Source organism: Schistocerca serialis, chromosome 4, assembly GCF_023864345.2.
Source record: "Schistocerca serialis cubense isolate TAMUIC-IGC-003099 chromosome 4, iqSchSeri2.2, whole genome shotgun sequence".
Classification (NCBI taxonomy): domain Eukaryota; kingdom Metazoa; phylum Arthropoda; class Insecta; order Orthoptera; family Acrididae; genus Schistocerca; species Schistocerca serialis.
The window spans coordinates 108,152,209-108,296,387 of NC_064641.1; the positions used below are offsets into that span (position 1 = coordinate 108,152,209).

General features: G+C 40.0%; 2 protein-coding genes across 2 annotated transcripts; one reads left to right on the top strand and one right to left on the bottom strand.

The window, feature by feature from the left end:
- Positions 1 to 295: 295 nt before the first annotated feature.
- Positions 296 to 65,557, bottom strand: LOC126474023 (parafibromin). The gene is made up of 10 exons (XM_050101428.1): positions 65,411 to 65,557; positions 64,565 to 64,670; positions 55,659 to 55,921; positions 49,431 to 49,644; positions 42,747 to 42,924; positions 39,855 to 39,988; positions 30,630 to 30,748; positions 12,976 to 13,205; positions 4,890 to 5,031; positions 296 to 527 (listed from the first exon to the last, which is right to left on the bottom strand). Exons 1-10 carry the CDS (start codon positions 65,539 to 65,541, stop codon positions 491 to 493), a joined length of 1,554 nt encoding a protein of 517 aa, XP_049957385.1. The 5' UTR covers positions 65,542 to 65,557; the 3' UTR covers positions 296 to 490.
- Positions 65,558 to 137,022: 71,465 nt separating this feature from the next.
- LOC126473798 (mRNA-decapping enzyme 1A) lies at positions 137,023 to 142,686 on the top strand. Its single transcript, XM_050101076.1, has one exon. The coding sequence runs from the start codon at positions 137,130 to 137,132 to the stop codon at positions 138,567 to 138,569; it is 1,440 nt and encodes a 479-aa protein (XP_049957033.1). The 5' UTR covers positions 137,023 to 137,129; the 3' UTR covers positions 138,570 to 142,686.
- Positions 142,687 to 144,179: the final 1,493 nt, after the last annotated feature.

Below are 144,179 nucleotides of genomic sequence, written 5' to 3' on the forward strand. Positions count from 1 at the left end.
TGCAAACAGGTTCAGATAAGAAGGTGCTGTGTGGGTGCCCATGGCTGTGCCACAGATTTATTTGTATGCCTTCCCTTCAAAAGAGTAATAATTGTGGGTTAGGACAAAATTAGTAAAACTTGGTATGATGTGCCAACATTCAAGGTATGTGATGAATAGTAAGAACATGCTGCAACACAGACAACAACTCTGAATATAACAAGGAATTGGTAATTATCAATAATATAATTTATTGTGTATAAATATATTCTGATGTAACAAACATTAAAACTGAAATTTAAATAAAAATAGGACATAATGGGAAAATATCAGTTTAATATTTCGGCTAAAACGTTTTACATTTATTACCGTAACTATAGATACATTCATTACAGCTACACATGATGTGTAATTCTTCGCTCCCAGCTCATCCTATATTACAGTCTATTGGCTATGAATGGCATCAGTCACCAACATATGAAGAAATCAAGGTGTGTCTCACTGTAGTCCATTAGAATCTTAAATGTGGTTTGTACTTGATCATGTACCTGCAATATATAATAAGGACATTAGAGATTCAGATAACTGCAACAAGATATAAACATTTTGCATACTTACAAACTAAACAGAATACATGTACAAGGTCTATTTGGAAACTAAACTCTGTTAGGCTATAAGTAAATACTGGAGTAGTTAAGAATCTACACCATTCATATAAAGGGATTAACCATTATGTTTTTACAAGCTGACAAATTACTTATGCATACAATTCTGTTGCCCCAGTGTTTTGGAACACAATGAGGACAAAACCTGTCAATTTCAAACAATTGGTAACAATCTGCAGAATGTTGTCAGAGAGTTGACATGCCATGAAATGCTAGTTCTCACAAATTTTTTCATCAATTTTCTGCAGCAGTTTGTGCTGACTACTGAGAGACGGGCGAGTCTGTCATAATCATGAACATTTGTCCTTCTGCTCTTAAACAAATGATGTCATTGATACACAACACTCATTTATTACATTAACTCCACTTGCAGCACAAAACAGTTTTTAAGATTTTTGCACCCAAAAACCATTATTTCAGAACCAATTTCACATTTATGGTGTTTTTAAATTCCAACACTCATACTGAATAGACTAAAGCCAGTGCATGAGAAGCAAAGTGGCTTTCTTGCTATTGCAGCTCTAAACACACTGACTTATCCCATGAGTAAATGTGGCTCCTGTCCCCCCTGTCCCCCTCACACGCTACACAAAAATGGCATTCTTTCCAGACCATCCTTGAACTGCCTACTTAAAAAAAAAAGAGAAGAAGAAGAAATAACTAAAATAAATGGAAACAAATGGAAATGTGGCACAAGGCATAGACAAGAATGATGACAAGACAGGAAGGCACAATTTTAAAATCTTAAGTAATTTACACAAGTAGGTAAGATTTGTTACAGTTATTTGTTACAGCAATTGTTGATGTCTGTTTATGATGGTTTAACACAGGTAATGCTCTAATTTTTCTCATTGGGCTCTCCTTTAAAACTTTCATTTCTCCTCCCTGAATTTAAATTTCTCTTTGGTTTCCTTTACCTGTTGTTCAGTATACAGACTGAGTTACAATCCTGTCTCAAATCTCTTCTCAAATAATGCCTCCCTCTCATGTCATTAAACTCTTAAAACTTCTATCTGCTTTCTGTATATGTTGTAGATAATCCATTTGCTCCCTGTATTTTATCCCTCATGCAAATATCAAGCCCTTCAATCTCTGAAAGTGGTCACTGCATCTTGGCCTAATCTGCATGGCAGTCAGGTCAGGGCAAATGCCCACTGCTGCACGTCTAGGTGCAGTGTAATTTCACTCTTGACTAGTGACTTCCAGTGTTGGCAGCGGAACTGCTCTTTGGGCACAAATGTGTTAGCAAAACCACAGAAAACTAACCATGATTGCTGAAAGGGTATCTGAACACAAGCCAAGTGCCTTGAGCAGTTCCCCATCTTGCTTGGCTCACTCTGCAAAAGATACATTGCTGTTCTCTAACAAGGATCCCAAACCACTGACAACTGTTTGCCACCACTATATAGCATGAGCCCATCAAAGAACACATGAAATCTCAGAAGAGGCCTGTGATCAGTCTGTTTCAGCAGTTGGGGTTGGGAGTTTCACAGGGTACAACAGGCAGATGTTAGGCCTTCCTTCTAGGTCTTGTACTCACTAAACCAGTCAGTCAGTGCTTGAGTTACAAAGATACTAGACTTTCAACTACATGTATTCTTTATGGGATTGTCTCATGCAAGCTGGAATTATCAAAGTCTTTCTTCCATCAAATCAATTTAAGTTTCTGTATATATTTACATTAATTTTCTTATATGATTTTCTATTCTAATTTAAACTACCATATACTGATTTTTTGTTACATGAATGCACCTAATGATGATGATAGAAAGATTGTCCAATCTGGGCTTTACATGCACATAAAAGTGCTAATATGGGCACGAGAGACTTGATTAGAAACGGCATATATTTACACACATATGAACTGGGCTTCCAACTGAAAGCCAATATGGTGTCTTGTGCCTGTACTTAAGAGAGGGGGTCATGTGAAGTCGGTTGCGTTCTTCCATCTCGCTAGCCTCTGTTCAAACACAAGTTCAGAATGTCAGACCTGCTCTATATTGCTCTGAACGTTTAGAAAGACTCATGAACATACTTTGTCCATGCTATCATGTCAGAAAGTTGGCACACTCCACATTTGAATGCACGGCTGTGTGTTCATAGCTTTAGTGACATCAGGCAGAAATCTGATCAAATTGTGAAGTAGAAGAGGTAAAGAGAAATCTCTAACTGACACAAAGGGGAAGCTAGTTGTTATACCTACAACTAGTGTGTATAGTGCTTATTAGTCAATTTTAATGAATGAACTACGTGCAAACCTTTGAATTCATAGAATTATGAAATACGGGCAGAGCATTGGAAAAGTGGATAAGATATAAGGTAATCTACATTAGTTTTATATACAAAATAGCACACAAAGCTATAAATCTTTAAAAAGTCAAAACAACACTAAAACATAAAATGCAAAAAGTCTGTGGATGTCGCAGTATATGCCAACGGGTTTATTGGAGAGACTTCTAGTCACTTAGCTCAGGTGTGATCTAACTCCTTGTTATCACCTTCAGTTGCTGCTGCCTCAAGATTGCAGCGCAGATGGGTCACTAGTTCTGAAACTCTTCTCGTACCTAGTAATTCTACAGATGGCGATTCATTTCATTAACTTTAGTTAGCTTTTTACCGTCTAGTCTTCTGTCACTATACATAACTTTTTAATCTGATAAATTCCATCATGTAACTGTGCTGGCTCTTTGCCCTCTAATGGATTGACGGCTGCCTCTCTTCGAGGTTGCACTGACATAGCATGTACATACAAGGCTTGGGATGTGTTACCTGGTGTAACAGTCTTTATTCTACATCAACTCTTAGTTATCTATATTCTGTGCATTGCGTACATTTATGACAGTTTTCTTTTCTGTCTTTTTTCGATCTTTAGATAACTGTTTAGCAGTCAAAATTGGACATCAGAATGGTATCTTACGATTGAGATAAACAAAATGTATACTGAATATTTAGACTGTGTGCTTGATTACCTGACAAAAATATGCTTTATAAATGTTTAAATTGAAACAAGGCATCCAACACAATTAAATGACCAATATATCTGCACAATAGACTACTCATTCACAAATTTTATGAAAACTTATGACTCACATTCAACAGTCCTTGTCTCTAAATGAATGATGGACCTGTAATTTCCAATTAAACTTAGAAATTTTGGTAAAATTTGTGTGGATGATAACATCAGCAGTTTTTGTTTTTTTAATGGAATAAAAGCTCACTCTTTCAAAAATAAAACTAGACTAAGACAGGAAGAGGCTCTGTCCCCTCTTGTCTTTAATATCACCTTGGAGTTATGAGGAAACTCAAAACTAGCACCTGGTGGGACCTTCAAAAGAAAATTAAGATTTCATCATAAGCTGATGATACAGTGCCAATTGGAAAAAAAGTGAAAGAGAGATTAGACAGTTATTTGTGGAGCTCACAGAAGCAACATCCAAACTTGTCCTAAAAGTAAATGGCTCTGAGCACTATGGGACTTAATGGTCATCAGTCCCCTAGAACTTAGAACTACTTAAACCTAACTAACCTAAGGACATCACACAACACCCAGCCATCACGAGGCAGAGAAAATCCCTGACCCCGCCAGGAATCGAACCCGGGAACCCGGGCGTGGGAAGCGAGAACGCTACCGCACGACCACGAGATGCGGGCTAAAAGTAAATGATCAGAAAATTAAATACATGACAGTTCAGAGACAAAGAGATGAACAAGACAGTCAGTCACATCTAATAATTACCAAACATCAATTTGAAGGCCCTGAACAGTTCAAATTTCTGGTGTTAGGTCTAATGCAACAGGATGGGCATAAACATCTGGCAGGAAGCAGTACGATGTAGAAGTATTTGTAGGCAACATGTGAGACTGGCTCATGAGCTTCGAGTCGCTTAGAAGCCAAGAACAAAGGGGTCGGGGCAAGAGGGGGGGGGGGGGGGGGGGGGGAGAAGGGGGGGAGGGGGAGGGGGAGGAGGAGGAGGAGGAGGGCCATATATTAGCACACTGTAATAAGACTTTTCTGACACCTTCTTTCTTAAGACTAGTTTATGCCTTTTGCATAAATTACCACTTACTACTGCTTCGATACATGTCATTACAAATGTGGTTCTCAAATGCTTATAGCTAATATTACACATAGGTTTTACAACTACAGATACTTTCAGTTCTTTTGCACATGAAACACTCATGTAGCAATTATTATTAAGCTATGCACTTTACAGACACTTCAGCACGCTGGATGGACAAACTTACTTATCGAGCTTCTCCCAGAAGACCATCAGTGCTGCTCGGTCCAGATGCCTCTTCGTACGTGACAGCTCTATCACATGCACCGCCCACTTGCCGACATTTGTATCCAGCTTCATTTCATCATACTTGATGTGGAAAGCACAGACTGGGGATAAAAAGCATGTGTTAAAATCACTGAAGCTATTTTAAGTGCCCAGTGTCAGGCATCTATACCATCCCACAAACCATTTCTGCTTTGTCCATAGTACATAGCATAATATTAACTGTACACCCATTAATAACAGAAATGCTGGTGGAGTTTAGTTGTATACATGTTCGATGGATCATAGCTGTGATCTTACACTGCAATGTGAAATGAGTTGGTTACTTTACGGTTACAACACATTATCCCAGGAAAAAAAATACCATTCACATGAATGTGTTTTCCATTACCCTTTAAGTTATCTCCAGTTTATTTACATATGATGAAACAATGGAACCTCCAGCTTGGAATATCAATATCATTATGAAAAGGGTAGATTGCTACTCATTGTCAAGATGACTCCATTGAGTTCCAGACAGGCACAATGAAAGGACTGTTACACAGTATAGCTTTCATCCAAAGCTTTCTGCAGCAAAGACAGCACACATTCACACAATCTAGCACACCTCAAGCACACAACTGCTACCACCAGTAGCAAGGACAATGTTTAATCCCCCGCACACAAACAAAATATTATTGCAGCACATTAAGATATTCTCTGCAGTACAAGGAGGTGTGAGTTTAGTTTGTGTTCAAAGTTAATTTTATTATTACTTGCGAATAAGACCATTTGGACTACACAACGTACTTAAGAGGTGGGCACCTGCCTTCCTTTGTTTCCCTATTTCTTTCATTCTCTTCCTGTGGCCTTTCTTCCTCTCATCAAAGTACATTGCTTCAGTCTTTTTTAGTTTTCCCCTTTGTTGACCTTCCGTTTGTGAATTTTTGACTGGAAGATTTCATGGTTTTTGACAACTTCTGTTGTAATTCCTAGCAATTTCAGATAAGTTCTGATCTTGTCAATCCATTTCATCATATACATTTCAACTTTAGGCCTGTTGTCAATGAATTTGACTACTACTTCTGTAAGTCTGTCTGGGTTCAATCTTTTCATTGTCTTTAGAATATCAATCAGAATTTTCTAATGTCACTGTGACTATTTGTGTATTAATGTAGAAGCAAAGTTCTGGCATAATTTAAAAAATTAAGGAGTAATGGAGACTAAGCTAAGCAATGGACAGTGTAAGTCGTTTCTCTGCCTAGTATTATACTAACAAATGTATGTTTATTTTTTAAATTATGCAGCTGACTTGACAACAACAAACTTACAAGGGAATACATGTACTGTGAGGCTGTGTCACCATCACCATGGCAAAATGTTTGTAAGGTGATGTCAACAAGAGATTCTAGAATGGGTAGCATGACATTCTTCCATTCGCAAACTATCTTCTTCCTAAATGAAATTTCGTTCCAGAAAATCACACCATGAGATCGTAGCAAATTGAAACAGGAAACATAGCTCAACTTCCTTACATTTTCATCCTCAAAATCTGCTATTACACACAATGCAAAAGTTGCAAAGCTTACACACATTTAAGAATAGCTATAATTTATGACTTTTGAGCTAAAAAATTTTGAATGTTCCATTTCATTTATTGATTCCCCCCTCAAGCATCACTTCTAACAGTATGGTCAGACCCTGAGCAGAACAAAAGCGCACACACTGTGTTAATATTTATATTCAGTGACAATGTCCATTGTCAGCAAAGAGAGCTGTTTCAGTTTAATGGTTCTATGATGGCAGGTCATTTACAAACGACAAGAAAAAGTGCACTCAATACAGATACATGTGTTATGCATGTAGTGATTATTTCTCACTATTGAAGAAGGTGTTTCACTGTGTAGCCTCCTGGGTTTCTTAATGTGACACTGTACACTCTTTTCGTTGGATAGAATGAAAACCAATTCCCAGTAAAATGTCTGATACCACAATAATTGAGCTTCTCTAGTAGAATGCTATAACCTGCACAATCAAATGATTTTGACAAGCAAAGGAAACTACCAATTAACAAGCATTTGAAAAAGTTAAGAAATTTCTGCCTGTTAAATGTCAGGTTAGCTTTGTAACAGACATGGAGAAGCTGAATTTAGTCTTCAGATTTGAGAAAGCAAGTCCACTAGATGACACTGCTAAAACATTTTCAATACCAAAAAGGCTAAGACTTATTTAAGCTAGGTGTGAAATGAAAAGATGTTTTGTTGCTGAAACAGTGCCCCTCATAATATGGAGAAAACGGAATTCAAACACCTCTTTTGGACCATCCATAATGACTGTGTACAGAAGACGCTGAATACATTTCAATAATCAACTTCTGTTTATTATTTAACTTTCCTCACAGCCATGCGACTGGATATTAATAAGAAGCAGTCCCATTAGCTTATATACTGCACCATTAGAGTGAAAATAGACACTGTGAACAATTACTTGCTTATGAACTGAAAGTGTTGTTAACATATGTGGACGTGCTCAATGACAGAAATGAGTAATTCTGTAATGAAGACCAATACCAAAACCTGAATGGTTGTTGGGTTACACTGACAGCAGATCATACCACTGTCTTTTAGCTTCTCAACTTCGCCCATGTTGTTGAACACACACTCCTGTTCAAATTTTTGCACCACAGGACTATTAACCTCAGGGACATATACAGGTCTGTGCCAAAACCAAAATTATAAATGGAATTTCAGTACAGAACTGTTATGAAATAAATTCAATCCAATAACATGTACCCTGCATAGAAACTCAGCCACATCAATCTACTATGACAAAACTTCCAAGTTTTTTTTTTCTCCTCCATGTAGGACAACTACTTTCTATAATGAAAAATGACCACTTTATAATCCTTACTGAAAATTTACTAAAGATTGGGAATGGAAACCATATTTTCTATTTTTCACTATAGGCTACTTGAGCACGCCTACATGTATGACTCAACTACTTCTCCTTAAGCATTAGTTACTTCTGATTAGTCAATCAAAGTTTGAGCCAGGTTTGGAGGCATGCTCCTATAGTCCAATAGTTAAGGCTACTGCTGGCAAAAAAGTACAAAATCTGATTCCTCCGGTTCCCGATAACTAAATTTTCATTGTTGTCAATTAGATCTTTCTAGGTATGTAATTGCGATGTCGTGTTGTTTTATAGACTGATGTTTGAGACACTGCTGTAAGTGGCTTTCACCAGGATGGTGTATTGAACACTGGACCAGTGATGCACTGAGATCTTTACATACTGTGTTCCCATCCTGCTCCTAGAGTCAGTTTGTCAAGAATTTCATTGAACTCTATTTTGATTTGATGGCAGGAGTGATGGAGTGGGGACTGTCACCCTTTACTGACAGTTTTTATTTTACCAGGTGGTTATAATTAAACTTTCCATATTTAACATGTTATAACATGAAAACTAATTACTGTATGAGTACCAAACTTGGTAGCATTAATGTCCAAAGTATATGGTGCATGATTTCTATGCGTCACAGTGCCACTGTCCAATTGCTACTGTGGCCACCATATGCCATGATCAGTCATGTGATTCATAGTCTCACACGTATGGCCAGTCACATGTACGCTTGCTGACGTGTCAACATGAGCTTGGACAAAAGGAGCGGTGCATTACTGGTGAAGCGCTGTTATCAAAACAACTGTAATGCTGCATCTGCAATTCAAAAATATCACCGGCTGAAAGGATTACAGAAGTGTCCTCTTTCTACACCTGCTGTGGCATGGCTACATCATCATTGGCCCATTCTGTTTTGAACAGGTTGGCACTCAAGGACCAAAAACGTGCAGGGAGACTGGCCAGCGTTACTGTGATATGCTTCGCAAGCATGTCATACCCGCTCTATAGGAGGGAGACACGTTGAACTCAACAGATTTCATGCTAAATGGGGTCCCAATGCACACCGTTCATTAAGTTCACCTGCTTCTCCAAAACACATTTGGAAAAAAACGAATTATCAGCTGAACGTTTCCAAATGCTTGGCTGGTATGATCACCTGATCTTACTCCCTGTAATTTCTGGCTGTGGTGCTAGCTGAAGGACAGGGTTTACCAGGGGAACATTCACACATACTGATCTGAAGCGTAGCATATCGAGATGTAGCCAGCATACCTACAGACATGCTTTGTTCTGGTGTGCAGAACGCAATCCTGTCCTTTCAGACTCTTCCGGACACTGATGGGCACCATATTAAGGCCCTTTTGTAGCAGTAATGGTACCGGTATGTAATGGTATGATGTACCATAGCAGCAAATTAAAAGTGTTTCAGTAGAATTGATTCTGCATTATTTCTCTTCCCCCATGTCCTTGACATTAATGCTACCGAGTTTGGTACTCATATGGTAATTAGTTTCCATGAAACTTCCTGGCAGATTAAAACTGTATCAGGACCAAGAATTGAACTCGGGACCTTTGCCTTCTGCGGGCAAGTGCTCTATCGCTGAGCTACCCCAAGCACGACTTGCGACCCCTCCTCACATATTAAATTCTGCCAGTACCTTGTCTCCTACCTTCCAAACTTCACAGAAGCTCTTCTGCAAACCTTGCAGAACTAGCACTCCTGGAAGAAGGGATATTGCGGAGACATGGCTTAGACACAGCCTGGTGAATGTTTCCAGAATGAGTTTTTCACTGTGCAGCGGTGTGTGTGCTGAAATGAGTCTTCCTGGCAGATTAAAACTGTGTGCCGGACAGAGACTCGAACTTGGGACCTTTCATATCAGTGCACACTCCGCTGCAGTGCGAAAATCTCATTCTGAATTAGTTTCTATGTTATAATATGTTAAATAGGGAAGTTTAATTATAACCACCCGTTACATATTGCCAATGGCTGTAAAATGGAACAGTGACATAGAATTTTGCTGTTGCAGTTCCCGGTGACAGCCTCAAATTCAATTAAGCTATGCTGTAACCGCTCTATACATTGTGCTGACTGGTGGCAATTTGTGGCATTGTAAGGTTTTGGTTACAATGGTGGTGTCACCTGTAGGCAGCATTGGGGAGATGTGAACCCAGTGGTGAGCCGAGAACGAGATAGTCTGGCAAGCACTTCTAATCTGGGCTGTAAGTTGTCGAGCTGGTAACCGGAAAGGTATGTTGCACTCGGCCTGTAAAAAGGTCTGGTCACTCGTTCATTGGACTAAGCTGAATTGCAGTTGGCATTTCCAGGTACTATTGACAGGTGTTGAAATGAGAAACCAAAAGCAGTGGATTCAATGGCAGCTAAACATCCTGGTGGGGAGTTATATTTGTATGTAGCCTACAGCAGTACCAGGAACTGTGAAATTGATGGTATTGTCTTCTAAATTTAAAGTGTTGGCCAGCCTAAGCTATACTTCAGTGCTGTTCGCTTGCTTAGTAACTGCAGTAATGGTGTTCGAGATGTATGACTAATCCGATCATTATTTTAAATGATTCCGATACTGTGCCCACAGGTGACACCATTGTTTAATCCTCGTGCAGTTTGTGTAATTAGTATCCAGTGGCAGTTGTATCTTGCATACGTTGTTATAAGGATAAGTGAAATTAATTGCAATTATCCAAGACTAGTCTATCATTTATTTATGTAAGTGAGCTAAGGCTCAGTGAGTTTATGGCCAATTACTATTGAAGTGCTTGCATAATACAGTTGGCTGGTGAGCACTAACACAGATTTCTTTTCAGATTACTTGAGCTCTGGTATAGTGTACACTGTTGTGTAGCTGTGCCAGTTGTAAAGTGAACCTTGTGGCCTACGATGAGTTCCAGTCAGTAATATCACATGGCGCTTTAACAGTTGGCCAGATGTATGCTATGTTGGCGGAATAAACAATCTGGTTGCTGGAATTTATTTCTAAATCAACTACATATTGTAACTGTCAAATTTAACTGGTGAATCTTGGTATTCTAGCATCGTCAATTCAGCTAGTAGTTGAAGTTAAGAGTCATTTACTAGATAGTGGTGCACTGTGTTTGCTTTAACTGTAAATCATTGGACTGTAATTTCTTTTAATTTAAATTCAAGCTACTATTTCATATTGCAGTTCATTCTTAATCACTCGTGTATTTGGATTGCAGTAAAGCATTTAGCTGATATGTAGCCACATTTAAATTCCATATAAACTATTGGCTGTTGAAGTAAATCTTTTATAATGTTTCTGTTTTCATAACACAGAAAAACTTTATCTTGGTTTTAGTTCTTTTTTAAAACCATATCTTAATGAGTTTTACAATTGGTAGATCAAGCTTGACTTGGAATGTGAGCAAAAGAATTTTCCTTATTTTAGTTTATTTGTTGTTACTAACACAGGTATCAAATTGTCCTTCTGCACATTATTCACCCAGGCCTCACTCCACAGTCCCATGTGGTACAACATACCACAAAGTACTTAACAGCAAAGACTAGATACATAAGTGGTTAAAAATGATAATCTAACTATATATAAAAAAACAACATGCAAGTTTCACTAGGCAAACAAAACTACATCAAAAATAGTAAAAATTTAAATGTCTCTGTAAACCTTTGACAGGAATTTAAAAAAAGAACAACCTTATCTAACTAATTAAAATTTGGCCCCAGCAGTGACATGATTATGTAAGTTATTTGTTGAAATGTTTACTGTAAGCACAAATCAAATATGACAGAATTTATATTTCTCTTCTATTTTTCCCATAAATACAAAATGAAACGGTAAATGTGCAATGTGCAAGCTGCACTGGACATTAAAGAACGTGCCTGCATTGAAATATTCCTGACAAAACTGATAAAACACAAATACAAATGTATTTTACAAGTACAAAAATACAGTTTCTTCACCACAACCACCTTTCCAATCACTATATCCATACATAGAGGCTAGTTGAATCTGGGTGAGGATGCAGCTTTGTGCAAGTCAACTGCACAAAATACTTTGTTATATCTGTTGAGATCAAAATTTTTTAATATCACCACTAGCCCAAAAAATTTATATCCAAATATAAATGGGACAATCAAATATTATGAAGAGGGTAGACTGCTACTCACCATATAGTGGATTGTTGAGTCGCAGACATGCACAACAAAAAGACTGCTAAACAAGTAAGCTTTTGGCTCAAAGGCCTTCCTCTGAATTATACCGCTGGCTGGATGGCTGGCTGGGTGTGGTGTCTAATTCAGAAGGCCTTAGGGCTGAAAGCTTACTTGTTTAGCAGTCTTTTTGTAGTGCTTATCTGCAACTCAACATCTCCACTATATGGCGAGTAGCAGTCTACCCTTTTCATAGTATTATCATTATTCCATCCAGGATTTTCCACTGTTCAAGTATAGGAAAACTGTGACAATCAGTTACTTGCAGCTGGATGTGGCGACACTGATTCTTTGCGAGTATTTACTTGCTTATTGAAATTGGCGTGTACACCGTATGAGACAGGAGACATGCCACAGACATTCACAAGAACTACCAGTCAGCTTCACACTTCATGCATCCAAAATACTGGTCATAATAATGTACAGAAGGTTAGAAGTGAAAATTGTGGAACTAATAGTTGAGAGTCAATTTGGTCTTAGTACATGTAAAGGATGCTCTGATACTACACTTACTAATGGAAGCAAGGCTTGGAGAAAAAAAACTGACACGCTTTAATTGGATTTGTCAATGTAGGAAGAGGTAAGGAGGGGAAGGGAAGTACATGTCAAAACAGGATATAAATGGGAAATGAAAGAAGAGAAGAAAGCCGAAGGAAACTGAGTGTGAAGGAGACAACAGATGAAGATAGGAGGGAACAGAATAGAAACTATGAAATAAAAGTGCTGCTCGAAGTGATTTCATTTAAGTAATGCAAGGAGTGAAGGGGATCACCCACTGTATAATTGAGGCACTCAGTGACGCGCGCGCACGCACACGCACGAGCGCGCGCACACACACACACACACACACACACACACACACACACACCTAAGCAACTACACCCTCCAAGTGCTGCAGACTATATACTATTTTATTTTGCTGTACTTGCAATCTTGTAAATGGAAAAGCAAAAATACACTGGTTCACCTTTTGAAAAAATTTCAACGGGGTTACCACCCCAGGGCCAGCCCTTGAACTGCCACGAAGGCCCCATAACGAAAACTGCCACTACGCGATCCCAGTCAGCATTGGTGAGCTTTTGCGGGTTGTCGATGACACGGTATGGTACAGTTGTAGCACCTTCCTTGCGACGCTGGAGGAGGACTTCGTTGTCACGTTTGGCACCCTGAAGTTTCTTCTCCTCTGTGCTCAAGTACCTGTAGCAATAACAATGAGAAATGTGTATAGATACTAACATTTCCATACTTCACATCCAACAGGCAATAGGCATAATGACATGCATGTATTGTATAACACGACATACTGTATTTACCCAAGTATACGACTCCCCCCCCCCCCCCCCCCCTTTTTAAGAGACTCCTTGAGAAAAAAAATTATTTTTTTAACATATTCTTACCAATCAAAATTATAAACTTTTAGTGATGTGTAAGGTGTCTGCCTAAAAAGTTACCATTACTCCTAAACATAACCCATCTCAATTCAAAAATAATAGCAAAGTGCATAGCTACGACACTATTCTAAGTTAATTCTGAGTCTGGCACAGGAATGTAGTACTAAAAACACTAGTACACAGGGCGCGCAGCATCTCAGATGCAGAGAACCTGCCCCAGGAATTGGAACACCTCAAAACCGTGTTCCCAGAAAACGGGTACTGGAAATGGCAGATTAGACGCGCTCTCCATCCCACCATCGCAGCACAACTTGTGGAGACAGATGAAGTCATGGAAGAAGAGGTGGCCACTGCCTTTATTACGTACAATGGAGCACTATCAGGGAAAATTGTCTGTATATTAGAGAAACACCGTTTAAAACCCTCTTTTGCCTGCCCAATAAAACACGGGCATTACTGGTAAGTGTGAAAGATGACCTCGGTTTGGGGAAGGCTGGCATATACCAAATTCCCCGTGAGTGTGGGAAGACTTATATCGCACAAACAGTACACACCATCGAAGATCGTTGCCGAGAACATCAAAGGCACACTCAACTGATATACCCAAATAAGTCGGCAGTAGCAGGGCACTGTTTGTCCTAGAAACATGAGATGGATTATGAGCGTACCAAGATCCTGGCTCAGACCTCTAAATATTGGGACAGCGTTATAAGGGAGGCTATCAAAATTCGCACCAGGGAAGATCTTGTCAACCGAGATTGCGGCTACAATCTCAGCAAGGCTTGGGACCGGGCATTGAACGTAATTAAGAAGACTCTCAGCAAGAAGTACGAACTGGCGACCAGGGCGGACGTAGCAAGCACATCGACGCTACGACAGATTCCGACGCCCACGTCTTCGTGACTGCCGGCGCACAGGCGCGGACGGCGAAGAGAGCGGCGCGCAGGGGGAGGGGATTTAAATTGGCCGTGCGCCCTCAGGAGCTCAGTTCGTCAGCGTACCTGATGACGGCGACATGTCTGATCACTGAAATATTGTGCCCGTTGGCCACTATGAACCGGCAGTATACCCGTGGACTGTTCGAGCATTAGAAAGGCCTCTTTTCTTTTGTCCAGCAGGCAGTTACAAAATAGACATTATCAGATCGAGAAACCACACCAGCCTTGGGTACTATTTGTATTAACAGCTTTTTCAGCATTAGACGACATTTAGATTTTTCATGTAGCAAAACGCTTGACGAACTTTGATGAGGTAATAGATTCTTTTGCAGAAAGGAAAGCACACCATGTAAAGCTGCAGCAAGATTATATATAAAGATGATGTGACTTACCAAATGAAAGCGCTGGCAGGTTGATAGACACACAAACATACACACAAAATTCAAGCTTTCGCAACCAACGGTTGCTTCATCAGGAAAGAGGGAAGAAGAGGGAAAGACGAAAGGATGTGGGTTTTAAAGGAGAGGGTAAGGAGTCATTCCAATCCCGGGAGCGGAAAGACTTACCTTAGGGGGAAAAAAAGACAGGTATAATTCCCACACACGCACATATATCCATCTGCACATACACTGACACAGGCAGACATTTGTAAAGGCAAAGAGTTTGGGCAGAGATGTCAGTCGACGCGGTAGTACAGAGGCAAAGATGTTGTTGAATGACAGGTGAGGTATGAGCGTCAGCAACTTGAAATTAGCGGAGGTTGAGGCCTGGTGGGTAATGAGAAGAGAGGATATACTGAAGGGCAAGTTCCCATCTCCGGAGTTCTGACAGGTTGGTGTTAGTGGGAAGTATCCAGATAACCCAGACGGTGTAACACTGTGCCAAGATGTGCTGGCCGTGCACCAAGGCATGTTTAGCCACAGGGTGATCCTCATTACCAACAAACACTGTCTGCCTGTGTCCATTCATGCGAATGGACAGTTTGTTGCTGGTCATTCCCACACAGAAAGCTTCACAGTGTAGGCAGGTCAGTTGGTAAATCACGTGGGTGCTTTCACACATGGCTCTGCCTTTGATCGTGTACACCTTCCGGGTTACAGGATTGGAGTAGGTGGTGGTGGGAGGGTGCATGGGACAGGTTTTACACCGGGGCAGTTACAAGGTTAGGAGCCAGAGGGTAGGGAAGGTGGTTTGCGGATTTCGTAGGGATTAACTAAGAGGTTACGAAGGTTAGGTGGACGGCGGAAAGACACTCTTGGTGGAGTGGGGAGGATTTCATGAAGGATGGATCTCATTTCAGGGCAGGATTTGAGGAAGTCATATCCCTGCTGGAGAGCCACATTCAGAGTCTGATCCAGTCCCGGAAAGTATCCTGTCACAAGTGGGGCGCTTTTGGGGTTCTTCTGTGGGAGGTTCTGGGTTTGAGGGGATGAGGAAGTGGCTCTGGTTATTTGCTTCTGTACCAGGTCGGGAGGGTAGTTGCGGGATGCGACATCTGTTTTCAGGTTGTTGGTGTAATGGTTAAGGGCTTCCGGACTGGAGCAGATTTGTTTGCCATGAAGACCCAGGCTGTAGGGAAGGGACTGTTTGATGTGGAATGGGTGGCATGTGTCATAATGGAGGTACTGTTGTTTGTTGGTGGGTTTGATGTGGACGGACGTGTGAAGCTGGCCATTGGATAGGTGGAGGTCAACGTCAAGGAAAGTGGCATGGGATTTGGAGTAGGACCAGGTGAATCTGATGGAACCAAAGGAGTTGAGGTTGGAAAGGAAATTCTGGAGTTCTTCTTCACTGTGGGTCCCGATCATGAAGATGTCATCAATAAATCTGTACCAAACTTTGGGTTGGCAGGCTTGGGTAACAAAGAAGGCTTCCTCTAAGCGACCCATAAATAGGTTGGCGTACGAGGGGACCATCCTGGTACCCATGGCTGTTCCCTTTAGTTGTTGGTATGTCTGGCCTTCGAAAGTGAAGAAGTTGTGGGTCAGGATGAAGCTGGCTAAGGTAATGAGGAAAGAGGTTTTAGGTAGGGTGGCAGGTGATCAGCGTGAAAGGAAGTGCTCCATCGCAGCGAGGCCCTGGACGTGCGGAATATTTGTGTATAGGGAAGTGGCATCAATGGTTACAAGGATGGCTTCTGGGGGTAACAGATTGGGTAAGGATTCCAGGCATTCGAGAAAGTTGTTGGTGTCTTTGATGAAGGATGGGAGAAGGTGTAATGGGTTGAAGGTGTTGATCTATGTAGGCAGAGATACGTCCTGTGGGGGCTTGGTAACCAGCTACAACGGGGTGGCTGGATGATTGGGTTTGTGAATTTTAGGAAGAAGGTAGGGGAGCGGGGTGTTGGTGGGGTCAGGAGGTTGATGGAGTCAGGTGAAAGGTTTTGTAGGGGGCCTATGGTTCTGAGGATTCCTTGAAGCTCCGCCTGGACATCAGGAATGGGATTACCTTGGCAAACTTTGTAAGTAGTGTTGTCTGAAAGCTGATGCAGTCACTCAGCCACATACTCCCGACGATAAAGTACCACGGTCGTGGAACCCTTTGTCTTTAAATATGTCTGCTTGTGAGATGTCTGCTTGTGTCTGTATATGTGTGGATGGATATGTGTGCATGTGTGCGCGAGTGTATACCCGTCCTTTTTTCCCCCTAAGGTAAGTCTTTCCGCTCCCGAGATTGGAATGACTCCTTACCCTCTCCCTTAAAACCCACATCCTTTCGTCTTTCCCTCTCCTTCCCTCTTTCCTGATGAGGCAACAGTTTGTTGCGAAAGCTTGAATTTTGTGTGTGTGTTTGTGTTTGTTTGTGTGTCTATCGACCTGCCAGCGCTTTCGTTCGGTAAGTCACATCATCTTTGTTTTTAGATATATTTTTCCCACGTGGAATGTTTCCCTCTAATATATATATATATATATATATATAATTTCCTAAGGAAATGCAATCCGAAAACAAAGGAAGTAGGTTACAGTATGCTTGTTCGCCCACTGGTTGAATACTGCTCAGCAGTGTGGGATCCGTAACAGACAGGGTTGATAGAAGAGATAGAGAAGATCCAACGGAGAGCAGCGCGCTTCGTTACAGGATCATTTAGTTATCGCGAAAGCGTTACGGAGATGATAGATAAACTCCAGTGGAAGACTCTGCAGGAGAGACGCTCAGTAGCTCGGTACGGGCTTTTGTTGAAGTTTTGAGAACATACCTTCACTGAGGAGTCAATCCGAAAACAAAGGAAGTAGGTTACAGTATGCTTGTTCGCCCACTGGTTGAATACTGCTCAGCAGTGTGGGATCCGTAACAGACAGTGTTGATAGAAGAGATAGAGAAGATCCAACGGAGAGCAGCGCGCTTCGTTACAGGATCATTTAGTAATCGCGAAAGCGTTACGGAGATGATAGATAAACTCCAGTGGAAGACTCTGCAGGAGAGACGCTCAGTAGCTCGGTACGGGCTTTTGTTGAAGTTTTGAGAACATACCTTCACTGAGGAGTCAAGCAGTATATTTCTCCCTCCTACGTATATCTCGCGAAGAGACCATGAGGATAAAATCAGAGAGATTAGAGGCCACACAGAGGCATACCGACAATCCTCCTTTCCACGAACAATACGAGACTGGAATAGAAGAGAGAACCGATAAGAGGTACTCACGGTACCCTCCACCACTCACCGTCAGGTGGCTTGCGGAATATGGATGTAGATGTAGATCCCTTGTCTTACCTGGTTTTATGTATCCTGTATTTCATTTTATGCCACACAGAACAGAAAGTTATTAGCTAAGAGGCAATAAAGAGTCCAAATTTTCTGAAGAGTTCTTGTTCTTCCAGTTACAAATAATCCCATCCAGTATTAATTGCGAGGTTTTTTTTTTAAGAGGGGCTTGATAAATCAGCTGACAGGTTGCAGGAGAGGCACCAGAGGACATTTTTAATTTCTGCTGTCCTGAATATAGTTTGATTGCATCCATTACAAAATATACACATTTGAATTCAACAGTGCAAAGTACAGTGACGTGCGGTAGAAGAATGCTGTGTGAAGAGGTGTGGCACTGCACTTTGGCACACTTGAGACCAAATAACACTCCTTATGTTTCCTCAGACTCTTCAGAAAGATGTGTGCTTATTTTTGAAAAGTCTTTTTTTTTTGTTTAGTTTTTTACGCCCTATCTCAAATACTGGAGGGGGGGGGGGGGGGGGGGGCCTACCACCATCTAGTATTGGCCCGATTCAAAATATCGTAGATCTGGGGGTTATGCCCAGAGCAGTCTGAGTTATGGGGGGCGGCAGCACTCCATGTGATCTGTGTTTACATTTAGTATTTTGGTGTTTCCTCTTTGTTTACTGCTTTCACGTCAAATGAAAAAAAAAAAAAATAAAAAAATAAAAAAAAATAATAATAATAATAAAAAAGTGATATCTGTGGCTGGGAGCTATCAAGTGAATTAAAATACATTCACATAATTATGGAAGGCTACAATATGTTGTTAGTTCCAGATTTTATTTTATTTCCACCTTTCTGACAGTCAAGCATTAATCGCCTTGCAGAACAATGAAGTTATATTTGTTACTATTCTACAGAAATTCGCCTTTTATTTATATTTTCTGCTGAGGCAGCCAGTTTGTTCCAAACGAAGTGTTTAATTCCACACTATTGGCTAGTTTCAATTGTTCACTGCATTTCAAATGCACGTTTTCATCTACTAGCATGTATGGCATTATGCCATAATAAAGAACCAAACATGAGACAATACAGTATTGGTACTCCACGAAAATTTACATCCCGAAAACCACACTGAAAAGCCTAATATTAGATTGAGGCCTACTTCGTTGGGAATCTGGACATACGGATGTGTACTTTAATGCGAATTATTCATTTTAGTATGGTTCAAGAAATTCCGAGTCTCTTGGAGTATCCGCTGATGTCTTGTTTCTTTTATGACATAATGTAAGATCTTTTAATATTTTACACATACAAACATATGTGCTTCCTACGTCTTCATAGCTGCACAAGCGCAGGGATGCCTCTTATGTGGCACTCTCTGGCAACTGCTGGAACAAATCTATTTGTAACAGATCTCGGGAAAATATTGCGAATTGCGGTGTGGAAAGCGTTATTTTTCAAAGTATATTTCCTTTTGCGCAAGATGAACTATGTGCGAGAATATACGATGAATTTCTTAAATCACAGAGCGTTTGACTCTCATTTCAAAATCAACTCTTTGATGACAAGCCATTTAGAAGAATTTCGAGCCCAGAAGATCAGAGATTTATATTGCTATTAAACATTTTACTGGCACATTTGTGTGATGTGTCTTAAAGTGTAAAACGTGCAAAAAAGCTTAGTTTCTATTGTAGCTTATTAATTTTTGCGACAAATATTATATGTGAAAAGTTTGCTTTTTCTGTAGCAACACTATGTATATTAATTTAAACCATTAACTTTTCCTGTTTGTCTGTTTGCGCTACTTAACAGTGATGTTCCTATTGGCTGACTACATCGCGTGTCCTATGCTATGAATATCCGCTGTCATCAGCTGGCAAGATCACATGACATGAGCTATGACTGGCTTACAAAAGCACATCGCAATCTCGATTTCAATGCTTCGGAAAGTAACATGCAGTTTTTAGTGCAATTTGAATTTATACTTTCGTAATACAAAAATATGCAGTGTATGTTGCTGCACATCAAAGAACTTTCCAAAACGTGGTTTCCTCCCTTGAGTTTCGTTTTCTAAAGTGCTGGGAAATTCTAAGCCACTGTATAAAACCATAACCACTCAAATGATTGATAATTTTTACAGTTTCGAGGGAATGTATACAGTCACTTAACACAGAAAAAGTGTATTTTCACCCGGGAGAATCACCCGGGAGAAAGTGTTCCAGGGTGTATATGACCTGGGTCTACCGGGAAATCCGGGAAAAACCCGGGAATTCTTTCATCCGGGAGAAAACCGGGAAAAACCCGGAAATTTTTCGGAATTCTGGGAATTTTTCATTGTTTTAGCTTTCAGTTAAATTTTTGTAATTTTGACTGCAGAATTGATTCTCTAGCAAAGAATGTTATTGTATCCTGCTACTGGAGAATGATACTGCAGCAATAAAATATAAAAGAGAGGGAAAAAAATAAAACTTTAGTGGCAAAGGAAATGTGCAATTTACAACAACAAACAACTGTGCACGCACAAGCATCTGCAAATAGCAAAAATATGTCAAAGGACGTAGGGCGAAGACTGTAATTCTTCTTAACAATAAACTGCTTGCTATGAGCATGACGTCACAACTGTTCACATTAGGTTCGTTTGACCAATTTCCAGCGGTCTGTTGCGCATTTGAGGTGTGTGTGTGTGTGTGTGTGTGTGTGTGTGTGTGTGTGTGTGTGTTTGAGGTTTACGGGCGCTAAACAGCGTGGTCATCAGCGCCCAAACAGGAACACATGCAGTGAAGGGACTAAGACGGACAGCGAACAAGGAGAACGACTAAAAGACACAGACCTGACGCAGTTCCAAATCCTCACATACAGAGGCAAAACAAGAGGAGAAGAAACGCACTAAAAAAGGAAAGGAAACACAAGGAAAGGAGGACAGAGACCAAAGGGAAACAAGGAGGTATTCGTGACTGGCGAACCTCTTACCTAAAACCTGGGTGAGCCAGTCACCCAGCAGCACATTAAAACCCTCTCCCTAAAATCCGAGGCAATAAATTGGACAGGATACAAAACCGTAAGACCTTAACCACAGTCGTTGCGTCGTCTTGCAAAATAGAGGGCAAATCCGGTGGCAAAGAAACCACCGCCCTCTGGTCAGAGAATAAAAGACAGTCAAGTAAAATGTGGCGGACAGTAATATGGACGCCAGAAGCACTGCAGATTGGGGGGTCCTCCCGCCGGAGTAAAAAACCATGTGTTAAGGGACTGTGACCGATGCAGAGGCGAGTGAGGAGAACCTCATCCCACCTGCATGACTGGTAGGACGTACGCCATGGCCGTGTGGTGGCCTTGACCAGACGCAGCTTATTGTCACCGACTGCCAGTCACTCCTCTTCCCATTGACGCATAACACGAAAATGCAGGAGGGAGGTGACAGCATGGAGGGGGACGGCACATTCAACAACGTGAGGGAGGGAACATGCATCTTTGGCAGCCACATCCGCCAGTTCGTTCCCCCTAATACCCACGTGCCCCGGCACCCAGCAGAAAAAAACCTCCTTCCCCTGCCGTTGCAGGTGGAGTAGGGCATCATGGATGTTCTGGACGACCGTATCCGCTGGGTACAAGTGTTGCATGGTCTGAAGGGCACTCAGGGAGTCAGAACAGATGAGGAACTTAAGACTGGGAACACATCTCATCTGCTCCAATGCCCGCAAGATCGCAAACAATTCGGCATCAAAGATGCTAAACACCGCAGGAAGCCGTAACTTGACGACGCGATCAGGGAAAACAACAGCACAACCAACAGAGTCCCCCTGTTTAGAGCCATCTGTAAATACTGGTACATGGTCGGGATGCTGGTGTAAAATATCGGAAAATAAGGAGGTAAAAACAAACGCAGGAGTGCAGCTCCTCCGGTACTCTGACAAGTCTAAAAGGACGCTGGGCCTCTGGAGCAACCAGGGAGGCAGGCGGGTAAAACCTTGTCGTTGAGGGGCCACACGCTCCACACAAAGGGACTCAAGCAAATGCTTGGCACAAATCCCAAATGGTCTCGTTGCCCTGGGACGACTGGAAAAAGAGACGTTCCATAGGCGGTCGGGCAACGGTAGGGTATGCAGGGGAGGTAGGACAGGCAAGGAATTGACACACCCGTCGCACCATGAGGAGTTTCCGCCGGATGGCGAGCGGCGGTCCTCCTGCCTCAGCACACAGGCTGGGTATGGGACTGGTACGGAAGGCACCAGTGGCCAGCCTGATACCCTCATGGTGTACTGCGTCAAGAATCTTCAGATACGAAGGCCTCGCTGACCCATACACGGTGCAACCATAGTCAAGACACGATCGGACGAAAGCCCTATAAAACTGCAGCAAACGCGCCCGATCTGCTCCCCAGGACCAATGGCTCAGACACTTCAAAATATTCAGTGCCTTCAGGGCCCACACCTTTAGGTCTTTAAGGTGAGGCAACCACGACAACTTGGAATCAAAAGTGAGGCCCAGGAACCTCACAGTGTCTCTAAAAGGAAGAATGGTGTCCCTCAGACGCAATTCAGGGGAGGTAAAAAGACGTCGAGAACGATTAAAATGAACACACACACACACATTTGTCTGCAGAACAGGTAAAGCCCGTCTTCGCAGTCCATCCCGCTAAGCGCTTTATCGTAAGCTGCAACTGCCGACTAGCAGTGACAAGACTGGAGGAAGAACAGAAAACAGCAAAATCGTCCACAAACAAGGAGCACTGGGCAGGACTCCGGATAGTGGACGTGATACTGTTGGCGATGGCAAAGAGGGTGACACTTAAAACGCTTCCCTGAGGAACACCATTCTCCTGCACGTACAAATCAGATAGCACATTACCAACCTGATATCGAAAGAGGCGGTGGGAAAGAAAGGACCGAATGAAGATGGGGAGACAGCCACGAAAGCCCCATTCATGGAGTTGATTGAGGATAAGGCGGCGCCAAGTAGTGTCATACGCCTTATTAATGTCAAAGAATACACCTAGACAATGCTGGGTACGTAGGAAGGCCTGCTGGATGGCCGCCTCAAGCAGGGTCAAGTTGTCTATAGTGGAACGACATCTCCGAAAGCCGCACTGAGAGGGGCTAAGGAGCTGCCTGGTCTCGAGCAGCCAAACCAGGTGACGGTTGACCATGCGTTCCAACGTCTTCCCGACACAGCTCGTCAAAGCAATACTTCGATAACTACTGGGATGCGTTCGGTCCTTCCCCGGTTTGAGGAGGGGAATCAAAATCGCCTCCCTCCACGAGTCAGGGTACGTGCCGGATAACCATATCATATTAAAACAATTCAGGAGAACTTCCTTGGATGGCAGCAACAAGTGCTGCAGCATGCTGAACCGAATTTGATCATGACCAGGCGCAGTATCATGAGCCACAGACAGCGTCGAATCCAGTTCCCACATTGTGAAGGGGCAGTTGTAGGGTTCAGAATTTGGAGACCGGAAGTCCAAGTGACCCCTCTCGATGGCAGTGCGGTAGCGGCAGAAATCTGGATCACAGTTAATAGTGGCGGTAGATTCCGCAAAATGCATGGCCAGTGTCTGGGCGATGTCTCTCGGCGCCATGAGGAGACATCCTTGATGCAGCAATGCCGTGACAGGTAGTTGGCTGAGTTTCCCGGAAATCCTCCTGATGGCTTCCCATACTTTCGTAGAACTAGTGGAGCGGGAGATGGAGTTCAAGAACGATTGCCATGACCGTCGTTTGCTCTCTTTAATCACTCGCCGCGCTTTGGCCCTCGCCACCCGAAAGGCCGCAAGATTGTCAGCTGATGGACAGCACTTGAAGCGGTGCAGAGCAGCACGGCAGGCTCGGATGGCTGAGCGGCACTCAGTGGTCCACCAAGGGACAGGATGCCTCTTGGGATGACCGGATGACTGTGGGATTGACAATTCAGCAGCATGGGAGATCACGGCTGTAACATGGTCTACCCATTCGTGGACACTGGCACGGTGTTCCAAAACAGCCAGTTGGCTGAAAAGTGTCCAGTCAGATCTGCAGAGGTGCCACTGGGACGGCACTGGGAATGCCACAGCCTCATCCAGGGGGCGAATCCAAAGGGGGAAGTGGTCACTAGAATGGAGGTCAGCAGCAACCTCCCACAGAGCAGAATCCGCGAGTGCCGGAGAGCAAAAGGAAAGGTCAATAGCTGATGACGACCCAGAAGTAGTACAGAAATGAGTGGGAGCACCAGAGTCGAGGATGCACAGTTCTTCAGACATCATGAGGCTTTCCAGAATGCGACCCCTGGGGCAAGTAGTCGGAGAGCCCCATAAGACATTATGAACATTGAAGTCCCCCAGAAGAAGAAATGGGCGGGCGAGTTGGGTAATAAGGTCTGAGAGAGCCGCAGAGTCTATCGCATCCTGAGGTGGTAAGTAAATCGAACAGACTGTGTCCCTCCGACCCACAAGAAGGTCAACTGCAACTGCTTGCAAGTCTGTAACGAGAGGGAGCTCGGATGAGGGGCGCACGTCACGGACAAAAACCGCAACACCCCCTTTGCCCTTTCCCCCGTCAGAGCATCTTTTCGATATACGGTATAGCCCCGTAAAGAAGGAGCATCAATGTATCTCTTGGAGACATAAGCACAAAGGGCACTCTCGTACAAGGAGTTGTAATTCGGCCACATGCATCCTGAACCCATTCAGGTTCCACTGTAATATGGGAGCCAGTGATCAGGGTGGCTGAACTTTCACCCTGCCTCTGTGCTTTGGAGGAGAGCCTGTACTGGCCGGAGATTTATTCCTGGGGCGAGAAGATCGCCCCCGGTTGACATCAACGTCCATCAGCTCCGATGACGACCCACGGGATATGTCAGACAGTACGATGGCCTCGTCATCGGACCGACCCTGACTAGTCTCCTGAGGTGGCAAAACCTTCACCTTCAGGGTCTTTGTCTTGGGGGGCTTTGAATGCAGAGCCTTGTCAACAGCTGGAGCTGTACTCGCCTGGGCAGAAGGCGCCATATGGGGAGAGGCAGGAAGTACCCCAATGTCAGCAACCACAGCCTTGTCCGATATTGCGGCGAGAGCTGCAGGTTGCAAAACAACCGCAGCAGCACAAGTGCACTGGCAAACGCAGGTATTAGTGTTAACACTAGCAACCTCCGTTTGCGTAGCAACAGTGGCCATTTTTACCGGTTTTTTCAGAGCAGAAGCGAAAGATGTTGAAAACACAGGAGGTTGCATGGCCTTAAAGAGCTTCTTGGCCTCACCATAGGGGATGAGCTTAGATGTTTTAATCTCCTGTATCTTCCGTTCTTCAAGATAGATGGGGCAGACCCAGCTCCAGATAGGCTGACTCCCAGAGCAATTTACGCACTTCACAGGCGATGAACAATCGGCTCCTTCATGGGCAGGCTGACCACATTTACCACAAGTGGCTATCCCATTGCACCCCAACGTAGTATGCCCAAAGTGCTGACATTTAAAACAGCGCATTGCGTTAGGGAAATATGGCGGTACTGGCAAACGTAAGAACCCCGCTTTAACATGCTCTGGGAGTCTCGGGTAACTGAACGTGAGAATAAACGAGTCGGATTTGACGAGGTCCCCATCGACTCGTTTCATAATATGCTGCATGTCAACAATACCTTCGTCAGCCCACTCAGATTTTAACTTGTCTGTGGGGATATCCACCAAGTCCCTACATGTCACAACACCCTTACTATAATTCAAAGTGGAGTGGAGCTCGGTCTCGATAGCGTACTCTCCGAGACAAGTTGCTTTCTGAAGAGAAGCGACTTGACGGGAACTAGAAGTCTCAACTAACAGAGTCCCATTGTGCAGTCACTTCACAGATTTCAGTGTGCCTGCAATTCCCTCAAGACCCTTGTGGATGTAAAAGGGAGAAACCCTCTCAAAGCTACCCTCCTTCCATTTAATAATCAAAAACACATTCTGATTATCAGCATGTGCTCTGTTACGACAGTCTGATAAATCTCTAGCAACACCAGGCGCTGGAGGACTCGTAGCACGAAGTCGCTTTTTCAATGGGGTGTGTTTTCCTACCAGTGGCCCACCCAATCCACTGGTAGGGGGAAATGTAGAGGTCGAAGGGTCCATTACGGTCCCACGAGCAGCTAGAGAACTAAAGGTCCGCTCAGACAGAGCCCCACGTGCCTGAGTTGCCTTATACATCTGGGGTGCGGCAGGTGCCCCAGAGGTTGCCCGCTTGCGACTGTTCCACCCCAACAGCCATGCATCTTATAGGTGCGGAGCACACCGTAAGATTGAGGGTTTTTTATAGAGGTTGGCCTTCCTCGCAATCCAGGCGATCAAGTCAAGATTACCATTCCCCACAGCACACAACATTCCACCGCCGCGCCATATGGTGGTCGCTGAAGCATGTCCGGGGGTTACGGTGACAGGAGACTGGCGGCGCTGACCAGTCCCCAGCTCAGGACCCCGGGGTCGCCAAGCCCGTACTCAGCAAATGAAAGCTAAGCCCCTGGGGGCTGCGCATTTGACTCGCGTATAAGCAGTACCTTCTCCCATTACTTGAAGTTTGGCTGTTAGCTGTATCGGTAGTAGCAGCAAGCACCCAGATGCAAACGAGAAATTTTTTTCTCATGCGCACTAGCTGCCAGATTCACGCTTGCACAGAGTCGTCTGAGTTGTAGTGGGGAGGGGGTTAACCTCCACATGACCCGTGTTTACGTAAAGTGAATTCGCTGCTTCTCTTCGTGTACTGCTCCCATGTCAAATGAAAACAAAACGGATTTCTGTGGCTGGGAGCTATCAAGTGAATTAAAATACATTCACATAATTACGGAGCACAAAAATATATTATTAATTTCAGTTTTCTGATTTTATTTTATTTCCAAGTTAGTAGCAGTCAAGCATTAATCGCCTTGCAGAACAGTGAAGTTATTTTTGCAAGTTTGCTAAAGAAATTTGGCTTTATTAATCTTTCCGCCGAGGCGATCATTTTACAGTATTGGCTACTTCCAACTGTTTGCTGAATTTCAAGTGCAATTTCAAGCGCACGTTATCATCTTCTGCCATATATGGCATTATGCCATAATAAAGAACCAAAAATGAGATCGTAGAGTACTGGTACTCCAGATTTTAGTATGGTTTACGAAATTCCGATGCTCTTGGAGTATCCTCTGATGCACTGTTTCTTTTATGGTGTAATGTAAGCTCTCTTAGTGCTTTATACACACGAACATACGGGCTTCCTACACCACTGCAGTTGCACACGCACAATTATGCCTGTTTTCTGGTGCTCTCTGGCAACTGTTAAATCGGACCTATTTCTAACAGTCTCCGAATAGTATTGCGAACGGTGGTTAGAAAAGCATTACTTTCAAAGTAAATTTCTTTTTATGCAACATGAATTATGTTACGTGTGAGAAAGTGGGATGGATATCTGAATCACAGAGCGTTCGAAACTGAACAGTTTGAGGACCAGCCACTTACAAGAATTTCGAGCCGAGACATTTATGTCATTATTTTAAATTTACTGGCACATTTGTGTGATGTGTCTTAAAGTATAACACACGCAAAAAAATATCAACTTTACACGTGAAAGCTTAGCTTCTGTTGTAGCGTGTTAATCTTAGAGACTAACATTATATGTGAAAGCTTAGCTTTTCTAGTAGATATACGGTACGGCATACATTAATGTAAACCGTTAACTTTTCCTCTTGCGTGTTCGCGCTATGTGACCAGTGATCTTGCTATTGGCTGACTAAAACACGTGTCCTATGCTCTGAATAGCCGCTGTCATCGGCTGACGAGATCTCGTGGCTTGAGATATGACTCGCTTACAAAAGGACATCGCAACCTCGGTTTCAACGCTTCGGAAACTAACGCGCTGTGTTTGGTGCAATTCGAATTTATACTTTTGTAATACGAAAATATGCAGCGTATATGTTGCTGCAAATCAAAGGTCTTTCCAAAATTTCTCTCCCTTTTTTTTTTTTAAATTAAAGGTCTCTCCAAAACCTTCTTTGCCCCGTCTTTTCTTTTTTTTCCGGGAAGTTCCATGCGATTGTATACAACGTTAACCATTCAAAGGATTCATAAGTTTTACAGTTCCGAGAGAAAATCTACGGAAAACCTACTGTCACTTAGCACATAAAAAGTGTATTTTCACCCGGGAAAAATCATTTTTTAAACGGGGTATCCGGGAGAAATCCGGGAATAATCCGGGAATTTTTTTTCCTTGTCCCCGTATACACCCTGGTTTCCCACCCGGGAGAAAGTTTATTTTTAACCGGGAGATCACCCCCATAGCTCCACTGACTATCTACAAATGACAAAATGACAATATGTAAACTCAAATAGTAACAGTGAACTACAAAAAACAAAAACACTATGAACTTAAGCTTCTCTGCCACAGAGAAACAACGGAAAGAGTTGATAGCAAATATGACACGAGGTCTGGATGGAATCCCAATTTTATGAAGTCTACGCTATGGCATTGGCCCCCTTTACTCAGCTTGAACTTATTGCGAATCTCTTGCCCAGTACAAAGTCCCAAGAAACTGGAAAAAAGAACAGGTGGCTCCTCTATATAAGAAGGGTAAAAGAACACTCACCAAATTACAAACCAATATCCTTAACATTGATCTGCTGCAAAATTCTTAAATGTATTCTCGGCTTGAATATCAAAGATTTCCTACAGACCGAAAAGTTTGTGTCCACGAATCAGCACAGTGTTAGAAAGCACCGCATCTGTTAAACTCAGCTTGCTCTTTCCTCATGTGATCTCCTGCAAATCATGTATGAAAGGCAACATCTATATTCCATATCTGTAGATTTGTGAAAAGCATTTGACACAGTGCCCCACTGCAAACCGTTCACAAAGGTACGAGCATATGAAATAGAGTCCCAGATGTGTGAGTGGCTCAAAGACATCTTAAGTGATAGAGCCTAGAATGCTGTTCTCAGTGGCGACTGTTCATCAGAGATAAGGGTATCATTAGGAGTGGCCCAGGGGAGTGTGATATGACAGTTATTATTTTCCGTATACAAAAATGGTTTGGCGGACAGTGTGGGCAGCAATGTGCAGTTGTTTGCTGATGATGCTGTGGTTTATAGTGAGGTGTCAAGTTGAATGACTGCAGGAGGATACAAAATGAATTAGACAATATTTCTAGTTGGAACATAACAATTTCTAGTTGGTGTGATGAATGGCATCCAGCTCAAAATGTAGAAAACTTAAGTTAATGCAGATTAGCAGGAAAAACAAATCTGTAATGTTCAGATACAGCATTAGCAGTGCCCTGTTTGACACAGCCTCATAATTTAAATATCTGAGGATAATGCTGAAAAGTGATGTGCAATGGAATTAGCAGGTGAGGTTGTGAATCATCAAGTCTTATCTAATGGGAGAATATTAGGAAAGTGTGGTTCATCTATAAAGGAGACTGCATACAGGATGCTAGTGCAACCTATTCTTGAGTGCTGTTTGTGTCTTTGGGATCTGTACCAGGTCGGATTAATAGAAGACATCGAAGCAATTAAGAGGCTTGCTGCTAGGTTTGTTACTGGTAGGTTCGAACAACAACCAGATATTACAGAGATGCTTCAGGAATTGAAGCTGACTGCATAACAAGTCTACAACTGCCAACATACATTTTTGAAGAACCAAGAATGTAAGACAAAAGAAGTTAGGGTTCATACAGATGTATATAAAACACCATTTCTTCCTTACTCTATCTGCAAAGGGGAACAGGAAAGGAAATGACTAGTAGTGGTACAGGGTACCCTCTGTGATGCACAGTAAGGCTGATTGTGGTATATGTATGTATATGTAGTTGTAGATATGTAATTCATCAAGTATGTAAGATGCAGAACACTGAGCATCCACCACATAGAGAAAATGAACTGTATGAAAATTGTGGACGGAGAGATAGATTTATGACTTTTCCATTCCCATTCTTCTTTTTCGAAGTTACCACTACATTTCATACACAAAATTAAGTAAGCACTATCAAAGATATAGGTATTACACAAACGAAACATTGGAAGTGTTAAAAAATCTCCACTGTTACAATTTATGTAAATAAAAGTTTTCACAGACAATCACCACAACAAAATATACTGTGACTGGGATATCATGTACACGTCTGCAGTTCTGCTACCCACTAGAATCCCTGTCCCACAGAACTGTGCCATACTTTCTGGAACCTGAACAAAATTATGCAGACCGTTGATAAAGACGGTTGCACTATTTTGCTTTGGCTACTGTAAAGCAGCACAGGGATTGCAGTGTGTAGGACTGGAGATGTGTACCTGCAAACAAACAAAAAATAATTACATAACTTTATTTTATTTTGTTTTGTTTTATGGAGTAGTTATTAAGACTTTGTGAATGTCCCCAGAAAATGTTTTGAGATCCGCCAGGCTAATCAGTGAGTCTACTAAAAGCTATTCATTTCATTTGAAATTTTGTGCATATTCTTTGCCTTGAATTTGTATCTTCCTCGACTGCACAGTACTTCTGGCCTTCTCTCATCATCATTACACTAAAATTTACAGTTAAAGTTGTGGAGCCCAAAAATATGCATACAGGCCTGATAGATGGCACTTTATTTATAGATTGAGAAAACTTATTCTTTCATTATGTAAAAGAAAAAGAAAAGAAAATCTAATATATAATACTTCTACCTACTTCAGATCTTGGAGGATGTCCTTGGCATTATACATGGTGATCAATGAAGTCGGAGACGCAGGAATGATGATAATGGGTGTTCGAGAGACCCGTTTATTGGGCTGTACTGCCAGCCGTGCCTGTTAAGTATGTTAATGACAGTCAGTTGATCAGAAATAAAGTGGAGAATAGAAGTCACAGTTTTGCTAATCATACAATAATAATGCAGGGCAACTATAAATGATTCGTTTATTTTCAAAGTTCTACATTTTCTGAACTATTACATGTACAAATATGATTGACACATAAATAGAACTGTAAACTTGCCAAGTCTGCATTTTCATTCTGCAAATGATCTACGAGTGTCCTTCTGATCACACGACACACATCCAAATGGCAGTCAAGTTCGTTCCATATCTTATGTAGCAATATCCCATGAATGTCATCACAGCAGCACTGATGCATTCTTGGCAGTGGGGATATGTAAACAAAAAGTGCTTAAGATACCCCAAAAGGAAAAAGTCATGAGGCGTTAGGTCAGGTGACCTGGGGGAGGGCAAGGGAACAGAGCCACATCTTCTTCACCATTACACCCAATCCAATGATGCAGAAGTTCACTGTTTGGGGAGCAGCAAACATCAACAGTCCAACGACTGGGTCCACCGTCTTGGTGGAAGATGAAATTCTTGGAATCAGCAGTCAGTTGTGGAACAACCACAACTGCAACATATCAAGGTAAGGGGCATCTGTCAGAGTCTTCTCACAAAAGACAAACGGCCCATACAGTTTCATCTGTGACACTGCACAGAAAACATTAATCTTTGACAAATCTCATTTGTGCGGGACAATTTCACGTGTATTTTCAATGCCCCACATTCTCACATTGTGGAGATCAACTTTTCCAGATAAATGGAAGGTATCTTGGTCTCCGTGTCAGCTTGGAGCAGAAATTTCTCTCCCCTTGCTCTGTCACCATTTTGTCAAGCACTGCACTTGTTAACACCAACTGGAGAGCAAATGCAAACTCTGAGTTTACAGTTTTACAGGGTGTACATAAGGTCCGAGAACACTTTCAATTATTTATTGCACAAGAACCAAACATTGTACAGATGTCATACATATTGCATTTTAAAGCGAACACTGAAAGTATTTTTTACAAACATTCGATATGTGATTCATGAGTGACCCGGCAGATGTCAATACAGTAATCGAATTCTTGCCATACCCGGCCCAGCATAGCATCGTCAACTGTGGCAGTCTCTTCCCGTATTCTCTCCCGGAGCTCTGGTACATCATGTGGTCGAGGTGGTACGTACACCAGATCTTTAATGTGTCCCCGCAGAAAAAAGTCACACGGAGTGAATCGGGAAGGCCATTTCATGAAACAGCTGTCCCCTCCCGTAGCAATACCGATCCACCGATGTGGCAGCTCTGTGTTCAGGTACCCACAAACTTCCCGATGAAAAAGAGGTGGAGCTCCATCCTCCTGAAAGATGAATGGAGAGTCCGTTTGCATTTGAGACATCAGCCATTGCTGAAACATGTCCTAGTAGGAATATCCGGTGACAGTGCTCTTGTCAAAGAAGAATGGTCCGTACAGTTTTCGACGTGACAAGGCACAAAAAACATTTACCTTTGGGGAATCACGCTCAAATTCAATGCATTCATGTGGATGCTTTGTACCCCAGATTCGACAATTATGCCTGTTCACTTTCCCATTAGTGTGAAAAGTGGCTTCGTCACTAAAAATTAAGTGATGAGCGATGCCATCCCCATCCTCATTCAATTGTTGCAACTGTGAACAAAACTCAAAACGATTGTCTTTGTCATCATCGTTGAGCTTCTGCACTAGCTCCAATTTGAATGGTTTCGTAGACTGCTTCTGTTGCAGGACTTTCCACACTATCATTGGAGCCATTTCAAGTTCACGGGATGCGAGCCGCACCGATTCCTTTCGACTGCTTATGAATGTCTCTTGTACACGCGCTGCATCCACTTCACTCACACTGGGACGTTCGCTTCTCTCTGCCGGGCGCCAGCAACCCATTGTAATGAATTTGTTGTGCCAGTGGTAAATGGCCTTCCTTGTTGGTGGCTTCTTACCGTACTTGGTTCTAAATATCCATTGAACAGCTGTAGCGCACTCGTTTTTGTTGAACTACAACACACAGAAAGCTCACTCCCCACTCGAACTTGCCATGTTTGCGACTAGCACTGACTATCGGCAAATTACCAAACTAGCTGTGGTGATATACATGGAGGGAAAAAAATAATAAAAATAAATAAATAAATAAATAATAAAAAAAAACTTTCAGGGTTTCTCTTCAAAATGACATATGTATGATATCTGACAATGTTTGGTTCTTGTGCAATAAATGTTCCCGGACTTTACGTACATCCTCAATCATATTTGTACAAGTAACACTTTGGAAACTATAGAACATTGAAAATGAACTACTTATTTATAACAGAGCCCTGTACAATTATATTTTCAGCAAAAAATATATGGACTGAATTCTGAAAACAACAATAAATATTACACCCTGATAAACGATTCAAATGTTGAATTACAAACAGCTAGAAGTTAAGGCAAGCAAAATTCAGGAAAATATGTAGTTTTATTTTCTAGTCTTTTCTAAATCATAATTTTTGTCAGATACTTAGTTTCCATCACTGTTTCAGTATGGAGCAATCCTTATCACTATACAATACTGTAATGCATAATCATGTATTGCCTTTGTGACTCTAGAATTACACATTCATCAGTATGAGAGAAGTCATAAAATATTTTTGGGCATAATGTAAATGATTCACAGTTAAAGAAATCTTTTGCTGATCTTTTCAGTTTTAGGTTATCTTTAAGGAAGGTGTATACAGGAAAAACTGCACTAATAGTTAGCTAGAACTCAAGAACACGTCAGCCCAGTGCAGACACAGGAAGCTCTTAATGCAGACATATCCAAAGTTGTGCAGTTGAAGAAATGTAAAAGCATAGTCATAATCCACATCAATTCAGACAGGGGTGTTACCTTGATAGCCTGAGATATTACTCAATTTAACATATGTTACAATTTCATAGAATGTAAGAAACAAAAATTTTTTTTGTTTGTAAAAAAAAAAAATATTAATAAAAACTCGGCCGGAGATATAGGCCACTAAAGAGGACACCTACAGCATGTTACGATTAGAACATTTTTTTCGGTTTGGAAATAAGTGTCAAAGTGCTCTCGCTGCACCTGTCTCCTTATCTGAGTGGGCAGCACAGCTGAATGCCACACAGGGCACCTGGGTTTAATTCCCGGTACTGCCAAGGATTTTTCCTTGGTGGGAGGGCTGGTACAGGGCGCACTCAGCCTTGCAACCCCAACCGAGGAGCTACTCAACCGATCAGTAAAAGTTCCCAACGTCAGGAAACCCCCTCCACACTGCATCCGATGGCACGTAGTTGGGCCCAACAGGCTCGTCAAGGGCACAACTTAGAACTACATGCCTTTCTAAGAAAAATTTTCCATTTTTTTTATTACCAGTTGAGTGACATTCTCTGAAAAGGAGAACTTCCACTTTTCAGTTGAACAAATAATGTTCATATTTCACCTTCCACATCTAAATTTTTTGCTGTGGTTGTTTATTGCTAAGTTCTTTGTTGCAATTGTTTATTGCCAATTTTTATTGTTCATTGCTGGTTTCTTTATTGCTCTTACACATAGCTAGTTTCTTTATTGCATAGCCTTTTAGGAAATCTGACACCATCCAGAGAATTCTATGTCTGTAAGTTTTTGTGAGCCGAGTGTTCATCACAGACAAGGGCTTTGTCAAGAGTGCCCCAGGGAAGTGTAATAGGACCACTGTTGCACTCTCTCATATATATATATATATATATATATATATATATATATATATATATATATATATATACACGCACAAAATTCTAGCTTTCGCAACCAACGGTTGCCTCATCAGGAAAGAGGGAAGGAGAGGGAAAGACGAAAGGATGTGGGTTTTATGGGAGAGGGTAGGGAGTCATTCCAATACCGGGAGCGGAAAGACTTACCTTAGGGGGAAAAAAGGACAGGTATAATTCCCACACACGCACATATATCCATCCACACATACAGACACAAGCAGACATATTTAAAGACAAAGAGTTTGGCCAGAGATGTCAGTCGAGGCGGAAGTGTAGAGGCAAAGAAGTTGTTGAAAGACAGGTGAGGTATGAGTGGCGGCAACTTGAAATTAGCGGAGATTGAGGCCTGGCGGATAACGAGAAGAGAGGATATACTGAAGGGCAAGTTCCCATCTCCGGAGTTCGGATAGGTTGGTGTTGGTGGGAAGTATCCAGATAACCCAGACGGTGTAACACTGTGCCAAGATGTGCTGGCTGTGCACCAAGGCATGTTTAGCCACAGGGTGATCCTCATTACCAACAAACACTGTCTGCCTGTGTCCATTCATGCGAATGGACAGTTTGTTGCTGGTCATTCCCACATAGAATGCATCACAGTGTAGGGAGGTCAGTTGGTAAATCACGTGGGTGCTTTCACATGTGGCTCTGCCTTTGATCGTGTACACCTTCCGGGTTACAGGACTGGAGTAGGTGGTGGTGGGAGGGTGCATGGGACAGGTTTTGCACCGGGGGCGGTTACAAGGATAGGAGCCAGAGGGTAGGGAAGGTGGTTTGGGGATTTCATAGGGATGAACTAACAGGTTACAAAGATTAGGTGGACGGCGGAAAGACACTCTTGGTGGAGTGGGGAGGATTTCATGAAGGACGGATCTCATTTCAGGGCAGGATTTGAGGAAGTCGTATCCCTGCTGGAGAGCCACATTCAGAGTCTGATCCAGTCCCGGAAAGTATCCTGTCACAAGTGGGGCACTATTGGGGTTGTTCTGTGGGAGGTTCTGGGTTTGAGGGGATGAGGAAGTGGCTCTGGTTATTTGCTTTTGTACCAGGTCGGGAGGGTAGTTGCGGGATGCGAAAGCTGTTTTCAGATTGTTGGTGTAATGGTTCAGGGCTTCCGGACTGGAGCAGATTCGTTTGCCACGAAGACCTAGACTGTAGGGAAGCGACCGTTTGATGTGGAATGGGTGGCAGCTGTCATAATGGAGGTACTGTTGCTTGTTGGTGGGTTTGATATGGACGGACGTGCGAAGCTGGCCATTGGACAGATGGAGGTCAACGTCAAGGAAAGTGGCATGGGATTTGGAGTAGGAGCAGGTGAATCTGATGGAACCAAAGGAGTTGAGGTTGGAGAGGAAATTCTGGAGTTCTTCTTCACTGTGAGTCCAGATCATGAAGATGTTATCAATGATCTGGACTCACAGTGAAGAAGAACTCCAGAATTTCCTGGCAGTAGGTGGCAGTAAAGTGCACCTAATATGAAAAACTTATGTTTTTGTGGGTGTCCGGATACTTTTGATCACTTAGTGTATAACGGCATTGTTGGAGAAATGACAAAGTTTCAAAACAAGACAAGTGTTGCACTTATAAGTGATAATACAAGACATGACCGAGCATGACATGCATGGTTTGTAATGGACAAAAATTCAAAATTTGCAACCACAGGTGCAAAAAAGATTGTTATTCCCACTAGTGCTCCTAGTCACTTTAAAAACTGATAGGAGCTGTTTGAATGACTAAGTCGGTTGTGCCAGTGGAGGGGCTATTCAGTGCTACTGGTCGTCGGAAGGGGCCTTGTGAGAGTGTAGGCGGCTTGCAGAAGCAGCATGCTACAAATCATAACCTTTCCAGCCCAAGGACAGCTGTAATTCAGAATGCCAAGCATTTTACCAAAGTGATGAAGTCATATACATCCTCAGGTCTTGTACTGTTGACCATAGAGGTAGCTAAAGAATTCTGCCAGTAGAAAAGAGAAGAATGGTCCAACGGAACAAAACCAGCGAAAGAAATTTAGAAGCCCCATTTCTGGACTCAAAATGATGGGTGATCTTATACTTCATGAACTTTAAAGAGCAAGAAAGACGAAATTTCATTTGACCAGCAAAAACCTTAGAAGTAACAGAATATTTCAGCTTCATAACCTGCAAGGACGGATGTTTGTGGTTTGTATATATGACTGTGCTGGTCAATCTCAGAGATTAAAGACATTAATTACGAGTTAAATGAAATCATTGTGAGCCTTATGCTATCACTTGGACCGGTTGCTGGTTACGAGTTCCCAGCTGCAAGACGATGGCACCACCGTCATTGCTCACTTTCGATTCACAATGTTTGAAAGGCAGTGTGTGCCCCAGTTCCTATTGGTTCAACACGATGGCATCATTCAATATCAGAAGAAGATACAGATGCATTTGAACACATTTTTATTTCACTTAACAGCTAATTTCAATTCTAAGCAGAATGCAACAGTTGTATGCATTGGAACGTGTTAGTTTTTGAGACTTTCACTTATTTTTGTGTTCATTCGATACATTTGAAAAATCTGTCTCTTACTCACCTTTCAGAAGAAATAAAATTACATGCCAAATAATACTAGGTTTCGATTTCATGAGACCAATACGTGACAATGTGGTAATAGAAACTGGTTTAATGTATGGCAAAATTCTCAATTGTCTATAAAATCTGTTCAACCGAGATGTGTAAGTTCTCCTTTTTAGGGAATATAGGCTATATGGTGCTAATCAAAAGAATCAAAAGTTTTGGGACTGGCATTTTTGAAAATAATGTTAAAAAAATTCAGAAGGCTACAGCAGGAAAACTTTGACACACATTTACAAACCGAGGATATCATAAAATTATATCTAAAAACAAAGATGATGTAACTTACCAAACAAAAGCGTTGGTATGTTGATAGAGACACTAACAAACAAACACACACACACACACACACACACACACACACACACACACACACAAAATTCAAGCTTTTGCAACCAACGGTTGCTTCATCAGGAAAGAGGGAAGGAGAGGGAAAGACGAAAGGATGTGGGTTTTAAGGGAGAGGGTAAGGAGTCATTCCAATCCCGGGAGCGGAAAGACTTACCTTAGGGGGAAAAAGGGACAGGTATACACTCGCGCGCACACACACACACATATCCATCTGTAGGATGGATATGTGCGTGTGTGTGCGAGTGTTTGTTAGTGTCTCTATCAACATACCAATGCTTTCGTTTGGTAAGTTACATCATCTTGTTTTTAGATATATTTTTCCCACGTGGAATGTTTCCCTCTATTATATTCAATCATAAAATTATTATCTTTGAACTAATAATAATAATAATAATAATAATTATAATAAATTAATATATAGAACTGTTCCAGAGACACATATTTTAAAGTTTTCCTGAAAATCCTTGTTTCAAATGATGGCCGAGGCATTGTCACTGATGGTCTATACCTCAGGCCACGATTTCTTTCTTTCTTTTTGAGAAAAAACGGGTTTCTTACTTTGACCTGAATTTTAAATCAGCAAATATGAAGGGAAGCTTTTTCTTCTTGGTTGCCCATACTGATACAGACTATCTCTGCTAACGACTCACAACCAGAGTCAGTCACGTAACGCAAATATCTGAGAGTCAAAATATGTAGAGCTATTACGTATAACAACCATACAAGCTTGGTTGTAGGCAGAGCAAGCAAAAGACTAAGATTCATTGGTAAGACACTGCAAAACTGTGGTCTGCTTACAGAAGATATTGCACATAAAAATAAAACACTATGGCCCAAATTCAAATACTGTTCAAGTTTATACAATAGAAATTGAGTTGAACTAACAGGGAACTTCGAGCATGTAACATGAAGAGCGGTATGAATCATTACAGGTCTGTTTGGCTGACTAGTTGTTGTGAGAGAGAGGTTGAAACATCATAGGTGGTAGACTGTCTTATGTCGCATAAGAATGAGCTTTAAAACTTCAAGGAGAAACTAGTAACATTCTTACGCCCCTCTTGTACCTACCCCATAGATTCTCACAGATAAAATTAGACAAATAACAGTTCACATGGAGGCATTCTTACTGTGCTCCGTCCATGAATGGAATGGAAAGAAACCTTAATAGAGGGTCTTTCATTAAGAGCGATACTTTTTAAAATTGTAATTACCCATTTCTAATAAATTTTTATGTGCTTCAAGGTTTGAAAATATCCAGTACAATTTGCAGTTTCGTCATGCAGCATCTCACGCTTCCTGAAAGTTTAGCAATCATTATAAATTTTAATGCTGATCTTCATGCAGAGAAAAGTCATCATCTCAGACAAGAGGCATTTTTGTTTTAGTGGCTTTATCAATACGCAAAATTGACATTACTGGAGTTAGAAGAACCCACAAGTGGTCCATAAGCTGCCATTGCATTCAGAAAAAACTCACTATGTGATACAGTGGGCAGTGTTGTTGGACATTATCTCTTTTGAGATGAAGAAAGAGCCATTACTGTCAATAGTGACTGCTACAGTTACATGTCAAACGAATTTCTGTGACTAAACTCTATTTGCTGAGGGAAAAGTTTGAAAACCAAATCACCTCAAAACATGGATCTATGACCTGGTTGCCATGGTCGTGTGATTTAACACCCACGGATTTTTTTCTTTCTACAGCAAATCCTTGATTGATGCTGACAAGCCACACGCTTTGGAACATTTGGAGGTGAACATTTGTCGGCTATCACAGACATAACGATACTAATGTTGGACAGAGTGATTAACAATTAGAGTCATCACATGCATTAGTGTGCTCAAAACTGTAGTAGACATCTGAACAAAATTTTGTTCAGAACATAACTGCAATGTCTAAGCTTCACAACAAAGGACAATTTACTCCATGATGTACTGAATTATTATTACTATTATTATTATTATTATTCAAATTTTAAGAAATAACACTCTTAATGAAAGATCCTTTACATAACCCAGTAAAACATACCTTCTGTTACACAATTCACAGTGACCAGCAAAGTGTACATGTGACAAACACTGACTCACCAAACTATTTATGCAATTTTCACTGTTGAGCGAGAATATGTACAAAACATTTTTGTAGGTTTTCGTCTTCAGAAAACGTCTAATGCACTGACTAACAAAAATTTAATATTTTAGCTCTTTAACTTCTGCAATTCTTTTCAGCACATTTTGGTTGAAGAGAGGTCTTTGCATTATTGCCTTAAAATACTGTCATAAAATAGCTTCCACAATTTCAATGCTATAGGCATGACTGACAGTGAAGTATAAATACTGACACTCAAATTTAAACAATGCAGAAAGGATAAGACGCTACGCTCCGGAACAATGAGTTACCTCTGCTGTGGGTCTCGGGGTAGTGACAGCAGGGGCTGGTGTCACAGGTTTCTTTGGCTGTGTTCCTTCAGTTACAGATTTAAGAGTCATTCCGTGGTATGTCCCTGTTGTATCAATGGTGAAACCTTCCGTTTCTGCAAACAAAATACAACATAACTATCAGAATTCAAAAGCCAATAGTTGATATTTTATGATAAAAATGAGTTATATCCTACAGCATACACTTTAATGCAAGGGCAACAACAGATAAGGAATTAAAATTGTCAGACATTTTTTTAACAACGGTGGGCATAAAGGTAACAAACTCATCAGGGCAGATGAGGCCCATGCCAGTGCAGCTCAGTCATAACAGAATTGCCTGCAAAAGCAATTCTGGATTCAAGTCCTGGTCCGACACAAAGTTTTAATCTGCCAGGAAGTTTCAAAATGATGCAAACTCTGCTGCAGAGTGAAAAATTAGTTGTGGAAACATTCCCTGAACCTCTGCCTAAGCCATTTTTGCCATGGTGTCCTTTCATTCAGGTGTATTTGCCCAGCAAGGTATCCAAGAGCACTTCTGTGAGATTTGGACAGCATGATGAAGTTACTGGTACAAGTGAAGGTCTGAGAGTAAGCTAAGAGCTGTGCCTGGATAGCTTGGTTGGTAAGAGAATTGCCAATGAACTACAATGTTCTGGGTTCAATACTCAGCCTGGGACACAGTTTTAATCTGCCAGCAAATTTCAAAATTGTGCACATTCCACCACAGATTGGAAGATTCGTTCTGGAGTACCTAAATGGTGCAACAGGAAGCTCCTATTTTACTTAGGGGAAAGGGGTGTGTGTGGAAAAAAGAACACTATTTTTCACACCATGCTAAAAACATGACTCACTTGAGACCAGTCATTAAATATTTTACCATGCCCTTTAGGACATTAGAAAAGCCTTTGTATGATACTGTTCAACTGGTCGATTGCAGTATCTTCTCTGTTTCCTCACCTTGGGACACTTCAACCGTAGTTTCATTTGTGTGAAGGGAGAAAGAATACATCTCCGGCATACAATGGATGCAGGTGATGCAATGCAGGAGGAAAAAGGTTTAAGAGTAACAGTCGATACTAGCTTTGAGGTGCAACGTAAGTATGTCTTATGATATTCCCTCACAATACTCTAAATTCACAACTGACTATACTCACGTGAAGTATTTCTGCATAATGCCTCATCTGTCAAAAAGTACTACAGACATCATCATACTGTAGCATTGCAAGAACCCTCTTTCTGATCAAGGAGAGCTTGTTAATTTTGAATTCTGACATCATGTACTGATTACAAGAAAAAATATATGACATATTACCTGAAATGAGCTAGCAATCATCTAGGTTACTTTACTGCTGCTTTTCCCAGGATACTTTAATGACTCATTTTCAGTTTTAGCAAATAACTATAAATCTCTTTCCTTTGTAGATGAAACAAGCACCATTGTAATATGTAATAAAGCTATCCTCAATCTGATGGTTGGTTTGAATACCAAAGTACTTTATTATTTAATTGGATAAATAAAAAAATCTGCTCACCAAACACTGGCAGCACACACAAATAAAAGACTGTGTGATTGACAAGCGGCGGTGGCTCCGGCGAGAAGGGTTGAAGGGGAAGGAAGAAGGGTGAAGTCACCCACAAACGCAGTTCGGGGGGTGGGGGCTGTGTGCTTAATCGCCATGTTGTTGCTTAACGATACAGAAAGGCGCGTGACCTTGAACGAGCTACACCTGGCTGCCGCCAGAGCAGCGGAGGATCGTGCCAAGTTTTAACTCGGCGCGAACCGCTGCTAAAAAGCGTACTTCCGGGATACGCGCATCCGGTTGCTCGAGCGCGCGCTTATCACATGTATTTCCGCTGGGCCCTAGACTGGGACGTGAGGCAACAGCATGCTCATTCGACTCGAGGCAGCCACACGACACAGAGCCATGCCGTACAGGAGGAGGAGATACAGCAGGAGAAGTAGATTACCAGTCTACAAGACCGTGGACACCTTCGGTTTTACTCCAAATGAAGTTGTTCAAGAGGAGGTTCTCACTGGTCCCATTACTTTTGTAGGGTGCAAGATCAATTTTTCTTGTACAACTACAGAGGTTGTTACTGGTAATTCATGGTTAACTTTGGCTCTAGTACGAGGAAGTGACAAGCCACTAGCAGGTCTAGAGGCTTATTATGACAGAGACATTATTGCATATCGTACATTTTCAATTGGTGTACAAGGTGACAGGAATTATGGTACTGCTATCTTGCAGATATCTCTTTCAATCCTACAACATATTTTTGAATGGAGAACTTATGGAAATGGTATGATTCTCTTTGCAAATATTCTGGAATACTCCTAATGTTTTGAAATTTCAATAATGTTCTAGATATTCAATGAATGCTACTGAACATTCTCATTCTCAAATTCCTGGAATTGGAAACGTAATGTTTCCAAATGATCCTGATGTTCTAGAATCATATCCAATGTCCTGGAATACACCATGCCTTGTTCAAGAACTTCTGGTTTCAGAGTGCATAAGATGAAGCTTAGCTTGAGTATGTAAATAATAACTGAATACTCAAATTGAATTTTTAATTGAAAATCAGTACAAAACAATTGAACTTTCACCTCCAGAATTTGAAATGTACCAATAACAGCAGTGTACCTAATCGCAATAAGTGCAACCGGAACTGAAATACCATCAATTTGCACATCAGTGGTCAAGGAATGAAATTTTGCAGATATTAATAGGCAGCAGCATGTAAAAACTGCAGTCTGGAAATTTTGAGTCTAGTCTGCATAGTACTCATTTCGGTAAATATCATGTGGTGACTAGTTAATTTTATGATGTTCATCCCTAAAAATATGTTCCTCCACTGCTGGGAACCTACCTTCTTTCTGACGTATGAATCGCTCTTGATCATATCGGTTGTAGACAGCGGGCTGCGCGATGGGCCGGACTGGAGTCGCACGTGGGGTGATCGCAGGCGTTGGCTGCTGTGGACGGTGCCTACCTTCCTCCCTAGCTTTTATCGATTGGAGGATAGCAAAGATGTTTTTCGCAAATATCTGAAACGGATATACACATATTCAAAATAAAAAGCATTTCTATGTTAAGGAATCTCACTAAATGTAAAACAAGAATGTGCACACACATTGCACAGTCAACACTGTAGTAAAAGAAAATATATGCCATGCATGGTTATAGAATAATGAAAATCACTCAATCCACAATGAAATCCACACACACACACACACACACACACACACACACACACACACACACACACTTGTTTTACAACTAATTCAATAGGTATAAGGACCAAAGCAGATTTTCTCATATTTCACAAGCTTGAGCTTACAAACACCATGGTTATTTTAAGGAGAGCAGGAACATTCATGAGTGACAGTGCCTACCCACCACACACCACAAAGGGAACAAAAAGTTTATATTGTGAAACCAAAATAATAATAATAAATAGAGGAAAGAAAAGGACAAATGAGATAAAAATCTGTCAATGAGTGGGACAAGGAGTTTGTCTTCCACCTACTCTTAAATTTAACTGTCATATGGTCACTACCCTTAAAAACAGGGAACCAGCAAATTATTCAAGAATTAAATTAGATAAACACACTACGTGCATTTGCACTCCCATTTGCAAATGACAAATACTATGATTGTCAAAAAAAAGTACAGTATATGGTCGAAGATATTAATTAACAATAAAATAGTAGTGCCAATGTCTATTTTAAATATGTGGGTTGTGACATGAGTCTCTATTATGTACTGATACAGACAAACTTCTGCATGAATTTGATGCAGTCTGAGGAAAAAATAACAGGGCACTTAACTATAAAAAGCAAATTTTATAAACTTTGATAACACTATTACAATTGGATGGAAGCAAGAGGTGAACAAATAAAACACAATGACAATGTAATACAAGCATAGATGAGATACTTCAGGAAAGTGAATGGCTGAACAAGAAATATAATTAAAAATGAAAATATATGTAATAATATTACAGTAGGAGCTATTAATGAGGAAATGACTAAATACCTGGGCAGGTGTGAAAGGAATGAGAGACAAAGAACTACACAAGAAAGTTCTGAATTACAATTCAAATGGAAGGAGAGACCCTCTGCCACACACTTCACAGTGATTTGCAGAGTGCAGACATAGATAAGAATGTAAATGGTGGACATAAACTTACTGAGAGGCACCAGAAAGATGCCAGATCCTGAGGTAAGATGATGACACTCACTATATGTACAAAATAAAGGGTTGGGTTGTTTGGGGGAAGAGACCAAACTGCGAGGTCATCGGTCTCATCGGATTAGGGAAGGACAGGGAAGGAAGTCGGCCGTACCCTTTCAAAGGAACCATCCCGGCATTTACCTGGAGCGATTTGGGGAAATCACGGAAAACCTAAATCAGGATGGCCGGACGCGGGATACAAAAAACTAGAGATTCGAAATGGTAATTTTAATATAGTAAAAGAATTATTTTGTGCTGGAGTGGTGCTTTTAAGTTCATGCTGATAACATTGAAATGAAAGGTACAGTCTTTTTACATTACCATTTCGCAAACAGTTGTTACAAGTCATTCATTTAAATGTATGTGCTTGAGCTCATGAATATGACAAAGTGTATGTTGGACAATATGGAACTAAAGCTATCTACATGTACCTACAGCAGTTACCTGGAAGACACAGATTAGTTTATTTTTATCAAGCCAGTGAGGAAAATATCTACACAGTTTCAGCACATTGATCACAGACCGAGCACTCTGAGAACAGATGAAATTAAAGAAAAGCTGCACAAGAGATTTCCCATGAGAGAAATGTTGCAATACTGGACTATAATGATAGTTTGATGCCAAATGTTACCAAACTGAATGTCTCTTGCAAATTTTAGCCGTTATTAATTTCAATGTCATTTAGATATCTTGTAGTATGGGTTGGATGGGAATAACTGGCTGCACAATCGACTCCAAATGACTGTACACCAAACAAAAATTAAAATTATGTGCAAAAGAGCTCTTTTACTATTTTGTGTGCTGAGGTGATACAATTTGACAGGGTCAGCCACTAGTCTGCAATTGTTCATCATTAAGCTGTAGGCATTTGCTTGTGTACGCTGACAACACCAAGTCAGTTGATTCTTGTAATATATTGAAAACGGCTGTTAATAGTAGAAAGTACTGAAAGTAAATCCTCGCCACATAGTTGTGGAAATGAGTGCAGTACTCAGATAATGGCTTTGAGATATAGTATCACATTCTCTTCTGTAATCCTCAGATGTTACAAGCAACGACAAGAATGTATACACAGTGTAGCAGGAACAGATCTGAGGGAACAATGTAGGGCAGTTTCAGCATTGCGATGACGGTCATTTCTCACCACTAGAAGAAAATTGCAGCACTAATAGCTTTTTTGCTACACATGAACTCCGTGCTGTTATCATATATCTGTATGATGAGAAGGAAACTCCAGCAGAGACCAACAAATAACTGACGCAAATACGGACGTGACAGTATAAGTTACAGTATGGTCAGACTACGACAAAGACAATTCCATGAATGTTGAACCAACAAGCACAATGATGATGAATGTAGTGGTGGACAGTTCTTAGTGGTGACAGAGCTGATGGAATCTGTGTGTCATGTGATTTTCAAAACTGGCATTTCAAAATTTTGGAACTGCCTGACCAATTCACTCTGATCTTTCATTCACATCCTCATCCAACAGTTTAGTTTTAATGAAAATTGAGCCAGTTGTGTTCCAATGTAGACAGATATTAAACAAAACATCTGGGCACAACAAAAACATTCCTTTATCAGCAGCCAGCCGGAGTGGCCGAGCGGTTCTAGGTGCTACAGTCTGGAACCACGCGACCGCTACGGTCGCAGGTTCGAATCCTGCCTCAGGCATGGATGTGTGTGATGTCCTTAGGTTAGTTAGGTTTAAGTAGTTCTAAGTTCTAGGGGACTGATGCCCACAGCAGTCCCATAGTGCTCAGAGCCATCTGAAACTTCATCAGCATGAAGAGGAAAGTGATGAAACTGTCACTTGCATTGTCACAGGGAATAAAACATGAGTGCTACTGATATCAGCTTCACTTCTTAAAATGTAGCTACTGTAATATCTCCTGCTAGTATTGTAGTTCCAAAAGAGAAAGTCAACTGCATTCCACTCTTCAAAATCTGATTAGTAATTTTGATGTAAATACAATATTTACAACTTAGGATTTAACTGTTTTGAGCACAAAACCCAATGCTGTCTTATACGGAACACCGTGTTGTTACACAGAACTTTCGGGTCAGGCTGATGGGGTGCTCTAGCTTGACACAGCCAGGAGTGTCTACTTACAAAAGTAACGGGGAAAAGTTTAATTTAAAACTGATACAAATCTTATATTTTTTTTGGACCAACACAGCAACTGGAAGGGAAAGGACACAGCATCTAAGTATGATTCACCATAACAGCAACAGCAGATTTGCCCTTGTTTCTGCTTGAGCCTTGAACGAAAGGTGCATCTCAAAAGTTGAATGCAGTTGTAAAACGAAACTGAGGATTAAAGATTACAAAATACTAACTAAGCATCATAAGTTTAATGCCATAACATACAAAACATTACGTCAGCAACAGCAACAAAAAGAGTAATGCAAAAGGATGAGGTCATAAACATTTCAAACTCCATTTACATCACAAAGTGTTCAAGACACCTCTCATCTAGTGCAACACATTTGCAGTTGCTTGCGCAAGGAGCTTTGGACAGACTGAAGAGACTACAGTTATGTAATTACACACACTGCAACGATGTGAGGTTTTAAATCCTCTAGGGTTAGCAGAACTTGAGCATAGACTTCATCTTTGAATTTACCCCAGAGAAAAAAGTCCAGTGGTGTCAAATCATCTGAAAGTGCAGACCAACCGATAACACCTACAAATCCTATCCAGGAAAGAGCTGGGTGAGCGCTTTCTCACCCTAAAGTGAGTAGTGAGCCAGGCATCCGTCATGCTGCTAACACTTACATCTGAATATTTCAAGTGGTACTTCTGCTAGGAGAGCCAATAGCACTTCAGTGAGAATTGTGTATGTATATATATTTCACCTGTTAAGGTTTCTCACGTAGTCTCCAATAATCTCACGCGAAACATTCACACTCCCCTGCATGATTTGTAAAACAAGCTTCACTGTTAAAGAGAACTCTTTCAAGAAAGAACCTATCATCCTGATGTCACACCAAACCTGAATGACACAATTTCACGTGTCTTCTACAATCCCTATGGTTAACTCTGCTGGTGAACTGGTACACGATAGAGCTGCAAGCTGCGAACAATGCTGGGCGACTTATTCCAGTGGCACTCAAAATTTCTCTGAAGCTGACGTGTGACTTATGAGTAGCCACCAGAATGTCTGTATTGTTTGCTCTTCTCACTGCATGGTTCTCTTGATCCTCTGCTTAGTACTCCAATGCCCTTTCAATAACAATTTTTTGCACATTCGCTGAACTGTCTGTCAGCATACCTTTGTGTATACAACTCAATTGTTCTTTTTGTGTTACTTCTGCATTCTCTGTAAAGAAATGGCATTACTAATTTACCTCGGTTCGTGAAAGATATTGATTTTTTCAGACCAATCAGCACTCTATGCACATGAGCGACACGTGATCAGATACAGTATTACTAGTGTCCTGCTTCACACAGTCAAGTCATTTAAATATCTGGGTGTAAAGTTGTAAGTGATATGAAATGGAACGAGCATGTGAGAACAGTGGTATGGAAGGTGAATAGTCAACTTCAGTTTATTGGGAGACCGTATATAGGACACTGGTGCAACCGATTCTTGAGTACTGCGCGAGTGTTTATGATCAGTACCCAGTTGGATTACAGGAAGATGTTGAAGAAATTTGGAAGAAAGCTGCAAGACTTATTACCAGTAGGCTCAAACAACACTCAAGTGTTAAGGAGATACTTCAGGAATTCAAATGGGAATCCCTGGAGGGAAGGTGATGTTCTTTTCGAGAAACAATATTGAGAAAATTTAAATAGCCAGCATTTGAAGCTGACTGCCACACGATTCTACTGCTGCCAACATACATCGTGCATAAGGACAACGAAGATAAGATACAAGAAATTAGGGCTCATATAGAGGCATATACACAGTCATTTTTCCCTCGTTCTATTTGCGAGTGGAACAGGAAAGGAAATCTAGTCATGGTACAGGGTACCCCTTTGCCAAGGATCGTACGATGGTTTGCAGAGTATCTATGTAGATGTAGACACCAAACTGTAGTGCTCTTATCAAATTCCCATAATTTGTATGATTTCACTTGGCATTAAACAAAAAGTTTTACCACAAGAAACATAGAAATCCATTGACATAATAATCAGGCAAAATGGAAGGTTTTCTATTCTTCAGCAGTTTTGTCCAAACGTATTTTTATCAGGTACGTATGCCAAATCTCCATTTTGCAAGTAGGAAACATGGATGTGTTTACCACTCTGGCACAAGGATTCTTGTCACATGTTCATTGCAATGGGGGTTTAATATATCTAACCATTCTGTAGCATTTCATCTCTGTCACCCATTCAATTAATTTCAGCTCATCTAATTCAGTCAATATTTTATATTTTCTTCTCACTTTATGCACATCTCTGAAATCTTGTCTCTTTTGATAGCTTCCTACTTCCCATCAGTTCTTCTGTTCTGTCTGGAACACTATTTTTTTTCATTCAGTTTTCCACTGCCTACTTTAACTTCCATCCCATTTAATGCACATTCCAGTGTAGTATAGTTTTCAGTCACAGTTGTTTCTGTTTCCACAATACTATTCTTATTACCTATTTCTATTTCCTGATGATACTGAATCTACACAGAACAATTTATATTCCTACATTAACATATTTAATCTTTCTAAATACACTTTGATTTGAAAACTGAAGTTCTCAGAGTTCCTTGCAGATGCTGACAAAAAGTATTACCATTTCTTCCTTTCATTGTTGGATTCCTTATTAAGACTGTAAAGTACCTTCATTTATAATTGTTACACAAATGTTTCAGTTGCCATATCTACAATAACTGCCACTCAAACTTTGCACAATGGGGTGAATTTGTTTTTAACTCAGAAAATCTTAGTTAATCTTTTTAAAGCATTTATATATGCCTGCCAGATACAGGCATCCATTAATTATCCACTTTCTTGTTTTCTTATTTTCTGAACTGTTCTGGCCAAGAGATGTTCCTCAATTCAGGAGAATTTAGTGTGTGCCTAAGAAAATTACAAAGTCCCAAAAAGTTATGTTGTTATATACCATTTTCCAGTAATTGATCACATACACTTTTTAATGTGAAGGATCGAATGGAAACTTAAAATGTAATAATGAGGCAAAAAAAGATGAAACTGAGGCACAGCAGCAGACTTACAGTTTCAACAGGAGTTCTTATTTTCTGCATGTTACTAAAAGTTATGAAGAACAAATTTTTTTTGCCAAATTGGTACACTACAATAACAACATAAATAAAGCATACATTTATTCCACTGTATACAACATGTTAGATGACTCAACCTTTCCAGCACTCTGTAGAATCGTGGTACGTGTTCGCCACTGGCGTTCACGGGATATGATATCCTTCGTTAGGTCGACATCAAAGTCAAGCATGACTCTTAAGTCAGGACCCAATGCAATGTCATCATTGCCCTTGATTGTAGTACGTTTTTTTGCGAGTCGTTTAGCTTTGATGGCTGCTATCTTCTCGACAGACATGGCTTCTGACAATGACCTGCAGAACAAAGGCTTTAATGCAACAAGTTAATTGGCTGAGCACACAGACAGCAGGATTCGCACTACAATAGACACCGATAGGATGCTGTATCCTCTACTGTCAGTTTCAAATTAACAATACAAATTACCCACATTCCCAAAATGAAATAAATGATTATTTGGTCAGCACTTGTAGAAATAAAAGGGATTTGTAAAATTGAAATAGAAAAGAAAATCATTTTCCAAATAATCACTTAATGAGTAGTTCCAGGTTGGACCAAAACAAGGCCTCTGACACAAACTAAAAAATAGTACTTACCAGTCTTACGGTAATTCTCTCCAGCACATCCAGTAAACAACACTGATCTTGAGCTTTCAGTTTGACAAGTGTTAACATCAGGATGGTAAAGCAAAACACGCTAAGGCATAGCACAGGGCAGGGAACATATAACAGATGAAATTGTAAATCATTTAGGAAATGAGACCTGGCAATAGACGAAAGATAAATGAAAGGGAGTAGCAGTATAATTTAAAAAGCAAGGTTCACTTTACAGTGTTGTCAACAGAGTGAAGGCAATCTAATGATACCAATGCCGGCTTTCATAGCTGGTATTTGTGTACTTCATGATTTTTGTTTTGTGGTCATTAGGCTGTGGTTCAAGACATATTTCTCCGCCTTAAGTTTCGTCTTCCAATGCTGTAGACATCATCAGAGATTATAACAACTCACAAAGCAGATAATCTCAAACAATCTCAGCAAGTTGAGCTATTTTCTGGTATTTACATTCTACAAGAACTTTCCTACAACAAAAATGAGAAACAAAACTTTTCATGTTAAATATTTTAATTAATTCTTTTATCTGTTTCAGCTAATAGAATGTTCATTGGGTCTATGAAGACTATTTAACACTATGACAAATGTCACTTTAGTACAGTATTTAGTAAGGAAGAAAACCAGAGATCAAGTTGAGAGAGGACACATAATTAAAACACCAGAAAGAGAAATCTGGTGAGAAGCAACAGATCAAAATATAAAAAAGAATTCAGAACTGTGCAAAAAAGAGAGCAACGGGAATACTGAAATGGAAATATCCATCAGCAGAAAGTGTATTTTGTGTCCACAACTGACCCTTTTGCATTCCCTTGCCATGGCATCTTGAGTTACTTTAGTACATGCCTTTTAAGGCTTTTGTCTCCACTTTGCTCGTTTAACCTGCTTTTGCATTTAGCTCAGGGCTGATTTAATGTTGTTTGGGGCCTGTAGCATTGATGAACTGTGGGGCCCTTATTCAATAACTTATAATCATTTTTTAAAAATTATTATTCTGCTTCCTTCTATGAGGGACATTCAATAATGAAAGAGACAAACTGATGCAGAAAAAACCTGTTTATTTTTACAAAATGGGCCTTTTATTACTTCTCAACATTATCCCCCACCAATAGTAAAACACTTGTCCCAATGACGAAGTAGTTTTCTATACCTGATGCAAATAAGTCTGTCTTGTTGTTTGGGCCACTTTCCCAAAAAAATTTTCACCTCTTCAGTGTTGCTGAACTTTTTTCCACATAGTGCCTCCTCAACTAGATCAAACACATGAAAATACTAGGGTGCCAAATCTGGGCTGCAGGGAGTAAGGGTAGTATCTCCCAATTAATCTTTGTTAATGGCTTCTTGGATCAGTCAGGCAGTCATGTAGCAATATCATACCTTCTCTCTGAGATCCACAATGTTTTTCTCTTGTTGCTGGCTTTACAATGTTCATTAACATGTCTGAGTATAGGCACCATTTATTGTACACTGATCTTCCCATTAATCATAAAAGACAACACCTTGGGCATCCCAAAAGACAGTCCAACATGACTTTTCCCACTAATGCTTGCATTTTGATTTTCTTTCCGACAGATGAGCTAGTATGCCTCCAACCCATGTTTTTACTTTTAGACTCCAGTTCAAAATAGTCAACCCAGTTGCATCACATGTTATAGTCTCATTTAGAAAAAGGTTACCTTTCCTTTCATAGCACTCTTTCAAGTCTGTACACACTTTGAGTCTTGTTTCCTTATGTAGATGAATCAACTCTTTTGGGATGCACTTTGCACTGGTTTTGCTGTACTTCTGCTCACTACTGATAACATTTGGTCTGTGCTAACACTTACTACAACTCTTTTTGCTGTATGTCCAGCTGTAACACGTTGGTCTTCACAAATAATGTCGTCAATGAGGGTTTCAAGTGGAGTTAACACCTCAATTGGCCAACCAGGATGTTGCTTGTCAGTCACCGAAATTTGACCATTTTTGAATGGCACTCTACCCACGTATAAAAATTTCTGCAGCTCATACAACTTTCACCATACTGTAAAATAATTCAAGAAAAGATGTACTTATGCATGAGTGTACTCCAACTTATGAAAGTAAACGTCTGAAAGCTAGTAAAGTTTTCACTCTTTTTTCGTGCCTGTCGACAGCACTACAATTTAGTGAGTGGTCTCCTTTACTCCTAAAATATTCAATCTAACATTTATATTTTTAATCAAACTGTGCCAATTTCCAGCTTCAAAACAGACTTGAAAAATATCAGGCCTATTGCAATATTAAACTGGTAGCCTCATAATGAAAACTACTGGAGTGGACATTGCGGGTACTGTTCATGCTTGAACTAAATGATCGACTTCCATTGTCCAATATAGGTGTGCAGGAAGAATGAACAACAGATCAAGATGATGATGTGAGGTTTCAAGCTGGGGAGGGAGATACAGCACAGTTTTTCTGCCAGGATCCTCGTGTCCAGAAAACGTGTTACCCATACATTATGATCATCTTGCAACAAAAAGTATTCGTAGAGTTGTACAAGATGGCCTCCACGGAGAAAAAACGTTGAATACTTCATGAAATGTAGGAAAATGTGGTGTAGAAAGAATCATCAACTGTGGTGTAGAAAGAATCATCAACAAAGAATCAACAAAGGCCCAGCGAGATTACGTTAGCCCCTCACCAACACCTCTGGAGGAGCCAATGCGGCTGAGGGGGTATGATGGGAGTGCTACAGCACATCAAGTCTCCCACCTCTGCTGTTGCCACCCTTGACCTCCACCTCAACATGGGATGGGACACGACTGGTTGACGTAAGTCTGTTACAATTGCTAGTTTGACAGCAACTAGGTGAGAAACTGTTTTACGACTTGCCTTCCGTAGAAATTCGATTGCCAAGTGACTGTCACAAAGAGACCTGAATTGTCTAAATGGTGCACTCTGGCCAAAACACATTTCCCCGATGATGCTTCCATCTAATTCTGCACAGCAATAATTTGATGAAAGAAGACAAAATACAAATGCACAAAAACACTATGAACAATTGTGGTGGTCTCTTATTGGTTATGATATCAGTGTTGCCGTAAGTTTCCCCAAGTGAAATTCCCTGATTTTCAGACAAGTTTTAGCATTTTTCCCTGACAAATTTTGAGATCTCAAGGATAAGTAAAGACATAAGTTGACAACAAAATGTAAGGAATTTTGTATTTCTCCTCCGTGTGAGCAAAATTCTTAAGTACAAACATCAACATCTTCTGTAATGAAATTATTGGATGGAGAAAAGCAAGTCCAGTGGTATGTGTGTTTCATTTGTTTCATTAAGGCCACTGTTGTTATTTTTTTCAATAACATGAAGTATATTTGGTGACAAAAATACACTTTTCCTTGAAGTCGCAAGACAGATTTAAAATACCTTCATGATTTCAGAAATAATCTCAGAAAAAATAATCCTCTTGAAAGAAGTGTATAAGGCAGGGAAGAGTTGCGTAAACCAACACTATAGCTGACCCCCAATAAAATGTTTTCTACTATGTTCGTTATTGTCGGTTATTACCCACTGTGTTATGTCATGTCTATTATTCTACAAGTATTGTGTGATTTTTCTTTCAAGGTATATATGAGTTGGTTGGTTGGTTGGTTTGGGGAAGGAGACCAGACAGCGTGGTCATCGGTCTCATCGGATTAGGGAAGGATTGGGAAGGAAGTCGGCCGTGCCCTTTCAGAGGAACCATCCCGGCATTTGCCTGGAGTGATTTAGGGAAATCACGGAAAACCTAAATCAGGATGGCCGGACCCGGGATTGAACCGTCGTCCTCCCGAATGCGAGTCCAGTGTCTAACCACTGCGCCACCCCGCTCGGTATATATATGAGTACACAATGTACAAACCGCCAACGAATGCCACAATTTTCTTCTTCTTCTTATCATCCACAATATATAAATTACTTTTTAAGTGCCAAAATGTACTAGAATAAATAAAATGTCTATAAAATGCTGCATTGCACAATGTACTTGGGGTGAGACAGTCGCAATTCCTGAAAACCATTGCCCTTGGCCTCTAGCCTGCAGAGGAAAACTGCTGTCCTGGGTCCTGGGATAAACCATGAAAGACCGCTGCATTATGCCACACACAAACAGACCTGGCCTGTGGACAGATCGCTGAGACTAGATCCAACGGGTAGGGCTTGCACATTAGTGGGAAACGATAGGCTTCAGATCTGCAGGCCCAATCCATTAGACATACCCGCAGAAATGGTCTGTGGTTCTGGCCAGTCATGGAAGTCCACTCGTGTGGCCCGCTATGTGTCACAGACACCATTCGACGAAATGAGACTGCGTTAATCAATCCGTGCAACAGATAACTTATGCAAATACTCTGAGAATCAATGCTAATGAGGATAGGTAGCAACTCACTGTAAAGATGACTGCTGAGTTAGAGACAGGCACACAGAAAAGACAATCACACTCTCAAAACCATATTTTCAGCCATAGCCTGCCAGAAAACAAGAGTACACACACACACACACACACACACAAAAATCACTCAGCCACAACTCACACACGACTGCCGTCTCCGGCCTCAGTGTCTACAGTCTCTGAGAATGAGATCCAAACAAACCACTCCTCTCGCCTCCCTGCCTCTCATTGGCAGTTGCTAGACTAGTGGCAGGAAGTGGTAGCAGCACTGACTGCTAGCTGAAGGGAGTGGTACGAAGGGGAGAAGCAGTAGGAATGAGGGAGTTGGGAAGCAGAGCACATACTCAGCTGTGCCCAGCCAGTGGCAATGCATGACATCTCAGTAAACAAAACATTTCATCTACCAAGAGAAAAACAACATTATTCCAGTGTTTTTTTTTTCAAATTTCCCTGATTTCTCTGACATGTTTGAAATTCCCTGTTTTTCAGAACTTATGGCAACCATGGATATTATATGGCCAAATAAAAAGAGTAATAAATTTCCACCATGAAATTCTAAATTTTTATTCACTTTTTAATAACTGCTTTCAGCTACATTTATATACTAAGAGACACGATTCTTTTCTACTCTTGTCCTGTTCACTCACAGTTCATATTCCTCTGTCTGCCATTTGAAGGACTTCATCCCGTAGCTCAGCTACCTATCTGTTTACGCATGACTGTCTGCTGTTCACTCCCTCTTCTATTCTGTAACTAGGGACCCAATTTTAACACGCTTATCAGTTCCACAAAAGGCGAAAATTTACTTTTTTCATTAACAGCTCATTTACTATTTCCAATAAACTCGAAAATTTCATTCTCATTCTGCCACAGACAGATAAAATTTGGGGCTGAGAGTCAAAATCATACATACGCTAACAAACTTTGGATAAAGGCAATAGAAAGTATGCCAAGAGGAAAGAGAATTGTATCAGAAAAGATTACAATTTTGATGCAACAATGACTGTACAGACTCTCACTACTGTGACATGCAATAATTTCAGCTGAGTACAACATAATGGAAAGGTGCAAAGGAAGCATTATGATGCAATAAAATTGTGTCCATATAGTAATATGCTTACCACCAAATTGAATTATTCTTACAAGAAAATCAGACATTAAGTACATTCAGTAAAATGCAATCTGCTAATTTAAATTCTTTTTTAGATTTAATTACATTAGAATAGGTCTACGAATTAAATACTTGAAAATATTTTATATCCTATGAAAGCTTTTCACGGCAAACTACGTCTGATTTGGCACACTCACTTGATATTATCGACAGTGACAGAAGCCTCTTTTGGTGCATCAAGACGTGCTGCTAGTTGCTCCTTGACCTTTTGCACTTGCGTTTCTTCAAAACGTGGCTTTTTGGCAGAATTTTCAGCGGAGTCATCAGCGGTACGTTTCACTTGCGTTGGTATCTCCAGAGGTGCCGATTTGTCGATATTTGCTGAAGATGCTGTTTCACCATTGAGATATGCCAAGAGATCCTTTCGATCGGGTCTTCGGACAACAGGAATATTCTCTGCCTGTAAAATATCACAACAAAATCCTAAGCACAACTGCAATTCTGAAAAACAAAAGATACTTTTACAGAACTCTTCTTGAAATGATAACTCTACGAAACTATTACCTTTCTCTGAAACTGTCATAATTAATGAAATGCATTACAGTGTACAAACATTCCAAACAACACTCTCAAAAGAACTGACATAATTCAAGTTTCAAATGAAGACCACCAGCTATGGTGACTGAGTACTTTTTAAATAAGATGTAAACCTTATTCTGTCAAACATCTGGTCACAAGAGACTGGAGGAACAAACAGAGATTCATTACACCATCTGGCCACCTGGGAGTGGGAAACTATGCCTAAATATGAAAGAATCACCAATGATCAATGGCATGCATGTTAGAAGGCAACGGAAACAACTGGATAAAAACACAAAAAGTGTACAGATGCAGCATGCATTCTCCTACAATAATCTCATGACAACCTTTTCCTCCAAAAATATTATGGAGGTAAACATAGTCCATGCTCAGATGTCTGGGGTTTGGACTGCTCAGGAGGGTGACGAAAAAGGCTAGCATTCTATGAACCAGAGGGAGAAATTATAGAAATCTAAATGTTGTCGGAAAACCGGACAGTCTGAAAATCGAGTTTAGATGGATAAGGTTTGATATAATAGGGATTACTGAAGCGAGGACAGGGGTTATGTGGTGACATCAGCATCAATAAATGGTACAGTAGGTGCTGGCATTTTTACGAATACAAAGGTAGGTAACGTGGTGATTTATCACAAGAAATGCAGTGACTGAATTATTCTTTTGGAGAGTGAAATAAAGTCAACACCAAGTATCACTGTACAGGTTTACATGCAACATCATACGCTGGTAGTGAGAAAATACACACAATGTGTGAAGAAATAGAGGGATTGATAAAATATGTAATGCCTCACTAACTCAAGGTATTTTTCCAGAGAGACTGAAATACGTCATTGTTAAACCACTCTTTAAGAAAGGTCATAAGAGAGACGTCAATAACTACCAAGTCAATAACTGGCAACCCGTTTCAGTGCAGTTGTCATTTTTCAAAATGTTTGAAAAGGTGAAGTATTCTAGACTATTATCTCAACTAGGCAAAAATAATATCCCCAGCAAATCACAGTTTGGGTTCCAGAATAATTGTTCTGGCATTTGACTGTGTGAATCACAGTATTCTCTTGTGTAAACTGAAGTTTTATGGAATTGACAGTATAGCTAACCAATGGATAATGTCATATCTAACCAGGAGAAAGTTGTACTTCGTTATTCAAACAAAGTAGTCTGGGAACAGACTTCTGACTGGGGCCAAATGATGTATGGGGGCTCCCCAAGGCTCCATCTTAGGTCCACTATTGTTCTTCATACATGAAAATGATTTTTGATCCAATGTACAACAAGCAGAATTAGTTCTTTCTGCAGGTGGCATTATTGTAATCAATCCAAGTATACATACAGAAACAGAAGAAATGGTAATCAAAGTTCTTAAAAGTATCACTGACTGAAACTTCCTGGCAGATTAAAACTGTGTGCCCGACCGAGACTCGAACTCGGGACCTTTGCCTTTCGCGGGCAAGTGCTCTACCATCTGAGCTACCGAAGCACGACTCACGCCCGGTACTCACAGCTTTACTTCTGCCAATATCTCGTCTCCTACCTTCCAAACTTTACAGAAGCTCTCCTGCGACTGGTTTTCTGTGAATGGTCTCACACTCAATTTTGAAAAGATGCAACATATTCAGTCCTGTACGTCTAGAGACACTACACAAATGATGTGTAACATATGGTGAGGAAATAATAAATAAGTTGGAAACTTCAAAATTCTTAGGTGTCCATATCAATGGAAATTTAAACTGGAAAAAGCACATTTTGAAACTCCTGAAACAACTTAGTTCTGCCACATTTGCACTTAGAATTGTTGCAAATGTTGCGGAGAGAAAAATCAGTAAGTAGACATAGTCGGGCATACAGTATATTTATTCCCTCATGAAGACCATTGTAAATACTCCACTACAGTTCTAAAGAACAATGACGTGCATAATTACAATACCAGAAGGAAAAATGACATTCATCATTCCACACTAAGGTTACCTTCAGAACAAAATGGAGAGTACAACACTGCAGCAAAAAATTTTGATCGCTTATCAGTGATATATATATGTCTGACAAAAAGCAAAGTAAAACTTTAATTTGTAATGTGAATGTAAATGACTTGTTCCACATCATTACAACTGACTGTGCAAAATGACCTATGGAATGTCAAACTAGCTAATATGAAGAAGGATAAATATTGTTAGTCATAGGTGTTGCAACACTATTAAAGATGAGGGGTTGCTAGAGAATATGAACTAAAGGCAAGGAATGATAGGGGAGGGTAGCTTAGAGTTCTACCACAGGTTTCAATTGGTTGTAGCGAACACTTTCCAAAATCACATGACAAGAACGTATACTGAGGTAGTACCACGAGATACTGGGTGGATATCTATTGGACTACATCATGGCTAACCAATAATTTAGAAGTCAATTTATGGCTGCAAATTATACTGAGGTGCAGAAAACTAAGACTGTAATCTGTAAGTATTTTATTTTTAGTTCACATTGGACTACTACAGAGAAATAATATTTTGAAGAAAAACAAGACAGCTCCCTGGAAGGAAATGCATTTGTCCACACTGTGCTGTGTGACAAGAAAGTAAATTTCATTAATGGACTTTTTGTAATTACCTGACTGCCAAATGAGAGGAATGTTCATATCAATGTAAAAAAAATCTTCTAAAATAGAATGTTGCGGAGATTGCAGTTGCTACATATCCTGATTACTAGTTACAGCAAAGTCATAGTGCCATCTTCAGATCATTGAAGACGTGAATTATTAGGCCCCTATGTGTGGAAAATGCTATCTGGCAATTGAAAACATGGAGGAAAAATCATAGAAAAGACACTCCCATGCAACATTGAGTACACTGAAATAAAAACCATAACTATATGAGCAAGACACAGAGGTGTCAAATATATTTTGTGTCCAAGTAATGTTAATTGAACAGTGACTAAATGAAGTGAATATGTATCTAAAGTTAACTTCATGTAGCTTAACAGACAAAACTGGACTGTGAAAGAATATTAGAAAAGTGTCATCATCCTGTCCGAAACATTTGGATGTAAGTGCTTGTCCAAAACATTTTGATGTAAGTGTTAACCTGTGATATAATAAATGTTAAAAGCATTTATTGCAAGCTGATCATCAACTTTTCACTGATATCAATAAATGTGAAAAGATCACAACTTGTACAGTGTTGCATTTGTCACTTAAAAAACTGGTCATCAAAATCAAATTATAGGAACACGTAAGACGTTCACAAACTGCAGCGCTATTTCCAAGGTTTATCCAGTTCATCTCTCATGTCACATTCTGTAGTTTCCCTTCCTTAATTTTGCTGATTGTGTTCCAGTTTTTCTTTTTCCTCTTTTGCTTATCGTTTCCTATATTCAAAAGATAGTGACTGGGACGTGTTAACACTAGATATAATAAGATTATATACTTTCCAAAAGACACATTACAGACAGACATTAAGACACTGAAACAATCACGATATAACTCTACACCCAAAGAAAATACTTATAACCATAAATACACAAAAACAAATCTGCCATAAGTACAGAGAACGGTATGTCTCACATTTACAACTTTTATGTTGAAATGTTATTAAGGATTTTGCTTGAAATACAAAATTATATGAGTTAGTTGTGCTATGTAGGTGATCTTGATTCATTTTCTGCTTTGATCACCTCATTTATTGAAATATACAGCACTTTTGTCTGTGTGGAAATATTATTAGTATTTTCTCAAAGACAGAATCTACACTGTGCTAACTGATCGATCTGTGGCGTAGCCCATAATCAAGATTACGTTGCAGTAGGGTCAACTGAAATTTGCAATACCACACATCTGGTTTGACATGTAACATAAATGTGTTGTCATGTAACATCTTGGTTGCGTGCTACATTTGAAACAGATCGTCGCTGGAGAGGGTGCCTTGGAGTAAGTTATGGTGCTCTGTAGTATGGGATATTTATGATTGCTTCTGAATGCTGTTACGAGATTCACTGGACTTCTAAAGTGCTGTTTGTGAGACTAATCTTGCAAGAATCTGTGGCAGTATTTTTGTGAGTTATTTTGATGTTGGCAGTTATGAATAATATATTCATTTTCTGATTTGGAATTATTGGTGTGGTGCGGTGTTCATAGTTGGAGATTTAAATTTATGTTTCACTTTTTGTTAGTTATAGATATACCAATGGAGTTTATGAGAATGAAGGTTACGAGTAATCCCCTGCATCTGCAATGAGTGACAGCATATTGACAACGGCTAAATTCCTACAGTTATTCAGTGTAATTGCTGAGTATGTGAAGTGTTATATTTATGGGCAAAGCATGAGACTGTCAAAAGTTGCTGCATCTCAGGCCAATGTAAGTGACGTCATCAGAGGCAGGCAAATGCTTAGTATTTTGTCGGGAGTGGTTGCTGTTTTCAGAAGTCTAAGCTGGCCCTTCGTGGGATTGCGTTGATAACATTTTTGCTATCATTAGATTGTTAGATTTGTGTGTCGGCTGACTGTGGTTGGTAAGAGTCTTTTTAACGTTTTATTTTTTAATTGTAGTGTGATGGTATGTATGTTTGTGTGCATAAATGAGTGTTTATTGTATATCAAAATTTATGCTGGATTGTGATAGGTAGGTATCATGGAGTTTACTATATACGCGTAGGTAAGGCCAGGTTTTCAACATTAGTTCTGGTTTTGTGGTACAGTGGAATTTGTTTTAGCTACATTTATTTATTGTTCAGCTAATTCCATCTATACAAGGTGTAGCCTTTAAGTTACTAAATACATTTCTAAGAGGTGTTTCCATGCATCTCTGTCCGCTGCTGTCTTCTGCCAGTTGAAGCTCGCGCAACTTTCCTGAGTTCCTTATCCCAGTGATCAGGTGGTCTCCCTGGTGATCTTCATTTTTCTCTGGGACTCCACTCTAAAACTGATTTTGTCCATCTTCCATCCTTCGTTCGTGCAATATGTTCTGCCCCCCGCCATTTTAGAGTCTTAACCCATTCTATAATATCTTTTACTCCTGTTATTGCTTGTATGTCTTCACTTTCCTGTCGATCTTCCTTAGTGAGACCGAACATTAAACTTCCCATAGCTCTCTGAGCAGTTCTAAGTTTCCTTTTAAAAATTCATTTAAAGTCCAAGTTTCATACCCATACGTTGAAACCGGTAGGACACACTGATCAAAAACTGTCTTCTTTAAGTAGACTGGCACATTAGATTTGAAAACTGTTGCATTCCTTCCGTAAGCCCTCCAACCCAGTTTAATTCGACAAAAATTTCAGGTTCCAATTCCTCTTTTGTGTCAATTAATTGCCCCAAATAAACGTATTCTGTAACATTGTTTAGGATGTTGTTGTTCAGTGTTACTTGTCCTGCAGCTATCCACTTATTATTATGCATAACCTTAGTTTTAGAGTGATTTCTTTTAAGTCCAACTCCCTGACAATGATCTGTAAAGTCTTTTATAGAGGACTGCACTTCCATCTTACTGTTAGCTCAGACCACTATATCGTCAGCAAATCTCAGGTTGGTGAACCTTTTACCATTTATCATTATTCCTCTGTTGTTCCAAATAATTTTAGACATAGCCATCTTGAGAACTGCTACAAATAACTCTTCCTCCAATGGAAAATTCACACTTGTTTTTTCCTTTGTTGATAGATGTACAGACGTGTCATAAATGTTGCGCAATATGTTTATATATTTTATTTTAGTCCTTGCTTGGCAAGTGCTTGTATGACTGCAGTGTGGCTGACAGACTCAAAGGCTTTTTCCAAGTCAGTGAAGGCTATGCATAGTAGCACGTCATACTTATTTGCTCGACTAATTACCTCATGCAGTGTGTTTATATGGTCAATTGAAGCAAAACCACTTCGGAATACAGCTTGTTCTCTGGGCTGTGCAGTCTCCATTACCATTTCAATGTGATTTATCAGGACTTTAGAGAACACATTATACATAACAGAAAGTAAGCTAATGGGGCGGTAGTTCTTCAGATCGTGAATACTTCCCTTCTTATGTAGTAAGATTATGTTTGCTTGGTTCCAGCAGGTTGGGAATGCTGCCATTCTGTATACAAGAAGTAAAGACTTTAGCCACATGTTTCTCTGTTTCCTCCCGTGTAAGCTTGAGTATGTCAATTGTCAGACCATCATGATCCCCTGCTTTGAGATTCTGCATCTCGTTTATAGCTTTTCTTATTTCTTCGGGGAGTACTTTGGGGACTTCATCATCATCTGTGAAACGTTTTCCTAATGGTTCTTGTGTTCTTTCATATAATTTGCTATAGAAATTCTTTACATGCTTTAGAATTTCTTCCTTTTCTGTTATGCGCCCATTATCACCGTCAATTGCTATGATTTAATTTTTACCAATCATAAGCTTTTGTTTAGTTTTCTTGCAGCTCCTTTTATTCTCTAATGCTAATTTTATGGTGTTTTCATTGTATTTTTTATGTCGGCTTTCATATTCCTCCTTATACACTTACACACTTAATTTATTTTCTTCCGCAAACTGAACTAGCCTTTCACCCTTTCCGTTCCTCTCATCGATTCCAAGGCAGCCTACTGACATCACCCTGTTTTTTGACACCAACCTTTGCATTTAAGTGCCCAATTACCAGTTTAAAGCAGTAGTCTCGTTCTTTGTTGTGTGTATGTTTTACTTCTTCGTAAAATGCTTCTACTCCATCAGCCGAATAGCTTGCTGTAGGAGCGTATACTTCGACTATTTGTAGTTTGTATCTTTTTGATATTTTAATAACAAGCCTTGCTCCTCTACTTGATGTCCCTTCTATTATTGATACTTTGTCTTTTACATCTTTATTTATTAGGAAACTCACTCTCTTTGGTCTATCGTCTTCTTCTCCGAAGTGATACAGAACATTTCCTGACTTCAGAATTACACATTGTTCCCCTTTAGGTCTGGTGAAGTGTTAGATACCAGATTTGTCAAGTTGTATGTAGTTTTGTAGCAGCATGGATTTTGTTTAAGCTACATAGGTCAAGTGACATTTTCGGTACCAAGTTTCAGAGCTATGTCTGTGTTTGTGCCATCGTGGACTTCATTTGAGACTTTTTTTTACTGTGGTTTTGTGGGTTGCTGTGGATTCAGTTTGTTGGTGTTAAGGTTTTATTTTGGTACATCTTCATTATTAGGGTTGTCGTATATTTAGCTTGTCCCCGCCCAAAATACCTATTTCCCTGGCTGTCCTGTTAGTTTTATGTTACTTCTGCAATTGAATATTTTTCACATTATTTGTGTGATTTGCATCTGTGTGCAGAAAAATGGTCTACTCCAGGACAGTGTACAGGTTCTACAATTTTTAGTATTAACACCAATGAAAAACCTCTGCTGAATGAAATCTTGAACTACATATATGCTGATGACTGCGTTGTGGCCATCCAAGCAGGGAAGCTGAGAAGGTCAAACAAAAACTCACTACCACCTTAAACTCCAACAATGTGTCCATGACCAACTTAAGAAAAACACCTTTCCACCCCACCCCCCCCTCCTAAAAAAATGAAAGGTTTGGGTATTTCAACTTTGCTGCAAGCATAGCTGCAGACTGCTCCCGGTATAAAGGAGAGGAATGTTGAACTTAAAGCCCTGCCACTCACGCAATACTGTCCAAACATTAAAATGATTGAATGATTGTCAAGGTCAGAAACAATATCCCCTGAAAACCTAAGTTCAAATTGGGTACTACACCATAAGTAATGTAACAGTACTGGCAATTTGTTATTTCACTGGCAAATATGTCCCACCATTGTGGTAAAAAATAAGGAAACCCCTCCTACACTGAGTGAGGCGATGTCTCACTCAAGAAAAAGTGCAGACTCATCAATGGCTGTCTAAAACCTATTCACACACATAACATCTACCATCTGGCTGTAATTGCTTCACCAATAATTTGACAAGAGAGAAATGCCTATGAACAGTGTATGAAGCTCTACATGTCTGAACAAACCTAGAATATGTTACTGAACCAGCTACCCAAAGGGTAAAATCAAGTAATAGCTTCCTCACAGCCCAGAGCACTTGAGACACTAATCACAGCCTGCAGTCAAGATATAATAAACTTCAAGAGACCATCATTGAATGTAATCACCAGGAGAACTGCCATGACAATAACGAAAAACTGTGAAGTCTGAAGGCTCTTAACAGACTGTGAACAAGAACAAGATTGAAAGCAAATTATCAAAATCACATTGCCCACTTCATAGTTAAACTAATCTTTTTTTGTGTATATGCTATTTTGGGGGTTGCTATAAGAGTACATGGTTGTTCTGTTCCAAATACATGGACTTTGACCACACTCTTTATTTTTAATCTGGTGTTTCTGATATGAATAGATGTTTTACACATTTCGCTTGTAAGATATACAAAACAAAGTCACATTACAGGATTTAACTGAACAACACTACACCAATTATTGTGGAAAAATATCTGTACTATGAGATACACTGGCAATGCAAATTACTGTTATAAAACGCAGTAGTATGATAGTTGTTAAATGGGAGCTTACCGCAGCCTTCCGAACGTACACAGGATGTGAAAGAGCAACATTCTTGAGAAGGAAGAGCAGACATTCCAATGTGTAATATTCCTTTGCATGGTCTCCTTTACCTGACCTGAAAGACACAAATGTACAATGCCAGACTTATGTAGATACACTGAAATCTCTTGTTACTGCAACAAATGTATGATGACATTTCTGTCAAACTTAAAAAAAAATTCTGTTCTGCTTGCAATCTACACGGTTAGCACAAGCAACAAAATAAAAATAGTCATTACCATAACATGTGACCATGGGCAGTGATATACACCACATTCAATTTAATGGATATTTTTACTGAAGATGATTAACGTAAATTAGCAATAACTTCTAACGTTATTAAGAAGAAAAAAACTGACATCGTATTTCTTGAATTAAGAGATGCACTGAACTACTTTTATCTTTCTGTGTCAATTTCATTCACTGTCTCAAACGATTGTTTGCGTCCGGGTCGTTGCCTTCATCTGGGTTTAACAAATCATGTTCCCTACGAACTAAAATTATCACGTGTGAAGTAATTTTCTACGAAGAGAACGGTGTACAATTCTTAAGGTGAAAACCCAACTAGTCATTACAACATTGCCATGAGTGTGGGTACGATGGATATCTACCTCGTATGAATTAAAGTGGAGTAATTCTGGACATGACACCACAAATACAAAAAGTCTGTGTGCAGCCATCCACAGAGGGCCAGCAAGTCAATGGAACAGCACACAAGCTAACCTGACAACAACTATACACGATAAACAAATGTGTGAAAAAAAAAATAACACACGACAGACGCTCTTTAGTTTTTCATGGATTAATGTCACTCACCCCCACATCAGGTAATTTGTGTTGACATTTTTCGGCCAAGAAAATTCGCCGAAGATAATCTGATTTTCTCTTTGTATAATTTCCTTTTTGTTGACATTATACTGCCGTAACAAACTCAAAGGATCAGCCATCGTACACTACTGACACGAAAAGTCAAAGACTATAGAATTCCTAACGCTGCCAAAGTTACAAAGTACAAGAGACTGTGGTACAAGCGCCATGAGTAGTTGAAGTTTTTTTCAAATCTAAGTATGGTTATTTTGAAAGTTTCTGTTTAGCTTTATCAGCTTCTAAAATTATTGTAAGATATTTTCCGATTTTACAAAAAAACTTATGCACCCTTACATAAAATAGACGTAGTTAAATTAAAGTCACCTGAAGAAAATAGCTGGTTGCTGTATCCCTTCAAGTCACTGTGGCCTTGAAAGAATTGCAAGGACAGTGCCCTAAACGATTTGAACACACAGTCAATCTTACATTTGCTGTTTCAGTTGAAAGCACCCCTGTGCTTCTGAAGGCTGAACTGACTGATGTGGAAAGTAATCACCAGTTTCAAGGCAAATCCTTTTAACGTTAAAACTGTCAATGCAATCTTTTCTAAGGTAGAGTTTAGCGTCTCGACAACGAGGTTGGAAAAGAGCTACAATATTTCGACTAACATATGTGTGTGAAAGACTTTTCTTCGATTATGAAGCTGAAATTGTCTGCAATATACCCTCAAGAAATTGTCTGTGTCTGTTCGTATGCTGACAGCTTGTACCAGATAAAATTTATAAATAATTAAACAATACTGAAAATTTGTTTTGTTTTTGATCCATGTTGTTAAGAAATGCGAAATATAAAACCAAGCCGTATGCGCAGCACGTTCGCAGTTTCCCCCACTTTCCTCTTTACGCACTCAAGACTGCATGACGTGGAGGTGGGGAAAATGTGCCGGCCAGGCTAAGCGCTATTGCACTCGTGCCAGGGTACGGTCTGCTAGCTGGATTCTTGGCCACCCCTTCTCTAAATGATGCTACCTACCCTTTTCCTCTCGCGAGTGACGCATGGGAAAAATGACTGTCGGCAAGCCTCTGCACTGACTCCAATTCCTCGATTTTTCTCGCCATTGTCATTATACAAGATATATCTGGGAAGGAGTAGTATGCTGTCTGACATTCCCGAAAAGTGCTCACTCGAAACTTCAGTAGTAAACATCTCAGTGATACACAATGCTTTTCTCGTAACGTGTGGTGATGGAGTTTGTTGAGCATCTCGGTAATTCTCTCGATACCGTGACGATATGCGCCGCTTTTCATTGGATCTTCTCTATCCCTTCTATCAGTTCTACCTCGTAAGGATCCCACATTGATGAACAGTATTCAAGAACCGGTCAAACTAGTGCCTTATAAGCCTCTTTTTTCGTGGATTAGTTACATTCACTTAAGATTCTTCCTATGAATCTCAGTCTGGCATCTGCTTTTCCTACTGTTTGGTTTAAGTGGTCACTCCACTTAAGGTCGCTCTGGATAGTTGCTCCTGGATATTTTACGGTTGATACTGTTTTAAACGGTTTCTCGTCAATAGTGTAATTGTAAAACAGAGGCTTTTTTTCTCATGTATGCACAATAAGTTACATTTATTTAGGTTCAGGGTCAACTGGGAGAGCCTGCATCATTCACCAGTCCTCCACAAATCGATACTGTCGTCTGGTATTGCTACTTTGTTATAGACAACTGTATCATATTCGAACATCCTTAAATATAATCTGATGCTTTCTACTAGATCGTTTACATACATTATAATCAGTAGTAGCCCTATGAAACTTCCCAGGGAAACCTGGGAAATTATCTTTAGATCTGTCGATTTTGTTCTGCTAAGAGCAACGTCTGAGTTCTATCTGCAAGGAAGTTTTGATAACAGAAGCAGTTCTGCTCTGATACTATGTTAGCTCGTACTTTTTTCACTAAACGTCAGTATGGGATGTTATCAAATGCCTTTTTGAAATCAAGAAAAATGGCGTCAACCAGAGCGTCCATTGTTTACAGCGTTATGGATCTCAAGGCCTAAGCACTGAGATGATCAAGAATCAAGAATTTCATTCACCATGGATCATTTTACAATGATATTGGCTTCGTCATACAGGATGTACTAGTACATATAGAATAATAAAATAAACAAGTGTCAGTACATTATAGAATACATTTCCAGCATGACAGTGTACCAAATTACACCACCATAGCTTCTAAAAGTTAATGCAATATCTATACTATAATCTAATATAATATACTATTGTATTGTTTATTGTACACACTATGTAATTACACATGATTAAGTACAATACACAATAATATGTTTAACTACAGACAACGTTTAAATGCTAATATCCTCCTCAGGCATCTCAAAGAATCCTTTAATGTCATGGAATGGATGATATGAAAGCCAACTGTACCACTTCATTAAAAAACATTATATCCATAGAGTGGACCTTGAATTGGCAGTTTATTGAACATTTTGAGTGGTTTTACTTTGTGGGAATTTCCTGTTCTCGCTAATCTGTGGCATGGTATGTCTAAATTACCCATAGACCTGGTGTTGTATTCATGTATTTCCCCTCTGGCAATAAATTCTGAAATATTATTTTTAATATAGAGTACAGACACACAGATGTATAAATTTATAATTGTGAGTATACTGAGTCATGAAAAAAAGAGGACGACAGTGCTCCCTATGACCTCTTTTAGATATTATGAGTAAGACTTTTTTTGTAATTTCAAGATGTTCATGATGTGAGGGGAGTGCCCCCATATAATCAGACCATATGAAATACGTGACTGGAATAGCCCAAAGTATGTCACCCTAAGGTATTCCAAGCTCACTACCTCCCTTAGTTTCAAGATAAGATATGCCACCCGAGATATTTTTCACATACGTGATTGACATGTCCCTCCCAATAGAGTTTAGAGTCAATGTAAATACCTAAGAGCTTTATCGACTTATTAGCTACTTCATTTGATGTTCCCATTTAAAGTTGTTGGGTTTTATCAGGACTGCACAGGAGCTTATTGGCTGCAAACCAGTCCAGGGCCTTATCAATTGTTTCTTTTGTTAGTTTATTCAGATTTGAAATGTTCTGATGTGTGGTAAGCAGTGTTGTATCGTCAGCATAACACACGACAGAGTGGGCTATGTTTTTTAGGTAAATCATTAATAGCTACAATGAAGAAGAAGGGTACAAGGATAGACCCTTGTGGTACAACTGTGCTGATTTCCATTACGCTAGAATTTACATTTCTAACTGAAACGAATTGTTTTCGGTTACTTAAATAAGAATTTATCACAGCTAAAGTGCTCCCTCTCTCCCCATAAAACTCTAGTTTCCCCAGTAGTACGTCAACAGGAATGCAATCAAAAGCTTTACTAACATCACATAATACCAGTGATACCATGTTATAGTTTTCAAAAGCTGTTAAGGTTTGGTCAATGATTGATTTCCAAGATGGCCCCTGTTGTGTTTTTCCCTTTGCGAAAACCAAACTGATTTCTACATAGGATATTGCGTTTTTCAAAGAAGCTGCTTCTCTGTGTGTGTATCAGTGCCTCAAATATCTTTAAGAATATTGGAACAATGGAGACTGGTCTGTAGCTTTGGGGAAGATGTTTTTCCCCTTTTTTAAAAACTGGGACAACTTTTGATACAGTGCATCTGGAAAAACTCCAAATTCTACATATTTATTAAAAATAAAAGCTAATGGTTTGGCGATTGAGTGTATTCCCTTTTTAATTATGTTATTTGATAAGCAATAACAGTCCATACTTTTAAAACCTGAAAATTTGGATGCAGCTTTTATAACATCAGCAGGTGTGACAGCCCTCCATTGAAATACCAGGTTAACAGGCAGTGGTGCTTCAACAAGGTCCATTGCAGATGAATTTGTTGCTTTAATTCTGTTACTTATTTCTTTAAATGTGTTTAAAAAGTATTGATTTAATTCCTCAGATTCAAGCAGAGCTGTTTCTGTGCATTGTGGTGTATTATCTTGTTTTATTATTTTCCACACTGCCTTGCATTTATTGGGAGCCCTTTGTATATAGTTTTCCACTGCTTGCTTTTTTGCCAGAAGAAGTTTAGCTATGTAGTATTTTTTGCATTTCAGATATGACTTATGACTGTTTATGCTCTGTTCTGCTCCTTGGTTAGCGGCTCGCTTATGCATTGATACAGCATATGCACGTTTCCTCTAATTTCTGCTAGCTCTTCTGTAAACCAGTTCAGACTTTTTCATTTCACTTGGATATCTAATTATTTTTACTGGTGAACAAGAATACCATAAATCTGTGTATTTTTTAAGGAATTTATCAAAAGTAATTTCATTTCCCCTTTTTGCAGTTTGACACTTATATATAAAGTCCCAATCTGCACTTCTTATTCCAGCAAACAAACATACTTATGTATTCTTCCTTTTGTCCCCATACCATTACTACTTTAGGTTCTTCAGTTTTAACTGGCTTCCTCTTACAGAGTTTAAGGAGTAGTGGCTCATGATCTGCAAGTCCACTTTCTGCAAGTCTGACTGTAACATCTTCCCTATGGAAGTTCACAACAATATTGTCTATGCAGGCATTCTTACATGTGGCACGGTTATTTGTACAATAGAGGTCTAATGATCTTAGCATATTCAAAAATGTCCTAGCAACTGGCTTCTGTGTGTTTACCATTTCTATTTTCAAATCACCAAGTATAGCAATTCTTCTTTTACTATTCAATATCTTTTTAATTATTGATTCACATTTTTCAATAAACAAATTTACATCACCATCTGGCGTCCTATATAGACTAACTACTACTATATTTTCATTCATTAATTTTACACAACTAAACTCCCCATCTAGTTCTGAAGAGTACATAGATACATCAATTCTAGAAAACTTTATTCCTTCTTTGACAAAAAATTCCAGTACCACCATTCTTTCTCTGTTTTCTACGTATCATGTCTCCCACAACATACCCTTGGAGAACAAACATATTTACTTGTTCTTGGGTTAACTAGTGCTCAGGTGCAGGTATTACATCTACATGCTCAGAGTTACATAAATGTTCTAATTCTAAAATCTTGTAAAATGTATGTTAACTTGTAGAAAAGTAAGTAGTTTGTCTCTGTCTATATTCCTCTGAGGGCAATTTGACTCTATATTTGAAGTTGTAGGTTCAGTTAATGTCTTTAGTCTTGATGCACTGTGATCATCTATGTTATGATAGTCACATACCTGTTCATCCACTTGATGACTCACATTGTTAACTGCTTTCTTCTGTGAAACCACCACTGATTCCACCAAAAATCCTGGTTCCTTGGTTGTGGTTTCTTTCTTCGGGTTAACTGCAGTATTCCACCTGTTGGTATTCTCATTCCTTAAGCCTGAGTTGCTGTTCTTCTTTATGCAAGTAGTTCTCTCTTCTTATATGGTGTCTCATTTCCTGCCACATCATTTGCTGCTTCTTCTAACTTTTGCACTGACCTCTTGGGTATATTTATTTCTTGAGTAATTGTCCTCTCCACACATACAGAATTCACTTTCAAGGATTCTGCTGTTATTTGTGCTGGAGTTGTGTCAGTAACAATTCTCAGTGAGTCTTTACCTGAGACTACAGTATCCTTCCATTTAAGTTCTATTGCTGTTTTGTACACTTCCCTGTTTGTTTGCACGGAGTCACAAATCTTTGTGGCAATTTTTTCTTTACCAGTTGCATGATGAACTGACCATTAAGATGGTAACTAAAAACTATAGCAAATAATAAAATTTTGCCTGTTGTTCTTATAAAATAAAGCAGAAAGTACAAAAGATTAAATCTGTGTGTATACAGGGTGCGAAATCTGTTACACAAAGCACCTCTGACAGCAGCAATGGCTATAACCTGGTTGTACATTGAGTTGAACTGAGCTTGGAAGACAGAAGCTGATACATCTTTCCATGCAAATTTAACTATGATCCACAGTTCATCAAACGCAGTGGCTGATGCATGGTAGCGAGTCAGGCTTTCAGCAAAGCATGACCCGATATTTTCAGTGGGTGAGAGATATTGAGAACACGTTAGCCAGTGTTAACAGCCAACCAACCTCTGTATTGCAGTATGACAGGACACTGCGAGAAAATGTGTTTTTGTGTTATCTTCTTGAAAGCTAATGTCACAGAGACTTTGAAAATAGGGTGCCTTAATGTGTCATAGATTTATCACCTGCTGCTCAAATTACCAGCTACATGAACCATCTGAGAATAAAAATAAAAAGACTGACTCCCTGCATTGTCAATGGTCAGGATGACTCTGTTACCCCTATTGATGTCACTTCAAATAAAAATAAAAAATAATAAAATTATGTCTGACAACTAATCAGAAAATATCATTAGGTTGATTGTAGGTGCGGCATGGTTAAGTTTAACAAATAAAGTTTGCTGTTCATAAAGTTACACAAAAACTCACAGGCTGGTGATAAATTGCTATGTAATCAAGGGAATTGAAATTAGCTCAAGCCCCCTATATAGTGCTTGCCAAATACACTACATAAATAAAAAACTAAAAAATTGCTGGAAAACTCATGCAGTATTCACAACCAGAAATTAACCAAAGTCAAACTGCACACTACCCTAATAAATAGAAGTTTAATGAGTATACACTGTATTAATGTTAAGCACCGAGCAATAGTTAGAAATAATCCAACTCCCCACTGGCAAACTAAGTTAAAGCTCAGACTCTGCGCAACTAACTCAAAGTCCACATCGGCATCACATGCAAAAAAACAAGCTCTGCTCAACAACTAGCAGAAATAAACCATAGTTCAGACTAATGCAGAAAATCTACATATCCTCGCTGAACTGACACGAAATATTTCGAAGTGTTACAACCAACATCGAAAAAAATTCCTGTCACTGAAAAGCATGCTGCAGGATTATCACTCAAACAAGCATAGGTCTTGCCTCTCCAACTCAGTTCTGAACAGTGTGACAGAGGAAGACAGCTGTGGCATTTTTAAGTCCACATCTCTCCCCTATATGGAAAATCCATGGCACTACATCACACAATGACTTCAAGCTATCACCAGCCTCTTTTGCCACTTTTTAGATATAAGTGTAATTAAGAATCTGATTGGAGCATTAGATGGACATTAAAAATCTAAACAAAACTGGTATGTCATACTTAATTCTACTAACAGTAGCTTGCCAACAAATTAATTTTAAACAGTTGCAGATTTTAACAGCAGTAATCAAAATACTTTATGATCTCTGTGTCTTTAATTATTGGAATACAGGCGTATATACTACCTCTTTCTCTTAAAGAATTGTCCCTCTCTTTCTAATGCTGGAGTTGGAATTAATATAGCTCTATTTGAATGGACAAAACATTGCGAATTAATAAATAATTAATCAAAAATACAGCAAAAATATAGATCTTACAAACTAAAGGTTGTCTGCTGTGGGATCACGTCTGCCAAAACATGCTGTCTTGCTATTAGTGTAGCTGTCTTAGACCAAAAAAATTCTGATTTTAATCAAAAGTTCAATTAAAAGGTGTCTCACAGGTTAATTACTTATGTAATAAAAGATGTGAATAGCTCAGTCAACGTGCACTGATGAGCACTACAAATCGATTGGTTGATCTCCTCTGTGTGATAAAAATTGTAAAAATCATTCCTTATTTACAGAATTTCAGTCAAACAAATCTTCTCTGCTGCATATATCCGCAGACACCTCATTTTCAGAGCGTGTTGGTGTACCAGCAGGATTGTTATTAACATGTATCGTGTTTTTCTGTGCCTGTAATAGCTTGTGCTGCACATGCACATGTATGAACAATATAAATCTTCCATTTGTGTTCTGCCAGGTGGACACAACATCACATCTGGAGCGTTTAAAGTATTTTCATAGGTAAGAGCCAGGCATCACAAAGCTTATGTACTTGTTTGTTTTGCAATGACCAGGTGGCTCTGCTATCGGGCTGGGTGGTGGTGGTTGGTAGATCGAGGTTAGGAGGTTGATGTACAATCACCCTGGGTGAGGGTGAACAGTGGGGAGGGGAGTGCTTGCCTTACAGGCACCCAGTGGTATGTCAGAAAAACAGTGTTAACAACGTAAAATTTATTATTCGGATTACAACAGTAGTCACGGTGTTGCACCAAGCAACCAGCACTCATAAGTCAGATGCAGCATGTGTCCAGACATAGGATGTTGTCGTCAGTGTGTGGCCAGTTTAGTGACAGTGGTTGACATCAGGAGTGCATGGCCACTGAGGCAGCAGGCCATTCTGCCACATGTGATCTACAGTACCTAATGACAGCTGAACATCTCAGCATGGGGGCAGTGTGGTGCATCAAATCGTGCTGTGGTTCCCAAAACAGGAGAGGGAACCTGTGGCAACGGGATCTGCCCACAGTAGCAGGAGTCGGCAACAGGGAGTCTGTTTGCCCTTGCGATGGTGGAAGAGTGGTGCACATCTGCTCCAGGTTCATACGGTAGACCACCAAGAGGCCTGCTGGACGAAAGGCACTAAATTCGCCACATCAGAGTCAGCACAAACAGCGGCATTGTGGCTAACAGCGGTCAAGCCATCAAAGTGGGACTTGTAATTCCATAGAAGCTTGTAGACTGCTACATGAGTAGACAATAGGCCATCATAGGCTCTTCCTCATAGTTTGATATCAGCAGACTGGGCACATCCAAGAACGTCCGAGAATGAGGATCTGATTTTGGAGGATATGTATGATAGTCTGCTGGCGAGTGGGTCCCAACAGCAACACCTCCGCCCCAGATAATGCAATAGTTCATTGGAGCTGGGAGTCATCACTGGCTGGCCATGACTTCATTCTTTATACTCTTCCTTTGTAGTCAGCTCCTAGAGGAACATACCCAGAGTTGTAATATTACCCAACTTCGTTCTTCAGAGGCACTGGCTAGCTTCTTCCTCTTTGCAGCTTCCTGAATGAGCGTTCTTGCACTCTGAATAAATCTTCTTACTTCATAGTGCATAGTTATCACAACGACAGTACCTCTCTCTTTATGGGGTCGTTTTGGTGCATTGGTGCCAGATTGTTGAGACTCATTGACTAGTGCAGGTGAAATGCTGGGCACTGAAGGAGAAGTGCTGTTCTAAACTGAAGTTCATATTTCTTATAAATACTGGGTGGAGCCTCTCCATGCCCACACTTGTGTGGTGACTATTCAAAAGATGTCACCTCTGCTTTGGATACTATCTAAAAAGAACACTCAAAATTTAGCTGTTTATTTCGTTTGTTTTGTTAACCATTTGCAACTTTCAAAGAAGCAGCATGAGCGGCGAATTTTTAGTAAAACCTACACATTTCTCTTGTTGCCATGTTAAAATTTGCTTCATTTGCCAAAACACAGAGGAGTTTACAAAAGTCACCTCACTAACATGCCATGCACACACACCTGCGAGCGGATTCTGAAACTTCTAGGCGCGCAGTCCGGAACCGCGCGACTGCTGCGGTCGCAGGTTCGAATCCTGCCTCGGGCATGGATGTGTGTGATCTCCTTAGGTTAGTCAGGTTTAAGTAATTCTAAGTTCTAGGGGACTGATGACCACAGCTGTTAAGTCCCATAGTGCTCAGAGCCATTTGAACCATTTTTTGATTCTGAAACAGTGTTTTATTAAGTTTGTTATGTGAGGAACTGAGGAAAAGTAAGGTCAGTAGCTTATGAAAAAGCACATCTTCGGTACAAAATAAATGTGTAATGTCTTCAATTACGTTGTTTCGTAACCCATAGCATTTCTTGGCACAGCACACAGTTTTAATCTGCCAGGAAGTTTCATGTCAGCGCACACTCCGCTGCAGAGAGAAATTCTCATTCTGGAAACATCCCCAAGGCTGTGGCTAAGTCATGTCTCCACGATATCCTTTCTTTCAGGAGTGCTAGTTCTGCAAGGTTCGCAGGAGAGCTTCTGCAAGGGGTGGAAGGTAGGAGGCGAAGTACTGGCAGAAGTAAAGTTGTGAGGACGAGGCGCGAGTCGAGCTTGTGTAGCTCAGTTGGTAGAGCATTTGCCACCAAAAGGCAAAGGTCCCGAGTTCGAGTCTCGGTCCGGCACACTGTTTTAATCTGCCAGGAAGCTTCATATCAGCTCACAAATCCTCATCCCATAACATGTTTGCAAACTTCTTTACTGACTTTCTATTTTTCCCAAATTTAGGCTTTATCACGTAAAAACTAGAAGGCATCTTTCTACTGCAAATTACCACATGTGGTGAAAGACCAAGACGGCAGTGTACCTTAGAAACATATGCTGATATGACGTACAGACATTCCAGTTGTTGAAGTGACAGATCACATAATAACTCAACATCTTATCAACTGTGTGAGGAACACATTAAATTCTTCCACTAGACTGAGGGTGGAAGGAGCTACTCTTGAGCTTCTGAATGTGTTGTAAATGGCATAGCTACTTAATCAGACTGGGCATGTAGTTAGTGTCCTCATCTGTAATTTTCATGTTGGGAAAGGCAATCTTCACCAACCAGTTGTTCACCATGGTCTGTGCCACTGTACTCGGTATTGCAACCATTATAAAAACTTGAAAATTGGTCTGTGATGATTAAGATGAAATTGTTATCTGCCAGTGTTCAGTTGAATGGCTCTAGAATATGGACTCCCACAATTTCAAATGGTGTAGATGCCTCCAGTAATGTCTGCAATGGTATTTGTGGGTGACTGAGATTGGCACATCGTGTGCACAGTATACAGTTTCTGACGTACTGCTCAGCATCCTCTCTCTTTGATCGCTTCCAAAATTTCTTGGCTGCATGATGATCAGTCGTTCCTACCCCATCATGACCTGCTAATACACTCCTGGAAATTGAAATAAGAACACCGTGAATTCATTGTCCCAGGAAGGGGAAACTTTATTGACACATTCCTGGGGTCAGATACATCACATGATCACACTGACAGAACCACAGGCACATAGACACAGGCAACAGAGCATGCACAATGTCGGCACTAGTACAGTGTATATCCACCTTTCGCAGCAATGCAGGCTGCTATTCTCCCATGGAGACGATCGTAGAGATGCTGGATGTAGTCCTGTGGAACGGCTTGCCATGCCATTTCCACCTGGCGCCTCAGTTGGACCAGCGTTCGTGCTGGACGTGCAGACCGCGTGAGACGACGCTTCATCCAGTCCCAAACATGCTCAATGGGTGACAGATCCGGAGATCTTGCTGGCCAGGGTAGTTGACTTACACCTTCTAGAGCACGTTGGGTGGCACGGGATACATGCGGACGTGCATTGTCCTGTTGGAACAGCAAGTTCCCCTGCCGGTCTAGGAATGGTAGAACGATGGGTTCGATGACGGTTTGGATGTACCGTGCACTATTCAGTGTCCCCTCGACGATCACCAGTGGTGTACGGCCAGTGTAGGAGATCGCTCCCCACACCATGATGCCGGGTGTTGGCCCTGTGTGCCTCGGTCGTATGCAGTCCTGATTGTGGCGCTCACCTGCACGGCGCCAAACACGCGTACGACCATCATTGGCACCAAGCCAGAAGCGACTCTCATCGCTGAAGACGACACGTCTCCATTCGTCCCTCCATTCACGCCTGTCGCGACACCACTGGAGGCGGGCTGCACGATGTTGGGGCGTGAGCGGAAGAGGGCCTAACGGTGTGCGGGACCGTAGCCCAACTCCATGGAGACGGTTGCGAATGGTCCTCGCCGATACCCCAGGAGCAACAGTGTCCCTAATTTGCTGGGAAGTGGCGGTGCGGTCCCCTACGGCGCTGCATAGGATCCTACGGTCTTGGCGTGCATCCGTGCGTCGCTGCGGTCCGGTCCCAGGTCGACGGGCACGTGCACCTTCCGCCGACCACTGGCGACAACATCGATGTACTGTGGAGACCTCACGCCCCACGTGTTGAGCAATTCGGCGGTACGTCCACCCGGCCTCCCGCACGCCCACTATACGCCCTCGCTCAAAGTCCGTCAACTGCACATACGGTTCACGTCCACGCTGTCGCGGCATGCTACCAGTGTTAAAGACTGCGATGGAGCTCCGTATGCCACGGCAAACTGGCTGACACTGACGGCGGCGGTGCACAAATGCTGCGCAGCTAGCGCCATTCGACGGCCAACACCGCGGTTCCTGGTGTGTCCGCTGTGCCGTGCGTGTGATCATTGCTCCTACAGCCCTCTCGCAGTGTCCGGAGCAAGTATGGTGGGTCTGACACACCGGTGTCAATGTGTTCTTTTTTCCATTTCCAGGAGTGTATATGGTGCTTGTCTTAACACTTCGTCCTTTAAAGTTGCATGTAGACCATATATGATCTGTACTTTGTCTTTCTACACAACAGGCCCTTGTACATTGTAAACTGTGGCTATGTCCTAAATACCTGCCAGTTAGCGTTAGCAGCCTGTGTCCCTTGCCACTCAGAAGGGTCCTTCTCAATGCTTACATGATCCCAAACTTCCAACTCAAGCTGTCAGCATTACTGTCTTTCTTGCCTTGTTTGTGTATGACTTAATTTCAGACCTTAGTGTATTAATGTATTTAAAGGATCTGTTAGTCCCAGCAGCCACAGTAATGCAGCATGGTCTGCCACGACTTTAAACCTTTCCCCATACAAGTAACAATGAAAAAACTGAATACCTTTAATAACAGTCAGCATTTCCTTCTCTATGGGTGGAAATTCTATTATATTCTAGTCAACTCTACATCCTGACTGATTACAATACATCCAATTGCTCAACTGATCATGTCACACAGGAGAATAAATTCTCTTTCATAGTTGGATATATCAGTACTGGACTGCTTCTCTTAATTTTTCAAATGATGACTGACAGATGCCCACTCCACCTCCATACCTTTTATTCAACAAATAGTTCAGCAACTTAGCAATTTTGGTAAACGCCTTAACGAATATCTTATATAAAAATTACAGAGTCCTAAAAATGACTGAAACTACTTGGTTTTTATGGTTGTAAGAAATCAAATGTGGATCAGTTTTCACACCTTCCTGACTAACTACATGATCCATGTTGCTGCAAAATGATACTTCTCAAAAACTGAGCATCAACATGATGAATATAGACTCTTAAAAACTTCATTGAATTACTGCACATGCTCTTCCAGGTTCTTCTAAAATACAGTTACTTCCACAAGATAAATCATGTACTGCCTCGATTTTAATCATGTGAGCTCGACATGGAACAACCTCTGAAAAGTAGCTGGCACATCGTAAGGACCAAATGACATCTGATGATAGTGACCCCCAAGGGACAGGAAACGTGATCTTTGGCCAGTCTTCCAGAACCACTTCCAATTGGTGATAACCACTCTGCAAATCCATTGTGGAGAAGTATTTGCCATGACTTAAGTTGTCTAAAGTCTCTGTCATATTCGGTGTAGGATGTGCAATCATAATAGTTTTTGCATTTAGGTATGTGTAGCCGCAGCAATATCTATACCTCTTTGTTGCATGTGACGATTTTTTTTGGAAAATTCAAATGCTGTTCCTGTGGGCTAACACTTTCTTCAATAACACTCTTGGCTAGGTGTTGATCGATTAATTCTTCCATTATAGGCTGTAGGTGCCTATGGATCCTGTATGGCTTCTTGTACATTGGAGTGTTATTTCACATTAATAGTGCTCCAGATAACAATCTATGAGGTTTGAACAGATGAGGGAATTGTATTGACAAAGCTTCCATAGCAGTCTTATCTCTTCTCTTCAGGTGCTTTACCTTCTTGCGTAATGCAGGTGCATTGATGGTCTATCCTGATCCAGGGTGTCCAAGTTTGCAATCAACAAATCCTTTGGCAGACTCATCTCGACAGAGCCAGATTTATCCATACTTAAGTACAATCTTCATCTATTTCATTCACACAAACCATAGTTCTATACATGAAGTAATGCAACATATCCATCTAGTAGATGCATTCCAATGGCTGTATAACACACATCTCACTGTGAATGTCACTACCCATAGTTACCCTGCTTAAAAAAATGGTTCAAATGGCTCTGAGCACTATGGGACTTAACATCTGAGGTCATCAGTCCCCTAGAACTACATAAACCTAACTAACTTAAGGACATCACACATATCCATGCCTGAGACAGGATTCGAACCTGCGACCATAGCGGTCCAGCGGTTCCAGACTGAAGCGCCAAGAACTGCTCGGCCACACCGGCTGGCCTACCCTGCTTAACTTTCGTGTACTTCTCAGTACTTTATCCTGCAAATCAAACTTCAGTGGACTCATCTGAATTTTGCTTAGTTCCACTTTTATGACTGGTGGATTTTGTGGCACTGTAACACTTGCAGTGGTCTTTCCTTCCCACCTGGAATAATGTACCAATGAGTCGATCACATACCACAAAAGATGAATTTTAGCGCCATGCTCATGCACAAAGTATAGACCCAGGACAGTGCAATAGTCCTCACCAACACGTGGCAATACATCCATATATCCCCAGAAATTGTTTGCTGCAACACTGAAACTGATCAGCGTTGACCCCAATAAAACGGCATCGTTATTTCCTACTCCACGTAACATATATTTTGGAGGCCTTAGAGTCTTCCCAACTAGGTGGTCCAGACTAGCTACTGACACAAGAGCTCTTGTGTCCACCAAAACCTTTGTTCTATTCCGATCACTGTGCCCACCGAGCAGATCTCCGCCACTGTATACACTTTTTCGCCACTGTCTTTTATCGGAAATACCATCCGATAGTTGAAGAACTCCCACGGGCGTTTGACAACTGCTTATCGCGATATTGCCTACTTTGCCTCTTATTCTGACAGTCTTGAGCTTGTTGCCCCACTACCCCACATTCATAAGACTTAGATTCACGACGTTGCTCCTTAGCGTGGTCTGTATGGCCACATCTATAGCACACGATGTTTATCTTGTCCTCAGGTAGCACTGCCGACTTCTTCCAGTTGTGTAAAAAACATAACAGTGACGGGTAAATCCCTTGGGTTTTCCATTTGCACTGTAGTTGATTAGTCTGCTGCAAGTCTCCATAAAAATACATCAAGAGCCCTGTTTTCTGCTTCTGGCACAATACATTCTGTGTAAGATCATAGATGTGAGCTGCCTCATCTGACCAATCAGCCAACCTAACAGCAGCTTCCAGGTCACAAACAAACACAGTAGCATCCTCAGTTGACCTACGCAAATGAGGAATCACTAGATTAGCTGCTGTAGGATACGCATAAGGGGTAAGTACATTAACCAAAGCTTTGCTTCAACTACCTCCGTTCTTTTATGCTCATTCATGGCTTTTAAAAGTCTACTTCTCGTTCATTTTTCTACTTAAAGCTCAGCAAACTGCCTCACCAAGACTTCAGACGATTGATACATCATCATCATTCGTGTTTCTGGTACTTGTGTAATCTCTTTTCATACATAATACAAATCCAGGCATCAACCGTAACACATAGACATGAATACAAGGACAGACTAACACTAATCCTTATGATGGATCATAGCCCAGCATGATTCAGAGCACTTGGAAGTTAGCAGGGTGGGTGGAGTAGTTTATTACACTGAGATTTATTCCACCTGACTACCGTTATTACTACACCAATGATGGAATGTGATATAACATGAGTTGCATACTATTATTCATGTATTGGTGCCAGTGGTTAGTCATTTGAGAGCTTTAGCGCCACATGGATTATATTAAATGGGGCGTGCAGCAGGCCAACACCCATCTAACACTTGTTATGTGTCATAAACACCGGTCTCACAGTCTCATAATTCACGGACTTTCCTCAAGTCTCGTGCTGAGGGAGGATAAGCGGTGTAGCTGCTGTTCCTTCATTATCCTCTCAGGTGGTATTGATTGCCTCTCGTTGGAATTGGCATCTTGCTACTTCCACAGATTTTCGAAGTAGGCTACTGCTGCGTGGTCTTCAGCGGTAGGCTACCTCCTACCGGAGCGCCACTCCTCCTTCACCTACTTCTCTGTGACTCAGTAGATATGTTCCCAGTTGCGGCAGGTGAAGATGGGGTGGATGTTAATTAGGCACAGCTCCTTCCGAGACACCACCTCATGCAGCAGGCTGCGGGTGTGGCGTAGGTTGCACGGGCGGTGGGGAAGGGGAGACTTGGGTATGTACAGCGGCGTGAAGGGATAAGGGTTGCCCCAGTATGGGTATGACCCATGTCTTATGGACGCTGCAGTCTTCTTGAGGAATGGCTGTACATTGCGCTCATCTGGGAGTGGCAGGCACAGAGGCAGCTCTTCCTCCTATGATGCCTCTTCCTCGTCATGGGAGGAAGTGGATGGCGTCTCTTCCCCAGTTCATGTGTCTGTCTCCACAGGGGGAGGCAACCCGGTGTCTTGACGTCCATCTCCAGGTGCACCGCCTCCCGCATTTCTGCAGGGGGCGAGGTGGTGGTCGTCTGCATGGTAGCGTCCACTCCCGCCGGCCGCCTCACAAGGGAGGTGGGGCCGGGGACAGACGCCTTCTTCTTCAGAACCCGCAGTTCCTCACATGGCTGCTGGAGCCGGCGATTTACAGCTGCTAGCTCATCCTTGAGTGTGGTCCTTACGGCTGCAAAAGTGGCTCGGAAACCGGCCGTGGCGTCGTCAGTGGGGGCTTCGAGGCGGCGTAGCCTGCACCCCTCGGGAGAGGGGGGGCGGGGGGGGGGGGCCGCCAACTCGGCGCCAGACACCGCCGCAGGGAGTGTCGCGGCGTGCTGGCGGAAGAACTCTTTGAGGTAGCTACAGTTATGCGGATTTGCGGCGTGTGAGCCGCCGCAATTCGAGCATCTGCAAGCCAGCCCTCTTGGCCTGGGACAATTACGAGTGCCGTGCACTGCCATGCTTGCATACACTCGCAATGTGCCCCACTTGCTGGCACTTGAAGCACTGCACCTTCTTCTGTGTATATTTCTGCTGCCGTTTGTAGCCGTGGTTACTCCCCATCGCGTCTATGAGAAGCTCCAGCGCGGCTGCAAGCTTGCTTCCCTTGCATCCAGCCAAATTGCGCTGCTAGTGGCGTAGGCGAGCGACGTTAACGAAGTGAGCCGCAGCGAATCGAACAGCGGAGTGGTGTGTGTGTCATAAGAACCATAACCACAACCTTTATATTTCACGAAGATGTTTGGTTCTTAAAGACAGTCCTGCTCTCCTGCTTGTGATGGTGGTGATTAGTGTTTAACGTCCCGTCGACAACGAGGTCATTAGAGACGGAGCGCAAGCTTGGGTGATGGAAGGATGGGGAAGGAAATCGGCCGTGCCCTTTCAAAGGAACCATCCCGGTATTTGCCTGAAGCGATTTAGGGAAATCACGGAAAACCTAAATCAGGATGGCTGGAGACGGGATTGAACCGTCGTCCTCCCGAATGCGAGTCCTGCTTGTGATACTATTCACTGTAAGCAATCTTGGGAAGCAACGAATCAACCAAGTAATATTGTAATGAAGAAGGGTTTTCCAGCAAATAGTAACATGAACCTATTGTGATAAATAAAATATAATTCAGAGGCATTGTGTCCTCCAATAAAGCACATGTTACAATTGCAAGGCATCTTGTCACGATCTGTGCGGCTCCCTCCGTCAGGGGTTTGAGTCCTCCCTTGGCCATGCGTATGTGTGTCGTCCTTAGTGTAAGTTAGGTTAAGTAGTGTGTAAGATTTGGGACCAATGACCTCAGCAGTTTTGTCCCATAAGACCTTACCACAAATTTCCAAATTTGCAACTGCAAGGGACTGCTATTACAGTAATGTTTGGCACATGTAGTTAATCCGAGACCACACAACTGACAGAGTATCAGTCTACATCGTCCCCTAATGCACCTTATGATGACACACCTCTGATTATGTTCATAAATTATCTTCACAGTGAATCAGGTTCTATCCTTCAGAACAATGCAATACATATTAGCCTCTTCTAGAGACAATCTGTCTTCTCTTCATGTACTAGAATTTAGATACTGGTTTCACTGAGTGCTAAACAATTAATTTTGCACCACCACAAGGAACTTCTAATGATGCAGTTACAACAAATAATCGCTCACCTGAACATTACCACATAACACAATGAATTTTGATTCGTTTAACTTCACTCGACTCTATGGCCGTCTTGTGCACAGTAAAACCTTGAAGACTAATTTGAAATTCACACCAGTGCCGAGCTATGCAAGAAATCACTTACCTATGAGGATGAGACTGCATCTTGATTGCGATACGCGGCTCTACCGTTGTTCTAAAGTTTATCACAGTTCCAAAGAGACTGCATATCACATAATCAAAATCATTTTTACTGGCGTATTAAATTGCGAAATAACCTGTCGCTACTCAACCGCTGTTCTAGACACTTGGAGCAGTGCCTGGAAAGCCATTTGTACTGTAAAAGTACTTACTGACCGAATAAAGTTTCACTGGAGCAGTCAAATACAGGTCTGTCCATCATGAAGGACCCAGAGTGACTCTCCAGAGGAAAAGCGCCAACTCCGAAACTAGTGCTTCCCTCCACTTTATACGTACCTCCGCGCAAATAGTAATAATGTCGTTACTCATTTTATAAACTAATGAAAGAAAATAGCATGTAAGAGAGGAGATCCTTTTCTTAAGCCCTGTTTTCAATTACGTGCTTTAATTACGTTTACAATATATATATATTTTTTAACCTGAAGGGTTAAGAACAAGTGGGATTATTTTCTCTCGATGCCGATATCTCGCAGTATCGCCATCGGAGTCTTACAGTGCAGGTTCCCCTCAGCATTCACAATCTCACGCTCTTTCTGATACCGTACCGGAACGGTATTACTATGTTGAAATTGTTCTAGAAGGCACTAGAAACCTATCATTTTCCCGCACAACTGGTACTCCCATCTACATCCGGCACCTTCCTGCTCAAGATGACTCAGAGCCTTCTATACCAGTCGTTCGACGTATACCTGCCCACTGCCTTCTACATACCCTCATTTCCGTGTACGTTTATTAATAAAGAAAATATATTAATTCACATCGCCTTATGGGTGGCGTGAATTACTTTTGTTTATATTTCGGTGAAGCCCTTACGTTATTATTATTATTAAAATTACTATTGAAGCCTTTAAATAAAATTACAAAATAGAGTGGGTATATTTATACAGTACTATGTGACGTAGTTGCTACATTACAAGCTGATATGCTTCATGGCCATTCCTTTGGCATATGCTATACACAGCGGGTACAACTTGTATGCATGGTAAGTTATACCTAGCCAAATTACAATACTCACACCACACCAGTCGTAAATAACATTCCCTATAATTATGACAAATCCGCAGGCTCCTGCAGCCTTGCAAACTTAACCTTTAAATTCCAATGCACATCTCACTCATTCGACATAGCTACAAATAAAGGAAAAACAACAAAAGGCCAGAACGAAAACTCGCTTACCAATGTTACAACGCTGTACTGCATGCTATGGCTGAAGTTGTAGTCCTGGACCAGCTGCAGACGCCACTGGCAGATTCTGATACCACATGCAATGGCTAGGTTGGTCAGCCACTGAGGTGGTTGGTGGTGATGGGTAGGTCACGGTCAGGAGGTCAACATACCACCAACCAGGGCGAGGTTGAGCAGTGTTGAGGTAAGTGGATGTCTGCCATATGCCCAATGGGACATCAGAGAAACAGTATTGACAATGTAAACATTTATTATTCAAAGTACAAAACTGTCAGGGTGTCGCCTCATGCAGCCAATGCTTGTAGGTCAGAAGCAGTATACACCCAGCCAGCTTAGTCATGGTGGTCCACATCTGAGGCTGCGCACATCCACTGAAGTGGCATGTCGTTCCCCACACATTTGCTGCACTGCCAAATGGCAGCCGAACATCTTGGTACGGGATATGGTGTGGTGCAACATATCACATTGTCGCCCCCAAAGAAGAAGTGGCAACCCGTAGCAGCAGAGTCTACCCACAGCAGCAGAGGAGGGCAGCAGTGAGTACACTACCACTTGCGTACTACCACTCGCGAATGTGAAAGAGTGGCTGCACATTTCCAGGCTCGTATTGTAGGCTACCAGGAGACTCACAGGACAAAGAGCGCTAAGGTCACCACATTGGAGTCAGCACTAACGTTGCCAATGTGGCTAACAGTGGTGAAGCTCCCAGAGTGGAACTTGCATTTCCATAACAGCTTTTAGACTTCTAGATGAGTAGATGGCATACTGTTGTAGGGTCCTCTTCATAGCTTGATGTTGGTAGACTGAGAATGCCTGAGAACATCTGAAAATGAATATCTGTTTTAGGGAATATTTAAGAGAGTCTGCTGCTCAGTGCCACCCCTACAGCAGTACTCCTACCCCAGGAAAGGCAACAGGTCATAATAGCTGGGTGTCGCCATTGGTTGACCTTTACTTCGTTCATTTTGCTCTTCTCATTTAGTCAGCACTGGGAGGAACACTTTTAGAATTGCCCAACCTCATTATTCAGAGTCGCTGGATAGCTTTATTCCACTTTGTCATTCCTGAAAGAGCTTTCTTGCCATGTGAATAAGTCTTCTTACCTCACAGTGCATAGTCACCACAATGACGATGCCTTTCTATTTATGTGTCATTTTGTTGCATTAGTTCAATGATGTTCAGTGCCCCAAGCCAGGGAGTGATTCAGCACGCTTCCTTTCTGTGGAGTCTTGCGTTACCAGGGAGGCATCTTAATTTTTACCTGTGTACAACGAGTATATTACTTTGTGGTGCAATGATTTGATGCCATATTTAAAGTTCCTAGCAATTTGCAATATTACACATTGCTTCTATAAATTCCTGATATGCTGTCATCGATGACACTGATTCTTTTATTATCCACAGCATAGTCTGCGGAACATATTATATCACATTTTCCGCTGGAGCTGCATTGTTTCACTGCTCCTTGTCTCCTACAATGTGGCGTCTATCTCACGGTTCTGTGATCTGTTCGACTTTCACATTATGTACGAGAATGACTTTGGTAACATGAGAAGGAAACACAGAAGAATTTTTTGTACACTGCACTGCTATTGAGCCTTGCTTCTTTGCAATCAGTCTTCATCTGACTGGGAATTAATTACATGCTCCATTCCTCAAGGTTAGATTTTGGTCTATTGCTTCTTCTTGTGTACATTAATGACCTCTCATCTGTTACAGTGCCAGATGGTAAGTTTGTTTTGTTTGCAGATGAATACAAACATTGCAATAAATAGCCAGGAATTTTCACTGACATTAACTAAATGGTTTAAAGCTCATTTCCCGTCATTAAACCTTGAAAAGATCTACCACATGCAGTTGAGAACCTGTAGGAGAGATTTCCTTCCAGGATATGTATAACAATTGAATACATGCCGATAGAAGGGATTGACAGTGTTAAATTTCTGGAATTACAGCTTGATTATACACACATCAAAAAAGTTTTGCATCACCCCAATTCCCAGAACTCCTGAAGACAGACGTTGACTGTGGGTATTGTATCACAGATACAGTCCCTTTGAATGTTCAGAGATGTCACTAAACTCGCCCAAAGACGTAAAGAATCATGTATGAGCAGCGCCTATTAGATGGAGGGGTTCCGACAGCCGATCAGTTCCAGTCATTCCACCAGGATGGTGGTACATGACTCGTGTTGTCTGTAGTTCAATCATGCCTAGACGGTCAATACCGCGGTTCGATCGCGTCCGCATTGTTACTTTGTGCCAGGAAGGGCTCTCAACAAGGGAAGTGTCTTGGCGTCTCAGAGTGAACGAAAGTGATATTGTTAGGACATGGAGAAAATACAAGAAGGCCGAAACTGTCGATGACATGCCTCACTCAGGCCACCCAGGGACTACCACTGCAGTGGATGACCGCTACCTACGGATTATTGCTCGGAGGAACCCTGACACCAACGCCAACATGTTCACTCAAACATGTGCACAATAGGCTGCATGATGCGCAGCCACAACACCATGAAGTGTGGTACAGAAGGGCCCAAAAAAATGCAGAATGGATGGCTCAGGATTGGCATCACATTCTCTTCACTGATGCGTGACGCATATGCCTTCAACCAGACAATCTTCTGAGACGTGTTTGAGGCAACCTGGTCTGGCTGAACGCCTCAGACACACTTTCCAACGAGTGCAGCAAGGCGGACGATCCCTGATGTTTTGGGATGACATTATGTGCGGCCGACGTACGCCATCCTCCGATCGATAGTGCAACCTATTGGCAGCATATTGGCAAGGCATTCATCTTAATGGCCAACAATTCGCTCCCCCATCGTGCACATCTTACAAATAATCTCATTCAGGATAACACCATCGCTCGACTAGAGTGGCCAGCATGTTTTCCACACATGAAACCTATCGAACATGCCTGGGATAGATTGAAAAGGTTTTTTTATGGATGACGTGACCCACAGACCACTCTGAGAGATCTACACCGAATCGCTATTGAGGAGTGGGACACTCTGTACCAACAGTGCCTCAATGAACTTGTGTATAGTATGCACCGACGAATACAGGCACGCATAAATACAGGAGGAGGTGCTACTGGGTATTAGATTAGAGATTAGATTAGATTAGATTAGATTAATACTAGTTCCATGGATCATGAATATGATATTTCGTAATGATGTGGAACGAGTCAAATTTTCCAATACATGACATAATTAAGTTAATTTAACAATATAATTAAGTTAATATAACAACTTTTTAATTAATTAATTTATTTTTAATTTTTTTTATAATTTTTTGTTTGTTTTTTTCTTTTTTTCTTAATTTATATCTAAAAATCCCTCTATGGAGTAGAAGGAATTGTCATTCAGAAATTCTTTTAATTGCTTCTTAAATACTTGTTGGTTATCTGTCAGAATTTTTATACTATTTGGTAAGTGACCATAGACTTTAGTGGCAGTATAATTTACCCCTTTCTGTGCCAAAGTTAGATTTAATCTTGAATAATGAAGATCATCCTTTCTCCTAGTATTGTAGTTATGCACACTGCTATTAGTTATGAATTGGGTTTGGTTGTTAATAACAAATTTCATAAGAGAGTATATATACTGAGAAGCTACTGTGAATATCCCTAGATCCTTAAATAAATGTCTGCAGGATGATCTTGGGTGGACTCCAGCTATTATTCTGATTACACGCTTTTGTGCAATAAATACTTTATTCCTCAGTGATGAATTACCCCAAAATATGATGCCATATGCAAGCAATAAGTAAAAATAGGCGTAGTAAGCTAATTTACTAAGATGTTTATCACCAAAATTTGCAATGTACCTTATTGCATAAGAAGCTGAACTCAAACGTTGCAGCAGATCATCAATGTGTTTCTTCCAATTTAATCTCTCATCAATAGACACACCTAAAAATTTGGAATATTCTACCTTAGCTATATGCTTCTGATTAAGGTCTATATTTATTAATGGCATCATACCATTTACTGTACAGAACTGTATGTACTGTGTCTTATCAAAATTCGGTGAGAGCCTGTTTACAAGGAACCACTTACTAATTTTCTGAAAGACATTATTGACAATTTCATCAGTTAATTCTTGTTTGTCAGGTGTGGTTACTATACTTGTATCAATTAGCAAAGAGAACTAACTTTGTCTCTTCATGGATATAGAATGGCAAGTCATTTATATATATTAAGAACAACAAAGGAGCCAAGACTGACCATTGTGGAACTCCATTCTTGATAGTTCCCCAGTTTGAGGAATGTGCTGATCTTTGCATATTATGAGAACTGCTTATTTCAACTTTCTGCACTCTTCCAGTTAGGTACAAATTAAACCATTTGTGCACTGTCCCACTCATGCCACAATACTTGAGCTTGTCTAGCAGAATTTCATGATTTACACAATCAAAAGCCTTTGAGAGATCACAAAAAATCCCAATGGGTGGTGTTCGGTTATTCAGATCATTCAAAATTTGATTGGTGAAATCATATATAGCATTTCCTGTTGAAAAACCTTTCTGGAAACCAAACTGACATTTTGTTAGTACTTCATTTTTACAGATATGTGAAGCTCCTCTTGAATACATTACTTTCTCAAAAATTTTGGATAAAGCTGTTAGAAGGGAGATTGGACGTTAATTGTTGACATCAAATCCATCCCATTTTTTATGCAAAGGTATAACAATAGCATATTTCAGGGAAAATGCCCTGTTCCAGAGAGCTATTACACAGGTGGCTGAGAATCTTACTTATCTGTTGAGAACAAGCTTTTAGTATTTTGCTGGAGATGCCATCAATTCCATGTGAGTTTTTGCTTTTAAGCAAGTTTATTATTTTCCTAATTTCAGAGGGAGAAGTGGGTGAGATTTCAATTGTATCAAATTGCATCTTCCATTAACTGCCTAGCATCTTCTAATGAACACCTGGATCCTACTATATCCACAACATTTAGAAAATGATTATTAAAAATATTTTCAACTTCTGACTTTTTGTTCGTAAAGTTTTCATTCAATTTGATAGTAATACTGTCTTCCTGTGCTCTTGGTTGACCTGTTTCTCTTTTAATAATATTCCAAATTGTTTTATTATCAGAGTTGCTGATTTCAGACATGATACACATACTTCTGGATTTTTTAATAACTTTTCTTAATATAGCACAGTAGTTTTTATAATGTTTGATAGTTTCTGGGTCACTACTCTTTCTTGCTGTCAGATAGATTTCCCTTTTCCATTTACAAGATATTTTTATACCCTTAGTAAGCCATGGTTTGTTACATGATTTCTTGCAAGTGTATTTAACTATTTTCTTGGGGAAGCAGTTTTCAAATGCATTTACAAAAGTGTCATGAAATAAATTATATTTTAAATTGGCATCAGGTTCACAGTACACCTCATCCCAGTCTAACTGCTGTAGGCTCTCCCTGAAATTTGCAATTGTTAAATCGTTGACTGAAAGTACTGCTTTGGAGGACTGTTTAGTACTGCTGAATGGAGCTATGTCATATATTGTAACTAGCTGTGCACCATGATCAGAAAGACCATTCTCAACAGGCTGAGCATTTATGTGGTTAAACTTATCTTGGTCTATAAAGAAGTTATCTGTCAGTGAGCAGCTATCCTTTACCACCCGAGTAGGAAAATCAATAACGGGTGTCAAGTTGAAAGAACCGAGTAATACTTCAAGGTCATTTTTCCTATTACCCTCTTTCAGAGAATCTACATTGAAGTCCCCACAAATAATAATTTGCTTCCCCCTGTCTGACAGATAGCACAACAAGGAGTCCAAATTTTTCAGAAATAGATGAAAGTTTCCTGTTCGGGACTATATACAGTTACAATTATAGATGTGCCTTTATTTAATTTAAGCTCACAGGCACATGCTTCTATATGTTTCTCTACACAAAACTTTTTTGTTTCTATACTTTTTGCACAATGACAACTTTTGACATATATGGCAACTCCTCCTTTCTGCATATTTTCTCTAATTACATGTGCAGAGGGCTTATATCCACTTACATTTACCTTATCCATATCAGTAACAATGTGATGCTCAGACAGGCATAGTATATCTATTTCATCCTCAGCTTCTAAATCTTCTAAACAAACCAGAAGCTCATCTATTTTATTCTTTAAACTCCCAATATTTTGATGAAATATGCTTACATTATTTTTAATTATACTTTTATGAGAACCTTTCCTTATTCTAACATTTGCAGTACTCTCCTGTCTGAGTTTCTCATTGTGCTTAGGCCTAGTTCCGATACCAGTGGTCACATGGTGTTTAGAGAGGCAGATTATGTCAACTGGGTTGGGTGACTTTAATTCATCAATGCAATTACCTAGGACCAAGATACAACTTGGTGGAGATAAAATTTCTGGTGATTGGTGAAAATTTATAATTGACAGCTGTGATTGGTGATCCAATGGGCTAGAATTGTGCAGTTTAATTTCTTTCCTAAACTGAAGATTTGTTTCAATCCTGACCTCTCGTAGAACTTGACATCTTTCTGTCTTACCTATCCTAAAAAAGGTGCTGCTCCAACACCTGTAACCACTGGTATTTTGCCATTCATGGCAGTGCCTCCCCCCCTTAAATTTCCTTCTATTACCGCAGCCAGTTTACCCTTCCCTTTCCTGTTGAGATGTAGGCCATGCCTGGTATAGTCCCACCTACTGAGAGAATCAACAGGTACCACACCAATATGAGGCCCCGCACCCGACCCAAGCAGCCGTTCCAACTCCAAATTAACTCTCCCAACAGAAGAGTTCAAATGAGGCCAGTCATGGCATCTCAGGACAGATACAAATTCAACATTGGTGTGTCTCCATGCCTACGCAATCTTCACCTGGTCACACTCTATACTGTACCCAGGATCTCTGTCGATACTGTTCCCTGGCCCTCCCACGATAACCACGGTGCCTTCCCTGGTAAATCCTTTACAGAGTGAACCTAAATCCTCTGTCACCTGATCGAGACTAGCACTTGGTTTGAAAAAATTTGTGACCTGGTATTCTGGTCCTAATTCCTCTTGCAGAAGTTGGCCTACACCTCTGGCATGAGAACTGCCTAACAACAAAACTTCCTTCCCTTTCGATGACTTTCCTACATTCTTTTTCAATTTCCTATTGAAAGTTTGTTGAGGCTCATCAGTTTCTAACTGAAGCAACGGGTCAAACTTCTTTTTGACATTCACCACAAAGCTGTCAGACTTAGTTCTAGGCCTGTTCCTTCTGTTACCTATTGCAACTTCCCACCTCACTTTGCCCTTCTCCCTCCTCAACCTGTCCAGATCTTCCCTAGCCTGATCTAGCTCACCCTGAAGGGTAGCAATTTTCCCCTCCTGTTCCACTATCTTCCTATCTCTGCTGCAAATCCTACATAACCACTGATGAGCCTGATCCACTTTCCTGACACCCATGCCACTGCAGTCCCCCCAATGAAAAACGACACCCACGCCACTGCAGTCCCCCGAATGAAATACACTACTGCATCCATCACACCAAACCCCGGAAGTAACAATTCTACCGCAAGTCAGGCACTTCTCCCTCATGGCAAAAATAATACTTTAGCTAGAATAAATCAATTAAATTACCGAAAATAAGGAAAGACGTTACAAGAGTTAAACCTATTCACAAATGTATGTGAGCAAGTTTCTGATTTAAAATTCCACTGTTTTTCTGAGATCTGTATTAAAACAATGAAGGTATACGCTATTTATTATACACTCCTGGAAACTGAAATAAGAACACCGTGAATTCATTGTCCCAGGAAGGGGAAACTTTATTGACACATTCCTGGGGTCAGATACATCACATGATCACACTGACAGAACCACAGGCACATAGACACAGGCAACAGAGCATACACAATGTCGGCACTAGTACAGTGTATATCCACCTTCCGCAGCAATGCAGGCTGCTATTCTCCCATGGAGACGATCGTAGAGATGCTGGACGTAGTCCTGTGGAACGGCTTGCCATGCCATTTCCACCTGGCGCCTCAGTTGGACCAGCGTTCGTGCTGGACGTGCAGACCGCGTGAGACGACGCTTCATCCAGTCCCAAACATGCTCAATGGGGGACAGATCCGAAGATCTTGCTGGCCAGGGTAGTTGACTTACACCTTCTAGAGCACGTTGGGTGGCACGGGATACATGCGGACGTGCATTGTCCTGTTGGAACAGCAAGTTCCCTTGCCGGTCTAGGAATGGTAGAACGATGGGTTCGATGACGGTTTGGATATACCGTGCACTATTCAGTGTCCCCTCGACGATCACCAGTGGTGTACGGCCAGTGTAGGAGATCGCTCCCCACACCATGATGCCGGGTGTTGGCCCTGTGTGCCTCGGTCGTATGCAGTCCTGATTGTGGCGCTCACCTGCACGGCGCCAAACACGCATACGACCATCATTGGCACCAAGCCAGAAGCGACTCTCATCGCTGAAGACGACACGTCTCCATTCGTCCCTCCATTCACGCCTGTCGCGACACCACTGGAGGCGGGCTGCACGATGTTGGGGCGTGAGCGGAAGACGGCCTAACGGTGTGCGGGACCGTAGCCCAGCTTCATGGAGACGGTTGCGAATGGTCCTCGCCGATACCCCAGGAGCAACAGTGTCCCTAATTTGCTGGGAAGTGGCGGTGCGGTCCCCTACGGCACTGCGTAGGATCCTACGGTCTTGGCGTGCATCCGTGCGTCGCTGCGGTCCGGTCCCAGGTCGACGGGCACGTGCACCTTCCGCCGACCACTGGCGACAACATCGATGTACTGTGGAGACCTCACGCCCCACGTGTTGAGCAATTCGGCGGTACGTCCACCCGGCCTCCCGCATGCCCACTATACGCCCTCGCTCAAAGTCCGTCAACTGCACATACGGTTCACGTCCACGCTGTCGCGGCATGCTACCAGTGTTAAAGACTGCGATGGAGCTCCGTATGCCACGGCAAACTGGCTGACACTGACGGCGGCGGTGCACAAATGCTGCGCAGCTAGCGCCATTCGACGGCCAACACCGCGGTTCCTGGTGTGTCCGCTGTGCCGTGCGTGTGATCATTGCTTGTACAGCCCTCTCGCAGTGTCCGGAGCAAGTATGGTGGGTCTGACACACCGGTGTCAATGTGTTCTTTTTTCCATTTCCAGGAGTGTATATTTCACTAGATGGAATGAAAAAAAAGGACACTTAAACGAGATACTTTAAGTTTGATTCTCCAAAAACGTTACGAGAATTAGGCCTATAAACAAATGTGTATAAGCAAGTTTCTGATATAAAGTTACACTGTTTTTCTGAAATCTGTATTAAAACAATGAAGTTATACGCTATTTACGGTAGTTTACTTATTTGTTACCGAGAAACTAGTCAAACTACCGTGAAACAAGAAAAAACACATTTACAAAATTTAAGCCTAAACGTGACTTCGCAAAGTTGAGATCTTTTCGTGCTTTCTGAAAAAATACGCAAAGAAAAGTGAAACCTTTAACGACAAGACTAAACGATACACTAATGCACGTATTTAATTTGTTGTCGGTGTTAAACTAAATTATATTCCTGTCTAAATCACTTAAATTTCTGGAAATAGTTTCTGGCGTCACTTACTCGGCGGCCATCTTGGAACAGGAACAGGTATGTACCACCACCTCTGAAAGTCTCGCTGTAAGGTGGTACAACATGCAATGTGTGGTTTTCATGAGCATCAAAAAGGGCGGAAATTATGTTTATCCCTATTCCAATTTTCTGTACAGGTTCCGGAACTCTTGGAACCGAGGCGATGCAAAACTTTTTTTGATGTGTTTATATTCAGTTGTGAAGGGCAAATCACAGAATTGCTGTAGGGTCTAAACAATTCTACATTTGAAATGTGAATGATGTCACATGTAGGAGATACATATGTAAAAAAAACTTGCATACTACTTTATGTCATATGCAACCGTATTTTGAGGCAACTCATCAAACTGAGAAAAAGTTTTTAGAGTGCAAATGGGCGTAATAAGACTCATTGGTGGTGTCCATTCAAGAGCATCATGTAGAAAACTATTCAAGGAACTGAGTATTTTAACCACTGCTTCTCAGTGTATTTATTCCTTTATGAAATTTGTTGTAAATAATATGTCTTTATTTCTAAGCAATAGTGCAATACATAGTATCAATACTAGGAATTAGAACAATCTACATGAAGACCTACAATCACTTACCTTGGTCCAAAAGGGAGTCCAATATTTGGCAACACACATTTTCAATAAATTGCAAGCAACTGTTGAAAACTTTGTTTTGGATGAAACACAGTTAAAACAGAGTTTGAAAGTTTTCTTGGTAGGCAAATCCTTCAACTCAATAGATGAACATTTTAAAAGGGACTGTTAACTCAGCTTGAGTAAAAATGTCTGTTAGATTTCAGTTTTGGCAGCACTTAGTCACAGTAGTTAAGATTAGATATTTTGTATATAATAAATTTATTAAAAGTGTATAACTATGTTTCATTCTGACAGTGTATTAATGCTGTAAATATTAGCAGTTCCAGTTTACCATAATATATTCATGTGTTCAGACAGTCTCCTGACAAATGATTAAGTGAGTATTATTTACAGATGTTCTATGTTTTTATTGGACACTTTCTAACATGTTCCACACACACGAAGATCATCTCATTTTTGAGTCTATGGAACGAAAACTGAATCTAATCTAATCTAGTGGTGAAAGAAGTTCAATGTCGCTGAACAGTCAAAAAATATACGAAATTGGCGTCATGTACATAATTCTTCAGCAAACTTTACTCATATTTATATTACAGACTGAACTGTCTGAAGTTGAACAATTGAATTAATGGCTTCAGTAGTTGTGGAGGACTCAACTATCTCTGGAGGCCAGTTATCCACTAATTACATCTGGTATCTCTGGAGGCCACCTGTTCACTGACTCTGCTGTTGATATTGTTACAAATATAACGCTGAACAAAACTTCGTGCATTTTCGTAAAGTCTCGTGGGTGACCAGTTCCACAATCCGATCCTCACGTATTATTAGTAAATTATATTTGTTATCGATCTATGTTCCGCTGTGGCGTCTGTTATGATTACTGAGATGTTCAAAGGCTGATCCTACTGCATGAGCTACAATCGGCCCTTGCTTCCCTCATGCAGATCACTTGCTACCCCTGGAGCTTTAGCCTATCGTTATGCAAGAAGCACGTGTACAACCTTTAAATGGCTCACTTGCTTGAGTCGAAGGCGATTTGACTCAGAGCAATAACTTCTATTAATAATCATCGGAACAGAACATATCATTTCTGATGGAAACATCACAACTTATGTAGTAACCTCTGTCACCTACTTGTAAAAACTACCACAGTATCTCCTTGAGGTTTTGTAACACTTTAGCTTGTTTCTGTCTGTGGAACAATGAGGATCCTAACCCGTTACTCCCACTGTGATTTTTCTGACTTACTCAAACGATAAAATGCTACGAAACTGTCCTCCTTTTAGAATGATCGCGACAATAGATCCCCATCGGTATTCGTTTTGGTTGCGATATTGACACAGCTTCGGTAATGTAACATAAAAGTTACTGACGACAGAAACGCACATTCTATGTAGACAGCTGGCGTATCTTTATTCTCATTTCGCTTGGGGTCATAAACGCCCTTACAAAAACGCTTCACTTCTAGCAAAAGGCCAGTTTGAAACCATAAGATTCACTCTCTATAGTTGGCCCCACCCCCTCTCGTCCTCATGTTTGGCTATGGCGGATAACTCTGATTCGTCGCTTAGTAAAATTCGTTATCTTCATATCACTACTCTAAATTAAACTGAGCATTGAGCGAGGCACTTTAAGTAACAGCCCTGAAAGATGACTCTCGACTTCATGGAAAAAGACAAGCCCAGTTACCATCAGAATAAAACGTGGAACGTATTATCTATGGATATGAGTAATCAATGTCTACAGAAACAGAAAAAGCTGCAAATAGCCATCTGTCCTCTATTTGTATTTAATGTAAATACAATGACTGAATAATTAAGTAAAAATAGCAGATATCACTTGAAACTGTGACAATTTTCTTCTAACTGTTCACATCCCATGGCAGAAGACTTAAACTCACTGGCTTTCGACCCTTTATAGCATTGAGTTCGGGGAGTCAACTACAATAGGCTCCCTATTTGTGCTGTAATTATTCGCCACTAAGTCAATCGTAAGAAATTTCGTAATGGGGTGAAATTAGTGAAGTTAACGTCACCAGCAGAAAAAAATGTCAGTAAATGAATGTTCCATGCATTTTGAGTGAGGAGAACTATTTAATATACAATAAAAAGAAATGAACTGAAAATCTGAACCATCGCTACAAATCTTTCAGCAGTCAGAAACGTCCTTCAGAAAGTCTCCGAATTGGTCTGAGCAGTTTTCCATGATGGTGGTGAACTCTTTTCTTTTTTTGCAATGTTGCACATGGTAGCCATCTGTATCTCAGAGACTAACAACCACCCAATTACAAGAGCCCTAGGTGTTACGATCTAGACTGACTTGTAACTTCAGCTAGAGCCTCCGAGAAGACGCCCTCGCGAGTCAGTGAATGTTATGTGAACATATGAGCTGGTGGACGCAGTGCTGCTCCGCTATGTTGGGTCGTCATTACCCTTCCTGTTGCCTCTCGTAGTTACGTATAACGTCCGTCCACAATGGCTACCTCCAGCCTTCCTTTCAGAAGTCTTGTCTTCCATTATTCCCACTCCACTGACATAGTTTCTGACTGGTGGTCTTTTACTCTGCTATTTTAATTGATACTTTCAACTCTTGCATAGTCCACACTGAAACAAAAATTAGCAGGTTATCTCTTTAGCTAAAACAATCAGGACAGTGTTATTAATTTGTTATTATAAATAGTGCCAATGTGACCATAGTATAAAAAGGTCTCCCAGTCTGAAACTGTTTCTCAAGGTTTCGACTAATAACAGGCTTTATAGCTGTGAAGCAGGCCCATGTCAATAAATGGGTTAAATAATATGGTTAAGAAATCTGAAGAGACAGATGAATTAGGTGTTGCAGCAGGGAGAGGGAGGCGGCCCGTTCCCAACGCAGTTGTTGATGAAGGCGCTGTAGCTACAGCTGACCATGCTTCACATGCCTCAGATTTTGCAGCAACAGCTCATACTGTGCCATAGTAACTGTTTCTTCCCTGGTTAACAGTTCAAAAGGTTTTGTGGAGCATTTAACACTATTATCGCTACAAGTTTCAGAATGTGCACCAAACGAAGTCTAAGATCGACTATAACGCCTTGACATTGCCCCTCGTTTTTTGGCACAGACGGAAATGGATGACAAGTGGATGGGAAATATTCTTTGGATAGACAAGGCACATTTTACTCTGCATGGGCTGTGAATGCACAGAATGGTAGCATTTGGGGTTCTACTCTGTAACCTCTTGTCAAGGCCTCAGTTTATGCGACTGTGTGCTGTGGTTTCACAAGCTCCTTCATTTTTGGTCCATTTTTTTGAGGAGATGACACCTCACGGACCTATTAGATGCACAGTGACATCTAAACATTATAACGACCTCCCTGTGAAACAAATGATTCCAGCTTTGCAAAGAAGGCAACTGTGTCCATACCATTGTTTTCACTCAAGATGGGACGATACCACATGTCACTTGCCAGGTGAAAGATTTGCTTCTAGAAACCTTTGGTAATGACCGCATCATCTCTAGGCAGTTTCAAGATGTGTGATCTTCCACAAAAGGCCCGCATACGAGTACAGTGTTGCCTAGCGTTGCCCCCACACCATGTACGCCCTCTGGGACACCCAAGTCCGCGTTTGCAGCCACAGTGCAACCCGCTGTCGCCGTCGGCACATTCCGTCCAACTCCACTGCGTTCGGCGTTTGGAGCCCGGTCATTTCAAAAGGGATAAACGCCACACTACTTCTCCACTAGTATAGAGCGCTCAGAAGGCAAACACAGTTGAACAAATTTATTCCTTGGGAGTAGCACAAACCTATATAGGAGCCGCCCCTGACAACTACACTAAACAACTGAAATGCAATTCAAGAATGCAGTCAGAAAACACCGAAAACCCCACATATTACCAGGGGACTATGTCAGTTAGGATTTAAAAACGCACCAGGCTGAAGAAGGCATACAAGCAAATTAATTAAAACAAATCAAGCCATAGGGCGATAACAAGAATCTCACCATCCTAAATCTCAAAGAGACATCAGTATCACAAGGAAAATGTACTACTATAATTTTAATATAGCTCATTCATACTTAGAATCGTAGACGAAAAGACTGTGGATTGAGAATAGTGTAGAATACCAGAAACACAATGGTGAAAGACATAAGAACTTGAGTTAATAATAAAGTACACAAATATGTGTAAAACACAATAACATGTATCATCCTAAAGAATACAACAAAATATCATAGGTTAATAAAGCCAAATCAAGTCGGTAATATAATCTCGGGACAAAAATCTTCCCAGGGGAATTACATAACATAATACATGAAAAAGAACTCCCTAGTTTTAATGTGTCCTAGAAACTGTACAAAGTGACATACACTATTCTAGTTTGTGGTGTTTGATTCATCAACTCTCTAAGTTTGGCACACTCCAGTTGGTAGGTCTGCTTGAACTTGAGATGGCGCCAGTGCTGTTTCTTCCTTCTGTTCCCTCAGTTCAGTGGAAGTGTGCATGCAGTTCAGTGCAGAGGAACTCAGCAACAATGCGTACTCCACAACAGAAAGCACAGTGTGTTATTTGGTTTGTGAAAACTGAGTCAGTTATAATAGTGCAACGAAATTTTAGTTATTCGACATCAATGTAACTCTCCAAAAGTTAATGCCTGGTGCTGTTTGATGGAAGATCGTGTGATTGGTTCTTTCATTTTTGTCGAAAGAACAATAAATGGGGACGTTTACTGTGACATGTTGGCAGAGTACATCTTTCGCCAAATGGACGATGTAGAGGCGGGAAAGAGGCTTGTGTTTTTCCAACAAGATGGCGCCCCTCCTCATTACGATAACCTCGGACTTGCGGCTCTTGACACTCGCTTTCCAGGAAGGTGGTTAGACAGGGCTGGCCTCATATCTTGGCCACCACAAAACCCAAACTTAACCCCATGGAACTTTTTCTTTTGGGGGCACATAAAAAATGTTGTGTGCAGTGAAAAGATCAGAGCCATCAATCATTTACGGGAAAGAATAGTTGCGGTGGTTGGAACAGTTACATCTGAAAAGTTAGTGAATACGTGGCAAAAAGTGGAATATCGTCTCGAGGTGGGCAGGGCAACAAGTGGAACCTACGTTGACGTCCACTAACACTAAACAAAACTTGGAGGAATTCTCTTCCATGATATGTACTCATTGATCTGATGTCCCCCCCCCCCCAGTAGATGAATGGTCAGCATTACAGATTGTCAATCCTCTGGCCCTGGGTTCGACTCCCGGCTGGGTTGGGGAATTTTCTCCTCCCGGGGACTGGGTGTTGTGCTGTCCTCATCATCATCCTATCATCATCATCGACTGCAGGTCGCCGAAGTGGCGTCAGATTGAAAGACTGGCACCAGCAAACATCCCTGCCCGGTGGGGGGCCGTAGTCATACGATTAAATAAATAAATAAAATTGATGTAATTTTCATTAATTTCCCAATTAAATTTGTACTTAAAAGTAGAGAATTCTTTTTCAAACACCTTGTGTATAAGTAACAAACTAGATATCACACTCACAGAAAAGACTGTACTAGGGTGAATGTTCTATGAAGCATAGTACTTGTAAATGTGAGTCGTCAAGGAAATTATTTTGTCCTTCCCATGATGGATCTGTCAGTTGGGTATTCCTATCATTAGTCTATGGGTACTTTCTTTTATCTAAGTATTTGTCATGTAATAGCTTGGTGTGACCAACTGGACTTTTGATAGGGCATAGTGGCATTTAGTATTTTGTTTGGGAGTACATGGGTTTGCTGTCACTGGTTGTGATACCATTATTGCTTTCCTTTATCTCATACTTTCGGATGCTCAGGGTCAGAATACCACTTGAGCACACAGTTGGTAGAAATGTACCAAGTAAAACAGTCCATAATGGGAGGAAACCCTCTATGGTATACAGTCTTTGTAAAGAAACAGTGACTATAGCATTATATGTGTAAAACAAAGCGTAGGGCTGCATTTAGAAACGTTAAATGAAACGCTTTTGGCTGTCAATAGAACATTCTATGAAGCCCTAAACGCCTATGGTAGCAAAACGTCATTGAATGCTCTCTCAAAAAAACCAAAGAAATTCTGGTCATATTTAAAGGCTCTTAGTGGTACCAACATAAATGTCCAGACATTATCGGATGAGACAGGGACTGATATTGAGGGAAGCAAAGCAAAAGCAGAAACGCTCAACTCAGTTTTCAAATATTCCATTACAGAGGAAAATCAGGGCCATTGTCCAATTTAATAGTCACTCCGCTGAAAAATTGACTGATATGCACTGAAATAACAAAAGTTATTGGATAACTCTTAATATAGTGTCTAACCTCCTTTTGCCCAGCGTAGTGCAGCAACTCGATGTGACGTTGATTCAACAAGTCGTTGGAAGTGCTACCTCTACAGCCATCCATAATTTCAGAAGTGTTGCTGGTGCTTGATTTTGTGCATGAACTGAGCTCTCGATTACGTCCCACAGGTGTTCAGTGGTATTCATATCGGGCGATCTGGGTGGTGAAAACATTTGCTCGAATTTTCCAGAACGTTGTTCAAACTACTTCCGAGCAGTTGAGGCCTGGTGACATGGCGCATTGTCATCCATAAGAACTACATTCTTGCTTGGGAACATGAAGTCCATGAATAACTATTTACAGTCAATTATCGGTTCTGCTGTACCAGAGAACCCAGGCAGTTCAGTGTAAACACAACCCACACCGTTATGGAGTCATCACCAGCTTGCACAGTGCCTTGTTAACAACTGGGGTCCATGGATTCGCGGGCTCTGCGCCACACATCAGCTCTTACCAACTGAAATCGGGACTCATCTGGTCAGGTCACGTTTTTCAAGTCATTTAGGATCCAGCCGATACGGTAACGAGCCAAGGAGAAGATCTGCTGGCGATGTCGTGCTGTCAGCAAAGACACTCATGTCAGTGTCTGCTGCCACAGCCCGTTAACGCCATATGTCGCCCCACTGTGCTAACGGTTATGTTTGTGGTATGTCCCACAATGATTCCTGGGGTTATTTCATGCAGTATTGTTTGACTGTTAGCACTGGCAACTCTAGACAAACAACGCTGCCCTCGGTTGTTAAGTGAAGGCTGTTGGCCATTGCATTGTCCGTGGCGAGAGATAATGCTTGAAATTTGGTATTCTCAGCACACTCTTGGCACTGTGGATCTCGAAATACTGAATTCCCTAACAATTTCCGAAACGGAATGTCCCGTGCACCTACCTCCATCTACCATCCCACATTCAAAGTCTCTTAATTCCCTACGTGCGGCCTTAATCACGTCGGACTTTAGTCACCTCACTGTAGATATTGGTTAGTGTAGGTGGCGTCGAGAAACAGTGCAACTGATACAATTAAAATGCTCCGAGGCCTGATGGAATGAATCTCTGTCGGATTCTGTACCACATTTTCAGTTGAGTTAGCTCCGCATTTAACTATAACCTGCTGTAGATCCCTTGAGGAAAAAACTGTTCCCTGTAGTTGGGAGAAAGCATATGTTACATCCGTCTACAAGAAGGGCAGTAAAACCGATCCGCAGGACTATTGTCCAGAATCGTAATCACCCATTTACTGTAGAATCAGTCTTACAGCATATTCTGAGCTCCAATACGATATCTTGAAAAGAATGACCTTCACCATGTCATCCAGTATGGGTTCTGAAAACGTAGATCATGCAAAACACACCTCATATTCTTCCCCCATAATATCATAAAGTCATGGATCAAGGCAGTCAGATAGATATATTTCTTGATTTCCAAAAAGCTTTTGAATCAGTACCATGTATGAACTTATTATCGAAAGTACAATCATTATTGGATATCAAATTAAATTTGTGGTGAGCCTGAGGATTTTTTGATAGGGAGGTTACACCATGTTATATTGGATAGAGAGTCAATGACAAATGTAGAAGTAACTTCTGGTCTGCTGCAGGGAAGTACATTGGGACCTTTGCTGTTGATGTTGTATTATTAATGACGTTATAGATAATACGTACTAATAGTAACCTCAGACTTTTTGAAGTACTGTCTGAAAAACTCTGTAGCACTATTCATTTGAATCTTGATTAGATTTCAAAGTGGTGCAAAGACAGGCAATTTGTTTTAAATGCTTAGAAATCTGAGACTGTCCATTTCACAAAACGAAATCTTCAGTACCCTGTGACTAGAGCATCAACATCTTGCAGCTGGAGTCAGTTAACTAATACAAATATCTGGGCATAATATTTTGCGGGCATATGAAATGGAACAATCAGATAGGCTTAGATGTTGGTGAAGCAGATTGCAGACTTTGGTTTATTGGTTGAATATAAGGGAAGTGCAATCAGTCTACAAAATGGATTACTTACAAATCACTAGTGCAATCCGTACTAGAATACTGCTCAAGTGTGTGGAGCATTCACCAAACAGGACTAACAAGGGATATTGAACATATGCAGACATGAGTGCAAGTTTCTTTGAGCCATGGGAGAGTGTCACAGAGATGATGAAGAAACTGAACTGGCAGACACTTGAAGATAGAGCAACTATATTGTGAAAGCCCACGTACAAGTTTCAAGAACCAGCTTCAAATAAAAAATGCAGGGAATGTACTACTATGCCATATGTATCACTCCCATAGGAATCATCAGGACAAGATTAGATTAATTACGATTCACACAGAGGCATCTGAACAATCCTTCTAACAGCACTCCATATGTGAGAGGACACTCGATTAACTAATACAGCGGGTAGTACCCTCTGCGACGCACAGAACAGTGCTTTGTAGATTATAGACTGATGTAGACTCTTCTTGGAAATTTTATGTACAGTTATATTCCCTGGTAGAAAATGCTGTTTTCGGTGTCTCGTTGTTTTTTCATTGGTAAATGCAATTCCAAACTGTCTCTTGTTCCACAACCCTGTATAAAACTGTTAGCGAAATATTTAGTAATGATTTCCCTGATATGAACAACAGACAATTAGACGTAGTCACTTATAGTAGTAAGGATACCAATTTTTAAAAAAATAGTTATCTACAATGAATGTCATTATTCTTATAGCCTGTTCTGTGGTCTGAATACTGTGTCCATGTTTTATGCTCTTAAAAAAGAATCCCATAGCTAAGAATTGATTGTATGCAGGAACAGTACGACTCGAAAAGACGTTGGCGGTTGCAGACTGCTACAATCTACAGTTAATCACACTGTCCATTTATTCTACCTGCCTTTTAATAACATAACATCAACAATATCGGTTGGAGCAGTGATTTAGCTCATATGATTTCTTTGTAATATATTTTTATATCTAATATTGGATTTTTTCAATTGAATCTATGAACTCAATAGGGCTCTGACTCCAACTTTCGGTCATTGACCGTTTCTGTGTTGAGTGAGTTGTTACTGGAGTTCCAGTCAGTTATTACTACAAACATGCCTTCCTGTATATTACACTTTATGTCACCCTGTACACACACTATGGCATGTGTCTTTAACTGGGTTTTGCTATGTGCATATAGATATTTATTGTTTTTACAAACTAATTTCTACATTTGGCTTTATTTAACAAATGCACATATTTTCTGTCGATTTATTTGGAGGTACCTCATTTCAAAATGATCAATAAGAAAAACAAAAGTCGTAACTTTGGCAAATAATATGCTACGAGTTAGAATGCAGAAAAAAATGACAAACGATTTGTCATTAATTTTGTTCATGGAGAGATGTGTCCATACTCCTTACACATGAAACAGTCAGTTTTAATTTGTTGTTTACAACAGAGTAAGCTACAGTTGTATTAAACCTGTATAGATCTGTATCAATATAGTTACATTACATCACTCACGATTTTTAGTACTATCTATATCTCTACACAAGACAGGAAAGCAAAAGAAAGAAATGAAAGTAAACACACTGAACTGGGAGAAGCACAATATAGGTCATAATACAGTTCACAAAAGTAGGACTTGAAGCTCTCAACAAGTTGTTACGGTCATATTCTTAGATTTGTCCAAGGCTTTTGATGCTGTTAACAATAAAATACTATTAAATTAACTATAAACATTAGAGTAAAAGGACTAGCAAATGGCTGGTTTCAGTATTCTCTAGAAAACAGGATGCAATAGGTAAAGATACTTCACATATCTTCTGATAATAAATGTTTAGCAAAACGGTTGTCAGACAAGAAATTTATATACACAGATCAGTCTCAGGGTAGTGTATTGGGTCCAAATTCTGTTCTTAATACATATTAATGACTTTCCCACCAGTGCAACACATGGAGAAAATGTTGTCTTTGCCGACAACAGCAGTCTCACCGACAAAACGCCAGAATTCCTAACATAAAGCCAAATGAAATCCTCAAGGATTATTGCAATTGGGCTATAGTAAACTAACATTGAACATAAAGAAAAAACAGCATGTCTTTCAGCACAAAGAGGGAACCAACTCCATCTGACTGAGCATAGGTGATAAGCCTACTTATTTTGTACGATACACAAAGTTTTTGCACTTGACCATTAATTGGAAATTGATGTGCAATAGCCAAACAAAGATACTGACGAAAAGAATATCATCAGCAATTTAAGTTGACAAATTAATAGGTACAGAAGATAGAATTATTTGTGTTAAAAGAAGGTGACAGCAGAAGGTTTGACGTCTTGGTTAATGAATGAGCTACTGTCCTTCCTTTCTTAGTATTGAAATCGTTAATGGAGATCAGCATGCAGTTATTGTTCGCCTTCCCATCAGATGAGGATTCTAAAATTGTATGTCCTCTCAGGATGTCTGGGAAACCTCAGGAATCCCAAATATGATGTGTTATATTTGTTACTCTCATTTATAGCATTACTTATTGTTTGTCTTATAAAAACACTTACACAAATCAACTATTAACGTGACTCCTATACTCCATTTATGAAGGGGATTAAAATGCATGTTTAAATGTTTCTATAAAAATGCTATTACCTACTTAATAGTGATACATCCCATGTTTTGGAAAAACTGTTATTTGTTGATGCAAGAGTTTTTGGGTATGGTGCACTCTCATATTGTTGAATGACTATCGTTGGATAAAAAAACAGCAGGGTTACAGTGGTCTTCTTCTGGTTGCAGTAGACCAGAAGAAGGCCACCAAAAATGTGGCTGAGAGAGATATTTATAGAATGATAGCTATTTTGCTATATTGTGTGGCACCATACTCACAAGTGCAAACTGTCCAGAGAAAGCATGCATTGTGCATCACCATACTCACAAGTCTTCTATGTTGACTAACTCTGGCAGTGGAAGCCTACATAGTTATACCTGGTATTTGTTATTTATTAAAGAATCATCAGCCCTTACGAGCTTTTCTTTGTTAAGCAGTTGATTATTTTTCTCAATTTCAGTGAGGGAAATAGGTGAGAGACTCAGATTGCTAATTTTTATAGTTGTTGCTTCCTGTTGAATTTCGTGACACGACTGTCTCTTTTACATGTAAGAAATAGTTGTTCAGACTACCAGGTACCAATGAATTATCATACACAGTCACTTAGCTTAAACTGATGAATTTGTTTTACTGTTCTATGATCTGTTGTCCTGGTTCTTGTTTTATTATATTCTGGGTAAATTTAACTCTGCCATTGTGTTATTAAATACAGGCACAATATGGATATTTTTAGAGTTTTTAGTAACTTTTCTCATGGAGTTTGAATAACATTTTGCAGCAGTATCTTTGCTAGTACTTGTCTACATATAAATTTATGTTATCTATTTACAAGATACTCTAGTCAAAGTAGTCATCTAGTTTTAAAATTGCTTATTAACAGCCTTTCTAGTTAGTTTAGGGGGTAAGCTATTAACAAATTATGTCAAGAATCTGTAACGGAACACGAAAAATTGGTCATTGCCGTTTTGTTCACTACAAATTTCATTCTAGTACCTCAATTTCAATTATATTAAAAACATTTTGTGCTGGAGTTGTACTAACGTCTCAGTAACGAATGGCAATACAATACGTTGTTTATCCTAGACAGCAAGTGTCATGATGTGAGAATACTTTAACTAACCAAGCATAAATTTATTTTCTTGCTTTGATAATTAGTTTTATTGGGAAAGAGATTATCTGTCAGAGTTCTGTGTTAGAAAATGAATTATCAAAAGCAAATTGTATGATCCAAATAACTTTTCTAAGTAATTTTTACTTTCACATTCCTTCAAGTAATCTGCTTTGAAATCACCACAGAACATTAACTGCTTATATATGTTTGACACAAAGCATAGCAAAGAATCAATCAGCACCACTGTGAAGTTTCAACTGCAAGGTACATAACTGTTTGGTACAATGCTGTAGTGAAAGGTATTTGTCATTCTTGTCAGATGTCTGAAGAACTTCATCAAAAAATAACTAACCCAAGCAACACTGACCCAAGTTTTGGGTGATGCCAGTATTTCATGAATGTGTTAATTTAACTTCATCTACTGTTGGCACATTTAGCTATGTTTCTGTGTATAACTTAAGTGAAGCTACACTAGATGACATGTGCAGCTGCTGTTTCAACTCACTCCAGTCAGAAGATATGTGCCACAGTTTTATATATGTTATGACCCAAAATCACATGGACAGCAACATCTTCATTATGCAGGTTATGGAAGTAATCCAAATAGTGACCTTTGTACACTATCAGAATGGGCACAGAATATAGGGTTAAAACTCAACCCATCCAAAACCCAAGTGGTACTGGTTGGTCATTCAAGGCTCTTTCGTGAACATATCGGAAAACCCTACTATCTTTAATCCTAAATGGGACAAATAACTTCACTCCCTCAGCAAAAGATATAGAAGTAATAATATATGAAAATCTAAACTGAACTAAGCATGTAACTGTAATGTGCAGGAAGACATCAGCGTCATGCCTTACAAAAGTATAAAAAGCTCTTCCCTCTGAACCTTAGAAAAAACTTATACAAATATTCACACTTCATATTATTGATTACAACGATGTTATACTGTAAGCCATTTCTCAGGAAAGTTCACAACGCTAAATAGTTATAAATGCCTGTGTTCTATATATCTGTTATGTTCGACTCCTTAATCATATTCCACCATCGTCTGCACAGCTGTCCTGGCTGTGTGCAGGCAAGAGCAGATATTTTCCACACCATCTGCCTAGTCTAAAGTCTTATCAGTGTGCACTGTCCCTCATACCTCTCTTCAATCTTAACACTCTAGTCTGAACATCATGGCAGAGACACCAATTCCCATTAGAGCAAAATCCTCTCTGCGTCACTCAGTCGTTCAGCCATTTTCTCGAAATCCTTCTTAGTAGCACTGGAATAACTTCCCGCATTGTATTTTAGAACTGAATAACATATCCAGCTCCAGAAGACAGCTAATAATGTTTATACTGAAGCAACAATAATTTTTGTAAGGCCTCGTCGTCAGTTTTTAAAGGCCTCATCACTACTGCTGTGGAGGCCGAGTATATGAGTATGTGAAATGACTTCTGGTGCAGTACACTCCTAAGACGATTTCTCCCTGCCACTATTACACAGCTATGCCCCTTGGTCAGATAACAGGACAGGAGAATGAAGGTTCTGCAGCACTCCAACAAATTAGTAACAAAGTCATGCGGATGAGTTAAAAAGCTTTTATTATCTTCGTGACTAGTTGAATGATTAAATCTGCAACACAGGATGTAATATAACACAAAAAAGATCCTCAATGTCTAAGTGCATCTAGTTCAACATAGCACTGGACAACTAACTATACTCACAAACTAGAGAAGATATATATACTATAGCCTACATGGTGTTCTTGCACCATTGCATTTTCTTGAGTGGATGTTGTTTTAGAACCTTTTCGCTGTTTAGCACAGTGGGGACTTCTAAATATTCTATAAGAATCTGGAAGATTGATGATTACCAAAGAGGAATAACAGCAGTGATCTCTGAATTGTACTTCTACTAGCCATCGAATGCTAACGCTTTACTATCATAATAGAAACTCTAGCTAACTATGGATATTAATCAGAGGTGTGAGAACTTAAACGGAAGATGATTGAATTTCAGTGAGTTTGTGCAAATTCGAAACTTGGAATAATTTTGAATTGTAGAGAACTGACTTAAGTCAATGAACATTTATTCTGCTCGCTTCTATGACACATACTTGATTCGAGCCATGTGCAACCTCTGGGCAGTGGTTTGGAGACCATTGGTTTAGAGTATAACTCCATAGCCACATGTCAGTAAATATTTCAGGTAGCAGCGGGATAACATTGACTATTTTGCAGCGACGTAATATGGCGGTGTGTGTTTGCCCACTGTCCAAAACATAGAGTACAGTACTTACCAGGATATCACAGTGATACTAAAAATTATTGTCCATAAAAAGAATATGCAAATTCTCCTTTTCAGCTTACTGTTTGCCCAAATGTTCAGCCACATCATAGAAATCTTCCACATGAGAAATTTTTTAAAGCTTAACACATCTCAGTTTGAACCTTGGTAGGTTTCTTATCAGTGCTACCGTTATATTTATACTGGAGTAGTGATATCATTTTTCAAAACCTTTTTGAGTCATGAGAAAAGCATCTCCATTTTTTCTGTTTTTATTTTATTTTGTGTTAACTGGTATTAATGGTTTCATTTTGTGGTACCTCATAATGCAATCACAGTGGTCTGGAATATACACAGGGTGGGGAAACAACCTAATATTGAGGCCAGAGTAGAGTAGGGCATGCTGAACCGAGCAAAATTTTCCAAATAAATAAAGGTCAACTCCATTCTGGATGTGTGGACATAAATTAGCAGCAGTTTAGTGGTATGTTTGCAGAAGTTTGTTTGAAAGTAAACACTACTATAATTTTCAGTGATATAGAAAAGGCTCATAACTTCAGGGCTGACACTAGAATCTACACTACTGGCCATTAAAATTGCTACACCAAGAAGAAATGCAGATGATAAACAGATATTCATTGAACAAATATATTATACTAGAACTGACATGTGGTTACATTTTCACGTAATTTGGGATGGCGTGTACAGATACAGCTGAACATGCAGCTTCAACACGATACCACAGTTCATCAAGAGTAGTGACTGGCGTATTGTGATGAGCCAGTTGCTCTGTCACCATTGACCAGACGTTTTCAGTCGGTGAGAGATCTGGAGAATGTGCTGGTCAGGGAAGCAGTTGAACATTTTCTGTATCCAGAAAGGCCTGTACAGGACCTGCAACATGCGGTCGTGCATTATCCTGCTGAAATGTAGGGTTCCGCAGGGATAGAATGAAGGGTAGAGCCACGGGTCGTATCACATCTGAAATGTAACGTTCACTATTCAAAGTGTCGTCAATGAGAACAAGGGGTGACCGAGACTTGTAACCAATGGCACCCCATACCATCATGCCGGGTGATACGCCAGTATGCCAATGACGAATACACGCTTCCAATGTCCGTTCACTGCGATGTCGCCAAACACGGATGCGACCATCATGATGCTGTAAACGGAACCTGGATTCATCCGAAAAAATGACATTTTCCCATTCGTGCACCCAGGTTCGTCGTTGAGTACACCACCGCAGGCGCTCCTGTCTGTGATGCAGTGTCAAGGGTAACTGCAGCCATGGTCTCTGAGCTAATAGTCGATGCTGCTGCAAACGTCGTCGAACTGTTCGTGCAGATGGTTGTTGTCTTGCAAACGTCCCCATCTGTTGACTCAGCAATCGACACGTGGCTGTACGATCCGTTACAACCATGCAGATAAGATGCCTGTCATCTCGACTGCTAGTGATACAAGGCCGTTGGGATCCAGCACGGCGTTCCGTATTACCCTCCTGAACCCACCGATTCAATATTCTGCTAACAGTCATTGGGTCTCGACCAACGCGAGCAGCAATGTCGCGATACGATAAACCGTAATCGCGATAGGCTACAATCCGACCTTTATCAAAGTCGGAAACGTAATGGTACGCATTTCTCCTCCTTACACGAGGCATCACAACAACGTTTCACCAGGCAACGCCGGTCAACTGCTGTTTGTATATGAGAAATCGGTAGGAAACTTTCGTCATGTCAGCACGTTGTAGGCGTCGCCACCGGCGCCAACCTTGTGTGGATGCCCTGAAAAGCTAATCATTTGCATATCACAGCTTCTTATTCCTGTCGGCTAAATTTCGCGTCTGTAGCACGTCACTTCGCGGTGTAGCAATTTTAATTGCCAGTAGTGTAAATGGTTAGACATGCAACAGACATACAATATTGACAGACAAAATGGCGGGAAATGACGATAGCAATTCATGCATAAATTGCGAAAACCCTATTGAAGGCATGGGAATAGTTTTGGCTTGTGGATTGTGATGTAGAAAATTCTTCCACAATGATTGCGTAGGTCTCAATAACAGTGAAATTCATGCTGTGACATGTTCAGAAGAGACAGTTAAGTTTCATTGCGAAACCTGCAACAAGAGGCCATGTAGCGAACGTTTTGGAGAAAAATGAGTACAGAAAACTAAAAAATTACAAAATTGTGCCAACAGTTGTGTCATCTTATTGGATCTTGTCAAGTTAACAAGTGAACTGACAAATGATAACTCAACAATAAATATAAAGCTAGATATAGTTCTCAATTCAAATGCAAGATTAGACAAATGTTTATTGTAGTCATACAAGTGGTTTGAAAAACGAAGTGAGGAAACCTCTGAAAACAGTGGGGGAAGTGATTAAACCGAAATTCCTTAGCAAGACAATGACATGAACTCACACAACCAAAGCATAAATAGCAAAGAAATGAAGAGTTGTGAATCGGAGCTCTCAAGGTATCAACAACTTGAAGATAACAGTTTGTTATGTATTACAAAAGATGTCCCCAAACATTTAACTGATAATCAGCAATAAAACGACACATAATAATCCAGCTCAAAGATAAGCTGGAAACAATCCGACAAAAATATTTAAAAAAATGTGTGCAGTGAGGCAATATGTACAAATAACTTCTCAAGTAAACAAAAATACGTGGTTACAGAGACATACTACAGGAGAATGACATTATTATATTTCGTGTCCCATGGCGGTTTTCAGAAACACGATGTGACATTATAGTAAACACGTACAGTGGTGGCTAAGGAAAACGCGTCACACTGTAAATTATTTAAATATAGTTATGCATGTACTATCAAGTCGTTCAGCATGTCCTCATGAAATATCACGATAGAAGCTCATGGTAAGCTAACCAAAGCAACCTCAAAGGTGCAGTACAGCAATAATACTGTGGTCGAGTAAATGTGCAAATACGAAAAGAAATCATGTTACGATTTAAATAATTCAAACTGTGTTGCAAATACCACAGACGAAAACTTTGCAAAAAAATACGGAGACATCTTTCCAAGAAGTACACAGCATAAGGAGGTGAAATGAATGTACTGACAATAGAACAAAAACTTTCTTATGTAATGAATGGAATAAATAGGTGAAAACTGTGGCTGAAGGATCCAAGAAAAATTGTACAATTAACCACCAAATAGAATGCAAGCTCACTACCATAGAATTCTGTTACATCTGGAAATGACAAATACACTCCTGGAAATGGAAAGAAGAACACATTGACACCGGTGTGTCAGACCCACCATACTTGCTCCGGACACTGCGAGAGGGCTGTACAAGCAATGATCACACGCACGGCACAGCGGACACACCAGGAACCGCGGTGTTGGCCGTCGAATGGCGCTAGCTGCGCAGCATTTGTGCACCGCCGCCGTCAGTGTCAGCCAGTTTGCCGTGGCATACGGAGCTCCATCGCAGTCTTTAACACTGGTAGCATGCCGCGACAGCGTGGACGTGAACCGTATGTGCAGTTGACGGACTTTGAGCGAGGGCGTATAGTGGGCATGCGGGAGGCCGGGTGGACGTACCGCCGAATTGCTCAACACGTGGGGCGTGAGGTCTCCACAGTACATCGATGTTGTCGCCAGTGGTCGGCGGAAGGTGCACGTGCCCGTCGACCTGGGACCGGACCGCAGCGACGCACGGATGCACGCCAAGACCATAGGATCCTACGCAGTGCCGTAGGGGACCGCACCGCCACTTCCCAGCAAATTAGGGACACTGTTGCTCCTGGGGTATCGGCGAGGACCGTTCGCAACCGTCTCCATGAAGCTGGGCTACGGTCCCGCACACCGTTAGGCCGTCTTCCGCTCACGCCCCAACATCGTGCAGCCCGCCTCCAGTGGTGTCGCGACAGGCGTGAATGGAGGGACGAATGGAGACGTGTCGTCTTCAGCGATGAGAGTCGCTTCTGCCTTGGTGCCAATGATGGTCGTATGCGTGTTTGGCGCCGTGCAGGTGAGCGCCACAATCAGGACTGCATACGACCGAGGCACACAGGGCCAACACCCGGCATCATGGTGTGGGGAGCGATCTCCTACACTGGCCGTACACCACTGGTGATTGTCGAGGGGACACTGAATAGTGCACGGTACATCCGAACCGTCATCGAACCCATCGTTCTACCATTCCTAGACCGGCAAGGGAACTTGCTGTTCCAACAGGACAATGCACGTCCGCATGTATCCCGTGCCACCCAACGTGCTCTAGAAGGTTTAAGTCAACTACCCTGGCCAGCAAGATCTCCGGATCTGTCACCCATTGAGCATGTTTGGGACTGGATGAAGCGTCGTCTCACGCGGTCTGCACGTCCAGCACGAACGCTGGTCCAACTGAGGCGCCAGGTTGAAATGGCATGGCAAGCCGTTCCACAGGACTTCATCCAGCATCTCTACGATCGTCTCCATGGGAGAATAGCAGCCTGCATTGCTGCGAAAGGTGGATATACACTGTACTAGTGCCGACATTGTGCATGCTCTGTTGCGTGTGTCTATGTGCCTGTGGTTCTGTCAGTGTGATCATGTGATGTATCTGACCCCAGGAATGTGTCAATAAAGTTTCCCCTTCCTGGGACAATGAATTCACGGTGTTCTTATTTCAATTTCCAGGAGTGTATAAAGGAAGGATTAAAACAATACTTGGTACAGGAAACGAAACAGGAATGCTATATGGCGAAAAAAGGGCATGGCTACATAAGAGCAGAGACTAAAGGGCCACAACTCCTGAAAATGTCATTAACTTCCTGCAAAAAACATTCCTTAATAATAACAACTTTACATCTGAAAACATCGAAACAAATGTGCTTAATAACAGTTTCAAAGTTAATGTGGACTTTGAGCATAGAGATAAGTAATGGATAACACTATCTGGCCCAAAAATATTGTTATAAACTGTTTTTTATTCCAAACAATGGTCAATACTCCTGTGAAATAGACTCTTCTGTGACAAACAGGCATGAAGAGCACATAGGTTTAAAGGGGTTAAGCTGCATAACGGAAAGACCCGGAATTGTGAAACCCATAGGTAAAGAAACTGAAACTGATTTTGATTTCTGAATATTTCACCAAAATATTCATTATGCTTCAAAACAAGCAGAGGAGATAGAAGTTTTACTTGCTGTAGAGGTACCAAATATGTTCATAATGACTGAGCATGGACTGACTGAAACTGAGACGAAAATTTACAATTTACAGGGTTATAATAGAATGTCATTTTTTTTGCAGAACTAAACATGAAAGTAGTGGGGTAGCATTGCATGTGGATAACAATATAAGTAAATGTGTTCCATGGCCAGTTACAAGCTATACAGAAGTGTGCTTTAAATCACTGGCAGCTCAGACAAAGTTTTCAAAAGCAAGAATGTCGATTATTAGGTATATATCACTCTCCAAGGTCTAGGATAAAAAATTTTATAATAAAATTTGAGGTAGTACTTGACATTACTATTAAAGAATTCTCATTGGTAATAGTAGTGGTATCCTAAATATAAATACATTGAAACAGGGCAGTTGTACAATTCCTTCATGATATTGTAAATACATGGAATGTGAAGTTGACTGTCAATAGCCCAACAAGGAGTACCGAACCATCAGAGACTATAACAGATCATGTTTTTGCATATGAACTTTAAATAATCTAATATATAATTAATACAGTCATTGGAGATCACCATGGTCAATTAATTGAGTTATAGAATAAGAAAATTGAAACTTGACTGTAGTTATGGAGCAAAGACTGATAAATGTTGGAAATCTCAATATATTGGAATTGTTACTCGTATCATAACAGTGGAAGGCTGTACATAGCAATGATGTCTAAGAAATCTGGAAAACTTTGATTTCAACCTTAAGTTACCACATAAACATAACCTGTCCAAGGGTCAGCAAAAAGAAAAATACTAGATATAGTAAGAAGAGCGATAACAGGAATGCCAGAGAAGATTCAAAACATTCATGCAAAAGATACAGGAAATGTAACAGTCAAGCAGATTGTGAAATGTATAGACATAAGAAGAAAGAATACAGCAAGATGATAAGGCGAGCAAAAACGAGATATTATAAATGTCAAATATTTATAAGACAGTCTGGTCACATATAAATAAAAATAGGAATAAATCAAATGAGATAGAAAGTAAGAATGTAATACTTATAGCACAAGGGGAAAGAATTTATTTACTTACATGAAGTATATATTACATGAATAGAGCTCAGAAGTTTGTAAGACAATCAAGCATTTACTAAAAAGAGTATAGTCTCACCACAAATAACAGAACATCTGTTCCTTTTTCCCACAGATGAGACAGAAGTTACAAATATAATCATATCACTGAAAATACACAGATGGCATAGATGAAATATCTGCAAAAATAATCAAATACTGCTCAGTGTGTAGCTACACTGGAGATGGTACCTAATGGTTACTGCTAAATAATTGCTCTTCTAAACAGTATCCCATATGAGGAAACCACATGTGACTTTACCTGTGGTTACTTACACTTCAGATACTTCAGCTATGCACTGCTTTGTTTAAGAAGAATAACTCGATGTAATCATGGGGTCTAGCTGTGAATGTCTTCTGTCATGCTGTGAACAAAAAAAAGTGGATTTCCCCCTCCCACCCCTGTTCGTTTTTCTTTCCTCCAGAATTTTTCTTTTCTTTCTTGGAAATAATTTCAATAATATTACTTTTTTATCAAAATGTGCACAATACAAAAAATTTCGAATATTAGCTCAGGGCTTAGCCAACTTCACTTTGTTATCTAGTACATTCATTTAGTTGATCAGAGGCTATTGGTATTTATTTATTAATTTTTCGTCCTGTGACATCTTGTATAGATATAGAACAGGTCAATAAATGATACAGAAAGTTAAAAATTACAAACACACGGATATATATATATATATATATATATATATATATATATATATATATATATATATATATATATATATATAATAAGATCCATACAATGCTGTGAACTACAAATATCTACATTAATACAATGTTCCATGTACAACTAGTACACTTTTATAAACAAATGATTGCCATAAATTGTTTATTAAATTAACATCATAAAATTCTGTTTCATTCTGAGAAGTATTTATTTACAGAGTAGAAACTGTGGCCAATCAGAAATGACTTCAGCTTTTTTTTTTTTTTGAACAAGCAGTCTTGCTTTATCAACTTGACGTTAGGAAGGTGGTTATACAATTGTATACTTCTATGAAGGACACTCTTTTGGTAGGCTGATGTTCTGGCATATGAGACATGAATGTTATTGCCATTTCTTGTCGTGTAATTGTGCACAGAGCTATTCAGCTGACAAGTATTAGAGGTTCTTAAATATTCTCTTACAAAGACTATTGTTTCAAATATAGCCGATATAGGCATGGAAGGGTCAGTGTCTTTAGAACCTTGCCTCTAATGTTGCAGATGATTCTGATAGCTCGTTTCTGGGTTTTGAAAACACGTTAACTACAGGGTGCAATCCCCCAAAATATTATTCCATATCAGATTGCTGACTGGAAATGTGCGTGATATGCCTGTATTACTATTTGTCTATTACATATTGTGCTTAGTATCTGTAGCATGTAACAGATTGATGATAGCTTGGTTGTAAGAGCTTTAATGTGTGTATTCCCCTTGAGATCACTCTGCATATATATTCCTAGGAACTTAACATCATCAACTAATTTTACAGTTTTGTTGTTTATTTTCAACGCATGTACATTTTGTTGTTTATAGTGGGATATATGAAAGCTCATGGCCACTGTTTTCCCAGTGTTAATTATAAGTTTATTTTTTCAAACCAGTGTGTTAGCTCTGGTAATGATGCATCTGTAGTTAATTGAAGCTCTTTTTGGTCTGACCCTGTAATCAAAATACTGGTATCACTTGCAAATAAAGTTTTCTCCTCTTTGGCATCTACAGCGTCATTCAGGTTATCAATATGCAAGAGAAAGAGGATAGGACCTAATGTTGATCCTTGTGGCACACCATTTTTGATGGTAGTTTTTTCTGATGTGTATGTTGTTCTTCTTGAAATGTTTTCAGTTATTGTGTCAAGTTTGAGAACAACTTTTTGTTGCCAGCTAGTAAGATATGATCTAATCCATTCATTTGGAATACCTCTAATTCCCTTTCCTTCCAATATATGTAGTAGGATACGATGATCTAAAAATGTCAAATGCTTTGGATGTGTTGTTGTTGTGGTCTTCAATCCTGAGACTGCTTTGATGCAGCTCTCCATGCTACTCTATCCTGTGCAAGCCTCTTCATCTCCCAGTACCTACTGCAACCTACATCCTTCTGAATCTGCTTAGTGTATTCATCTCTTGGTCTCCCTCTACGATTTTTATCCTCCACGCTGCCCTCCAATGCTAAATTTGTGATCCCTTGATGCCTCAAAGCATGTCCTACCAACCGATCCCTTCTTCTAGTCAAGCTGTGCCACAAACTTCTCTTCTCCCCAATCCTATTCAATACCTCCTCATTAGTTATGTGATCTACCCACCTTATCTTCAGCATTCTTCTGTGGCACCACATTTCGAAAGCTTCTATTCTCTTCTTGTCCATACTAGTTATCGTCCATGTTTCACTTCCATACATGGCTACACTCCATACAAATACTTTCAGAAACGACTTCCTGACACTTAAATCTATACTCGATGTTAACAAATTTCTCTTCTTCAGAAACGCTTTCCTTGCCATTGCCGGTCTACATTTTATATCCTCTCTACTTCGACCATCATCAGTTATTCTACTCCCTAAATAGCAAAACTCCTTAACTACTTTAAGTGTCTCATTTCCTAATCTAATTCCCTCAGCATCACCCAATTTAATTTGACTACATTCCATTATCCTCGTTTTGCTTTTGTTGATGTTCATCTCCTTTCAAGACACTGTCCATTCCGTTCAACTGCTCTTCCAAGTCCTTTGCTGTCTCTGACAGAATTACAATGTCGTCGGCGAACCTCAAAGTTTTTACTTCTTCTCCATGAATTTTAATACCCACTCCGAAATTTTCTTTTGTATCCTTTACTGCTTGCTCAATATACAGATTGAATAACATCGGGGAGAGGCTACAACTCTGTCTCACTCCTTTCCCAACGACTGCTTCCCTTTCATGCCCCTCAACTCTTATAACTGCCATCTGGTTTCTGTACAAATTGTAAATAGACTTTCGCTCCCTGTATTTTACCCCTGCCACCTTTAGGATTTGAAAGAGAGTATTCCAGTCAACATTGTCAAAAGCTTTCGCTAAGTCTACAAATGCTAGAAACGTAGGTTTGCCTTTTCTTAATCTTTCTTCTAAGATAAATCGTAAGGTTAGTATTGCCTCACGTGTTCCAACATTTCTACGGAATCCAAACTGATCTTCCCTGAGGTCCGCTTCTACCAGTTTTTCCATTCGTCTGTAAAGAATTCGCGTTAGTATTTTGCAGCTGTGACTTATTAAACTGATAGTTCGGTAATTTTCACATCTGTCAACACCTGCTTTCTTTGGGATTGGAATTATTATATTCTTCTTGAAGTCTGAGGGTATTTCACCTGTCTCATACATCTTGCTCACCAGATGGTAGAGTTTTGTCAGGACTGGCTCTCCCAAGGCCGTCATCAGTTCTAATGAAATGTTGTCTACTCCCGGGGCCTTGTTTCGACTCAGGTCTTTCAGTTCTCTGTCAATCTCTTCACGCAGTATCGTATCTCCCATTTCATCTTCATCTACATCCTCTTCCATTTCCATAATATTGTCCTCAAGTACATCGCCCTTGTATAAACCCTCTATATACTCCTTCCACCTTTCTGCCTTCCCTTCTTTGCTTAGAACTGGGTTGCCATCTGAGCTCTTGATATTCATACAAGTGGTTCTCTTCTCTCCAAAGGTCTCTTTAATTTTCCTGTAGGCGGTATCTATCTTACCCCTAGTGAGACAAGCCTCTACATCCTTACATTTGACCTCTAGCCATCCCTACTCAGCCATGCTTTGGATAGGTGGAAGAATATTCCAGTAGCCATTTCCTTTTCGTCTACAGCTTTTAGAATGGAGTGTAAATATTCATAGTCTGCTGTGATTGTGGATCTAGATTGCCTGAAACCATGCTGATGATTTGACAGTAGTGAGATTTAGTTAACAAACTCTAGCAACCTATTATAAAAGAGCTTCTCAAAGATCTTTGAGAAGCCACTAAGCTGTGCTACAGGTCTGTAATTGTTAACATTGTCTGTGGCTCCCTTTTTGTGCAAGGGGGTTACTTTTGCAGTCTTTAGAACATTTGGAGAGGTACCTGTGGAAAAGGAGTGATTGCAATATGCTTCAGAAGTTCTACAGTATGATATTTTGTTTGGTTTGTAATACAATCTGGAATCTCATCAACACCACATGAAAGTTTCTTTAATGTGCTCATTGCGAATATGAGCTCACTCTGTGTGACCTGCTTGAGAAACATAGACCTCATGAGAGATTTACAGTTCTCAATGTAGTGCATATTAGCATTCTGAAAGTTGCTTTGGATAAGATCATTTGCAGCTTTGCCAAAGTACTCATTGAAGATATTAGCTACAGAGGTAGCCTCAGATACTTGTTTCCAGCTTTAAGTTAATATTTTTTGCCACTGGATTTGTGTGTGTTTCAGATCTGATGATGTGCCATGTGGCCCATCTTTTGTTTTGTTTGATTTGCCAATATATTCGTAATTTCCCCTTTTCTTTGCCTCTTTAATAACTTTGTGGTAGATCTTACTGTATTCTTTGATATAATTTTGCATTTCTAATGAGATGTTATTTTGTTTTTTATACAAATGTAGAAATCTTTTCCTTACACTCGAGATTTTTATGCCCTCAGTAATCCAACTTTTGTTTCTGGTTGGTTTTAATTTATGTTGCTTTAGTGGGATGACTATGTCAAAATAGTACTTATATGATCCATGAAAGTTATCAAACACTCTATTTATATGTTTCATTGAACACTTCATCCCATGTTTCTCGGCTTAATATGTTGCAAATGTTTGCTATATTGCCATCACTGAAATCCCTGGGCTCAGTTATTTTAATAGAAGGTATTTTCTCTGAACATGTTTCCACTGATAACAACACAGCCTCATGATCACTGTATCCCATCTTAACTGCTTCACTACTGTATGGAGAAAAGGTTTATTGAATAAAAATTTGGTCTGGTGCAGTTTTACTATGCCTAATGATTCTTGTTGGTGTATTTCCTGTGGGGATTAAGCTGAAACTCTTTCTAATATATAGTAATTCATCTTTATAGTTTGAGGGTTTCAAAAAGTCTATGTTGAAGTCTCTACAAATGATTTTCTTTTTCTTCGGTTCTACAATATTTAACATCATTTCAGGAGATCTGTATATAGTTACAATAACTAGTTGAATGTCAGTACTTTCAAAAGCCACCATTACAAAGACTTTTCTTTATTCAGTTAAGGATATGTTTGGATTGCTTTATACCTCAAATTCTGCTTTGCAAAGATAGCTATCCCTCCACGTTTATAATAAGACCAGCAAAAATGAACTGACTAGGGAAAAACCAGGGATCATTAGTGTTTCTATTTGCAGTTCTTCTAGCCAATGTTCTGTTATGCAGATAATATCAACATTTAGGTCAGAACACAGTATTATTTCTAGTTCTTGCAATTTGTTAGTCAGAGGCTGAACATTATGATACATTATATGAAATGACAGAAGGTTGGATTTAGTTTGCTTACTGCAGCTACTGCTTTGATGAACCACTCAACTCAAATAAAGTCCTGACCCTGTTTATCTTGTGTTGTTCTTCTTTGCTCTGTTTTTTGCTAAAAAATCATTCAGGTGGGAAGACGGTACTCTTTTCCTTCTGCCCTGCTCAATGCACACTGCTGCTGGTATTGTTTCTTCTGTATTTATAACAGAAGCTGAGACTTCTGCACCTGTATTCACGATGTTAGCATAACTTTTTCGTAGCTGTCTTCCTTGAGAGGTATCTGGTGTTGACACGGATTCTGTAGGCCCACTGTCAGTGTGGGAGCAATCTTTTGATGCTGTTCCTGTGGTTTGGGACACTTCACTGCACTTTGATTGACTATGATTAGCGTTCTGTGAAACTGTTAGTACTGTCTGAAGTAGAGGAATGGTTGTTATATCAGGTGTGCAATGAGCACTTCTCAAAATTTCGACGAGAAACGAGTTTTCTCTCCTATTGAAGTGCATGCCATGTCTGGTAAAGAAATGTAGGGAGAAATAATGCGTTCTGAAAGTCTGGGCAGATTTTGTAATACAATCTGTTGGCTTTCTGGATCTCTTTGTTCACACAGGAGAAATCTGGAAGGTCGTGCCTGTGTGGAATTCCCACAACAATTGTTGTTTGCTTGTCCCATGACATCATTGTTTTCATTAAGCATCTGGTGGCTTCTTTGAGTTCATTTTTGTACACGCCGTTAACACCCGGTATTACTACCGTGCACCATTCATTATTGGAGCATTTCTTAACGACTTCACTCATAGGAGCTCCTGGTTTGATGACACTGGTGGCGTTTATACTGTGATCATTTCGTAAAATGTTTGTGATTCCTCTGCCATGAGTCTTGGTATTTTACGGATTTCAGGTATATTCCTTGGCTCTTTACATAGTGTTGCCTTGTCATTCTTTCTGTTCTTTATAAGCTTTCAATTAGTTGTACTAGGCGTCGAAATTTTGTCACTATACATGGCGGCACATGATGGTTCATCAGTTTAAGCATATATCGGAAATTTGAATTGCACACAGTGTCTTGAGACAGTTCATTACTTCTCGATTTCACAGAGTTTTGTGTAATATAGCTTAATGAATCTTCAAGCATCTTGACGTAATTTCTGGCGTCTTTTAATCCGCTGAGTAGTGATTCTGACACAGACAGTTCCGCACCTTCAATGCACATTTGAATTGCCGATTCACGACCATTACACTTAGTAACACGTCACACGTTATTTCCTTATTATCGTCTCACGTGAAACATTCAGAGTGGCACCATTTCTGAAATGTTGAGCATATTCGGAGTCCTTTTATCACTTTTTCACTACGCAAAAGACTCTTGGCACAGATAAAATTATCGTTAAATGCAGAGCGTTTGCCACAGCCTATGTACCTTCCGCCATCGTACAGATGGTTCTAACGGCAAAATACCAGTAATGTAAAACTTTGTTATCATTGTTCCTACGTAAACATATACCCAACTGCTGACTTTCAGATCAAAAGTATATATGAATAATTTAGCATTTATACAGCTAAGGCTGGAAATATGTTAGCAACATTTGCCATCAGTTAGTTTCAGGGAAATCGGCAGTTATTGTTTAAACATTGTTCCTGAAGTAGAATATTTGTCAAACGAGATGCCAGAATTTAATGGAAATTATTGATTTATCTAAAGGTCAGCATTTAGGAGAATCTTATTCTACTATTTATTTGCATTGAAGCATAAGTCTTTGATTGTAATTTGTAAACAGACAGCAAGATGTGTGTCTAAAAATGTGCCACAGTTGAATTAGCACAAATCGCAACTCTTTCATTTAAATTTCACATCTAGGTGCTCTTTCTATAATTCAGTGACAGTTTCTCGTTCATTGACTGTGAGCTTGCAGTTAATCTCAAGAACTGTATCGAAATTCAGTAACACCTTTTGCGAACTGTGACAATAGTAGTGAACAGTGAGCTGTGTTAATTCCGAATATTTACTGTGCACAAGATTTTTCATTTAGGTATGACGTTATACTTGGGAGAAGAGTATAATTAGAGAATATGTTGCTGATTTACTTGTCACACGCAAACTTTTTGGCCACTTCCATATTACATTTTGCACTTGAACGATCTCATTATAGGGTATCTATCGTGTGTAGTATGTGGCTAGTTGTTTATTTGTTAATAAATTATAATGAATGAGACTCGATCAGGCTATAAACTGTAGGTTATTCAACAAGAAAGTGCAGTTAAAGTATATGGACTGAAAACCTGGTGTGGACCACATCATTTAAAATATCCTACTTGAGGCAATCACTTTTCAATCAGATTCGACAGTGTGACAGCTACCGAGGGCACAGCTGCACTGGTAAATACAACTATGCTTCAATGCCCAGCTGCTAATTCGCTGCAAACAATAATCTTTAGCTGTGATCCTGCAGTGAAATAGTCTTTGCACTGGCTAGAACTGCGAATTAATAAAGTACACAGAAATATAAGATAATAGATAATGAATTTTTTAATAACAAGGGTTCTATTCTAAGGTCTGTAAGTGATACACCGAGCGAGGTGGCGCAGTGGTTAGCACACTGGACTCGCATTCGGGAGGACGACGGTTCAATCCTGTCTCCAGCCATCCTGATTTAGGTTTTCCGTGATTTTCCTAAATCGTTTCAGGCAAATGCTGGGATGGTTCCTTTGAAAGGGCACGGCCGATTTCCTTCCCAATCCTTCCCTAACCCGAGCTTGCGCTCCACCTCTAATGACCTCGTTGTCGACGGGACGTTAAACACTCACCACCACCACCACTGATACAGACCACAGAGTGTTATGTTGAATAATGCATACTCAAGAAATGACATCTGAAAATAACAGGAAATTGTCCTATGATATTCAATTAAAATAAAGACAGAAAACAACCTTATCAAATACAATAAAGTTATGTTGAGTGCAGTACATGAATGGTATCAAAATCTCCAAACTAGCTGTAATCAAAGCTACATGATAACTAAGTCTATTTTGTAATCACAACACACGAAATATCCACCAACTCAAGAGAGTTCAGAGTTCAAAATGATGATTTACAAATTGACACGTGCAATATAAGTTCTGTAATACAAGCAGAAAAAGTTAGAGCCCTATTCTGGAGCATATTCAGGCCTCTCGAAATATAAAGTCGATTCAGAAGATAAAGTGTGGTAGCTGCCATTCACCACCCAGAATCTATCACCAACTCCAGCAGGAAACCAAGCGATACCTGAGGCAGCTATGCCTTTTTCCAGAACAAACATCCTACTGTCCCCTTCTAGACCTAATTGAAAAATTTTCTCAAAAAGTAACGTCTCACAGTGGCTGTCCACCACGGGAATCTATTCTTGCATAAGTGCGCTCATTTTAAATGACAACGAATTGTTATATTTTGTTTTAAAAATTGTTTATGCCTTCTTGACAAAAGCGTCTTTTGGTTCTTTGTTCAATTGTAGTGTCCGATAACACATGCGATTGACCACTTATAGACTGGCACAGTTTTTAATGGCATTGGTTATCAACATCTGAATAAAGTTACTGGCAAAATAGTAAACTTTTCATTAAATAACTACACAAGTATGTTAATATGTATTTATTTCTTGTGTAATTGTGGAGAATGCAGTGTTGTGATAAACATTCACACAATACAAAATATATAAAAGATGTCATAAGTCAATAAATAAAATAGAATACCTCTGGAATGGTAGATATGATGCAATGCTATCGTCTGATATATGGTATGTTGAAATCACACAAAACATTTAAAAGCTGTTAATTCAGAGGTTCATTGTGAAAATGTTTAGTGATTGTGAAATGTGAAGTTTTAAAGATATTGATATATGGTCGTCATTGGATGTACTTCATTTATATGAGATTGCAAATGGATTCAGATTTGCTTTAATACTTGACCATAAATTATTATAGATTCTCAAAGAGCGGTAAGAAGCCATTTTTCAGCTTTACTCAGAGCCTGCCATAGCTGGTCATTCTACATTCAGCTAAGATAGGTGACTGTCAATGAAATTCTCAGCGTTAGGATTTATCCACCTCAGGCCTTTTGCTACTCCTCTCTGCATCTGGCCAGCCAGTAATGGACTCAATGTGCCCCCATCCCTGAGGCTGCACAGCTATTTCTCAGCTGCACAAGTAAATTCACCTCCTCTCATGCCAATTCTAGGCGGCCGATTAGCTCGCCTACATGTGCATAATGTGACATTCCAATTAAACTTGGTAACAGAGAAGAGACTGTTCCTCGTGTGTCTGAAAAAGAGTAAAGTAGTTCCAGCTTAAAAGGTGGGGACAACTGGAGTCCTGGGAACTACAGATCTATAACAATTGCACACATGTTATCAAAAATTGTATCCTGAATGAAGCACAAGATGAATTTAGGAAAGAGAAGTCTACAAAAACCGCTGTGGCAAGTTTCATGACACGTATAATCAGATCTTTGAAGGAACAAAAGAAATTTTTAACATATGTCTCGACCTCTCCAAGGTCTTTGACTGTATTTGCTATACTACTCTTTTCGATAAACTGCGTAGATACAGTATCAAAGGGAATGCAACCAGTACAATAAAATCATTTATAGAAACCAGACAATAAAGTGTATAATTTAGATGCAATGTAAACAATGTGATGGAAAACTTTTACTCTGATGTTCAAGTGGAAAAGCATAGTGTAGCACAGGGCTCAATACATGGTCTGCTAATGTTTATATTGTGAGTACATGACATGGCAGCATAAGTAAAAGAAAATGTAATCATGTATGCAGATAATACATTCCTTGTTGTAAGTAGTAGCTCAAATAAATGATTTATAAACAAGAACTATCATGAATACAGAAAGGGCAATAGAATTTTTCAGGATAAACGATCTTTGTACCTGTCAACATTGCAGCACACTCAGCAGTTGTGATAATCTAATATACAAGAAACTATCAGCCTCGATTGCAGTAATGAAACCAACCTTCATCTAGGTTTCAGCCCAAATAATTGAGCCTTCTTCAGAAGATATACCTGAATCTCTAATTTGTCTAAGAGGGCATGGTTTAGAAATAAAACTAAAATAGCCTGAACAGGCATAGTCAATGCGTAGGTGTAGTGACTACACCTATTCAGGCTATGTTAGTTTTATTTCTAGACCATACGCTCAAAAGGCAGTGCCACAAAAACGAAAATTTTGGAACACTTATTGTTAAGAATATCCCCGAAATTATCGATATTCTCGATATACATGTACCACATTCAAACAAATACAACAAATCTGATTCGAAAGATTTCACAGTTATCTTCAATTTGTTGTTACTCTAATTGCAACCATTACATAAATATGTGAGCATGTTGTATTTGAAACATCCCAAGAATCACTATGACAAAATTATTGAGCGTACAGCAACAGTAGCATCATATTCTCAATTTATGTACTACAATACTTACAAAAGTGATGACAGTTCCAAGTATTATCTTTTTTCTTATCAGCACTCAATAACAAGTTTAGGCACTGAATGTATACAAGCTTCATATTGACTGACAATAATAATTAATCACGGAGACCTACTTCTCCAGCATCTCAGTTTACTTCTAAAGTGGAAAAAATTGAGATATCTATAGTTAAAGGGGAACATATTACTCTACAGGTAGCTTATTCAGAATCTGATAATGACACCACCATCGGGTTATAAATGCACTTAAACGACCGAAACTTGACTCATAAAAGTACTTTATATGGGCTACAGGCTCAATAAATATGGTTTGACCTATGCTTTAGTTATTGGAAGAAAAACTCCTTAAAGCCAAAATTATCTGTTTGGTTGTACTGCACAACAGAATGAGTAGGTGAAGATCTGTTTTTATTCACTTGTTTAAACTTTGATACCTCATAATTTGGTTGAATGAATCTTCATGGTCATCAGTGGACTTGATACTGACATATCACATTTAGATATCATTGAACGCTGTGATCATATAATTTATTCATCTTACTTATTATGCAAGTTATTGCCATAGCTTGCATGATGACATTCATCCCCACTGACAATATTCTTCGTTCTGGTTGATGCAGTGAATAAATGTTAGAATTAGTTTGCACATATGAAGTTGAAGTAGAAGCAGTCAGGGCAATAACATTAATAATTGATAATTACAATAGTTAATAAATGAATTATGTGAAATAAGAAGTTCAACGCAATCAAAAAGCATAATACAAAGTAATATACAATAAAGTGCCAAAGAGACTGGTACAGGTATGCACATTCAAATACAGAGATATGTAAAGAGGCAGAACATGGCCCACAGTGACAGTGGAAGCAGTGGTGAAGCAAGAAGTGTTTCAACATCACTGTGAATGCATTTGATGTCCATATGCATTTATATATAACACAAATCCATTATGATATACTCCCCTTCTACATAAATTTGTATTTGCTATGTATATACCTACATGTACAAATTGCTTAGTTTCACATGAATTAAAATCATAGTTGTGTTTGAAGAAATTTTGTTATTTTAAGATGCCCCATTTTGTAAAGACTACTGTTACATATACACACAAAAAGGACAGAAGAAACATTCTCATATTTTTAAATATATATCTATGTGTGTATTTGGCTTTCTTGATCATTCTGCTAAGCTTTGGCATTTTAAATCTGTTAATAAAGATCATCGAATTTTCAATGAGCCTGTGTTAGTCACTGGGAAAAAATTCTCCTCGGTGGTGACAGCAATATTACAGTCACTGAGAAAAGGAATTCTTGCAGAGAAAGCAAATGGAATATTCAAGGAAGTTTGCAACTTGTCAGTATGCAATATAGTAACATTGAGTATAGAGAAAACAAACGCCATGAATTTCAGTTTGAAGTGGGAAAATGAACCCTGTGCAATTAAATATAGAAGACAACTCTAGATACTATGTAACAAACATAAAATTTCTGTGAACGAATATTGATTCACAGTAGAAGTGGTCTGAACACCCAAAGATACCCTCAGACAGATAGTCATTAAGATGTTATGCACTTGGAGACCGACCATCAGTGTGTAACAACTGGAGTCTATTAGTTACACACCAATCATATGTACACTTAACTCTTAGCTATCGATTTATATTCTGTGGAACAAACACACAAAATATGAACACATAGTCTCCAAACTATGTACAATGGCCCTAAGAACCATAATCAAAAATAATAGTTGAGCTCATTAGAGGCTCTGTTTAAAACGCTAGAGACTTTAAGTACACCATTTGAGTACGTTTACCAATTGGCCTTTTCTGCATTAGATTACCATGGGCTGTGGCATGATTTTTAGAATGGAGTAAAATTCTAGGATATGAGGAAATGCTTGATATCAATTATTCTCCGATATCATGTTGTAAGTGTAAGTATTGGTCGTTGCCACATTTCGTATTACTTACATTCAGCTACTTTTAGCTATGATCTGACATTCTTTTTATCCGAGATTGTCACTTCCTAGTATTATTTGACTGTTTATTTCTGTTCAGATCTTAACCTGATGATGTAATAAACGTTACAAAATCAGTTGTGCTTTTTTAATAAAGTAACCTCATAGCTGCAATGGTATGTTTCACACAAAATGAAGTTTTTTGATTGCAGTTGTATGTTAAATAAACTTTATTGTTATTTGTCACTCAGTTGTACACATTAAAATACTGTTGATAATTACTGCACAAGCAGCTCTGTTCATGACCATGGAACAAGAGCGAGACTGAGCTTAATTCACCAAAAAGGGATAAACTTAAATCTCAAAATAGCATTTTCTATGAAGAAATAGAACTGTACAACAGAGTGTCCAAGGAGATTAAAGAAATTATTACAAATAACTTAGTTACAAATGCAGTTAAAAAGTATCTACTAAGCAATACAGTCTATGCATTGAAGGATTACACAGATAACACTGATTTGAGTTAATAAGAAAGTAGCACATACAAATAATAATGAAGATAATATAACGAATCAGTTCTCATAACACTCAACTTATCCTTTTTTGTTGCCTTTTCTTTTTGGGAAAAATATATAATATTTTATAATTTATAATACTAACATTTTATCATATCTCAATTGTTATAATGGGATGCTGATGCAATTTTTCAGGCCAGCAAATTGGAAGCTTCAGTGCACAAAATGAGAAAGAGTCATTGTTGCTTTGGTCCTGGCATCCACTGATTGTGTATGTGTATGTGTGTGTGTGTGTGTGTGTGTGTGGGACTCTTATGAAGCAATGTGCTCATAGCTTGCATGACTGTTATGAAACAATGTGCTTATAGTGTGTGTGTGTGTGTGTGTGTGTGTGTGTGTGTGTGTGCGCCCTTTTATGTTGTTAAATAAGATCTTTAAAACAATCTTGTACACTAGGATAAAACTGAACGAAGGAGCACTGTTTTAAACACAGGACCTCATATTCATGAGGGTAGTGATTTCAGTCTTCATCTGGCAACCCTGATTTAGGTTTTCCATTGTTTCCCTAAATTGCTTCAGGCAAATGGTGGGATAGAGCCAACTATAGGGTCATGACTGACTGACTGCCTGTAACATGCCTGTAACATGCTTGTCAAAGTGGACCTGTAAGCATGTAAACATCTGCATTAATGAATAACATAATTATTATATCCTCAAACTGTAATGCCAAGACATGTCAAGTATCATTCTGTAATTTATCAGCAGGTCAATAAAACTACTTCTCCTCCTCCTCTGCTCTTACACTACCACTAACTATTATTTTGAATCAGTCTGCTGGATTTTACATTAGCAATGTTGCAGTTTCCTGCAGGTTTTCCTGTGTGTATGATCTAATTTTCCCGAGGGCATGCAGCTTTACTGTATAATTAAATGATGATGGCGACCTCTTGGGTAAAATATTCAGAAGGTAAAATAGTCCCCCATTCAGATCTCCGGGCGGGGACTACTCAAGAGGACGTCGTTATCAGGAGAAAGAAACTGGCGTTCTATGGATTGGAGCGTGGAATGTCAGATCCCTTAATCAGGCAGGTTGGTTAGAAAATTTAACAAGGGAAATGGATAGGTTGAAGTTAGATATAGTGGGAATTAGTGTAGTTCGGTGGCAGGAGGAAGAAGACTTTTGGTCAGGTGAATACAGGGTTATAAATCCAAAATCAAATAGCGGTAATGCAGGAGTAGGTTTAATAATGAATAAAAAAAATAGGAGCGCTGGTAAGCTACCACAAACAGCATAGTGAACGCATTATTGTGGCCAAGATAGACATGAAGCCCACGCCTACTACAGTAGTACAGGTTTATATGCCAACTAGCTCTGCAGATGATGAAGAAATTGATGAAATGTATGATGAGATAAAAGAAATTATTCAGATAGTGAAGGGAGACGAAAATTTAATAGTCATGGGTGACTGGAATTCGACAGTAGGAAAAGGAAGAGAAGGAAACGTAGTAGGTGAATATGGATTGGGGCTAAGAAATGAAAGAGGAAGCCGCCTGGTAGAATTTTGCACAGAACATAACTTAATCATAGCTAACACTTGGTTTAAGAATCATGAAAGAAGGTTGTATACATGGAACAACCCTGGAGATACTAAAAGGTGTCAGATACATTATATAATGGTTATACAGAGATTTATGAACCAGGTTTTAAATTGTAAGACATTTCCAGGGGCAGATGTGGACTCTGACCACAATTTATTGGTTAAGAACTGTAGATTAAAACTGAAGAAATTGCAAAAAAGATGGAGAAACTGAAAGAACTGGAGGTTGTACAGAGTTTCAGTGAAAGCATAAGGGAAAAATTGACAGGAATGGGGGGAAGAAATACATTAGAAAAGGAATGAGTAGCTTTGAGGAATGAAATAGTTAAGGCAGCAGAGGATCAAGTAGGTAAAAAGACGAGGGCTAGTAGAAATCCTTGGGTAACAGAAGAGATACTGAATTTAATTGATGAAACGAGAAAATATAAAAATGCAGTAAATGAAGCAGGCAAAAAGGAATACAAACGTCACAAAAATGAGATCGACAGGAAGTGCAAAATGGCTAATCAGGTATGGCTGGAGGACAAATGTAAGGATGTAAAGGCTTATCTCACTAGGGGTATGATAGATACTGCCTACAGGAAAATTAAAGAGACCTTTGGAGAAAAGAGAACCACTCGTATGAATATCAAGAGCTCAGATGGAAACCCAGTTCTAAGCAAAGAATGAAAAGCAGAAAGGTGGAAGGAGTATATAGAGGGTCTATACAGGGGAGATGTACTTGAGGACAATATTACGGAAATGGAAGAGGAGGTAGATGAAGATGAAATGGGAGATATGAGACTGCGTGAAGAGCTTGACAGAGCACTGAAAGACCTAAGTCGAAACAAGGCCCCAGGAGTAGACAACATTCCATTACAAATACTGACAGCCTTGAGAGAGCCAGTCCTGACAAAACTCTCCCATCTGGTGAGCAAGATGTATGAGACAGGCGAAATACCCTCAGACTTCAAGAAGAATATAATAATTCCAATCCCAAAGAAAGCAGGTGTTGACAGATGTAAAAAATTACAGAACTATCAGTTTAATAAGTCACAGCTGCAAAATACTAACGCGAATTCATTACAGACGAATGGAAAAACTAGTAGAAGCCGACCTCGGGGAAGATCAGTTTGGATTCCATAGAAATGTTGGAATACGTGAGGCAATGCTGACCCTACAACTTATCTTAGAAGCTAGATTAAGGAAAGGCAAACCTACGCTTCTAGCATTTGTAGACTTAGGGAAAGCTTTTGACAATGTTGACTGGGATACTCTCTTTCAAATTCTGAAGGTGGTAAGGGTAAAATACAGGGAGTGAAAGGCTATTTACAATTTTTACAGAAAGCAGATGACAGTTATAAGAGTCGAGGGACATGAAAGGGAAGTTATTAAAATCCATGGAGAAGTAATAAAAACTTTGAGGTTGGCTGATGACTTTGTATTTCTGTCAGAGACAGCAAAGGACTTGGAAGAGCAGTTGAACGTAATGAACAGTGTCTTGAAAGGAAGGTATAAGATGAACAACAACAAAAGCAAAACGAGGATAATGGAATGTAGTCGAATTAAGTTGGGTGATGCTGAGGGAATTAGATTAGGAAATTGTGGTAGTAAAGGAGGTTCGCTATTTGGGGAGCAAAATAACTGATGATGGTCGAAGTAGAGAGGATATAAAATGTAGACTGGCAATGGCAAGGAAAGCGTTTCTGAAGAAGAGAAATTTGTTAACATCGAGTTTGATTTAAGTGTCAGGAAGTCGTTTCTGAAAGTATTTGTGTGGAGTGTAGCAATGTATGGAAGTGAAACGTGGACAATAAATAGTTTAGACAAGAAGAGAATAGAAGCTTTCGAAATGTGGTGCTACAGAAGAATGCTGAATATTAGACAGGTAGATCACATAACTAATGAGGAGGTATTGAATTGAATTGGGGAGGAGAGGAGTTTGTGGCACAACTTGACTAGAAGAAGGGATCGGTTGGTAGGACATGTTCTGAGTCATCAAGAGATCATCAATTTAGTACCTGAGGGCAGCGTGAAGGGTAAAAATCATAGAGGTAGACCATGAGATGAATACACTAAGCAGATTCAGAAGGATGTAGGTTGCAGTAGGTACTGGGAGCTGAAGAAGCTTGCACAGGATAGAGTAGCATGTAGAGCTGCATCAAACCAGTCTCAGGACTGAAGACCACAGCAACAACAACAACAATGATCTTATTAGAATGTTACTGTCATCTGCATATGATACTGTGGTCCCACCTTTTATTCTTTCTGTCAAGTCATTTTGCTACAGCAGAAATAGGATATGTGCTAGAACATACCCTTGAGAGACACCATGTCTCATATAGCGTAATAACTACAGAATCTATACATCTTCTTTATGTAGTGCATGCAGTACAAGTAACAATCTGTCTATGGAGATATCTGCAAAAGCACCAGAGCATGCAATAACTCGCCGCAAATATCATGTATTTACACGATACAGTTTCAACTCAGTACTTTCCTGCCATCTGTTGGCCTATGAAAGTGCTTTCAGTGGCAAATGACTACCCTCTTGAGGAGCACATTTCAGTTGAGGACACTAATTGATAATGTGGGAAATTCTGCTGTGGTTTGTGTTCAGAACTGACCTTCAAACTGTTAATAAGGAGTCAGAGGCAGAAAGAACGATCTAAGCGGTTAAGGCAGTGTCTCCTTAAGCGACCGCAGTTTTCACATATTAATTTATACCGTGAGTTACATAGGTAAACCAACCACTGGTGAAATTACTTGTGAATGGATTTGCAGACATATAAATGTCGACTACAGCTCGTAATTTCCCATATACTGTGGCGAAACGCAATGACAAAAAATCGCAACATCAAAAAAATAATTAAAGTAGAGAAATTTCGGGACTACATCTGTCTGGCTAACATATTTAGGTGGTGGACGTTGCAAGAACATAGGTTAATGTAAGTATGAGATATGCTGTTGCAAATTTAAAATGGTGGTACATTAACTGGCATAATCACCAGAATGTTGAATGTAAGCATGCAGACGAGTATGTATTGCGTTATACAGGGGCTGGATGTCAGTTTGTAGGATGGAATTCCATGCCTATTGCACTTGGTCGGCCAGTACAGGTACGATTAACGCTGTTCATGGATGACACTTGAGTTGTTGTCCAATGATGTCCCATATGTGCGCAGTTGGAGACAGATCTAGTGATCAAGCAGGCCAAGGCAACGTGTCGACATTCAGCAGAGCTTTTAGGTTACAACAGTAGCACTTGGGCGAGCATTATCCTTTTTGAAAACACCCCCTGGAACGTTGTTCATGAATAGCAGCACAAAAGGTCGAATCACCAGACTGACTTACAAATTTTTAGTCAGAGTGCGTGAGATAAACACGAGGGTGCTCCTTCTGGGATACAAAATCGCACCCTCGACCAAACCTCCAGGTGTAGGTTCAAAGTGTCTAACAAGCAGACAGGTTGGTCGCACTGTCCTCCTTCTAACCAAAACAGATACATCACTGGCCCCAAGGGAGAACCAGCTTTCATTAGAAAACTCAACAGACCTCCACCCTGCCCTCCAATGAACTCTTGCTTGACACAGTTGAAGTCGCAAATTGTGGCGGTTTCGGGATCAATGGTGTTATAAGCGTTTAAAAACCTGACCAAACACGCTTGATAACGTAAATTCTCTAAAAGCAAAGTAATTACAAATTCATTTTCCTGTCATTGTATCTCTAAATCAGTACAAAAACAGCAACAGCTAATCTCGCATCCTTGACAAATTTGAAACATTCTTTAAACTTAATTTTTTTCGAAACAGATCATGACTGAGAAATGTTGGAGCTGTTATAGTGTAGTGAGTAGAGAGATTTTTCGCCAATCTTGTAGGAAATATTTTCACTGGGGGGGGGGGGGGGGAGGTGCAGTGGGGAGAAAGTTGGGAGAACAGAAGAAGCTCTCTCCTGGAACTGCAGAGCATGCAGTAGGAACATTCTGACTGGAGAACAGGGAAGGAAGATCTGTGCCATTCAGGCACAGTTGGAGAAAGCAAGGAAGGAACTGATAAGGATTTATGGAGATAGGTGGAGGAGGGTGGTTGGGAACTGGCATCTCATCAGATAGCAAGAAAGATAACGCAATCTGACAGTTTTATCATTAACACCAAAAACAGGTATCTACCACTGCCAGAGTTAAATGGAGAAGAGCCTCAGGTAGAAGAGGAGCAGGAAACGTGCAGCACACTTCAACCAAAGCCAAGAAGCCTAGGAATGTACAAAGTGTTAGGAAGATGAAAGTTCTGCTGTTAGGTAGTAGCCACGGGCGAGGTGTAGGCCTTCAGTTAGAGGAAAATTTAGGGGCAGCGTACCAGGCTACCAGTATCTTCAAATCAAATGCAGGGCTAAGTCGTGTGATAAAGAAATTGGGTCTTTATGTAAGCTGTTCCGGCGTCATGATCGACCACACCTTGATGGAGCTGTGAGGTGAATCAGTCACGGGTTGGGGATGGCTCTGAGGACAGCCAACTTTGCGCATATTTGTCTGGTGCTCGTCGGGACTATCAACAGATGGGGTTTCTCTAGGCATGGCCTACACCTAAACAGGGCTGGGAAGGGAAAATTGGTACAACTGATTCATGAAAGTATAGGGGGTGGATCTTGGGCCACACGTGTTTAAATACCTGTTGGCATAGGTAGGAAAAGTAGGTCTTTTTCAAGATAAATCCAGACAACAGGTTCCCCTGCCTACAGAGTATATCCAGCAGTTTAAAAAATACTGAAACAATCACTCACAACACAGATTTTAACACTTCAAACGTCACACATACCAGATCTCACAAAGAAAAACAAACCATTGGAAAGAGTAACATGGGGCATTTCACAGAGTTAACAATGCTCCATCAGAACATGCAATCAATAAAAAATAAAATACAACTATTAGAAGTTGAGCTCCAATCTTTGAACTGCAAGTAGTTTGTGTTACTGAGCACTGGTGTAGAGACACAGAAATCCAACATGTAGTATTATCATAGTATGAAAGGGCAAACTCTTACTGCAGAACTGCTTCAAGGAGTGGAGGATCATGCATTTATATCAAAAAAGGAACACAGTTCAAATCAAGACATGATGTCAGTACAGTAAATGAAGACAAACACTTTGAAATATTAGCTATTGAATTAACAGGGCTTGATATCACTAAGAAATTAATCGTTTTGTGTGTGTATAGCTCTCCCAGTGGTAGTGTGGACAATTTTTTCAATAAATTAACAGAACTTCTAGATAAAGTCTCAAGTACAAGGTCAACATAATTCTGTGTGGGGACATTAACTTCAACACCTATCAGAAGCAAAATACATTAATATCGGGAAATGTGCTGGCAGCCGAAAAATCACCGTAAGTACAAAGCAACCTATTCTCAACGAACTGTTTTTCGATCTAAAGGCAAAGGACAATGTAAATATCTGAATTACAGACCACTGATGATGCTTTACCTCAATAAAGCGAAACGCGTCTGGTGATAAAATCACGCATTTTTGTAGCTGCAACGACAGAATCATACATCAGAATATAAAACTTCATTCTAAACTCTAGACAGGGATTCATAGTCTATACAAAAAATTCTACTATTTTATTGTGGTAGTTAATTGTACAGTTGACCTTCAATTCAGTCTTATTTCTAACCATATGTTCCATTATGGAGTACGTGCATTGACACACAAGTGTGCGAATCCCTATGTTCTTGAAGACTCTGCTGCAATATGTTTCTTTGTCAACTTAACGCAGTACGCTGGCTGGATTCTTTTGTAGAATAAGCACCTATATTTTATCTGCAATGGCACAAAATGGTATTGGACAGTACAGATATAAATATGCTACAGATATAAATATGCTAGCAGTCTTGTTATTCTGGTCAAAATGACAGAGATTTCGAAGCCAACGGCTCTTGTTATTTCGTAAGGAATTGTAAGCAGCTGTCTTCTTATCTCCGTCGCGGGAATCTTTCGTCTCAATTTTCCATAAACATGTGTGACTCCTACATCTATCAGAAAATTCAGCAATCAACTCACTAAAACACTGAAGCATTTCAAGCATTTTAGTATTTTGTGTTCCCTGTATAGACAAGGACGAGAAACACTAAACTGAAGAAACACATTTCGCTGGCCATGTCTTCGATGATCTGTGTGCACACTACGATAGTTATGCACTTTATTTCTGTAATCTGTTGACGAACATCGGGGTATGATTGAACCCACTTTTGGACTGGCCTATAATTCCTTTATTTGTTTAAGAGATAACGGTAACACTAGAATTTTGAAAGTAGACTATAGAAATTGGTACTTCACGACACTACCGATGTTTGAACAGTCATGCCACATGCTGTGGCGTCAGTTTGTTTGCATTTGGCAGCCTGGTCTGCCACTTTAGTTTGGTATTGTTTCGTCTTTGTAAGATCTTAGTTTTTCACAGTTTCTGCACAGCTGATATTAACGTCTTTGTTTGTTTGTCGTTGAAAACATAGGAATGTAGAATGAAAGTTACAAATAAAGGGTACTGCGTTGCACATTATTTAATGGAGGTGTAACTGAATTGTGTGTATGATGGCCGATGTAATGGAACGAATGAACTATGCAGCGTTGAAGAGAGTGGATCCGTACGTTAAAGATATTATTGATACGGCGACTCATGTTGCGTTATATACTTTTAACGGAGATTTTAGTGAATGGGAAAGGACTGATGTGGAGGGAGCCTTGTTCGTGTACAGTCGTAGTGGAGAACCATATCATGGTGTGCTTATTATGAACAGACTCAATACAAACAATCTAGTGGAACCTATATTGCAGGGTCTAGAGTTTCAGTTACAGGAGCCATTTCTTTTGTATAGAAACCCCAGAAGTCGGATTTATGGAATTTGGTTTTATGAGAAGGACGAATGTGTTCGAATAGCGTCTGTATTAGACAAGCTCGTGAAGGAAGTGTCAAATCCCAAGAAGTTAACCATGATTCCTTCAATGGGCAATAAAAGTTCTGGTGGGATCGGTGTTGATATCTTTAGTATGCTCAGTAAAGCACAAGAAGACTTCGATTCAAATAAATCGTCAATTAAAAACAAGTCAGTGGACGTGAAATCTTCAGTTTCACAGAGCCAGGATGCTCCACCCCAAAGTGTTGTAGACTTTTTCGCCAAAGCAAGTGGTGGTGCGTCCCATTTTACTGCCGAAAAATCTGCTAAGCCCCAAGCCCTCTTTGTTAACCATCCAGCGAGAACAGCGTTGTTACCAGATGGCAGTGATGGGAACAATTTTCAACCACTGCTTCAACGTCTGATGTCAAATCCTGCACATAGTGTTGAGCACATTGAAAAACAGCAGCGGTCTGTTACCCCCAATACAGAGATCTCCACAGTGTCCAGTAATAAGGCAAAGCAGCAGATTAGCGACGGTATTAAAGCTGTCAATGATGGAAATATCAAACTCAGACCAATTTCCTGCAGTAATGTGTGTGAGAAACCTGGCAGGTTGGTGTTGGACAGTACCAAAAATCTCCAAGAGCAGCAACATATGAAGAACAGTGGTGCATTAGATATTGAGAATGGTATGAACATTCTACGAATTTCTTCTCCAAACTCTACAGGGAGCCTTCCACCTCCATTTTTTGGTGGCACTGTTCCTAGTGTTCCTGTTGTGGACTGCAGCACTACTGACCGTCCTCTCTCAGCGCCCCTTTGTTCTAATGCAGAAACACAGAAAGTAGCCCTGATGCCACCTACTATGTTCACCTCTTCAGTAGCAAAAGAAACAGCAAACCTTGAGTTTGTGAATAATGTTTTGCCATTGAATTCAAAAACAGAAATATCAGGTCCTGTTAGTAGTAGTAATGCTATGCTCTCTAGTGACTGCAGTATTCCTATTAAGCCAGAACCTTTAACAAAAAATCAACTGTTGCAAGCAGTTACTTATTTATTAAAGAATGATCCGGATTTTGTGCACAAGTTGCATGAGGCATATGTGAAGTCATTTTCTGAATTGGTACATTAATGTGAAATTAGACTGACTTGGTTGTAGTTAACTGTAATGACAGAGTACTTTAATTTCAGAATATTGATTTCATTGGATGAACACCTCATGCTTCATATACAAATGTGTTTTAAGGATTTTATCTTTTATCCATAGTAATTTTTTGAGTAAAATATTTGGTATCCAATAGTAGCTATTCCCTCGATTTTATGTTTGATGTTTTAAAATGCAGTACTTGATGCATAATATCAGGAGCGAATTGTGAAGCTCTGTGCCATATGAACTAGATGGATTCCGAAAATATTCAGAAAGCTTATGGAGCAGCAGTGTTATAAGTAAATTTCCCATCTTTTTTAAAGCTGCTTTATGGCTATAGATATAAAGTGGAACTTACATGTTGCACTGAAATCACCATAAAGTACCCAGTATGGCAGCTGATGAAATTAATGTTCCATTTATAGGTAAACTATGTATACCTAAGTTCTGTAAAATAAGTTGCAGCCATCTGCAGCTGTCAGTCCTTCAATACTGTATATTCAGATAATGGTTTTGTATGTTACATCTTTTCTTTTTTTAATGCTAAGTCAGCTATATATTTAAATGTTATTTTAGGGTGTATTGTATTTATTAATTTTAGTTTAGTGAGATTGTGTTGGATTTTGAATCCAGACTTGTGACTTTTAAGTTATCAATGTTTTACAAATATATTTACTGCCTGTGGTGTTTAATGAATAGTGTAACATTTGTTTTTATTGTGTAGTGCCTTGATTTTGGAACTCTGTGCAACTTGGGCTCAGTAAGTCCTAAATGTGTTGGTCATTTTAATGACTATTGAAGTCTGCTGTTGTAGTCTTTGATATAACTTTTTAAGTTTCACAGTGATTACTGATTAAATATGCAATATGATACCTTTTAATGTTTTGTGTATAGAAGCATTATTATTGGCCAATAAGTACAACAAATATTCACTGGGGCAAGTAACTGAAATAATGTTTTGTTGACATTTATTTCCACAAAACTTCATACAATTAGTACATCTATTGAAGAGGGTGAAAACACCTGAAGTATGATTTTGTAATTACATTCCATAATACAGAAAACTAGGTTCTGTATAGGTTGTTGAACAAGGGAAATGTACATTGTGATGGATGCCATTAACAAAAAGGAGGAAAACTCCCTTGTTTTAAATCTGGAAGGAATAACAAAAAGCAAGAAAATGCAAAGAAGAAGACCAAATAGTTGTTGATTGTGCCCCTTAGTTTTATTGTGTTTTAACATTTAAAGAGTTTATTGACTTATGTCCTTGCAGGCAATTTTATGTAGTAGGAAGGATGGATTTAAATTATTAGTTGACTGATGAAGGTTCATAGTTTTTGTGTGTTTCTTATTGGTGAAGTTAAAATGAATACCATCACATTTGCAATTCTGGTGTTTGGACTTAATTTTAATGGTTTTGCCAAGAGCCCAGTCAATGTGGATACAGCTACACATTTTCCATCAAACTTCCATAGCTTCTGAAAGGAAGTGTAATTTGGGTAAGAGAGGAAAAGGGGGGGGGGTGAAGGTTGTCCTTTGGCACTCTGAAACATGCCATTTTATCAATAACATAAGAATGTTTTCGGTAATGTGAGATTCAGATTTTGTTAAATGTTCATTTTATAGAGTGGTGGAAGTGAAATGCAACACATTTTACAGTTCTGTGGCGCTAAACGTTAGGTGATCTTTTAAGAGTTCATGCTTATAGCATTATGAGCTATTTTTATTTTTTATTTTTTTATTTTTTATGGAAATGATTACTGTTGTTGTTAAAGAAATGAGCCTCCATTTTAGTAATCTGACAATGATGCTATGTAGAATAAGAAGTATGAAGCAAAGTTTCTTTACTTTTATGCGCATTTTCAATGAACCCCCCCCCCCCCCCCCCTCTCCCACTTTCCATTCTCCAATACTCTTCAGCTAACACTAAAATCTCAATTTTTGCTAGGAACTTGCCTTGCATTTTTGCACCATTTACCTAGATAATATGGAATTTTGAATGCAATAGATATGAGACTGGCAATTGCAAGAAACATACTAACAGTATCAGACTCTGGTAACAGCTATTCATATTTGCATATTGAAATGTGTAGTTAAATGTGTATGTCATCTGGACTAGAATGCAGTATGTTCTAACATACTGCAGAATATGAGATTAGTGATAGAAATAAAAGCAAATAGAAGAATCGAAAAGAAAGTAAACATTAAGTATTCATTGGTATTGATTGCTATTATACTAAAAAGTGTAGGTAAACTATGATTGCAGAGATGGTACCATTGGAGAAAATGTGGTGAATGTAGTACAGTGAAATGTTGCTTGACTGACTCATTTGCTCAGAAAACATTGAAATGATGGAGATGTTTCATTGCTTGACTGACTTGTCGGCCCAGAAAAAACTGAAATAAGGGAAAATTGTTTCATTAAGTGTGTGTAGTTTGTTGTATGGATGATATTTTTGCTGTGCTGAGTGTATAATTATATTCATGCACATATGTTGCACAATTTTATTTATTTGTACTTGGACATACTTGTGAAATGACTACCTAAAGGTTGCACAGATGGATTATGTCTCAAAAACTGTTATAAGAGAATACAGTATGTATTTAAACTTATTTACAATGTTTTATTTCTTAAGGCTATTTATCAAGTAATCCACCAGGAGCAATTTCAGGAGTGCCTGCTGTTGACTAATGTAATATTAACACTTTATTGCTGCACACATAATGATGACTGTTTCACTGCCAGACATAAGGCTATACTGTGGCCACCAGCCACCTCGTGGCAGTCAGTGTGATAGACTAGATAGAATAAAAAAAAAAAAATTGACTGTGAAGAATGACCAGAGAGAAGTGTGTCCTAAGAAACCTCAAGGAATACTTATTAGGAATGTTAGTACTAGCCACTTCAAAATGGCCTACTTAAAGAAGTTGGCTGGAAGTAATAAGACCAGTTTTCTACTGGGACGTTAAATGTATTGTAATAGTATTAATATAATTTCTGTTGCTGAACTGTGTTTGAATTGTGATATAAATACCTTAATTAACAAATGAGTTGTACAGATAATTGTGTTGTTATGTATTATGATTTGAAAAGATAGTGCCAGTACCTTTTTGGACAGATGTGATGAAGTGTTTTGGTACTCTATTTCTCTCTATCCCTTTCCCCTTGTCCTCACTTGTCCCAACTCCCTTCAACCTAACACACAGTCAAAATATGACTATACTATCTTTAAAAAGAAGAGAAATCGCCATGATATACTTCACAGTAACTTTTCTTAAGAGGTGATGGGAGGGAAAAAGTTAGAGGCACTAACCACCTGTCCTCTCCTAACATACTCTCTGAGAAGTGCCAAGCTGCAATGCGCATGTTGTGCAAGGTACACATTTGTGAACAGTTCCTGTATTTTTTTTGTGTGTGTAGATGTTCTAACCAACATATTCCCACATGTTGCTGAATTTCTTGTTTCAGTACATAAGACTTGTTATTGCAGTAATAAATGAGTTTAGAAAAACTGTAATTTTTTGCCATAAAATATACTTTACTGAGTTGAAGTTGTAAAAATACTTAATTGAGTACATGCTGAACTGTAGGGCTGAATTTTCATGTGGACAGATTTGGCCAAAGGAAACTGTGATCCATCCCTGTTATGTTTGACTGTTATTTATTTAGTTTTAAGTTGGATTTGTGAAAGGTTCTGTACTTGAACAAATAGTTATGAAGCATACATTAGACTACATCAGAAGAAAAATGCCCAAGTCTCACACTGACACTCATACCCATAAAGAAAGCTAATGTGAGATTGTATTTCTTTGCTTTAAATGGCCTAAATGTAGCAATTAAATTATTAGTATTTTTGGTGTGTGTGAGAAAGAGAGAAAATTCAGGTTTGTGAAACAGATTGGACTCATCTGCCCAAGGCGAGGAAGGTATGCAATAATACTGTGAGGTATCAGTGCAGAGTAACTGTTGCTTTTTCATGGAGCTACTGGTTGTACTATTTACTGTATATTCTCCTCTTATTTTTAGGTTTGTTCAGTTGCTTGCTTTGTATTTACAGTTGTATCTGTTGATGTGTATTAAATCCCCAAGTATATTATTGTATTTCCAAGTGTGTTTTTCCATTTACCTTTTTTTCCCTTGTCTTCAAGTCATCTCACATACATTTAACTAACTGAAGTATGTGCCTGATGATGATGGTACTGCAGTCCATCTTTGACAGGAGATTAAACTTTTACCTTAATTTCTGTAGCAGTTTACCTTAATTTCTGTAGCACAGTATGTTGTTGCTATTCGTGTACTGACACACGCTATTCGTGTACTGACACACACACACACACACACACACACACACACACACCACTGCTTAAGTTGTCAGAGATTTTAATGGCTGAATACCTCAGTCCTTACTGTAGACGATTAAGGCTGAGAGATGGGCAGTTTAAGTCATTTCTGCCTCTAATTTGTGTTTTAAAATATTAATGTTACTTTTTGAATCATGATTGACTGTCAACAAACTACAAATAAAGGTAATTGAACCATGAGGCTGTTGTCAGTACACCCAACTATTAAAAGAACTGTCTACAAGAATTTCTAGAGAGGTCACTGCATATTGTGCGCATCAGTGCAACGAACAATTTCTTCCTCAATGAATTAATTGGGAAGTTAACTTTTCAGTGTTTTTATCCCCGAAGTCTGCCATTATCTGTAATTCAAAAGTAGAAGGCCTAGATTTTAGGAATGTATGTAACATGACTTACATATCAGATTCTTATTAAAATATAAGCACCCAAGAATATTGAATATCCTGTTTCTTTTTTTTCCCATTGATTTATTAATGGGTGGGCCAGCTGGTATATGGAAACTCGGTGAATGGTGAGTGTCTAAATGTGTGCTATCACTAAAATGAAAATATTCACTGGTATATTGTATGTGAATTACTGTGATCAGTTTTCATGTTAGGCATATGTTTTACGTTTTTACCTGAACTTATTATGTTTTGTCCTTGAAGTTCACTCCATTCTTTGCTTCTCAGGTGCTGTCTCTGGTATACAATGAGTGATGACTTCATTGTTGATTAATAGTTCATCTATTCTTACAAATCACATCATTATCAGTCATTTGACATCTACTGCTGGATACAAGCTTCCATTAATCTTTCCCGTGTATTTCAGTTAACAGCTGAACACCTTCACATTACTACTGCATGTTTTACTGTGCCTACTACCCACATTCCATTGGATAACCGTGTTGGCCTCTTCCTATCTCCTGGAATCTTGTAAAGAACTTACATGGTCTAGTTTTTGTGGCTACAAGCCCCATCCACTATCGTTTCAATTTCATTTGATCATAATTGTAGTATCTACCCCAAAAAGTTCCCTGATTCACTCGTTTGTTTTCCTGTCTCTCCTAATTGTGCTGTTCATTTATTAACTCACTCACATTTTGTGCTCCATAAAACCCATCATAAAGGAGGCCCTTCAGGAATGTGGAACAAGTCAGGTTGTATATTTACAGGCAGAAGCAATTTCTGCTGGCTACTTCTGGAAAGATTGATAGCGACAGACTGATTATTAGGGTTTCTACTTCTAAATTAC

Bases quoted from the DNA above. Each gene is read 5' to 3' on its own strand.
- LOC126473798 (XM_050101076.1), top strand. From the start codon at position 137,130: ATGATGGCCGATGTAATGGAACGAATGAACTATGCAGCGTTGAAGAGA.
- LOC126474023 (XM_050101428.1), bottom strand. From the start codon at position 65,541: ATGGCTGATCCTTTGAGTTTGTTACGGCAGTATAATGTCAACAAAAAG. The intron at 55,922-64,564 runs GTAAGCTCCCAT...GATATTTTACAG, and splicing joins TGTACGTTCGGAAGGCTGCG to GCAGAGAATATTCCTGTTGT. The intron at 5,032-12,975 runs GTGAACCAGTGT...TTTTATCCCCAG, and splicing joins CGTTGAAATTTTTTCAAAAG to TCTGTGCTTTCCACATCAAG.